This window comes from Nesoenas mayeri (assembly GCF_963082525.1).
Source record: "Nesoenas mayeri genome assembly, chromosome: 4".
Taxonomy (NCBI): domain Eukaryota; kingdom Metazoa; phylum Chordata; class Aves; order Columbiformes; family Columbidae; genus Nesoenas; species Nesoenas mayeri.
This window is the reverse complement of record NC_137540.1, coordinates 26,120,184-26,264,362: the sequence shown is the minus strand read 5'-3', so window position 1 is coordinate 26,264,362 and position 144,179 is coordinate 26,120,184. Positions and strand designations below refer to the sequence as shown.

Sequence of the window (144,179 nt, the reverse complement as noted above, 5' to 3'; positions counted from 1 at the left end):
ATCTGCACTGTGGTATGTCCTGGAGGGACCTGACATGTATTAATACATGCTGTCTCCTTTCCTGTGGCTTTAGGAACATAGAAAAAACGATCCTTTTCATGCTGCTTGGTGCAGCTCCCTCACAGAGGTCAGTACAAACATTTTTTCTAAGCACTTAAAATATATAAAGCCTGATATTTCTGTTGCTAGAGGATTAGATAAGCTTCAGCAAATTGTCATGACCACCTTTTCTCCCCAGGCCTGCAGTGTCTTGGAGATTCTCTTTTCAGAGGGCTGGTGTCTTCTGAAATGGGCAGCCTGAGCAGAGTAGCTGTGGCTGTGCTGCTTTCACTGTAAGAATTACGTTACTTTGAATGTGCTGAATTTCCTTTTGGTTTAAATTCTGGAAAGTTAAGAGAAAAAGGAGGGGCTTCCTCTTAAGATCTTCTTTTGCTTCATCAACAAAGTTTATGTTGAACTGCCTTTGGACAAATACTTCTGAAAGTCAGTAATTGAAGTCCATGGTGTTGCATAGGGATAAGTGAAGGCAGTTTCTGATTAGTCTGCATTACAGCGTGTGCAAAGGGGACAGACACAGTCTGAAGTCTCAAATCACAAGTTACATTTGCATTTCTTTGCTTGTAAATGAAGTATATTTGACATGGAATTGCTGGGACAACAAGCATGGTGCTTGCCTGCTGTTATGCAGCACAGTGGAACTAAACCCTCATACTCAGAAATCACAAATAGAACCCGAAAAAACTCTTAACGCTGGTATAAACTTGATGAGATGTGGCATTGTAGCCTACATATTGTGAATTGCATTTATTTGCTAATCATCTTTCTGAATTCAGGGGTCAAACATTTTAATATATTTCTGTAACCCTGTGGGCTAGAAAGGTACTTATTTTTCCTTTTTTCTTTAAAATCAAAGGTGGGAATCTGATATAATTGCTGGAGTTGCAGCTATAAAAGGGAAAGATTGCTCTGAGATTAAGAGTGCTGTCACTATAGCTGGTGATACTACAGATTATTGTCTGAGAAGTGCTAGTCCAGGCCCTTCCTCAGCCTTCTGGAAAACCCATGTCTTTGATTCCTCTTTCCAGTTTTGTTTCATGAGACTTCTCTCTTCTGGTTGGTCTATCAGCAACAATATACTTTATCCTGAGGACCCGGCATCCCTTTAAGCTGCAACACTTGACATACTTTAAACAAGTATCACTGCTGTGATTATGGTGTCATTATGATATGACCTTTTAGCCAAATACCCAGGGCAATGTCTAGGGCTCCTTTTGTGGAACAAATGAAACTGTGGCTCCATCTCCATCCCAGGACTTGTGTCTCTAGGAAGGATGGCTAAATCTTTTCTAGTCATTCATACAGCTTTCCTCTTACTCCTTACTCCTCCCCAGCCCCAAAATACAAAGAGCCTGTTTTCAGATGTCCCACTGTTTTTTACTCATGCCAGTGCTGCTCTGGATGCACATCACTGGTGCCTGGAGCGAAGGATGTTCTCTGTCAATCTGCGTGGCCAGATCCCATTACGTTCTGCAGGGACTGCAGCAGTCTCTGCTTTGGCCAAAGATACGGCAAAATCAGTTCCTCTCTCTAGCAGCTGGATTTACTAAAAGCTCAGGGTGAGATGAATTCTGTTTTTATGACACCTGCTCAACACACTCTATAAATGAGCTGAGAAACTCAGAACAAAAAAGAGCCTGTGAGCTAGTTTCTGTTCAGACAAACCTGTAGTCTTGCAGAACACCACCTTTTTCCCTGTCTTCTCAGTCAAACCCAAGCCTCCTGTCTTGGCTCAAACCTTTTCTTTTGTACAGTCAGAGTGACCTCCCACCTGAGGCTTGCCTGCCCCATTTGTAAGCCCTTAAATAATGATAATGCACACAAGTTCCTCCCAAACAAGAGAATTTGTCAGATGAACCATGAGTAAAAGCACAATCATTCATACAAATGATGCTGTTCAGGGGTATCGTTTCTCTTTCTCCTCAGTGGAAGGAAAAAGATTCTTGCCTCCCTCCCTGCCAAATCTTATAGAGGTAGTGTTTATAATTAGTCAGTGCAGTATTAGGTTTATTCAGACACAAGATCACTCTGCTGTAGGTGTATCATATACTAAGGATGCAGCTGACAAAACCTCACTGTGTCCCAGTGTCTCTTCAAGGTCACATCAGAGATGGCCTGGAGAGGGTCTAGATCAGACAGACCTTCCCTTGCTGCAACATTGCATGTGGTTCTCTTGCACTGTGTCGTAGCTAGTTTTTGCCTGACTCTAAAGTTTACTCATACTTTATGTGTGTGGTGTATCTAATACAAGAAGTCTCTAATTTGAGTTGAGAATTAGCTAACCATCTGTGGAAAATTCTTCATGGAGGAAACAAAATAATCACAATGCGTTCCAGCTTCTCTTAGAGACTGTGGCTTCTGGTATCATTTTGGAGTGGGCAGCAGGAAATTACAGTGAATCTGTTACACATTGTAATCCCTCATAAGCTACAAATAATGTATATTAGAGCCCCTTCGCATCCTGGGACTGAAAGAAGGGTGTCCGCCCTGATGCACACAGTACGTATAGTGGACATGCTCTACTCTGCCAAGGGTCAGAAAGGATTGTCACTGTAAATACTTGTGCTGTTCTGCACGGTCCTTCTTTGTTTCATTGTGCCACTTCAGTTGACACAGCGTGTCATGCTTGCCATAGTGATCCTGTTGGCATCTTTTAGATTTATGTAAATTCTGGTGTGGATGAATTCAGCTGCTTCCTCTTGAAAACCTTTGTCAGGTGACTTTCATGCTTCCCCCACACAGCCCTGTTCCTTGAAGTCAGTGGGAGATCTGGGCGTGGTGAAAAGTCAAGATCAGACCTGTAAATCAGATGATAAAGTGAATTAGTAGGAAATACTCTTGGGGAACAACATATTCCTCTCCCATCAGTTAAAAGCACAGGGAATGGCTCCGGAATAGCTTCCCTCCGACACATAAGAGACTATATTTCAGCAGCATAATGATCTAATAGAACTTTCTAATAGGTTGAGGACATAAAGGCATGCTTGTACTAAATAAATTTTTCAGGCCATCTAATAAAATCAGTTTCTGAAGAAGGACATGCAAATTTGTGTGTTTGCTCCAAGGATGTTTTCAGACCTCTTGTATAGCATTAGCATATCCTGTGGCAGAGCCCGGTCCCCAACAAATTGACATGCTGCATACTATGCCCAGAAATGTTTGATGTGGCTATTGGGCTATTCAAGCTTCAGGTGCTCAGCCCTAAGGGATCATATTCTGCTGTGTCCAAATATCTTAGGTATTCTGAAAGTCACCCTTATTCACTGGCTCCTCCAGAAATATCCGTGGCACATCACCGTGGAAATTATGTGCCACGTCTGTCCTTTTGTTTGCTGTGTTTATTTAATTAATATTATTCTAGCTTTATTCCTGACTTTCTTCTCTCTTCATTGTTTCATAAGCTAGTGGTACTTAGCCTGTTGTGGGTCATAAGTCATCAAAAGGTTTCCCATGACATCATTGCAAATAGAATAAAAATGCATAAAAACATGCCCACGCACGCAGAGGACCAAAGTGGAGAGACGGAAATAGTAAATGAATGTGCAGGTTTTCACTGACAGCAGTTGCAATGTTCCTGGTACTGTTTGCTCACGTGAGCTGCTCTGGCACAAGCCGATTCTTAGACTTTGTCCCCAGAAAATTAGATGGGCTTCCATTAGAAAACAGATTGAGAAATGGCCTTGCCAGTGCCGTACATCCCTGCTCATGTTGCCTGCACTTGCGGCATTTCCTGTGTTCCTCCCTTGCCCGTGTTGCCATGGGTCTGCTTGTGCCACCACCCCATCTTGGGACTTTCTGTATTGCTTACAGGGCAGTGTTTGTGCAGCTGAGTGCCTTTTCATGAGCTGTTTCATCATGTTGCTTGAATCATGAACAGCAGCAGGGCTAATAAAAGAACCTTTGAATGCTCTACAGATGGAAGATGTCATACTGGGAAAATCAATCCACAGATCTGCTCTTTGATGGAATCTAGCTGCAGGCAGATGCTTTCATGTACAACAGCATCTTCCCAGACAGATTATTTCCTTGCTTACATTGTGTATAGTCATGCAAGTCCTGGGATAAGCAGCTTTGTACTGCAGCCCTTTTATAAAAACAGCTAGAGTTCCTTTCTCATCCAGGCTGCTTCCCTTTGGAGGTGTTTGGAGATGAATGAAAGAGAAAACAGACTGGCAGTGACCATCTGACTCAGTAAATCTAGTCCCATGATTAACAAATAGTGATTCAACAGCAGATTGCAGGAGAGACCCTTTCAATGCATGTGAGCTGCAGCTACATCTCCACGCAGCCCCCAGTGCAATACACACTGAGATAAATGAGCAAATATCCAGCATGTCCAGTTGCTGAGAAAAGGCAGGAAGTTGTTTTGTCAGCATTTCCATCCAGTTTCCTCACAATTTTAAAGGTTAAAAAAAAAAATAAATAGTACAGCCATCTCTATTGCTAGGAGTGGAATGATAAAGATCAAATAGGAGCTCTGTTCAGGCAGCTGTGCAGAAATGGTCTGGGTTCTCATCAGAAGACAAGACACATTGAAACATGTTGTGATACTTTCTTCTATTACTCATTATTGCATTTGTACCTAGAAACAGCATGAAACTCCCAACAGGCCAAGTGTTACACCTACCAAGCTCCAGAGAGCCACCATAAACAGAGACATGCAGATCTCTCATCACACGCTGAAACAGTAATAAACCCAACTCATTACATTTTTATGAGCCTACGTTTTGGGCGGGAGTTTCTTTTTAGTGAGATTTTGTTTGGTATCCATTTCCAACAGCTAAAACTAAAAAGAGTAAATTACCATTTAATCCAACCTAAAGTGACCCTGTTACTTCTTCCAGGTTTATTTGTTTTTCATCTCAATGCCAGTTATTGAATATTAACAGCTTTCCACAAGAGAACATCTAGATCACAGAATCGACTGGGTTGGAAAAGACCTCAGAGATCATCAAGTCCAACCCTTGGTCCAACTCTAGTCTGTTTACTAGATCATAGCACTAAGTTCCATATCCAATCTCAGTTTAAAAACCTTCAGGGATGGTGAGTCCACCACCTCCCTGGGCAGGCCATTCCAATGCCTGACCACTCTCTCTGTAAAGAATTTCTTTCTAATATCCATCCTTAATTTCCCCTGGCAGAGTTTAAGCCCATGCCCCCTTGTCCTATTGCTGACTGCCTGGGAGAAGAGACCAATCCCCACCTGGCTATAACTTCCCTTCAGGTAGTTATAGAGAGTGATGAGGTCACCCCTAAGCCTCCTCTTCTCCAGACTAAACAACCCCAGCTCCCAGTGCCAGTTCAGAGGAAACACAGGAAAATACAGTGTAGTGTGAAGATTTGTGAACTTTTTTAAATGGGGATTGTGGCTTGCAATGAGCATTGCCTCCTAGCACACCTTCCCAATCTATTTGCCTTTGTAATGCCCTAAACACACCTTGTGGCAATGTGAAAAGGTATTTATTTACATGGAAAAGCAACCTTGGGATAGTGCCAGTATGCTTTGTCTTTGGTATGAAAAGCAAGTGGGTTTTGTCTTTAAAAGGTTTTTCCTTTTTTTAACTTTTATTTCTTATTTTACTTCTCATTGTATATTTTTCTTCCTGTTTTGCTGCCCACAGCCCTGGAAGCTTATTTCCACCAGGAGATGCACCTGTGCATTACCCATGGACAAGAGAAGTTGGCTCTGCTCCACATCACACATGAGAGGAGCTCTTAAAGAAGAACAGGCAGAGTGAAATTCTACCTGAGGCATTTGCATTCAGCCATCCCCAAATTCCCATGTAAGTATTGCTAAAATTTAAACCAGGTATTATTATTATTTGGCAGTTCTGGCTGTGGGGCACAGCACTATACATATATAATAGTCTGTCCATCTTTCTTACACAAAATTTCAGTGACTTCCTTATAACAATTTGGTCTCTTTATTGTTTTGCTGTTTGTTCTTCCAAAGTGCAGAAAGGTTATTTCACTTCAGATCTCAGAGTTAATGGCAGACAAAAGGAAGTGAGTGTGAAGTAGCTTATATGCACACTGTGAAAACCTGGTGCCCTTTCTATTTATAGGTCTACTTTAACTTTCCTTCACTTAGTTGCTATTTTGGTACAGCAAACATTCCATCTCTCAGGGGAAGTACGTTAGCAGTACAGGTGAGCAGGACGGAGAAAACATTGGTCATGCAGACAAATATTTAATGGCCCTAGAAACCATTGCCATTCCCAGAAACCATATATAACCAAAGTGATATTGAAGTGAAGCTTCCCTTGCACAGTCATTCAGCTAATAAGCAGAGCAATGTTTTGAGGTAAACCAAAACCTTTTTACTGACTTCATATCTTTTATTAAATTTTAAATCAAAGGAATTTTTAATATTTCTGATCTCAGTGGAATAGATTTTTCTGATAAAATCAATACCCGTGGTCACTTGTGCTATGCTCTGCTTTCTGGATAGAGAGCTGGCTAACAAGCATTAAAAAGCTTTAGGTGGGATTTTTAGTCCTGGACAAGGGGTTTCCTTAGCTGTTCAGAATCTCACATCTTTCTGTTACAGTGCAGCCAGGGTTGGCCAAGAGTCCATATCACCAGGCAGGCCCATAGTGCTCAGAGAGATCTGAGGTCAGGCCGGAAGGTGACCCACAGGTTGAAATCAGTGCCCAGATCAATGAAGATTATTACTTAACTTCTAACATGGCTAAAATGATATGCAACAAGTTTAATTCCCATGGTAGCACAAAGCAGAAAAGCGTGGGTTTCCAGTGGTTCATAGACTCTTCACAAGAGAGAGAGATGAACAACTTCATGGTTGGATGGCCTATCACACTGATCCAGGAGCTCACATTGGTTATCTCCAACTGCCTCTAACTGCTCAGCCCCAATGACCATCTGCATCTGTTTGAAATAAGAGTAGTGTTTGTCTTGAAACAAGTTTATGAATGATTTTTACACAGACCTATGCTCCGGTAGTCTCTGTGACACTTCTGAAAGCAAGGGGTCGTCCCAGTACTGCTTGTTGGCGATGGTGGGACTTCAAAAGAGGGGAATGCTTGGAAGTGGGTAGTTCAGAGATAAGCTGTCAGCTATAACTAGATATCAACTACCTTGCCATTGTCTGTGCTGCAGAAGGTGTGAGAGACTCTGTAAGCCCACTTTGCCAGCAGGTACGAAATTATCTGAGTTAGAACTGCTGATAAAAGGGGTTCAGTCTTTGTGAGATAGGTAAGTTAGGCAGGTGTCACTCTTGCACAAGCTGTAGCCATAGCCATACTGCATATGACAGGTGCGGCTGCAGTATAAAAGGGAAGATCGGAGTTTCACAGCAGATGGGCTGGTATGAGTCTGTTCTCAGCCCAGTATTCTGTGGACCACATTGTTAAATGGTGGACATCTGTCTCTACACACATATTATTTTCTCTGGCCAGAGCTCTCACATCTTTCAGAGGCTAAAATCTGTTTAAGTCCTGCTCATTTCTTCAAGAGAAAATGGATAATTTCAGGTGAAGGCCAAATCCTGGCTTTGTGCTATAGCTGCCTACAGTGATTAGTGATGATGCTGTCCCTGGAGTAGGTGGAGAGTTTGCTTGTTCTATCCGCTATGCTTAAGGGTCTCTCTGCTTGACTATATCAGATGCCCTTGACCATACTACAGCCATACTTACAGTTAACACCTTCCTCCACATTGTCATTATTTATCATTCATCATAGTCATAATATCTTAGATCATTCCTTTACTTGCTCACTGGCTTGGCTGATTGATAGATGATATTCTTAAAGAACCAGAGTTGTTGGTTCCTGCTTTCTTTTCCCATTTTTATCCAATAATAGTTTTATCCACCAATACAGACCTTTTTTGCATACTGAAGTGTCTTCTCACTGAACACTGATGTTTACCTGCTGAACAGGCAGGGCTTCCTTCAGAGAAAAAGTCTGAGGCATTGGCTTAAATTGAAGCAACTTCATGAAGGAAAATTCTGGACATGGTCTGATGTAGCTCGTAATTCAAGGCCTTATGTGAAGCACATGTATGAGCAGGCAGAATGAAGGTTCATTGTGAATTGTGACTGCTGGGCTTGAGAACCTCAATAATACTGCAGCGCAAGCTAGGAGAGGGAACTGTACATGTGTCATCTCACTGACACTTGAGACAGGCATTTCCAGAGAACTGTTTGCTAGACTATGGCCAGTCTGAATGCTACTGAATTTAATGGGAAATGAAGAGACTTGACATGTGTCACTTACCACATGAAAAATTACTGATATATTTGGCATGAGGACATTAGACATCCAGGTCCAGATACTCAAAGATCTTTTTATCCAACAAGAATTAAGGGTCTTACTGTCTTTGAGGATCTGGCCTTTCTGCCACGATTTGGGGGCATCCAGATGTGTTCTAACATAATGTCATGTCTCGGGAGTCACAGGAAGCTCCCGTATATTTCTTGTGTGTCAGTTATTGTGGAGCTAATAGAAAGGCTAAAAAAAAAAAAAAAAAAAAGAACAAAAGGAAAGAGGAGTAGAAAACTGCTTTCCTAATTCATCACCTTTACTGTCTCTTCCCTGGAGCATAGAGAAGTCAGCAGCAAAAATTGTGCTTTAGAAATTTCCTGGATCAGAAATGTGGAGTTTGATTCATTGCTAATAAAGAAAACCAGGAGTTATGGGTGAGCTTACCAGTTAGGGGACTCTGTAGTGCTTTGGGACAGGTACAAGATTCTGCCACAAGCATCTTTCCTTCCTATGGGAGAGGCACCTCTTGCTGCATTTTTCTCACATCTAATCCTGACTACTAATAGTCACAGGTCTTTGTTTACCAACGCTGCCTTTATAGGGTTACATGAATCATTTTAATCAGTGTTGTAGCCAGGTTAGGAACCTAGCTGTAACATAAGGCACACTGACTGCTGCTGAAGGTCTCCCTCTAGCTCAGGGTGAAAGATTTACTTCAAATGTGAACACCTGCCCTGCAACCATTTAAAAAGAGCTCTTTATTTCAACTCAGAGTTTCGCAGGACAGGTTCTCAGCCTGTCGTATTAGCACCAGACTGCTTGGTTTCATGCTCCTTTCAGAACTTCTCCAGGTTACACTGGCATGAGGATTTAGGTGCCTCCTTCACCCAACACCTATCCCCACCTTCTACCCACCATCTAGTTCCTTGGATCTTGTGCTTGCAAAATAGTCTTTGCACCTCAGCTGGGACAAGGAGGAATTAATATCAAGCAACTCCCCTCCATCTCTCACCCCTCTTAACCCAGTTTGGGCTACAATGGCCAAAATCTGCTAGTCAGTGACTTAGTTGACTGCTATCAATACACATGTTTTCTTCTGGTTATGGACACAAAATAAGAATTCTTGTCATTTTCCTGGTAGGTACTGAGGACACAAAGGCAAAATGGCATTTTCTTCAAGCTGTTGGTTGCTTTATGTAAAAAAAGTATACACTTAGTGATCTTATGACCAAAAGTAGCCCCTTTCTATTTCCATGGCAGGTCAGCCAGGCATTATGCAGGAGGTTTTTGTGGAGCCACAAGTCTCAGTTTGAAGAAAACTGAGAACCTGTTACTTCAACTTGCCTCTATCGCATGTGAGAGTATCTGAAGAGGTGGAAAGTCTTCCACTAGATGGAACAGTAGAAGAGAGAACTTCCTTTATCCTTTCTACAGTCAGTTTGTAGAAGCGAAGAACTTTACAAGCATATCATTCAACAGGCGTCACACTTTCTCTCCATCCTGGGGTTAAGATCTGAGGGCAGAAGGAAACATTGAGAGCTGTCCTGTGACTATAAATGAAGATGCGTACGTCGATACTGACATCTCCTATGGCTTGAGCAATCCTGGACATGGGGCGAGGTCATTCACACTTTCATGTGCTAGCCAGCGAGTTGAATTCTCACACCCTTATCTATTATACTGGCTAAGGCGTCGCTCTGTTTTCCCTTCTATCTGCATAACCAGGTGTTGAGCAACTGGAATGTCATTCCAGAAATTCTGACTGGCTTGGGCGTGTGCTCCTTAAAGGAATTACTTCTGGGAATCACTCAGGAGGGCCAAACAATATAGTTTTCAAAAATTATGTTACTGTACAGTATGCATTTAAATGAATTGCATAATATAGCATTATATAGTTGTAGAGCAGCAGACTCCTCTGCCTGCTATTTCATAAGGTTATCCATAGCTGTGTGCTATTTACATAGTTATTATGTTTATTTATAGTATGTATATGTGCCAGCAGGGAATCAGGTTTTTTTTAATATTTTCTGTTGTTTTAAAGTTACAGCAGCACTCCTCAGCCTCCCACAGCCACATGTCTTCATAATTCAGCCCCATCATTCGTTTAACTTGGCTACAGGCAGGACACATTCTCAACTGGAAGTGACAATGCCACAAGCACAGACGTTCAGAGGGAGCAACTTTCAACAAGGTTAAACACTACTTTCTGAGCAAAACCCTGGCATTTAGAGCAAAAGACTGCATCATTGTGAGAAAGGGGGCACAGCATGCAGGAAAGATTGGCCAGCCAGGGAGCTGCCTTCCTGCTTAGCCCAGATCTTTCTGGGTACACATAGCGGGGATTCCCCCACCAAGAGCAACTGCAGGGCAGTTCCCAGCCAGAGACAGAGGGCAGAATGAACCACGTATCCCTCCCAGGCACCACAGCAGCATCAGAAGCCCCCCATACTGGCCCAAACAGATTAGAAGCAGCCTTTAATGGCTAAGTCTGTTGTCTGTGTTGTTGCCACATCACATGGAGTTGCCCTGGCTTTGCTTACACCGATTCAGTGTCTGAAGGCTACCTCTCAGTCACTTGTCATCTGCACTGTTTACAGGCGGGCTGGCACTTTGGCTTTCACCTGAAGCAAATTAACTCACTCTCCAAGGAGGAAAACTCACTCCTGAGAGTGAGACCTGGTTGCACAAAAGCTCCACCCTTACAAGTAGTGTGGCAGTCTTTGGCTGTTGAAGCAGCAAACCCAGAGAAAGAACAGTTGCCAGAAGGCACGTAGACATAGCTCAGAAAAACATGAAGAAGAATTCTGCCCTTTTTCTTCACTTGATAGCTTCCATTTTTAAGCTTTTTTTCTGGTACTTTAGGGGAAGCCAAGGGATCTGACAAAGCAGCCAAGATCATTGGGAGTCAAAGGAAGGCAAGGCTGCAAACTCTTCAGGTGCCTGTCACCAAATTGCAATGGTAATTTTGAGCACGGGTTGCTCAACAGCCAGGACATAGAGAAGTATCTTCTGAGGGAATCACCCTGTACACTTTTGCTGGCAGGGAGCAGGCAGTAGAGAGCTGTTTGCTGTTCAGTGCAGCATAGAAACGAAGAGCTCAGTCTAGCTTGTATGTACGTAGCTCCACTGGATGTTATCTGATGGCCTAGGATACAGCTGCCTTATATTACAAATATGGTCCAAAGCTTATATAAAGACAATCAAGAGCTTTTAATAGAGGCTATGACAAAAGAAGATAAACAGGGCCTTGAAGGGGACATAGTTAATGTTCTCTTAGCAAGCCAATGGGATTTGACAGCTGCCCTGAGTCATCAGAACTGACCATACATGCAGAATACCAAATCAATTCATTCTGCACTTGTGTGCAATATGCCAGGCTTTAGCAACTTTTGTAAAGGTTGAGATTTCCATTTTGTTTGTATGATTCTGCTTACATCTGTGGCCAGGGCTAACATAGGTGAGTGACTATGCGGTTGTCTAACCACAATGTCTGGCTCACTGCTTGTGTGGCTTCTGAGACTCCCTCTGAATATCTAACAATTTCATTGCATCTAGATCTCCCTTCAGTCTCTCCCACTTTGAGTCTTGGCGCTCAGGGTTCCCTGAGAGTTAAAGGACAACATGCCATATTTGACGCTTGAGTTCCCTGTCAGTTAGGTGCAATGAGTGACCATGGCCTGCAAACCTTTCAGACTCTAGTTAAAATTAAAGCCACAACAATGTATTCTATGTGGTCCAGGAGCAAGGCAGATGCACAGCACTGGGTCTCATCCAGTTTTCATGGAAGTGGCTGGAAAGCCTGTCCTTTGGTAAAGCTCAGCTCCACAGCTCTTAAACTGCTGTGAATTTCCTCCCTCCACCTGCAGGGCAGTAACCCTTCCAGAGGTCTCCTGAGGTTTTGCACAGGGAAAGCAATGACAAAGTGAGCTCATATCTCCTTCCAGACTATGGCCAAGTGTGTGGCACTTAGGTGACAGATTATGCTAGCGTTAGTGCCATGACTTTGCGATATCTTGAAACATGCCCCCCTTTAGAGCATTTACAAAGATAAATTCAGCTGTAACGATAAGGACAGATACTAGTTTAAAAACTTTGACTGGCAATCATACCTCATATAGTTACTTAGCTTACTGTACAACCGCATTTCATCGGTGTGTTATGCAACTGCTATTAGCATTAATGAATTACAAGACTAATATACTGATACTGTTCCTAGAAACAGTCTGCCCGGGAATGCACTCTTTTGAACTAGTTAGGGGAGTTAGATGAAGCAGAGGGGACCTGCATACTTTGATGCTCTGTGGGATATCTGGATCCAAATCCAGATGTGGATCTGGTCTGCAGCCATGAATTTCAAAAGTAAAAAACAAAACCAAAACCAACCAAACAAACAAAACCACCTCTGTCTGGAAAAACTACCTCTGTCTGGAATCAGATTTGAATTCTGGTTAGGAACGTCTCTCAAATGCTGATGAGTTTGATATCCAGCCTGATGTGGATATAGGGAACCAATTTAAAAGCAACTACTTAAGACCTATATGCTGAAGAGCAAAATAAAATTCATCCCCAAGAAGATAACCTGCCATGAAAATCTCATTTAATCTTTATTTTCAGTAAGATGAAAATAACTTTCAAGTGTTGACATTTATAGTACTGGTGTACAGAATTACACTTAGAAGAAGCCTCCTGCCTTAAAAGGAAGATCTACAAGGGCCATGAGTGTGTAGCTTCACCCATCTCTAATAGATCACTCCTGTCAAGAAATTGGTATTGGTTTCTCATGACTGAACTTTGTACTTGTTTTGGGGCTAGCAAAGTAAACCTCAGCTTTCTGGGGTTGGCAGACGTGAAACTGAGGTCTCAGATTTGTGTGCTCTCTCTAAAGGCTGCACTTGCGCTCACCAAGAGCTATTTGAGTGTCCAGACCAGGCAGTGGTGCAGCTGTGTACTTAGCTTCACAAACCAGTACTGATTTTGCTTGTGCAAAATGCAAACGCCCTCAATTACCTGTGGAAAATCCTCACCAAGGCTTGAGATTTCTGATCTGCTTGGATGTGGCACTTCCTATCATGTGCCCTGGCAGCTGCACAGGTCTTCATTTGGAGAAGAGCCTGGAGGAAGACGAGGAGATGATGATAGTTTTAGTTGAAAGGCAAACAGATCAAAGGCAGGTGATTAGCATCAGAGCCTCTCATCAGGACGGGGTGTCTGAGTGCAGCCTTCCCCTGTATCTCACCCCGAGAGAGACGGGTCACTCCTTTGTTTGCATCAAAGCATCTCAGGTAAGGGGCAGCCTGTGCATGGGTCGCACATCAAACAAGCAGAGGCAGGAGCCCAGACAAAACAGGCGGCTGGGACCAGCAAGATGCAACTGGAGATTCCCAGGACGCTCTGAGCCAAACACGAGACCTGAAAGACTGTTGGGAGGTGGTCAGGTAACCAGAGAATAAAAGCTGGAGTTCTTGAGCACATAAACAATAGAAACCACAGAACAATTGCACTTGCTCTGGAAAATGGCACCTCACTTTTGGGACCAAACAGCTGGCCAGATGCTCGGGCTTCAAAGGCAGTGACTCAAAGCTAATACCAGCCCCTGATTCATTGCCTCATGCCTAAAAGCCACGACATCCTCAGGGCTGTCACAGAGTGGTGTTGAGGAGAAAATTGTCTCGTCACATCTCTGTTGTCTGCTTTTGTGTCAAGATACTGCATCACAGGCTGCGGTGCTGAGCCTAATGCTCATCTATGGATATAGATCAGGAAAAAATTGACTGAAGAATTATTCCAGAGTAAACTGGGAATGAGAAAGGAGTCTGCAGACTTCATTCACATGTTCTCATGCTGTTTGACAAGCCTGAGCAATCCTGTGTTCCCTAGCCAGACTGCAGAAGTGCATTTAGCTGTCTACACATAACTTGGTCTGCAGCACCCAAGGACCCTGTGCTACTTTTGGGCACTTATAGAGATTTAAGGGCTAAGAGATAACTGGGGGATTTTCTAAAGCACTAGAGCAGGTTAGGCGCCTAGTGCTGAAGTAGGTGGTGCCTAGAGAAAACTCCTTGAGTATATCCACTACTTCTTACCTATTGCCTTTGAGTTATAGGAATCATCCTCAAAAAGCCGTGCCTTAAGCACATCATCCCAGGCCTGCCTTTCTCTAATTACCTCCTTTAGGCCCCATAGGGATCATAGCCTTTTCCAGGTAGAGATTTAGCTGTTTATTGTAAATACATAGATAGGGTGCTCTGGTGTTAATCAAATTCTGCCTTCATTGCTGTCAGTGGCATCTCTGCTTTGGGGGAAGCAGAAGTAGACTACTGAGAGCATGAAGGGGAACCTTCATCAGCATCTTTCCACCTCGCCCCTGTGCTTTTCTAGGGTGCAGTGCCAGGGATCAGATCACCCTTTCTACCATTAACTCTGGCAGTCTGTATGCATTAGTGCTGTCCCTGTAGCTTTGTAGTGCATGCTTGGCACCCTAGCATTAGCCATCTGAAGAGGAGACATCAGTCTCCGCTGATTGTCTGCTGTGAGTGGAAAGGCTATAGGTTCACCAAGAGGGCAGTTTGTTGCCCTGTGTCAGGTAACTCCTCAAGGATGGTACTGTGAACTCCAAGGAGATGAATCTGGACAAAACAGATTGTTGTGTACGCAGAGGAGGCTGTGGACTTGCCACAAGTACTGTTTTCCTGAGATGTGCAGTGTACACAGTTTTGCAAGGTATTTGTTGTTTACAAGTATTTAGAAATCCTTTTGTATTCCACTGAAAGTGGAAAAAAGTCTTCTGTAGGGCTGGGCATGTACCTTCAGCTGCCATTTTTTATCTCTTTTCCATAGTCCTCCATACTGGGTTTACCTGTGGGAAATATTCCGAGATCTGTATATTTATGCATAATCAGTGTATACAGAATTGTACGTGTATGCTCAGCTCCCATTGTCAGCAAAAATAACATATGTTTAATGTTGTCTTGGGATATACGTGCTCTGAAGCACGTGTCTTTGGTCTGAAGTAAGCTCCCTCTCCACAAAAACCTGTCAAAGGAGAGTTTGACTTGTAGGTCCCACAGAAAAACCTCCATGTGCAGATGGTTTCATTCACTCATATAGTTACTGTTCAAAGGACTGGGAAAACCTTCACTGTTTCCCAATCAAAGCAGCAGCAAACAAATCCGCTACAATTATATCTGTCATAAAAGGAGAGGAAAGAAGAAATCACAAAGAGCAGAAAGGAGAAGAGAGTTCTCCTGAAGTCCAAATATTTGGTGTTAACGCAATTTTCTTCATGCCCAATTAGAGCCTGATACTCTTTTGTATGCCAGTTCTACAGTCTAGGATGCAGCCTAAAAATAACTTGGGAGGGATTTTATTTTTTTTTTCTCAGAGGCACAGATGAAGCTTAAAAAAATGCTTCCTATGACTAGTTGCCAAACAACCACAAAACAAAACCACCCCTAAACTTACAGAGGAAAGAGACAACTTTAGCAGAATGTAAACCTCTCTTGAGTTTTGCCCGTCTTTGGTGATAAGAGACTGCATCAGTGACAGTGAGGGACAAAAATTTCTCAAAATACTAACATTTCTTGACCTTGGCATACCAAACAAGAAACCCTCTTCAGAAAGTCTTCAGATGCACTTGTGGTGGGGCTTTTGGCCCAGGGATCCAACTGTGTAAAAAGGATGTGCTAGGGCCTCGTATATGAATGGCTTCAGTCCAGATCTGCTCCTATCATGCCATGCTTGATGATAGCCACTGACATAGCCACTCTGAATTGTACATAGCTTCACCCAGATGAATGCGTCCGGGCTGTAAGGTGTATGTTTCCTCAGGTAGTGGCTAATCAAGGAAATACATGGGTTGTGATATGAGAAAGTGCAGTAGCAGGTCTGTGGTTTCTCCAGAACCAGAAATTCACTGAAGAAGGAAACAAGCTAGAGGGATTAGGTCCAACGTTTCTGTTTTAACTGTACATTCTCTCCTCCCAGGGCAAACAGACATAGAGATGAAGACAGTGTTATTGTGCATTGAACAGGCTGTGGAAGATGAAAGATGACAGTGAAGGCAAGTCCTCACTTTTATCAAATCTACACCAGTAATCCTCACACCACAGTTGACTCCCTTTGGAATAACTGCACTAACAAGACCCTCCCTCCTCATACAGGACAATGACAGCAGGACTTAGAGCCATGGTTCCCAGACCTGGGGAACATCAGCTTGAAGCAGGCTGTCTTTGTGGTTGTTTCAGGTAGGAGTCTGATAATGAAGGAGCAGGAGAGTCTGCCAGAAAAAGTGCAAGGGTCATCAAACAGAGTTGTTAACCAGCTGATTGAGAAGGCTTGGGAACTGTTATTTCTGACATCAGTCCCGTCATTAGTCCTCTTCTGTGGAACTGGACAGGCCAGTTAAGCTCTTTGCAGACAAAGTGAGTTGAGTAGAAGTCTTTATTTCTGGTCTTTTCTGGGTAGTGCATTTTTTATCTTGGTCAACAGATTGCTTACAAAACTAGACAGCAACAGATTTAGTGAACACTCAATGATTTCCATACCTAACCCTCACCCTGCAGAGCCTATTTTGAGCTGCAACTTTGAATTTTGCCATCTGTGGTGGCAGCATGGTGGTCCCAGGAAAATCCTGCCAAGTCTATTACTTCAGGAAGCTTTTCACAGAAGTCTCTTCCCCAAACATTGTCTATGGCTAAATTTATAGTCTAGCAGTATCACAGCTTGGGGCCTCAGCAAAGGCCCTTGCATAAGTAGCAAATCTCCTGTGACTAAGCAATCAGCTGCAATTTTAAAGTGATGGTGTTTTAAAGATTAGGACGTGTTTGACTACATGGAACAAAACCAAATGTCTCCTCACTCATGGACCTATGCGGCAAATTCTTTTGCTTTGTGTCTCTTGTTTTCTTTCATGGTAATAGTTGGGCATGACTTTGTGGGTTTCCTTGTTTGTTTTTAAAGGCAATAGATGGAACTGGAAAAGGTTTTCTATGCAGGAAGCGTGAGCCTGTTGGTTTAGCTCTGAGTAAGGGGTATATAGAGTCAGAAGCATGGGAAAACCCTGTTCTGGTAGGTCCTGTACACATTCCTTCAAACTGTTTTGGTGTGTGTCCAAAAACAATGGTGGTTTATGTAAGGCGTTATGAGAGAATGACAGGAGCATGAGTATAAATCTGCCTCTCAGTAAGAAGAGAAAATATGCTTGCTATTTCGTTCTAGCTTGTTCAGGGGTAGAAAGGTTAGGCAGGCATAATACTGAGTAGTAAGGTAGGCGTTGCCAGTATCCACTGAGGAAACCAGGATGGTTTCTCACATTGGTAATCATTCCTCCTCTCATTTTAAGGTTAACAGTTCAAAACAATTCAGCTTGACAGTGCCTAAAACTTCAAGATCTTTGGGAAAGGGGTCCAGTATTATAATTCAAATTAAACTAAAATGCTTAGGAACACCTTGGGTTTGAAAGGATTTGGAGGCCAAGGGTGGGGTTAGCTAGGCCATTCTGGCTGCAGCTGAACCACTCAAAGAAGCTTCTGCCCCTATAGCTCAGCACTGTCTTACCCAGATGAAGGATGTTGCCCCTTAGCAGACTGATCCCTTGGGGGTGGTGCCTGATCTTGGCTCCAGGAGGAGGCAGGCTGAAAACATCCATTGCAGTCACCAGTAGGAGCCTGTCTTGACTCTAGACGCCACCCCCCAACTTTATTGTTCCATCTTCTTTGAGGAGTGAATATTGACTTTCATGGTGAAAGCATTCCCCTCTTCACAGGCATGAGTTACATCCCACATAAAGCTCTGCTTCATTCTGTGTTTACTCCTCAGACTGTCCTTTTCCCAAAACACAGCCCTCGTGGGCTCCATTTTTTGTCCTGTAGCAAATTTCCCCTCAAAAAACAGGGAGAAACTATACTACTCTCTCCTCCTACTTGCCATGTGAATGAGCAGTAATCCTGCTGATCCAAACCTCTTCCAAAGTACCAAACCCATTCCATTTGGCTTTTTGATTGAATTAGTTGTACATAAAGATCCTTTGGACTGTACTAGAGTCAGAGATGTTAGCAGTACCTCCTGGGGTGTAAATCTCAACCAACCCACACCGCTACATGTTGTCCAGGAGTTCAGTTATTCTAGCACTTTGTCATGGGGCTCTTTGCACCCTGGGCTGAAATGTCACTGTTGGTTTTGTCCAGGCTCTGCACTTTGTGCCATGAGAGGGGTGCTTTTGTCGCCAGTGCTCAGCAATCCCCCAACACCTTCCACAGGGTGACTACTCCGTGCAAAGTCAAGGTGAAGACTGCCACCTACTGAGTAACCAGAGCTGCCTCCAGGTACACCTAAGGGTGCCTTTGAGGTTTCTAAGCAGGCAGGCAGGCACACTGAGCCTCATTTCCAGCCCTTTGGCAACCAGTTGCTCTGTTGCAACCAAATGTGAGATATACACGTCTCTTAGCACTCTGTATGCCCTTTCTGCTCATGTCACTGACCAACCCCAGAGCTCTGCAAGAAGCTGTGTTTGCATTACCCTAATCCAACAGAAACAGGGCGACATGCCAGCAGTACCATAGGCACGGGTCTCAGCACAGGATTCAGCAGGACCCTTGGATCTGAATTTTTAATAAGCAGCGTCAACCGCTCGTCCTGTTTTTACATTTAGACACATTTCATTTGGATTGAAGGACTTTGGTATGAGTTTGCTCAATGCAGTCTTGCTTTTTTAAGAAAGAATCATCTTCAAAAGCACTGCAAGGATGTTACACCTTGTTACCAGTTCATAACAAGGGGCTCCCATGGGTGCTATTAAAAATTGCTTCTGAAAGTTATGCCCAAGACTAAATACTGGGGAAGCCAACTGCAGAGTAATTTGGATAATTACTCCTGATCTTTAAGTGCTCATGTTCTGACTAATGTGACACTTGACAGTTTGAAAGGACTGGAAAAGAAGGGCTTCTTTTCCTCCCTCTCAAAATATTGAAATTAAAAGCATTTAGTCTCCAGGAACTCTTGCTGATCCCTGTCAGCACACACATACAAAGACATAGAGTAATTCCTGTGTTTCCAGCTCTTCCAAATAAGTTTTTAACTCTGTGAGGAATTCATTCTACTCAGAAGGTGCCTCCTGAGAGCTGCATGCTGCCTGGTCTGATAATACAGATCATTTATTGCCTGGCTGCTGACATTTGCAGATTTCCCTTTCTGTTCCACACATATTCACGGAACTTCATACCAGTCAGGCAAATGATACTGATCTGCCAACTTGGAGATTTTTCCCTGGTATTAGGATGAGGCAACAGTCCCCTTGCTCTTCTCGCATCAAATCCCACATTGGAGCAACCTTCTCTTTATTCTTGTACTTGGGTCTCTGCACACAGAAAGGTGGGCTTTATTGTAGTTAACTTTGGTAGTCTATATATTAAGCATCCCATGCCTATCCTCCTTTATAGCTAGTAGAAAGAAACATCTCCAGTGGATGATTTGTCTGGATTATTTTAGATACCTCATTTTAAATTAATTTCCCTGTGGAGGTGCCTTCTCCTTCACTATATCAAAACAACTAACTGAAGTTTGGTACCTGTCCACTCAGTGGGTAAACATGGGGTGGGTGAACACAGCATTAGTTTCTATAGACAATTCAATATTTTAGACCTCACTGAAGTAAAAAAGGCCACAAGGGATAGACTGGCTCTGTATAGCAGTGGATATTTAGCAACTGAACTCTCTAACATGAGTGATACTAGATGCCAGATTTACTAGAATCATATTCTTAAGGCAATTAAGATCTGATTGTATAATGAATTAATTGGAGATCACCACAAAACTGAGTTTTCCACCCTTGTTTCAAGTTGCAAAGACCTGGGGTCATCTCATATAAGCATCTGTTGCAAGTACAGTTTATTGTGCCACTGCTGGGAGGATTATGATAAGGGAACAAAGCTGCAGAGTAAATTAATTAACGGGGGGGGGGGGAGTACAATCAAGCTACAGGGTTCTCCATACCTTTCTCAGGGCTCTTGTTATTCTGGAATGTGCTCATGGCTGCTGCCATGAGCCGGAATTGACTTTGATCTGCGGATGGTCACAGGCCTACTTGCAGCTGGTGAGTGTGTTAGCAGCCTTCTGTCAGGCTTCATGGAAGGCACAATTAAACCCTACTTATGTAGGAGATAGCCTTGAAACAAGAGAAGCCAGCACCCCAAGAATCACGTGAGAGGACCTGCTCAAAGTTAGACTTTATGGGCGACTGAAAGGGTCTTGCTATTCAGCTTGCAATTACTGGGGAAAACATACTGTTTCTGTTTGTATTGTGAACTTCTTCAGGAAAATATGGTTTTTGTTGTTTTTTTCCAATGCCTGTTTTTAATCAATAGTCGATTAAGCCCAGACAGGTTTTTGGTTTGGTTGAATGGGACTCTAGTCTGACTACCTGCTGACAGAGGTAAGGCTGAAGAGCTCTGAGTAACAGCACTGAAAAGGAAATGATAGCAAGGTACTGCCTTCGGAAACTTCAAACAAATCACTTTATCAAAGCGTGATTCAAGACATCACTCAGCAAGTTGCTACAGACAGCTGAACACCAAGCACATTCCAATAACTGCCTCTGAAATGAGAAGAGAACATTTCTTACTCAATATTGGTCAGTATTACATCCTTCCCCTTTTGAACAGATGTGAGAAGAACTTTTTGTCTTAGCTGAGATGACAGGCCTGGAATCCACTGAAAGTTCTGGGAACTAGCAAAAATTTCTAGCAAGAAGAGCTCAACATTTTTTAAATGTGCCTAGTTATTTAGAAAAAGAAACAAATAATATTTGCAAAAGCTATGGCAGTCCAGTAGGGAGTTTGAACTTTCAGAGACAGAAACTCTGTCTCTGAAAGAGACTGCTTTGTGCTCTCTTCTCCCTGCAAGACCAGTCTCCCCAAATTCAAACCTGAACTGACCAGAGAGGGAATCGTGGGCTGGAAATGCCCTTTGTTTCTGTGCATGCTTTCTTGTGCAGTGAGTCACAGTGCAAGGAGAAAGTCAAGGGCAGAAGGGATGGACAGCCTGCCCAAGGCACAGCTCTGTCCTGACTCTGACTGCTCCTGGCAGGGGACGTGAACATGAAGACCACCCTTACACACCTTTCTCTCCTCTTTGGAGAGAAATCTGCTTGAAGTTCATGTGCCAAAGTGGTTTGCAGTACAGAAACCTCACATTGCTCAGTGAAGCCACAGAAGGCCTGCAACAATGCTTGCATCACAGTACAGTATCTTCAGCTTATTTACCTAAGAAAATGAGCTTTAGCTATTGTGCAACATGTGTCTCTCTTAGTCCCCTTCTAACAACAAGCCAAATTCAGACACATACCAGGAATATCAAGGATATGGTCGTTCCTATCTGTGTCATGAATACAGTTCACTGCAAAAAGAACAAAATCCCCCTAGTGCCCCCACTAAGCAGAAACTGTCAGTGCAAGCTCACCTCCAAGAGCCTGCAGCATCCACCCCTAGATACTAATCCAGAAGAGACCTGGGATCATCAGTCCCTGGGGAGCAAGTGCTTTTGAACAGGCAGCACAGGGACAGTCAGAGGAGTAAAGATAAGAAAACTGTAGGAAAAAGCCTTTCTAAAGCTCAAGCCCATCCTTCCTTTAGTCTTGCTCTGATCACAGTGTTTGTGCAAATAATTTGATAAACCTTAAGAAGCTGAACCAGTTGGCTGTTGATGTAAGCACTCACTGGCTGAGGGCACCCACTGGTCTGGCAGGATGAAAGGCCAGTGTAAAGCTATGATCTGGTTTAGCACCCCTGACCTGTATCAGCAATACAAACCAGAGAGAAAGCAGCAGAACTTTTCCCATCACCTTTCCCTCTGATGCCAAGACAGTGTTTTATTTACAGCGCAGGCAGCTCATCTCAGCCACAAAGCACAACTCAAAGGGGTCAAAAGAGCACAGCAAGCATGTAAAATATAAATGACTGGGCCTCATAACATTGAGACTGCACAGCAACTGTTTTATTCTAAAAAACCAAAAAAATATTAGAGATACTTTCTTATTTATCAACTGATTTCTTGGCTTTTTGGATGCACTGAAATAATGTCTTCAATTTTTGTGTCCACAACCCCAAGGGAATAAAACCTGTTTTAAGGGAAAAACAGCTTCATACCTTGTTGAGAAATCCACATCTTATGGGGTCTTAAAATCTTGCCAAACTAGCAGGAACTGGTAATTCTTATTCTAATATGTCAGAGAAGGTTGCACAGATTGTCTATACACGTAATTGCACTATTCCAAGCATTTTGTGTCCTGGCCTGCTTGAAATTTACTCATGCCTGGAATAAAGTTGTCCACTTATCTCAGAGAAGCAACTGCAAACATGAACAATATGTCCTGGGCATCCAAGGCCTACAAAGCCTTGACCAAAATCCTCCATCTCTAGAAGCAGACTGATATGAGGCACTTCACTAAGCCAGATTAGTTCTTCAATGCATGTCACTGGGGCCTTGTTTGTTCCCTGCGATACACACAGAAAACCTAGTACCTTCAATTTGGAATTGGCTCACCACTAGAAATATGAGATAACCCACATGGAGCTCAGCTGTGAATTACTCATTCACGCAGATCAGGAAGTAATGCATTTTGGGCTCTGATCCTTGTGATGGTCACAGAAATCTGTAAGAGACAACATGTCTTAGGAGGCTGGTGCCCTAGGATCAGTAGAGTTGCATGAACACTACCTTTCTCTTTGTTGTTGAATCCTGATGGAGATTTACATGTTGCACTGCATTCAAGGTGGTGCAAGCAATGCACCAGCAGTGACCTAAAGTGAGCTGAAAGCTCTGCGTGAGCAGCCTGCGTAGCTGGGGTTCTCATTTACTAAATTCACAAGCAAAGCGCAGGGGCAATGTCTGAACTGTAAGGGTCCTGGACAGTTGTTTAATACGTGCATTTTAGTCCATTTTGTGAATCCTGGCAGCCTTACATATCACAGCAGCAGTTTTCTCCCTCCTCCACCAGGGTCCATTTGCCTTTAAACAGCAGGCAAGATTCAAAGTAGGATGTGTAGGGTGCATACCCCTACTTTCACTGAATGTGCTACATGTGCTATATGACCATGAGCCAGCACTGTGCCCTTGTGGCCAGGAAGGCCAATGGCATCCTGGGGTGTATTACAAGGGGGGTGGTTAGCAGATTGAGAGAGGTCCTCCTTCCCCTCTACTCTGCCCTGGTGAGACCCCATCTGGAATATTGTGTCCAGTTCTGGGCCCCTCAGTTCAAGAAGGACAAGGAACTGCTGGAGAGAGTCCAGCGTAGGGCAACAAAGATGATTAAGGAAGTGGAGCACCTCCCTTTTGAGGAAAGGCTGAGGGAGCTGGGTCTCTTTAGCTTGGAGGAGACTGAGGGGTGACCTTATTAATGTTTACAAATATATAAAGGGTGAGTGTCATGAGGATGGAGCCAGGCTCTGCTCAGTGGCAAACAATGATAGGACAAGGGGTAATGTGATCAAGCTGGAACACAAGAGATTCCACTTAAATTTGAGAAAAAACTTCTTCTCAGTAAGGGTGACAGAGCACGGGAACAGGCTGCCCAGGGAGGTTGTGGAGTCTCCTTCCCTGGAGACATTCAAAACCCGCCTGGACATGTTCCTGTGCGACCTCACCTAGGCGTTCCTGCTCCAGCAGGGGGATTGGACTAGATGATCTTTTGAGGTCCCTTCCAATCCCAAACATACTGTGATACTGTGATGGGAGTGGATGTAGAGGTCATAAATCCAACTGTACGTCCTTTGAAGAGTTTCTCTAGAGACGACACATTTTCTGGATCAAGTCTCTGTCCTCTTTCTCCCCCTAATTTATCAATAGCAGAAAGCAACAGCATCCTGGCTATGCATTTGGTGGGCGTAAAAGAATGACTCATTAGCTTGACGGAGAGTTATCTGGACAATAAAAACATGAATAAGAAAATGTGACCATGAGTCACCATTTGATTGTATGCCTAGGTAGAACAGATGCAGGTGCCATTTTGCTAGGAATTGGTGTAGGGCAGAGTTCAAGATGGGTTCAGGGAAGGCAGGATGCTTTTTTTATAGCTTAACTACAGACCTTTAGCTGTAAGATGCAGTTGCCAAGCTCACCTGGATTCGCTTCACTAGCAGCATCACCCAAATAGGGTCAGTCTTCCTGGATGGAGAGATCTTGGAGCTACAAAACTTCTTGGGCACCATCACACAACAAACAATTGCAGCTGGTTTGGGGAGTAGAGTCTCCACCTTGAAGTATGGTCTGTACCACTGCTTTGTTTGTGTTTTTCCAGGGTGTGAACTGGATTTGCAGGTGCTGCTGAAGTTGCTTTATGTGAGGCCATACAGTAGGTAGGGGCTGCAGCTGACTGAGGAAAGTTCTTGGGCTTTCTGATAAATATGAAAAGAGGACAACTAGATCTGGGGATGCAAACGTGGATGTAGGACTTCACTTCTGCATGGCTATGTTATGTTTCTTGCCTCAAGCTCAAACATGACTTCGATGAACTTGTGTGTGGCCAGTAGCGGTGGTGCTGGGGTGTCATCTACACTAGTGGTGTTAGTCCAGAATCAGTGTGCTCCCTGCATTAACACCGTATTGTTTATGGTGATGCTTCCTATTGTTCACATCAGGGCAATGACATCTTTTTAGAGGATCATCTACTCCTGTCAAGCTGAGCCTAAACCCCAGGCCTACCTGAATCCCAAGCAGGGAGTAAACAGGAAGAACAAAGAACAATCCCCATGCAACTCTGAGCACTGGTGTTTGATGTGTCTCACTTCCCCACAGACAGCCAAATTCCCACCCTTCACAGTGATCGGGGCAACAGGACCAACAAGCAGGACCAACATGACAGTGCTGCCAGGTGTTTTGACACTAAGGATTTAAGGGAGTTCAGAGCAGAATAACAAAAAGCACTGCTGGAAAAAATACTTTCCCCCTCTTCTAACAACTCTGGCAAAAGCCAACAACCAGTCTGAAGTTCCACACACAGGACTTGGTAATTGCATGAAATCATACAGTCACATGATGACAGGTCATAGAAGTCCTATAGGGCATATTGCTCAACCCTCTTAGCTTCTTTCTATATCTGGAGTGGCTCCTCATCCAGGGGAGATCTGCCAAGGGGATCTAGAAAGGAAAGGCCAAACTAATATGGCTCATTGGACGAAATACTTTCAGTCATATCTCACTACAAGAGTTCTTCTGTCTTGATAGAAAAACAAAGCACATGAAATTACAGGAAAAAATTATGTGACTGCCACTGCATCAAATTTTTCCTTTTCCTAACTGCTATCATCATATGTTGGGCACATGTTCCCAGCACTAGTCTGGAGCACACTACTCGCGCGTTCATGGGCAAAGGGGACTGCAAGCTGGCTGGGGAAAGCAGTGAACTGCCTGTCCAAGGGAACTTAAACCGATCACGGGCAGTCGCACATTTCAAAAGCAGGGAAATTCAGGAGCACCCAAGAACCAAACTGCAAACCATATAGTAAAATTCAGGTTAACATTTACATACATGAGTGCTATGTGTGTAAATTGTAGTGTTAGTGACAAACTGTTGCTTTTTTTTTTTTCCCTGTGCCACACCTGTGCAACATCCAATGAGGTCGGGAAGCACTTCTATTTAGCTGGTTTAATATGTATTTTAGGCTTTGTGCACAAATATAGAACTGGAAGGTAATTCCTAATGCATCAAGTCCAGCCTCAGAAGTAACAGTATAATTTAATTTAAAGTAAGCTTTTCATTGTTCCCTGGAATTGTATGCCTCAAAAATTAGTAAATGTGATACCGATTTAGAGTCTTATGTGTAAGGTAACAATTCATTTTTAATGGTGCAGTTCTCCTCTCTCAGCTTGATTTTCTAGCTATTTTCTGTCTGTCTTCCATGATGGGCCCTAGTCCCCTGTGTTTGGCAGCTCATGTGCAAATTGTCTGTAAGTTGCTTGGTCTATGAAAAACAAAAGGGACATGAAATACACTTTTAATTATTATTATTTGGGAAAGTTTGTTGTTGTTGTTGTTGTTTTTAATTTATGTACCACAAGAAGTGTTGTGGTTTGTCATTGTGGGATCTTGTTCTTTCTAACTACTCAAAGAAATGGTGATAACGTTGGCAGACTGCTAGGGAACAACATTATTTGATGTCTGCCACTGGGCTGGTTTGTATATAAGGGTACGGTCTAGCTCTACTGAGACCAATACAGAAATTCATACTCACCTCCATGAGGATCTACACCAGTATTGCTAAAGACAGATTTTTTTATGTTTCTTTTTAAAAAGATCAGGACCTAGGAACATTTATGTGAAACACGATCAACGCACAAGCAAGTAATTTGTTTGTGAACACAAATAGAACTTTAGCTGCCAAGAACTTGAGCCCGCATCACCTGTGCCCTGAGACAAGAGGGAAGAAGAAGAGGGAGAGGCCACTGCTTGTACCAGGAACATGTCCCAAAACCTGTAGCTGACCCCAGTAACTGTTGTGGCTTCTCTGGACTTCAGTCAGGCCCCTCTCTGGTCAGTGGGCACACATCAGCCCTGCAGTTGTGGACATAAAAGAAAAATCAGGCCCCAAGCATGAGGATCAGGGCCTTTTCCAAATGGAAAAAAAAAAAAAAAAAAAAAATAGTTCCCCTCCTAATGCTTCTTCCTTTCTTTCCATCCTCTCCCCTAAATCCAGGTTACTCAATTCCAACATGATTTATCTCACAGCTGCCACTTCAAAATGCTTTCCTTCTGTCACCTTTGTCTGCCCTTCACTATTTATTAACTATTCTGTCATATGCCTTGCATCTCATAACTTAATAATTTGAGACTTTGGACTAAATTTACATATATAAACAAATGAAATGATACACATCTGCAGTTGCTTTGGCCAACTGACAACTGCCTGAGCAACAGCTGCATTCCTGGATCGTGACATTTAGCAGAGCAACAGGTGTGGCTTACACAAACTCCTCCTCACTGATGAGCATTTGCAGCAACCAGTGCCTTTGCTCCCCTTGGCCCTTCTCCCACGAAGATGAGGCACAGTGAGAGGAAGGCCAAGAGCACCAGATCAAGTTATCTCTGCTTCTTTTTGTGCAAGCACCTTGCACCTGCTCCAGCACATGGCCCAGGAAATTCAACCAGAAGTGTGGGAGTGGTTGGGAGTCTCCAGGCTGAAATTGAGATGCAGAACGATCTACGGTCGTTCACACAAGTAGCAAAGACAGGGTGTGTTCCTGCATCTTCACTGTCTCAATCTAATAACTTGTAGTGGGAAAGGAGAATTGGAAGTGTGGGATGAGAAAACAGATATATTCATGTCAAGCCCTGGCTTCCTTCCTTTTGCCTTCTGCATATGGGCAAAAACCTCAGCTATGTTGTCTTTATCATCTGAGACAGCTGACAGTTGTGGCCCAGGGTATCCCCTTTGTCCCTACCACATAAGGTGTTCAAGTATTTTATCTCACCTGTAAGCTTACGTACAGCTTGACAAAAATACTTGTTACCATCAAGGGGCACCATCAAAGCATCCTGATATTTAAGTTTTCTGTGCGAATGTCAAAGCTTGACTCCTGTCTTGAAAATTTTGACAGAAATGGTTCCAGATATTACAGACTCCAACTGAATGCAGCTCAGAGGCAAACGAAAATCTACTGATAGCTATTGCACTGACAAAATCCAGACATTTCTTTAGCAAGAAAAGAAAGATGTAGCTAGAGCACTGCTTAGTTTAAAGGGCACATTAAGTGCTCAGTGCTTTCTGATGAAGGATTTTGAGTAGGACCTGTGAGGAGCTGAGGTTAATAAATGACTAAACATGTTTTTGATAGTTAACATTTCTTGGCATTGTGTGAAAAATATTGGTAGCTCCTGTGGCAGAAATGAGAGTGTCCCCATTTTAAGTCAGGCATGTGTTTAAACACTCGAGTCGATTAAAACTCCAGGGCAGCACAAGTTTCATTAATAATAATCCAGTGTTTCACCACAGGATACTCTAATTGTTCCTCATCAGGAAAATGTGATCCCAGGGACAGAAAGATTAAGCTTTTAAAAAGATCAAATGATAACATTGAAAGCACTAGCCTAAATGATAATGAATTGCCTGTTCATCTTGTAGACTTTGATAACAGCAACCAAAACACATGCATGTCGTGCAGCTGGTTTTGGGGACAGAGTTCTTCTGGATCACAGCAAATCACCAGATAAGAACCTGTCACAGTTTGAGGAGTCACAGTACATCATTATACCAGTTCAATTTTCATTAGACGCTTGGGAGCTTTGCAACACATTAATTAAGCTTTTCTATTGAGAAAAAAGCATTCAGGAGCAACACAGCATCTCAACATAAGCAATGAGAAGTCTAGATGGTGGTTGTGATTTGGGAAATCCTGTGCATAGATGGTGTTGCTCCCTGCTCCCAGGTGGCAACTCAAAACTTTACCCAATGTAATCCTTGCCATGGGGTAACTGTGCAGAAGGCACTGGCTGTGGAGAGACCTTTGGAATTCAAACAGCAAATGAAAGCAACAGAGATCACAGGGAAGGATCAAGACTGTCTCACAGATATCTGGGGAACTTTTTCTATGTCAGGATTCATTCTGCCTACCTGATCACTAGCCACCCTGGCCTTTTCTCTGCACTCTGCTGCTTTTGACCAGGAACTGTGCATGAAAGATGCCTGGAATACATGTGCAGCCACACAAGAGACTTGTGTGTGGAGGAACTTCTCTGTCTTTTTCCTCACATTTAGAAAACTGCTCCCTGCCTCATTTCCTCTATCCTCTGTTGGAAAACTGACCATCCACTAGGTGCTGCAGGATGAGGTGAAGTGGGTGGATATCCGTGACATAAGTGAAAAGGAAATCCAACTCCTGATCACCACAATCCCTTCTCACCATGGCCCTAGAAGGTATTTACTCCTGTTGCCTGCATGGCAGCTAAGACAAGTGATATTTGGGACCTCAGCTCCTGTTGGTCAGCCTCTAAGGGTATGCAGGCAAGAACAGTTAAGGTTCTCACAAGCACTCTTACCCAGCAAGTTACCAGTAGGATTTTATCCTGTATTGTATTTTGAGCTAACACCAAGAATTCTCCTGCTCCTCATGTGCAGAGAGTTGTAGGCAAAAGCCATGTTATAAAGACGAAGAAGAAAGGGGAAAAAAAAAGAAGGTATTTTATTGCAGTTGTGCAGATGAAAGGGAACTGAAAGCAGGGCTATGAAGCTGCTGGGAATTAGACTAATGAGCAGAGAGTTGCAGTGCATTCAGGAGCTTGGAAAGATCTCCCCAGACGTTTGTGGTGCTGTTCAGAGCAGGTTATGCAGAGAGGAGACATTCCAATGGACTGCTTACAGATCAATGGCATGAAGAAAACACCTGGTGTGGGTAGCTTCATGGGCAAAGTAATTAGCTAATATGAAAATACAGGATAAACACATGGGAGAAGCTCATAGGAGAATATGTGACAGAAAGAAGATGAAGCAGCTTCAGCCCAGATGAAGGATGATCATGGGGTCTATTCAGAGGGCTGGGCAAATAGTATCCTCTGTGTGGAGAGGATAGCCACCAGCTGTCACCTGTGTCGCCCTGAATAAAGGGGCATTCCTGTCAAACTCTCTTTGGAATTTAGCCTAATGGCAAGGCTGGGAGCAGTTGGATCAGAAAACAGCTCTGGAGCACTTAGGTTATGGCCAGTAGAGGAGCAGCTGCCTCCTGGGGTGCTGATAATGGGAGATCCTGGAAGCAGTAACCACCAGCAGCACCTTAGCATGTCAGCACAAAGCACTCAGGCACCTGGCTCTGTTGACTCACTGTGACAGCAAACATGCCCTTCTGCATTAAGAAAAACTTCGGGGATCAGGCCCCAAAGGCAAGCTGCTGCTGTCCCCACAGCTGTCAAGCAAGCCAGCCAGCAGCAGCCATACTGTGAATGAGGCAAGGAGATGAGCATGGAGGAAGCCAGGCAGCTCTCAGGGGTCTCTCCAGACCAGTGCTGCAACAATGGAATCTGAGATGTTTTCCCAGGGCAGGTTAAAGCCGGACAGAAGGCAACATTAAAGACAGATCCAGAAATAAAAAACCTCAGATTTACATATATTTACCTCACCACATCATTCACAATAACACTTTGATCTTAAGTCGTCTGTTGCTATAATTACTGAAAGATTCTTGATGCAAACATACTTCCCAGTGTGGCTTGGTCACTGCAACTGGGACTTGCTCATTCTAGCACTGACCCAAGCTTGTGTTCCCATTCTTTTATAGCAAGGGCTTCACACTGTCTGTTTTCTGACAAGTAACTATTCTTTGGATATCAAACCTTCTTGACAGCAGTCAGTTAGCCCTTTACCATGTGTATGAAGCACTCACTGTGGAAACAGACTCTGGTATAAGGGAGAGCTATAGGCTCTTGAGAGCTCATCATGGGCAGACAAACTACTAAGCCATGCCCGGGGGTAGCTCAGGATCAGACAGTTTGGGCGCTTATCTGCAGATGATCACAGCACCTTTTGATGTTCCCCTGCCGCTGTTTGGACAAGCCCATTCAGGAGCTGTTCCAGAACAGCCACTGCACTTTACATTTTTAGCAGAGTAAGACAGGATCTGATCCTATATGTAAACACACCTTCAATAAAACAGGTGCATTTTATCTTCTGCAGCTGCTTCCCTCACAGCCTGCCTCCACCAGTGAGGTCAGTCCCGCGCAGCTCCCACTGCTCCCTCGGCCTGTGGATGGCATTCCTATGGGACAGGCCACAACCTGCAGGCATTTGCTTTGATGCTGCCTGCAAGCTGCAGAGGATATGCCAATGCAGGGAAGAAATTGCTGCTTCATGAAAAAGAAAGTAGGGAAATTGCTGGAAGTAGGGATAACAACAGGAGAAGCCTACAACCTGTTGTGGACAAGAGAGAAAAGGTGGTACTTTAGAGATGCTGTCTCCCTTGAGCTGGCATGCAATCATTAATCCAGGGGCTGGAGTTTAGTCTTAATTAAAAACAGTCGTGAACTCCAAATCATCTTCATAGACAATCCAGCACTGTCAGGTTTTGTCATGAGATATGACTTATGCAAAATGGTTACTGACACAGCCTTTATAAACAGCCAACACAAGGAAGAATCATCTGCACAAGCACAGCAGCATGAACTGCTAAAGGACAGGTTCGCATCTGTGGAGAGTATGCAGGGCTGGAGCTCAGACACAGGCCCATGTGTCCCTAAAGGCCACCTGAAATAAAGATAGTGTTGTTCATTCCCGAGACAGGACCAGACCAAGATGCAAACATCTCTGGGTGCAGCATGGAAGAGAGGAAGAGGTCCACAGACACACCACTCAGACATAGGGCCTTCCTTTAGTAACCATGTTAACGTTAAAACACTTCCAGCAAAATATTTCTCTGTGTCTCGGGTTGGATATCTCCCTGTCTCAATGCAAAAGTCTTTCAGCTTCTACTAAGCATGATAAAGCGTTGCAGAGAGACTGTGCAGAGCATGGCAGCTGCTTGTACCCAGGGTGGAAAGGACGATTTGGCCTCCATTGTTTTCTGTGGTGGGGGAGGACGAGTTTTAATGAGGAGGTGGTCAGAGAGCCTGAACACTGCTGCCTTCCTAGAGTTTGGTGTGTGATATCCCACCCATTTTGAGTTAAAAATTTCCTTGGTCCTATCTGAACTTGATGCTGTTTCTCTCTTTTCATGCCAACAGCAGGAATGACATCAGAGGCACTGAGTCATGAGCGGATGTGCCTTAGACTCTGCCACGTTAGCTCAAATGCTATGCCCTCTGTTTTTTTATAGAAAACACAATCCTTCCTAAAGCAGGTCTATGTTACCGATGTTAAAGGCCACTTTACCAACGTAGCCCATTGCCTATTAGTAGAGGGCTTTTATTGGTTTTATCAGTTTGCATTTTGCCATATGAGTCGTTTACCGTTTCCACCCACTATCCCTCCAGTTTCACTTGCTCCTAGGGCAGTTACAGTCAGATTATGTATGTTAGCAGTTGTCACATGGTAATTTGACTTAAGCAAATAACAAGTAGCACACGGGAAATAAGAAGAGAAAATATTTATGGGAAGTGTAATTTTTTGAGAAAGAGGCCACTTGGTGAAGTTTGTTTCAGATCCTTTGTTTGGAGGTTCTTCTGCTTATATGTCACATAATTTCTTAGGCAGGAGAAGGGGGAATTCCCCTGTATATGTAACTGTAAGGTTTTTTATAATAACACTGCAGAAGAGACTCAAATGGGAATACAGACTTGGAAAGGCCAGGATTTCACAAGCAGAAGATCCATGCTGAAAATTCCAAGTCAATGCTCAATGTTGCAATGGCAATGCAGCTTCTAAGAAGAGCATTTTCCAGGTTTCCTGGTTTCTTTGCATGAATCAAAAGTAGGTCACGGGCCCAGAAAGCCTGCAGCTTGTCCCTGTCCTTAATGCATTCTTGACACCTCAGTCCTGAGCAAGTAAGCCTGGTGTATCTGTGATCTAGAGCTGGATGTGAGTTCCTCTCATTCCACCCATGGCTTGAGGGTAAATAGTTCTGGTGTTCCAGCCAATCAGCCCCAGTGAGGAGGCCACAGGACCTAAGGGTAGTTGTCATGTCAAGCAAATCCACAGTGATGGCAATCCAGCAAGGCCGTTCACTGTGTACCAGGTACTTGAAACTTGAGTTCTGCTTCTCTCCCACACAACCCAAGGCAGCTCTGCCCACTAGAAATCAAAACCTATTCCTGTAGAAGATCTCAGGAGTGAGGTCCTGAGGGAAGGACTCAACATAGCACTGGACCTTCACTGCTTCCTGTTCCTCTCCTACTTCTTTCTGTAGATCTTCAGCCTTCCTATGGCATCCTCAGTCCCCTTCTGCCTGTTTTCCTGCTCTGGTTGTAAGAAGACAAGAAGAATCTGTTACAGGCCCTATCTGCTCCCTCCTGATACAGCCCTTCCAACACAGCAGTTCTTCAGCCCCGCCACTCCCTTACCTCTCATCCAGTCTGTTGCCACACACAGGAGTCAAGGCCTTGCTCCTGAGAAGACAGCCCTAGCTTGTCTTCTGCACAGAAAAGAAAAAAATGAGAGTTTCTGTTCCAATCTTTACCCCTTGGGACACAGAAACACTTCCACAAGTCAAAATGTTTTCTTGGGGCAGGAAGTTGAGATTCAGACTATAGTTCAAGATCAAGTTTCAGTAGGAACATGTTCATCTTGCACATCATGGTGCATGTGTGCACCAGTGGTGGCCAGGACAGGTGCATCTGCTCATCAGCCAGACTCTTGTCTTCCCAGCCACGCCCGTGTGCCAGGTATTCTTCCTCTTCAGGTTTCCTTCTTATAAGGACTGCTCCTCATCCTGCCTCCAAATAATATAATTTTCATTGATTTCTTTTGTGTTACTGTTTCCATTTCATAGTTATGTTTAATACTGTCTCAGGTATTAAATGAATTATATCATTACTGCCTTTGACAGACTAGTATTTTCACTGTTGTCAAAATGAAAGACTCTAATGCTATGGCAACAAAGCAATTGCATTGTCAAAACATAAAGTTCAAGTTTTTGAGGATCCCCATTCTGTGGGAAATCAGCACCTCTGGAGTTTTGCTGGTGTCTGCCCATGGGAGACCCTAGAAAGTCACTGCTGAATGAAAAGAGGCTCCAGAGACTTTAACCCTCCTGTTTTTCAGTCATCTCCAGTGACTGTTAACACAAATTGTTAAATATGTATTATATGGGTCCATTCCAATTCAACTGCAGGAGTTTTCAAAGGAAGGAAGGAAGGAAGGAAGGAAGGAAGGAAGGAATATCTGAAATTTCTCATACCTGAAAATATTGTAAATACTGTTGTACTTTGCGTTAGTGTCATCAAACCGCTGAGATATTCTAAGCCAAATCTGACCTCAGTCTCTGCAAAGATCAGCCTCACTGAAGCGCATCCATGTCTAACAGTCTGGTTACCCTGGTTTCCCTGGTAGGAAAGCAAGTGGAAAAGTACTGCCAAGACAGACTTACCTCACCCCCTCATCAAGGGCTGATGATACAACATAGCATGGCTGGTATCCTCTATTTCTCAAGCATCCTCTGCAATAGATGGAGCTGATAAAGTGTGCCCACAGCAAATATGAGGAGGTCACAAGGAGGCATGGCTTAAGATGGCAGCATTGAAAATTATCTCACATGTGCCTGCTCCATGTATCATCACCTCCATTGCAAAAAAAAAAAAAAGAAAAAAAGAGATAGGATCAAAGTATCTATAAACAATTTAAGTAACCTGGGGCCTCGTGAAGGACTGTAAGGAATACTGGTTTTTAGGTCACAAAACAAGCAATTATGTGCCAAGAGGAAATTGTCTAAATATTTGCAATGCATGGTTGCTTTTCTTAATTTCACCTTCATAGTATGTCAGTTAAAAAGGGTCAATTATGCTTCCAAAAGATAAATGTTTCTGTAATTATACTGGGTCCACAGTTAAGCTAAAATGTGCTCTACAATCTGACACTTGACTATGTGAAATACTGTGGGTATGGGTAAGACAGCCCAGGCAACCCTTGAGCATCCTCACCTAATGACTGCCTTTCATTTCAGTTAATTGCTGGTCTGCTTTGAGAAGCACCATAGCTTTCTCAGGCTACCAAAGACCCAATGTTTCTGCCTCTGCTCCATGCCTTGATCATTTCCCAAAGTCCATCAGGGACCCCAGTCTTGGGGTGGGTGGGGTGTTACAGGAAACAACAGAGAAATACAGTGGTGTCCTGAGCCAGAAGTGAATTTCACTGGGTGAAGAAGGGAGCATTTTAAATATCCATAGTCCTAGGAAGAAGGCAAGTGAGGTCATATAATTGAAACAAGGCATCTCATGTAAAGGGATGTGATTCCTTTATGTTTGATTCTCACTGAACTTGAAATAGTTTGGGAAAATAGTTTGCAATGCAAAAGAAAGTTTGGCCCAAGATTCACACTGAAGGTTTTACCTGGCACACTCTGCCAGCATCCACAGAAAACAGCTGCCATGTAGGAAGCTGGAAGTCACATCTTCCATCTTGTGTGTGAAAAGGGATGCAGGAAGTGTGGCATCTCCCTCCAATGTCAGCATCTAAGCAGTAAGGAGGAACTGAACCACTGATCTCCTGTCTGGATGGCGGTTGGGGGGCTAGCAGTACAGTCCTCTCCTGGGGGGCAGCAAGCCAGTGGGGTGGCAGAGCAAGAGTCTTTTCCCTCTTGTTTCTGTTCTGCCTGTTTAGTTCGTGGGTTGGGGTGGCCCATGTCCGGCCAGACGTGCACCTCACATGCTGTCCTCATTGAACGTGGGTAGTCCTGCTTCTGAAATGAGTAAGACTAACTGGGAGAGAGGTGATAAACAGCAGCCCACTCTGTTTAATTGTGACACTGGTCTTGGGAGTTGTGTAACTCTTTCCCAGCCTCTGCTTTGAGCCCTGCTGCACCAGCCTCTTTCTTCAATATTTGGTTTGTTTCTAGAGCTTTCTCATTATTCATGAGGCTATTCTGCTAGGAAACGAAGGCAGGAGAAGCCCATCTGTGGCAAAAACCCTGATGGCAGGAAGGAAGTATTCAGCAGGTGGCATTCAGATCTCCCACTCGTAGCCAGCCCTTCCCTGCCAACAAAAAATGCTCCAGCTTTGAAGTTTATTTGGAAAGCTTTAAAAATACTTACTAATTGCCTTGACTAGATGAATGGGGATACAAAGAACACTTGCAATGTAAATATGCTCCCTTGATACACTGAGAATTAAATAACAGTACCAAGCTCATGCCTCCTGTAGAAAATATAGCTCGTCACCACTACAGCCTCTGTCTCCAGAGACCTTGAGTTATTCTTTTGCCTTTTCATAGTGAGTGGTTTCTGTGCCGAAAAAATTACACATGAAAATGTGTATGCTTAGTGTCTCTCTGATCGGTTTTATCTTCCATCTGTAGCACTATCCAAAAGCTTTTCTCCCAGAGAACTCTGAAATTCACCCAGCACAGTCCATCTTTGTCAGCAGATGATTAAAATAAGTTCCCATTTCCCAAAAGTAGCATATCTGGAAAGCAAAAGGAGAAAGAAGCTGGCCCTTGCAGAGATAAAGTCTTTCCCCATTCTGTTGCAGGGCCTGACCTGTGGCTGTTTGCACAGATGCATGGAGCTGGGAGCACAGCAGAGTCTCCAGGAAGACAGGAAGGTCCTATAATGCAAAAAAAAACAGTAATGGAGCCCGATGCCAGATGGGAGAACACCTGTAAAGCAGAAGATGTAAGTGATTGATTGTTTCTACAAGATAAATACACGTAATGTTAGCTGGAGCCAGTCTGGACTAACAAGAGCATGCTGGGGCAAGGGAGGTGTGTGTATAGGGAAATGAAAAATTGACTGCTAGAAAGAGTGGGTGGGTTTCAGAAAAGATGTGTTACCCTAACAAAGATTCCAGCCAGGTGAAATGGGATGCCAGAGGGAAAAGTATGGGGCTGTTGTTCCAGGCAGCTTCTTCCTGGTGAGTATTGGCCATGTTTACAGCTGCCTTACCTTATCCATAAAATATGCACCTCTATCTACTGCCCTGTAATCTTTGTCAGCTTTTGAATATCTGTGAAGGAATAGGAAAGATAGGAGCAAAGACATTTTACTCCATTTTACATCCACAACCTGGTTCTACCAAGAATTTTAGCCTTCCTTCTAACTCATGGACAGAATTCCCTTTCTTCATTCCTCAGCCACCCCTAAATGTTCTAAGACTGTGACCCAGCTGTCTATAGAGGTACTGACTGGTAGAAGTGCTCCTTTGACACCTACGTCATAACAAAGTGCCATTGACTCAAGGAGGACAAGATCAGGTCTTCAGAAAGTAGAGAACCTAGCAGTTAGTGGAAACTGGTCAGGGGAGGTAGCAAGGTCTGATGTTTTACTCATCTGATAACATTACTCTAGAATTAAGGGAACTTTTCCTTCAGGTGTGGGCAACTTCCAGGTACTTGCTGGGTGGGGGATTTCCTGGCTACATTTAGTTTGTGCCTCTTCCAAAGCTTGCGGTTTGCAGAGTGGTTTGTGCCTTCCATTAACATCTGCTGGATGTTTAATTCATTTTTAATTTTACGACTGTGGAACTGAGTCCTGACTTCTGCAACTGGCAGAATGCATCCTGGCAGCTGAGTCTGTGCTGCCTGCTTGTGCCTGCTATAAGCCAGACCATTTGCTCAGTTTTGTTTCACTGACAATTAACTTGGTAATTGGAAATGGAAACCAAACAGATATAAAGAAAAGGAGCAATGCAGGAGCATAGTTTCCGAGTTATGTTTGTTGATTTGCCAGCAGGTTGTGCAAAGCCTTGCATTCTTTATGCAGACTCTAAAAAGCACCCTTCACCCTCCCAACTATAAAATAAAACTCATGAAATCTTCCCAGTCTACACATGAAACTTCCTCAAATGTGGCCAGATTACAATGAAGGATCAAAATCCTCCAATTTCCTAAACACATGTGAGCTGCCAGTATTTGTGAGTACTCATAGACAGTGTGTATTCTGAATTCATAGGGAGTCAGCTTAACCCCCCTTTACCCCAACTCCAAATCATACAAGATCAACCAGATCAGCTACAGCAGCCTTTCCTTTGGAGCAAGCATGCCACAGAAACCCACTGCCTTTCAGATGCAACCATCTGCTTCAATGAGCAGGACAGGGACTTCATCTCAGCCTATTTTTGATCAAGCAGTGTTTGCACCTTGGAGTCTGGTGGAGCTGGAGAAACAGCATCAACTTGGAAGTGCTGCATTAATTTTTCAGTTTCAACTTCACAACCCCACAGACTGTTAACAGCTATATATAAAATACATCTGTGAGTAGATACATTCAAAAAGTGGGGTTGAGAAGGGCATTTTTATTAAGGATAAACCAAAAAAAAGTCAAAGAAAATACTTACCTTTTGCATCAGCCTGAAAGTATTTTTTCAACAGAGTGAAAGGAAGACTCATCAAAACTTCCTTTGGTGTTGACCAAAACATTTCCTTTTTTTCAGCCTCTAATCCTCGCTATTTTCACCATGAACGCAGAAAGTAAAAAATCCAAAGCATTTCCTTAAAAAGAAATGAAATTATATGAAAACAAAATGAAACAAAAATGAAAAGTGCCACACCCTCCTAATCCTTGACTCAGCAAATGTATTTGCCAAATCCAAGTTATAATCCTCATTTCCTGAAAGTGTATTTCTTTGACTATATAAACAATCCACCAGATTAAAATAATATTAGTTCATCCAGTGGTAGTATTTAAATACATTCTTGGCATAGTTTTTTTTCCAGTTTCATGCCACAGTAAAGATCTTTATGCTTTTTGACAGATTTTAAGCCACAAGCTTCTCAGGTCAATGGGACCTTTTCATCAGAAGCTGTGGGTTTTGCTGTGACGCACACGTACTGGTCACCTGAGGATGTCCTGGCTGCAGTTAACCCCAGCACAGCAATATCTCTCTTTCAAGACAGATACTGAAGAGCAGCCCCCTGTCAGTACAAAGTCTTTGAAATAACAGGGAGGTGCGCCCCACCCTACTGATGCTAGCGAAGATCTTAGCATGGAAGGATCTTTGAGGCATATGAAGGTATTTCATTTGACCTGCAGCCATGGCAATAAATTTTAATTAGAGTCTTAAGCAGATTAAAGGTAGAGTCATGGATGTGTACATCCATACTCAAGCAAAATCTATCTCTGAGGTACAATGTTTCCATCACATGCCATAAATCAGTCTCCAGGACACATTTCAGTCCTGTTTCATAAATATGCATTTAGCATGAATTCATATGAGGTGCTTTTTCAGTACCATCTTTTCTTGAGCTCCATTCAAAACTTTGTGCGATAATAATGATAAAAAAATGCTTCTATGAGGCCACTCTCATAAAGAATTTTTAATAGCACAGAGAGGAGCTAGAAAACATTAGCTAACAGTATCAACATCCTAGATACATAAGTCAAAGCTGCTACATCTGATTTCCTTTTGCTAAATACAGAGCAGGCTCACTTTGGCTAACCTGTGACTTTTCAGAAGGATAAATAAGTGCGTATATATACATATATAATGTATAATGCAATATATGTAGTTGATTTTGTTGTGTTTTTGAAAACTAGGAAGTCAGGTTTGGGAAAATACATAGTCATTCATGTTTCCTCACTGATACCAGGTATGACTCCAAAGTTCTGGCACTTCCTTTTAGTGTTAACAGCCCTCCTCAAAGCAGAGCACAGCCCAGACAGAACAAAACTACTCAGCATGAAGCCAGAAATCCCCATAGGCCAGAAGCACACCAGAGCTGCAGTTGCGCTGTGTGCCATTGCAGTCTTTAGAACTGTCAGGTCTGCAACTCTTGGGAGTCTCAGTGCTTTGAGGAGAACAAAAGCTGTGATATAGAAAGGCAAAAATGCTTCTTGTACTCTTACTCAACACTCTTCTGTCAGCACAGTGTGTGCAGGATGTTAGTAAGAAGCCATATTAGCTGTAAGTCTTTGTTCTGCTGGAAGTTTCTAAAGAAATCCTCCACCCTTCAGGGCTGAGGCAATGGGAGCACAATTGAGTCAAAGACCAGCTCTTGGCATAGATGTCCCCATGACGTTTGATGGATGTCTGGGTGGCTGTACATGCTCAGCTTATGACAAGGCAATGGGAGGGTTGGGATGTGTCTGAGCAGCCCAGGGCTCCTGAGTGCCTTCGTTTGCACACACTGAGCAGCTTCCCCACCGCCAATGGTGATGGGACAAAACCCAGCTCCACACAAAACAAACACCACAGCGGAAGCTGTAATTTTACAGAATACCTCCTGCTGCCAGGATCTCACAGGAGATTGTTTGCCGTTTAGTCAGTAGACAGAGTTTGTCTTTGCCCATTTGGTATTCTGCCAGGCACACTGGCTGCTGTTGCTCAGACACACTGTCTTCTGAGGTGTTACAAGAATGCAGCTTGCATTAGGCCAGCTCCTTCATCACTACTTTGCCTTCTGCTTTGAGCCAGAAAACTCTAAGCAGGTAGGACCTCTTCTATTCTCCTCTTGTCCAGCTGAGCTGTTGGAGGGACTGGTCAGCAAGGAGCCATGCACAGGCCATGTGAATGTTATTGTCCTTAGGCCACAACTGCAAGGTGGTCCCCATTTCTGTCCTCATTAGAGTGGCTTTGCCATCACACCAGCAACCTTCCCTTTTTCTTTAGACAAAAACCAGAGAGACAAAGGGTTGAAACTGTTTTGCCCTGTACTCACCTATGTCTGACAAAACTGGAAGGCTGCTGCAGAAACCACATACATGGCACATGCATGGCTTGAGACCTTGCAAGAGTGAGGCCATTTGAAGTGGGGATTTCCCTCCCTCTAGTTCTCTCCTGAGGGTTCTAGGACTCAGGTGTTTATTTGGGATTTAGACAGATGCAAGAAATATGCACACACCTGGAAATCTGACTGGGAAACCACATTCAGAGATGTGGGGAGAAACCAAGTGTTAGCTTTACTCTGCAAGAATGCTCTTCCTTCCTAGCTTGCTCCTTCCTTCCAGGCAGCACCACAGCCTGTAGCAGTTGTCAGACGTGGACACTGTATGTGAGCAGACAGAGCAGGCCCTGAGATCTTCAGGCAGCTCATGCACATTGCTGAATAACAGGTGCAACAAACACTCAGTAGCACATCTCTGCCAGCATCCTCCAAGGAAAGGGGTACTGCTTTCCCCTGGTGGCAGAGAGGACTGGATATAAGGAGCAGAAAGCAGGGATCCTCCATGCAGTTCCCCACCTCACGTTGACTTATAGCTGCTGTCCGTCCTGTCATCTTCTCAGAGATGGAAAGATGTGCTACATCATCAATCCTGTTGCCCTGACACTTCACTTGGGAGATGCTTCAGGGAAATATAGCAGCAAATCTGCAAGTAGCAGATATTTGTAGATAGGTCATTCCTGAAACAGCAGGTTCCTGGAAGCAGCTGTTTTGGCTAATGTCCTGTTGCAAACTATGAAGCAACAGAGAAGTAAGGGTAACTGTCACATTATCTGCTCAATCAGAAGTCGGCACAAACTTCTGATGACGAGCTGGGAGCGTCAACAGGAACATTGAAACAGGAGTTGAAGGTTGAAGAAAAACACTGTCTAGCCAGACCCATTGTAAAAGCTATGTTTCAAAGGTAAAAGCAGAAATGGGGGGGGATTTCTCACTTCATCTTTTCTGCTGTCTGCTGAGGTCAAAGCAGGAGATTACTAGAGCAAAGGGCGGATGTAACTCAAGAGTATACAACATTTCACCAGGAAATTGTCTCAAGTACCGCAGCAATCACATCAGAGCACTTCACCCACAGCACTGGGCCTTGCACGCTCTCTGTGTACAGAGCAGGACCAAGTCAGTGATTTGTATGGATGATGCAACCAGCCTGAGAGTGCACATCTAGAGCACAGCTTTAGATAAAGGGTATCTTTTTGAAGTTGTCCGATGTCTGACATAGCTGTCGTAAGTCCAGCTGCTTCTGCGAACTTGCAAAGTACACAATAAGTGCAAGTTGTGACTAATTGTCATTGGGGTAGCCCTTCAATGCCACCAAGTCAGTCACAGCCAGAAAACATAGCACTGCTGGCAGGACTGCTTGATAGCATCTGTCATTCAGGGAATAGTAGTGCAGAGTCTCCATGTATGTACAGAGATATGCAGGCCATGTGCACAGTGGCACAGGCAGCTATTTGAACCTGACCTTATTTTAAAACCAAGCCAAAAAAAAAAAAGTTGCATATACTGTATCCAGCTGCAATGGGTGTGTGGGAAATGCCACAAACACAACATACAGGTGACCAGGGCAAAGCATGATCTGCCAAGAGCAGGGAATGAAACTCCAGAGGATCCTCGTTTACTCCATTCCCCTTTGGACATGCACTTACATGTGTGGGAAATAGGCAGACACACCGGTTGAAGAAAAGATGCCTCTAAGTCTGGTCTTGGATTAAGAATATTGTGTTGAAAATGTTGTTGGAAATGAAGGTGTAATCTCCTTGCTGAAAGCTTCTAGCCTCTAGACAAAAGGTACCCGATATCCCTCTTGTACAACAGTGCAGAAAACTGAGGAGAGCAGTTGCTCTCAGTTTGTAGCAGCTGCAAGAGGAAGACAGACCTGCAAGGGCTGCCCAGAGGGTGGCAGAACTCCCAGCAATTCATGCCCCTTCAGACCTCAGTCCAAGTCCCATTAGTTTTGGCATGGCAGTAGGTCCTGTAGCCTGCAGCTACATGTGTTCAGAAATACTTTGAAAAGTAGGTAGACTGGGCCCTGCCAGGAAGAGGAGTGAGTAATTGACTAGCTGAAGCCAAGGTTTCTCAGAGTGGAAGCCTTGTATCAGTTGCCTAACCATCACCTCCTTCCTTCCCATTAAAGTGCACAGATAAAAATCAGCTCCAGACAGCTTGTGACCAAAAGTTGACTGTAGGTGTCTGAGAGATTTTAAAAAAATCATAGAGAAAGTTTGTTCTTATCTGAGCGGATTTCCTGGAGTGATGAGTGAGCCTGGCATGTTTCTACTCTACCTTTGGCATGTATTTGTACAGCTGGGCTTGCTGATGCAACCCTGTCCATTTCTTCTGAGAAGGGATCAGTTAACCTTAAAAATGCCCTGTTAAAGCCTGCTCTGTCCTTGTCTCTGCTGCACCAGCCAAAGCACCAGCCCCATGCACATTCACAGTGCACCCTCTGGGGCAGCTGCAATGGAAAGAACAGGGGAGAACTCACTTCCATGGAGAGCATCTTGCTGCTGTCACCTTGGGGTACCCTATCTGCTGTGTTTGCATGTTGCTTTGGCTCACAACCAACTGCCTCCTACCGCAAGCAGCTTCATTAAATTGAACCTTTGGCAGCCTCATGTATTCTTGTACTTGGTTATGGCTGTGACAGGCCAGAGAAGCCCTTTGCTCATTCACCAAGCATCCTAACATATATTGTCCTCTCTAGCCATGTGGGAAAATGTTTTTCCCACATGTTTGACAGAACCACTCCATCTCAAAAGAAACCAAAAAACAATCCTCCCAACAAATAAACAACATTTAAAGTTTTCAGGCAGTCCTTCCCTGATGCTTGTGTGAGCTGAGACATTGACACATTTTGTACTGAAAAGTATGGAAGTTTAATTTTGTGAAGCACTGTTTTTATTTCCAGATTTTTTTCCCCCTTTTGTGTTTTAAAACAGCTTAGAAACATTTAACAAGGTATCTGAAACATTTTCACCTGCTGCTCATACCCTGTGTGATCTCAAGCATGCTGATATTTCCGGTCAGATAAAGCTTTTCATTCAACCTGGGAGATTTTTTACTAACTCTGTGATTTACTGAGATGTAAGTAAACAAGCAGCACTGCAGTCACCTTGCAATAAACTCAGGAACAGCAATTTAACGAAAAAGGAGCTAGTGAGAGGGGAGGAGAGAGGATGGGAGGGCAGCACAATGCCCGAGCTTGTCCTCAGACCGGGAGTTAGTCGTGCCTGAGTACACACCTGCATTTCCCAGGAGCCCCACAGTCTCTTGGGAAAGGAGTAACAGAGATGCTGGCTCCATATCCCCATACAGCATGACCTGCATCGCTGGAGTTTTCAGAAGCCCAGGAGAGGAAGTTGCGTGGAGGTTGAGGCAAATCACACTGCTCATCTGCAGAGGTCACATGGTGGATCAGTGGTAAAATAGGACTTTTTAACTTGGTGCAGCACTCTTCCTCTTACAATCTGTTACTTCTCCATTGAATAGTGGCAAGATGGGCATTCAGGTTTCCACATGCATCACCACAATGCTGAACTGGAGTTTGTAAGGTTTGAACCCAACCCAACACAGTGGTGACTTCAGCCTGATAGCAGATGCATAAACAGGTTTCTTTCTGTCTCACCTGGGACTGACCAGCTTGTGACTGCCAGGCACAACCCTGTGGAATTCAGCAGAAGAGACACGTTTGTTGCTTAACAAGTACACAATAGACATCCCAGGAATTCAGAGGCTGCTAGGCAGGAGCATAGTAACAAGTAGCCACTGCAGACATGCTGGAGCATGGAGCCCACGCTGGCTGTGCCCTCCTGCAGCTGCAGGTTCACTGTGTGCATCCCTGGAGCAGGCACAGCCCTTCCTGCAGAGCCCAACCCTGGCTGTGAACAGCCAATCCCACGCCACTGTGAGTGCATTGCAGGACAGCCTCGCTGGCTGCTCTGCCTCAAGAAGGCAACATGCTCCCTGCAGCTGAAGTCCAAACCTAAGTTCCACTATGAGCTCATGTTTCAAATAAACCTGTCCTCAGACTGTGCCAGCTGCTAATCCTATTTTGGGTTCAGAATTGCTAGACGGGTAGCAGGAGCGTAAGCTATACTGTAGCTCTTACAGTTCTGTTTAAAATCAAATGCATCTGGTTAGCTTGGAAACCCTTCCACTTGCTTGGGTTTCCAGCCTGCAACTCAGGGCTGCTTTAGCTGGGTCTCTGTGCCATATGTGGAAAGACCGTGACCTCTGGTGGCCACGCTGGAGCTTGACGAGGAAAGTGTTCCCCAGGATCACTGCGGTAGGCCCAGTTGGCTACAGTGGCCGCCTAAGGACAAACAAGGTCTAACTAATTAATTATCTCAGCATCTTTCTCCCTCCTAGCCACATGAATGCCTGCCCGAGCCACTGGGAGAAGAATGCAGCCTGCAGTAAATCGCTGTCCCTTGCATCATCATTTTGGGGGCTGAAAGCACACAGATTAGAGTCTGGCATCCTCCAGGAGGGCACATTGAGCCACACCTTGTGACTTTGTGCTGTCATACATCATGGGTGATGACATGAAACAATATTTGGATGTGCTTTGGTCTCAGTTTAGACTGCATGTCACTGTGAGTGTTCAGCAGGATCATACTGATAGTTTAAATTAATACATATCTCAGGACTCCCTTAATTACTGGGAAAACCTCATTTCTTGTTTGCCTTGGGACTATATGTTTATCCAGGAGCTATCCAGTGAAATGTCCAAATCCGTGATGGATTTACACACCACAGAGGGAGCCTTTAGAGATGTGAGCATGCAGCAACCTGGCCCCTCCTCCACTGAGGCAGCAGAGATCCTACCATTTTGCAACTACTTTGTGTCTTAATATGTGAATATGCAGACGCTTTGTTCCACTCTGCCCTTTATTCTAAAGGGAAGGGTATGACAGGCTAAAACCTGGGATAAGCCAGATACAGAATGAATCAGAAAGGTCTTTCAGATAACATCCCTGGAAGTATGTTAAGATACCGGTAACAAATCTGTCTGCAGGGGGAAGAGCAGGTGATCAGGAGTTCAAGACGCAAATACAGAGTCATGCAAGTACCAGCAAAGTTTCTTCATAGACTTCTGTGCTTCCACAAGTTGGCTCCCACCCGTTGGAAATCTGGGGCAAGTATGATCGAGAAGCACAGTATCATAAAGTTATTGGTTTCTTAAATAAGCAGCAGAAAGTGATCCCAGGCTTGTCCAGACCCATTTCTTATTTCTGAATTGTCATTTTAAAGTAATGTCATGTTCTGTGGCTGCTTCATGGAGCAAAGGAATTAGATAGGCACAGAAAACCCTACAGCCTTCTCAATGGGGCTACAAATTTAAGAGAGCAGTTTCTAAGAGCTGCAACTACCTATTTAGTGACAGAGATTCACCACTTGTTTCCATCAAGAGCTCCTGTGGTTTTTCAAAAATCAGTTTAGTTGGATCAGCATGCCAGATGATCTATGTCGTCTCATCTGGTAAAGATGAGCTGTAGATGTCACTACCCAACACCCATTTCTGCAAAGGGTCTGTGATTAGGCTGTTTCACACAAAGCACGCATGCATAACAGTGCCATGCAGGTGCAAGATGTGATTTAGAAACTTGTCAAATGGTGTAACAGAGAGAAATAAGTAGTATGATGCTAGTCTCACCTTAAATAGCATTTGAGAGGAATAGCATACAAATCGAATATGTGTTTCACTTTACAACGGAGTTGAGCTACAGAAGAAAAGTGCACAGCTCAGCCAACCACAGGGAACTCTTTCTTGTTTTACAGTAATTGTCCTTTTGCAACTGGTATCCTTTTGCTCACAACTGCATAAGGCAGAGGGAACCCAGTCAGCTATTTATTTAAAATGGAGATGCCGTTTGGTCAACACTTGGGCACTCAGGAAGAATAGCTGAAAAGGTCCTCATTTTCCCTCCAGCATAACTTGGGAGCTGAGGGATTGCTTGGCAACTAGCTCCCCACTCAGTCTCCCATCTCTTCCCCATTCAGGCTTTCCCTTATACTTGTAATTTTAAGAAAGTGAAACTTTTTTTTTCCTAGTGAAGTATTTACAAAAAATAATCTCTTAAGCTGAACACTTTGTTTTGATTTTACTGTCTAGTAAGAAATTCACACAAATGAAGAAGGTTTGGCGATTTTTGAGCTTGCAGATCAGCATTAGGCAGAGGCTGTGTATCACACGTAAGGCTGCTTTTGCTTCCCTGAAGTCTGTACTTTGCAAACAACTGATCCGGAAGATTGTATAGCAGCTGTCTTAAAGAAATTGCAGAGACCTGCCCTGTTCAGACAATACAGAACTGGACCTTTTCTGAAAACCCTTGCACTGAAAGGATGTATATGACAGCACCCACACTGCCTGGTGGGTTATTGTGTTCTACTGTTAGCATACAATAACCAGAATTAGTTGGTTCTGCTTTTCATTCCTGGTACTCTCTGCAGCTCAGCACTCCTGGGCCTGTTTTTCTGTATCAAGGTCAGTATGTGCAACAACTAAGCTAGAAACCAGGGATATATTTACCTTCTCATGATCACTTGCTTGCTTTGACAAAGAGACTATGTGGATAGGGTCCAAGCCCTGCGCAGAGTGAGGAAAAAATCCTCTGCATTCATGATGTCCCAGTCATGATGGGACAAGATTCCAAAGAAACAAAAATAAATCTAATTCTCACGACACAGCCAAGAATGCACAGTGAATATCTTCCAGTCAAAGGCCACCTGTTTGCCAATCATACAGGTATAATGCAGACACACCTACTAACAGCAGGAAGGTGCACCACTAGAATGGTGCAATAAAATCATCAACAAAACAGGATTTCTAAAAAGCACTTTGAACAGGCTTTTTAAAAACCTGTTTGCAATCAGTTTGTCTCCTGCACTTCCTATCCCACCTAGTTGTTTCTTCCTTCATTTTTTTGCCATTTCAAACATTTTGAAGTTGCTTCCAAAAGAAAGAATTTCTCTAGCATAACACTGCAGAGAATGACAACAAAAAAATACGTTGAAGCAAACCATCTTTTTGGGAGTGGCACTGATGTCCAGGTAAGGTTGCCAGATTAACAGCTCCCAGTCAACATTAGGCCAGACCATCAATCACGTCTTGTGTTTTTTCATCCTGAGTCTGTGTTTATGCTTATGAGCAAGCTGACAACTAGTATGATCCAGGTCATTATATAAAACTCATACCATAAAGACCAGATTTAAACTTATTTTTTTCTTTAACAGATTACAGACACCATGCTTAAAGACTCCCTTTGCTTTGTGCATGAAGGAGAAACCTAGTTGTAAAGAGAATTTTCAGGGGATGATGAATATCAGCTTATATCCATGCACATAACGGGAACTAAGTACTTAAATTCTTCAGCTATTTGTAATAATGCCACCTTGTAACTGTAGTATCTGTAAGGATAACAGCATACCATTTCACCTATTTTGTGATCAGTCCTACCACAGAAAGCTTGGGCAGAAGTTACACTTTTTATTGTTATTCCCCCTCCTAACTTCTAGCACCATACATCACCCAGTGTAGTTTGACAAGAGCTCCAAAATACCCCTGACAAAGCAAATAGCATGAAAAACAAAATACATCAAGACACTTCATACCTTCCTTGCTGATTTTTGGGTTTGGTGGTGTGATTATTTGCTTTCTGATGTTTGTTTGTGGGGTTTTTTGGATTTGTTTTTTGTTTGTTTAGTTGTGTTTTTTTGGTTGGTTGGTTTTGTTTATTTTTGTAATCCATGCATCTCTTGCCTTATTTCAGCTCCTCTTCTGCCATTGCTTCTCATCCTTGCCCTTTTCTCCCCAATTCCACAAAAATATGGCTAAGGACCAAGGTCAAGAGCAGAGCTTATTTGAACTACTCTTTCCAATGATTTCATATTAGACACACACTGAGAGTGTAAGGTGACTTCTATAAAGTCTTTCCTTCTTGGTCTTTCTCAAATTATCATTTAAAGAATGATTGTGTAAAAAACTCAAACAAACTCTTAGGAAGTTAAGCAGCTACTGAAGTCTACATTGTTGAAAAATGCAAAAACTAAACCAGCATCCCTATATACCCCTGTGATGAGCACCTTCACCTGCCACTCTAGACTGGATTTTAGACAATTTTACATGTGTATTAAAATACATTTTATTAAAACAGGACAAGATAATTAAATGCGTACTAAATGGACATACCTATTTTTTTTGCCAAAAAATGAAATTGATGCATTTACTGTATTAAGTTTCTTTTAAAATTTCATCTTTTATTCACTTGTCAAGAGCCAATAAGTTATATAAATCATAGTAGCTTTCATTTCCTTACTGAAGTAGTCAACAAGAATTTTACTTATTTTTATGCTGACTGGGTAACACATTAGATCTTTAGAAAGAGTGTATTGGACTTTGTTTTTCCAAAGAGATTGTTCTTAAAAACACCATCTTGCACAGGTTTCCTTGAAACCTCTTCCACATTATTAGCACAACATTGTGGTTCCCTCTGGGAGGTTCCAAATGCAGCCGTATCGGGTGCTGAGGCACTCCAGGCTGTGCAGGTCCCTTCATGCCTAGAGAACCAGCCCAGAGGCCGACACAGTGGCCAGCACACACCACAGCCACCACCAACCATTCCACCTTGCCACTGCTCTTTCAAAGAAGCCACAAATTACACTGAAGCTCCATGCTGAAGGCAGAGGCAATTATTCCATTTGACAGATGTTAAACCAAATACTGTTGTATTATGTTAAGAGTCCTAGAAAGTTAGAACCATAGACGAATAGACAGGACTTTTGTCAATGACTGAGGCAGCAACATTGCCATCCCCATGCTTTAAACAGTGCCTGAAGCAACTTCTAAACAGGTAGAATTTGGGAGACTCATGTATAACTTAAACAGTGATTTTTGTTGGCTTTACCTAACATGAATTGTTTTCAAACACTTCAGTAACTTATAACCAGTCCCACAGTTGTCATTTTCCCATCTGCTTTTCATAAGCAGATGTTTTGCTTTGTATACCAATAATAGATTTTTTCCCCAATAGCAATGCAATCTAGTTTTCACGGTAACACACAAGAGCATTCTAGTCTTGTTCCTCTTCATCCCCATCCTCATCTTCATCCCCTTGATCTCCAGATTCAATATCATCTTCATCTTCAACCTGAAATTAAGAAAGATCTGTTGTAAACAGTAATGTCCCTTACTCTGATCCAACCTTTTGAAGGCAAGACAAATGCTGAGGGATTGAAAAATAAGCTTAAAACTAACCTAAGATTATCATGCTGTATCAGTTAGCACTTAATAAAGGCAACTGTCATCTTGTATTGACACACAGTTTAACTTCTCTACTAAGGATGGCTGACTACTGCAAACAGCAGTCTCTGTTGAGCACCATCAGTTTTGCCCTGTAAATCTGAACAAGTTTCTTCATACACATTTCAGTTTCCCACAGAGTTGCGTGAACTAAAACCAACATTCTTGACCAAATAGGTTGAGAAGGAAAACATCTGTCACAGTAACTTCAGCACAACAGTTGGTTATGTCCATCTTGCGGTCACACTTTCAGATGTGAGTCACAAGGATTCTTAAAGGAAACTGCCGAGAAGACAAGGCTCACAGAAACTGCCCTGACAGTTTGCAGCACTGCTTAAGACTAAGCTTTCTGGTTATGACTCGGTATTATCTGTGGAACTATCCCTTAGGATTAGAATATGGCCATCATCTACTTTCTAGTTGGCAGCAGCAAGCCCAGGCACACGGTCAGTTATCATTCCAGACATACATTACAAGTAGCTTTCATCACAGGAGTCTGGCAAGTACCTCTCAACATCCCTAACTCAACACTGCTTTCAAGAAGCAGTAATCATCTTTTACTGATGGATGCCAACATAAGTTCAGAAAGCAACTCTGATAGATTCAACAGCTCCCTACTTATAGAAAGATGCCTCGCCAGATTTACTGGATCAACTATTACCATTCCCAGCCCACTCAGACCTGCCACAAACCTGAGAACTCACTTGATCCATTGTTCTGCTTACCGGTACACCAAGATCTTTCAATTTGATCTTCAGTGCAGATAGTTTCTGATCCTGGTCAGCCAAAAGCACCAGAAGATCATCCTGTTCTTTCTTTGATTCTGCCACTTCTTGCTGAAGTTTACTTTTTTCATCTTGCAATATAGCAACGGTACTACTGGACGAATCCAGGTACTCTTTTAGTGATGCTTTTTCTTCAGAAAGGGCTTTTACTTCACTCTGGCAACAGGAAAAAAAAAATCCCACACCAAATTACACCATAAGCATGGGAACAGCTGAAACCTTGTTTCCTACCAACACATTCCATATGCTACTTGCAACTGCTCCAGCTCCACCAAGCACCCTGTGGCCTTGCTCCTACACACTTCCTTACCCAAACACCCCTTATTACCAACCAGGAGTAAGATCGGTAGAAGTCTTGAACAGTGGCTACCATCCTCCCAGCCAAACTGGATTGCTCATGTCAGAATAAAGCTATTTGCTAGGCTCTCCTTACCAACTATTTAAAGGCAGACATTTCCCAAGTGAAAATAAATGGAAGAGACACATCCAGTTTCCCTTCCATACCTTGAAACATCTAAGATGCTGAAGAAACAAATTACTTATACCCCGAGCCTTTCCTATTGTAGAAGTCTTCACTGAAGGCTGAGTATCAAGTGACTTAATTTGGTGATCCACTACCAACCTTCAATTCTTTTATTTCTTGCTCAAGTCGTCCCTTCCATTCAGAGTTCTGTGCTGCTGTTGCACTGCTGTGTCCTAACACAGGATCTGCAGTTGCATTCTGTGGAGAAGTTTGGTATCAGAGCACTGAATGCCACACATACGATGACAGCAAGCTAAGACACTACAGTCAGTTGTAGAATTTAAAACCATATCTTCTTACAGCATAGCCAAGATGTGACAGGTATGTATCTCCTGCACTGCAAGGCATCAGGGAACAGATCTGTGCTTCCTGGGGTCTTAAACACATATGCACATGCACACAAAAAGGCAAACACAATATGCATCCTCTATTTCACAGAAGCTGTACTGTACAGACACTCTCCCTGACACTCTCCAGCAGATCCTGTCTTGTACAGGCCACCAGCTTTCACTTCTTACATGCCAAAGATTTTTTAATTAGGCTAAACATCCAAATTTTCTATGTGACTACTAAAAAAACACAAGTCTCAGCCAGCCCTACCCAAACTTGGTATTTCCAAACTGTGGCAGCTGTCTTTCAGCTAAAACTGCATTATGGCATTAATTGCTTCTCCAGTTATATGTGTTTAAGTCAAAGTTCTAGGAGAGGTAGACAGTCTGCAGGATGGCAGTTAAGTGGCCTGACAACTGACAGCAGCATAGAGCCCCTGAATGAGCCTTTGCCTCATGAGCATAAATGGCCAACATATGTGCAATGGCATCTTAGAGCAGCTGAGACTTTAGATGGTGGAGGTTTTAAAAACCTTCCTCTCTCAGATGATCTGTACATTAAACATTTCATGTTTTATCTGGCACAAGTCCTCTTTCTTACAATGCCAAAATTAGAACTCTGTGCACAAGTCAAAACAAGCCAGCCATAAGCAAGAGCCTAAGTGAGTCCAGCCACCACAGACCAGCTACCCTGTCTTTAATATAGCAGAGCTGTCAAGCAGGGCACACAGGAGCTACTCTCATTCTGCTTGAACACCAAACATCACTTATTGTTTGCATGACCTGTACTCCTGCAGCTCTGTAGTGGAAACATCTGTAATGTTTTCATGCAACTCGCTGTCTAAGTGTTCTAGATGAACATTCACTGTCTAATGCCATCCACTAGTTTTGAGGACAGAATCACATTTAGTTATTCTCTAAGGCTTTATTAACAAATCTCTTCAACACAGCTAAAAGTTCTGAAGCATTTGGAGGTCTGCACAGACAGATATACCTACTATTTGCCATTCAGCTGTACATAGACTTTCAAATTAGTATCCTCAGCTGTTTAGAAGAATAATGATCCCTCTAAAATACATGATATCATGCATTTGTCTCTCATGGGAGACTATTACCTTTGATTAAGGTGTAAGCTTGAACCACTGAATAGCTGGTATTCCTTGGTTTAAAAATACCATAGACCAATGGCCTCACAGAGCACTAATTTCACTGCAAGTTCCCCTCTTTCCTCATGAAGGATTTGTCTAGGTAACATGTTCCTTGATTTGAAACACTGTTGGAATCACTTGCTGATGCGCATTTTTAAAACAATAGCTTCAGATAGTCTAAGCAGGAAAGCAAAGTCATCAAGATTTAGTCCCCAAAGAGAAAACAAGCAAGTTTTTACTGGTACCAATACTTGTAGCTTTTGATTCTCAGTCTGAAGTTTAGAGATTTCTGCAGACTGTAGTTGTATCTGACTCCTGAGCCTTTCCAGTTCCTTTGGGAAACAAAGAAGAAACATACTTTTAAGTTAATTTGATAAAACAAGGTAATTATTCACTATTTTTTCTTAAGTTAATTGCTACCAGACCAACTGCTTCCTACTAGCATACATAAGAAGGAAGCTGTATCTTTCTCTCTCAATAAGAGCACAGCAACCATTTCTCTAGAAGCCAAAACTAGTCAGCAACAAGCACTATTTTCCACCCTGGTCTTACAAACTCTTTTCTGTAGAATGTTCAACTAAGCCACCTGTCCAAGCCTTGGTCATGTGTATAAAGGTGTTTCACACCACTAGCACTTCCATTAGCATCCTCCACCATGTTTACTCTTGGTGCAGAAACTCACTACGACTTATCAGCCCAGGCATTATTAGTTTCATAATCACAGTATTATTTGAGCAACAGCTGCCTTAAGTTATTGAACCTTCAGATATTTAAACATTTACTCACTCTATGGGATACATCTAATACCTGGAAGCTTTCATATCAATATTTAAAAGTATGTCTTCCAATAGGTAAACAGATTTTTCAAGACCAAAGCATCAGTTCATGTGTCTTTGGCTGGCTCAAACTGGCTTAGCAAAAGCAACAGATTCATTTTTGCATGCATAATCTTCATGCTCCAAGATTATTACCGTCACCACATAAACATACACCATTAAAAACATCAACATGCTCAGGAATCCATGCTCCTTCCTATCCCCAGCTACCACTGTTCACTGCAGCTTTGCTAAAATACCACAAGTTCACCTTCTGTAGTTCATTGTTGTGCTCCAAGCCACCAGATTTGCTGATCTGTGAAGACTGCTCTGTTCCCATTTCCAACTGTGAAGACTTCTGAAACAGCAACAGGAAAATCAGCCATAGAACCAGACAGACTGTGTTCTGACAACACATTTAAAGTTCCCAGAAGACAAGGTGCAAAAAGGATAAGAAATCCACATCATAAAGCTTTCCGATTACAACAGAGCAGCTGGATAGCCTCCTGTAAGGTGGATGTGAAAACATCTTTCACCAATTCAAATGCATAAGACACACACACAAAATCAAAGCAGCATTATCCTGCATTTTGACAAGGAGGTCAAATGCAGGCCACCCTAAGTACATCTTAGGCATTACCCCCACTATGCTCCTAGGAGACACCTACCAGTGTACCTACGGTACAACAGGTAACTGCACAAAGTACTCTTGGGAACAACGTGAAGCAGAAAAGGCTCTGGTCAAGCCCTCTCTCACCATAGCTCCTGTTATCAGCATGCAATAATGAGGACTTACACAGCTTGCAGCAAACTATAATTGAAAACAGGAACTGGAAGCCACACCAAGTTCTTCTGAGACAGTTAGTACTTACTAATTTTTCAATCACAGAATCCTTTTCCCTTAACTGTCCTTGCAGTAGTTCATGCTTGGTTTTCCATTCCTCCAAGTCCTCCTTCAATTTGTTCACTTCTTCTGTCTGAATGCCATTCATCTGGAATGTATCACCGTTGGAATTATGATGCTGAGTGTCCTTTCCTAAAAGACACAGTTTATAACAAAGGTCACAAACAGGAACATCATTTTGAAGTTGGCTTCAAACACAAAGTATGTATTGACTGGCCTCCTCCGACCCCACAAGGCAATACAAGCCATTCTAACTCAAGAACTGAAGCAGCATGTTTAAAAATTATTTATCAAAAGTTCAAAGACCTCTAATTTACCATTCCTTCAAGGCTGTGTCTGTGTGCTGGTTTAGTCATTCAGTTCATCCAAAGTAAGTTCATAGACAGATCATTCAATACAGGAAGGACAATTGTTTCCTTACCTCTTTTAATCATAAATAATTCCAAAGATAGAATTACTTTTTGAAATCATGTCATATACAGCTTACCACGCAACTTGACCTCAAAATTACATGAATATACTGTCCTGATTTAAACATTCCATTAGCAGTCTCTCTAATGACAGTAACAGGCCTCATATTACACACCCTGTCATACGATAATTCTTCCCTAATTCATGCTTTCATTCATAGATCCAAACTTCAGTAAAGAACATGGCTAATCTGTTCCCCCTCCAAGTCTGAACATGCAATGAATATTTTGGACTAGCTTAAGACACAAAGATGTGGAAAGCCTCTACCAGCAGTTCCCTGGGAGCAAATGGTTCCTACAGCAAACTTGAGCTCTCACTCTTCACCAGGCACCTGATGTGACATCGGGATCAGGTCAGAAGCTGTTACTAATCCCAGTATTTCCATGTGTCTAGTTAAGTGACCTGTGGGGTCTATAGTGGTCTTCTTCAGGTGCCTGTTTTGCCAATGCACAGGCTTACGCGGCAGAGAGACCCTAGCTCATGTGCTTAAACGGATCTTGCAGAAAACCGACCTGTTATTTCAAGAAACACAAAACTTGAGCACAAAGCAAGAACAAGTTACAACTCACATTTTTCAAGCTGTTCTTTTAGTTATTCCCATGCTTTACTCTGTAGTGTCACAGCACTTAAAGCAAAACCTAGTACTTGTAGGAAATGAAGCAAGTCTGATGCTTAAAACGAAATTGTTTGCAATACTCACATCACCGTGTATAAAGTGTGTTTTATCTCTCTCACAAGTTTGTATATGCTACAGAAGATACAACAGCAAGCCTGAAGTGACAGAAGGTTGTCTGCTGGAGCTGTTCTGTAGCTTGCCATAAATTACACAAGATCTTTCGCACTAGAATTTTTTTTTAAATTATTCTTTCCAGAACCTACCTAGCTGTACTTTAAGGAGATTATACTGGTCCTTATGCTGCTGGATCTGTGACACTTGCTGTGTAACTGTTGCTTGGAGCTGTTCATTTTGAGATTTTAAAGTGTTAATTTGTTGTTTTAATTCTTCGAGCTCCAGGTCCTGAAAAAAGAAAAAATAATAATTAAAAAAAACCAAAACAAAACAAAACAACACCACTTCAAGTAATAATACTTTTGAATACAACAACATCAGGAAGGAAAGAACAGAAAAACCTTTACTCCACCAGTACACACTACTGGTTCATGATATTGCCAGTGTTACCTGTGAGAGATGAACAGAAAAGCCTCATGCAAACCAAGATCGCTATTTCTAGGAAAAAAGGCAGGGAAAAGCAGAAGCAGCCTGTCACACCAGACCAATGCCTTCCAGATCTTTTGGAAGAAAGCTCCAGCATCCCCTTAGCAGGGACAGCGGGAGAAAAAAAAAGGAAGCACATTAAATCTGACAATAGTAATTTTTCTTCATCACACTGAAGCTGCAACACATTTGCTCCACTTCAAGAGTATTTAAAGCCTCACTGGAGGTTGAAAAGTGTCCCTTAATTCCTCATCTACTGCTGTATTTTGTGTCTATTCCATGTCTCTGGACTACAAACACCTGCTTCAGCTCCCCATTAGCCAAGTTAATTAGCTTTGCTCTCTAAGCTGTGGCAACAAAACAAGTTAAATACTGTTGGGGAAGAAAAATATTTGAGAGTCTAACCACAGCAAGTATACCCAGACTTCATTGACAAACTTCATTTCTTCATTCAGCCACATTTTACCTGTTATCTTTTCAAAGGTGAGAGCATAGAATTACATCTTTTTTTGAAAGGCTGCAAATACTGCAGTTCCTCATTTGAAAAGAAAAACTTAAATACAGGAAAGAGTCGATGTACCCCAGGAAAAGAATTAAACTTAACCATTCTTCTAAACACTGACATTTCAGTTGAGCCAGAAATTCTTGGCTTAAGTGTCTTTATAATTGTTTCTGCATTGCTAGATTTCTTCTTACTTGTTTTGGAACGTCGGGTATCAAACAGCCCTGCAATGCCTCCAAAAGCCACAACAAAAAACTTCTACATGCACATGTACAGTGTAACTTCCTCTTACCTGCTCTCTAATGACTTTTTTGTAGTGAGTCACAATGTTGTCATGCTGTTCCAATGTCTTCTTGACCTCCTCCTCCTTTTTATCTTCCTCACTGGACTTGTAAATAGCTTTACTTATGACACCTGTCAAAAACAGTTTGCCAGCTAAAGCCCAGTTCACATATCTCTTTTGTCCTCAAAACAGTCTCACAATTTGAGTTCAGAGCATTAAAAATTCAACCTGCACTTTTAAAAAAGCAGTTGTCACAAACAGGTTTAAGAAAATTGGAAATAACAATTTCTTAATAGCAAGTTCTGCACACTTTCTGCTTTACACAGTTTCATAAAAGCAAAAGGGTCTTTTTAGTCCTTTCCCTCTAAAAAGCTATGTTTCACTTGCATGAGGGCTCCACTATAGCTGTTACTCAAGTAAAAGACTTAAGACTACAAGGGCAATATGTAGATGAAACATGATTGGGCAAAAACATCTTTACTGTTGCTGCTTCAAGTTTTTTTTTCCTTCTTTGGACTGACAGAAGTTGGGCAACGTTATAATAATAAACAGTATGAGTTAGATGTTAAGTATGATGGCAACCTCTCTCTTTTGTGAAGAACAAAAACAAGTAAATAAAGTTCCTATCATTTTCTAACAGGCCAGAAAATTCAACATTCATAATTTTTCTTAATGAATCAGTTAGAAACAGCAAATACCTATATTGCATACTTACATGAATCAAGCTCCTATGACCATCATATGTGCTCAATACTTTAGTCTCTATGTGAGCAGAGGTAAATACACCTCTTGGACACAGTGTGATAACTCACAGCACGTATTGGGAATCATTTCACTTATGAATATGAAGTTCTCCATTTAGTATTTTTACTAAATACTTCAACTGTGAGCCTGGGTTTATGATCATTTAAAGCTATTACTGTAACCCGTATTTGAGAATATTCCATTTTAGTATCATCACACTACTTTTAATAGGGTTACAATTAAGCGCATTTGGTAATTCAGTCATCAGTTCATCACAAACTACAGAAATGAGCGTAACATCTCACCTTCCAGTTCCTTTACAAGTTTGGTAAATTCATGATCAAACATCATGTGGTCTGGGCTAGAAAAACTAGGCTGTGGTTTTTGAGCAGCTCTGGAGTAAAGTTCATGTTTGCTAATAAAGCCAAGCTTCTCAATGAAGTTCTCTCTTCCAATTCTCTTCTCAATCAGCTGTTTCAGCTTCTCCCTAAAAGGAAGAGATCACAGTGTAACAGCTGAAAAGAAGCAAACCCAGTCTTTCTTGAAGGTGGTTTGTCCAGTTATGACTAATTATCCGTCTCAAGTCTTAACCACACTAGATACTTTACATTCAAGATGCAATTTTCTTTGGTGTGCCACTGACGTCTGTTCTGAGCCCAAGAATATGCAGGTTAGGAGGACCTGTGCAAAACAACTACCTAGCCATGGGTCAGCTATTCTGTATCCCATAAGGAACATGCATAGAAAATATTCAAAAAATAGAAATATTTTTTTTACTATGCAGGTGGTAAAATACTGGCCCAGGTTGCCCAGAGAGGTGGGTAGATGCCCCATCTCAGGCCAGGCTGGGCTCTGAGCAACCTGATCTGGTTGAAGAAATCCCTGCTCATGGCAGGGAGTTGTTGGACTGGATGAGCTTTGAAGGCCCCTTCCAACCCAAACTATTCTGTGCTTCAACTAAATATTGTTGACTGCATCGCCTCAGTTAAAAGCCTCTTAAAACACCATCTGCCATTCACAGAACCTTCCCCTACTGTCCCCTTATTTCTACACCATACTTACTTCCTGTAATTTTCAAGGGAATTGTCATTATAGTAGATGGAAATGCCAAGCAAAAGTGCACACAGGCCTTGGACAAGCTGCTCCTCTTCTCCAAGGTTTTCAGCTATCTGTCCTGTGAGCTAGAGCTCTTGTTAAGGGTATTTGAGGTATTTCATAAGCACAATACATATAACACAATTCTCCCTATATAAATTCCCAATTAAAATTATTTTCACATGAGAAAACAAGCTTAATTAGCAAGTAGGCAAAAGAGTTGATGGAATCCTCAGAAAACTCGCTCCTGTTTTAAAGGACTTGAGTGGTTTCCCTGAAGCTTTTCTCATAAACTGTCTGCTTAACCCAAGGTAGGTAGTTGTTCCAAAACAAACTTTCAGTTTAGACAAGGTGTCAGTTTATCCTTGTGTACTTTAGTCAGATCTTTTCCTGAAAAGCAAGCATTAGAAATAAGCTTCAACAGAAATAGGAAGCATTCTTCCTATTTCTTGGATGTCAGCATAAGTCACACTAAAAATATAAATGGGGGTGTCACAATAAAAACCACACCAACAGAATGACATCGCTTTCCACTATTCTTTGTTACATGCACATCTTAAAGATAGCTCAGCATACACAGAGTATTGTCAAATAGCTGATTGTATCTCTTGCCTCAACACATTTTCTTTTCGTGTCATGCAGCATACCTGCAAACTGACCTAAATAAACATGTGACTTGAACATGAATAATCCAAGTAATTTCTAGGCAAGCAGTTCTACTCTGCAAGCAGGTCAAGGATACAAAAGGTATATTGGCTGGATTGTGAAGGAAGTGTGTGACAGCAATTGAGCAGTTGCTTAGCCAAGTGCAAAGCAACATCAGTAGTCCAACCCTGGTCTGTACTTTGCTGCCCTGAAAAGAATAAACCCCTCCATCATTATATTTCCACAGTACAGAACTAAAAACAAAACAAACAAAAAACACACCCCAACAAACAAACAAACCAAAATCCCCAAACCAACCAACCAACCAGCTGTATAGGTTCAAAACTCACACACTTTCACTCATTTTAAAAACCACAAGTCATGTCTTTCAAAACACCCATTTGTTAGTTATACTGAACACAGATTAAGTGCTTTGAGGAAACAAGTATTAAACCATTCATATTTAACTTTTCAGAGCAAAACAAGCAACACAGATGTGAAAAGTGACTCAGTGCAAATCAGCACTGATACAGAAATCATAACAAATTAGTTTTGCATTTATAATTAATACTAGGGTAACATGAAAGAACGTACATACAAACCCAGTAAAGAAGTAACAAGGCATAAATTAAACCAGGTAAGGATTCCCTATAAAAAGAGATGCATCACTAAGACCTCCCCTGCTGACTAAAAATTGCCATGTGCTCCTATTATTGTTTTCTAAGTAATGTAAGATAATACTCAAGTGGCTTTTGATTCAGACAGTCAGCACATTAAGCCAGCAAGAATATTAACTGCAGTATTTGTTTTTGTTAACTAGGGAAAATGAGCTTTTATCTAAAAATTGACTGCCTTCTCAATTCTGTCCCCCTTGTCTTTGCTGCAGGTACTGTGGGCACAGCAGCATTCAAGACAGGCATACATCTCTTCCAACAGTCAACATTCAAAAGGCAACCAAGGAAAATGTTCCCTGTATGGAAAACTAAATTTTAAACACACATCTAATAAACCAGGTAAAGTAACTGGAAGATAAAGTGAAGTCCTGAAGGCAGGAAAAGGCTTATAGAACTGCTGGGATACCTTCAAAGGGGGGCAAGAAAATGTACTGGAATGAGCAGTCACAGATCAAGACAATGGCAAAAGAGAGGTATTAATCAACAGCAAAGAGTATCTGCTGGAGAGCTATCTGCGCTTGTGACACTGAATTTCCATCCATGTCTCTGGTAACCCTTGTGCTTTAGAGCTGAAGGCTGTGTTGTTTTTAACTTTAGTTAAGCATTCAAAAAACCCAACACCCCCCACACTAAGAAAGCCCCCGAAAGTCTTTGAATAAGCCGGTTTCCCATTGAAATAGCCAGTAAGCAGCTGTCCAGCAAGCAGCAGTCTGGCAGGCTCCCAGCTACCCCTGCAGACCACAGAACAGGTAGGAACTGAGCCCAGCAACTCTGGAAGACAATACCTAGCTCAGAAGAGACTGCCTTCAAGGACTTCCTTTTGAGTTGCTGTGATTTGCTGCAGTATACCACTATCACCAAGATGAACCATCTCCTTAAAGGAGGTGAACACAGATGACAGATACTGTGGTAGTCACCTCTAATGCTGCACACATAGGAAACGGAGCTTCTGTCCCTTTTTCCTCATGACCATCCTCATTACTGCCAGGGACACAAGTAAACTGTGTCAGAACCACAGAGAATACAGCCATCACCACAAACCGCACAGCACCTGCCTGATGTGTTTCACTGTAAGTACTACATGCCATACTAGCAATTGTTGTTCAGTCCTTACTGTATGTTTGTCTGCAGCTTTGTTGTGACCCTCCCATGATGTTGTATAAACACAGATTATCTTCCTTGCTGCTACCCTGGCAGCTGAATAACACAACTGGTTTCCACTGATCTAGACCTCAGTGCAAGTTGCACAGTCCCCAAACCCTATTCTCTTTCCCCCCAACTGGCTCATTTAGCTTTCCCCGTCACCATTGTGTATTTCCCCTACCCACCTCATACTTGGTAAACAGTTCATGACTTGTATGCAACACAGCACTTTCAAAGTCTTTCCTCATGAGGTGACATTTATTTCCAAGACAGTCTAATGATATGTTTAAGAGATATTCACTATCATGTAACAGGTTTATCTACAAAAGCAAGACAGGATACCAAAAGAGCTGTCTCACCACTTTTTATTATCTACAAATTAAGGCTAAGGACTGTGTTCGCACTCCAGTCTTCAGGTTAAGCATAAATTAGGACACAAGGTCACAAATCAGAGGTCTTTCAAGCTCATACAGGAAATCATCTGCCACATCACACTGCTGTAGTGAACATCAATGATATTGTCATGTCAAACAACTTAGCTAAAGAACCTGCTGACCACACAGGCCCTTCTTGCTATACTGAAGCTTCTAGACAGGCAATTTGCTTTGTCATTGCCATTTCACATAACTACAGGGTCACCTAGGTTGAAAGGGACCCTGGAAGTCACAGAGAGTCCACATTCCTTTAGCACAAGAGCAATGTAAAAGCACCACACCAATTCTGCCTAAATTACTTCCAGATCAGATGCAGTAACAGCCTCCTGATACTGCCAACTATGTAACTTACCCCACCACAGAAACCCCTTTGGGGAAACACGACCCTGACACAGCACTGGGGGATGGAGTGTGCTTGTGTCCACTGGATGGATGGAGCATCCATCCTCCACACTTGCAGCTTGACCCCACCTGCAAGTACCATTATGCAGTGGTCAGAGAAACTGCCCTTTTTCCCCCCATTCATTGCTCCTCACACCTCAGACTTGTTCAAAACCGCTGGGAATTGCTTCCCCCAGTCCTTCTGCTCTGAAGGGATGGCTATGTTCCTCAACCTATGCTCAGCCTTAATGTCTCTAGTAAACCTGAGAAAAGGCCACTGGGCTTCACCAATTTTACCATGTTTCTCTTTCTACAAATGATAGACTTATGCGACACTTAATCAGTTTAATTGCTGACAGTCTGCATTTAATCCCACAGTAACCACCCATGCAACATTGCTTCCACTCTTCTGAGAGAGATGGAAGTTACTTGGAGGGACCAGAAACAGCCCAAGTGTAAGAGTACAGACTGACTAATTACTGACAACATGGCTATGACATCCATCATCTGTGCAGAGACCTCAGTCACAGCAACTTACTGCTGTTCATCAAAAGATAGAGTCAATTCTTTTCTAACTGAACAAAAATAAATGCTGGCTTCAAACAAAACAAACGAGCAGCACTAGAAATCCCTTTCCCCTCATTTACATTTACAAATAGTGGCTCTTACCATCCTGACATTATGAGCCGGTTCATACACACTGGGAATACCTGCTGTAACTGGCAGTCTTGCCTTACATCACATTACCACACCTCGTACTTCTTAGGAGACACTGGCAGAAGTGTCACTCATTAAGATCTTGTCAGAAACAGTTACTTTTGCATGTGCTACCTGGCATTTAAAGCACACGTTGTCTGCCGGAAGAAATTGTACACCACATTTGTTCTCAAGCACTGCATGCTATTCTGAGGTCAAACTAACACTTTCTGCTTAAGGTTTTCCACATAGACCAAAACACCCTCTGGAAAAAAACCAAAAAAACAGAAAACCAAAACCAAACAACAACAACAAAAAACAACAAACCCCAACACAAAGCTATTTCCTAGACATTGCACGATAACCTCTACTGAGATAGATGACAGCTCCCCATGGCTGCTGTTCTAACAATTTAGGGCTGAGAACAATAACACCATCCCTCAGGACAATTGTGATAAATGTGGTAAATAAAGCAGACAATTCCACAGCAGCAGTATTTCAAAATTGCTTTTTCTGCTGCTGATAACCACCTTAACAGCACTTCAAGTAACACAGCCTGAAACCCTAACAACTCACTTCAGGGGTCACTTGCTAGTAATGAGATCCCTTGCTATTCACAGCTAGTAGCTCCCAAGGTTAAAACTTTTTGCTAGTAAGTAGAACATATAAAGTGGTTGGAACACAGGTTTAACAACGGCTTTTCTTTTAGTAGTCAGGAAATAATCATCATGTTCCTACTTTAAATTGTGCCAGCTGTTTCTTGCAGGCCAGTCTGGGAAAATAGCATTTCTAAAAGTTTTAATTTTTCTTACAAGAAAGTGCATCTGTTAGGTGAACAGATGGTGAATGAGTCTGCCCCACTGGAAAGAAAGCACCCATCCTACCCAAGATATTTATCCCATAGTTTTGTGGAGTATCCCCAGAGAATCCCCTGGAGAAACAGAAAGAGCTTGTTACGCTAGGAAAAAACCCAAACCCAAGTGCAACACAAAGCCGTAAGTGGAAACACATCAAAAAGCTGTTAAAGAACACCTCCCCGCAAAACCCAAGACAAGAGGAAAAGGGCTGCTTTTGGCAAGAAAATGCCAAAGCTGTGCCAAAAACATACATACCCGTCTGTCGATCTTATCACCCTGTAAGTTATACATGCATTATTTGAGAACTTCTAAGTGGAACACATTTCAGAAATGTCCCCCCAAAGTCTAAGTCCCTTGTAGTTTTTAAGACTAAAGAGCTGCAGGGAGTTTTACTAACTCAAATTTACTGTCAGCAAAAATGCCAGGAAAAGGATACAAAAGAGTACTGTCTGTTTTCAGGTAAAGCAGGTGAAAAGTCACATGAATTAATTCAAAATACAAGAATTCTGCCGTTATTCTTACTTGCAGTAAAGTCTAATCACTGCCAGAATTACAGTAGCTCCTTATCATTACAACCATTCGGGGTACAAGTATGCATAACAGAAGTGCACATCACAAGAAAGTGTGGTCTAGGATACAAAGTTTAATTACTTGGCATTTGCAAAGCCAAGCATTAATACACCAAAAAAGTTTTAAAAAGCTCTTAGCTTTAAATAGCAAAACCAAAAACAATCAATACATGAGCACCTGGTATTTTCAAAATGTTACAAGTTAGCAGTTACAGGCTAAATACTAACCAGGCACTTCTTCAGCAACAAAATGTGACTGGGATCCTGCCAGTTTGCCTTTTAAATCAAGTTTAATTATAGATGCTTTAGGACCCTCTGCCTGCTGAGAATAGGCAGCATCAAGCAGCAATCACTGATGAAAAAACAACATTTGCCGTTTTTCTCCTCCCCCTCAAGCATATGGTGCTTTAAGCAAAGCTTAAGAACTCTCATCGGGGGAGAGAATCCTCCTTCTCATTAAGCTAGCGCTCGCATCTTCCTGTGATGCACCTGCAACAAGAGTAGCATTCTTCCCGGATATCCAGAGTTTTATCCCAAAGCTGGGAGCAGTCAGTGCCGTACCTGCGAGAGTATGTTGGTGCACTGCTGCAGCAGTGACACTGGTGGGTTGCCGATACTCGTTGCAAGCTGAACTCTCAGGAGCTGTTCTTTCAGAGTTGCATTTTCCTGTAAAGCATGGGCCAGGGCCACAGCAGCACACCAGTTTGAGAGAGAGTCCGTGGAAAAGAGGCCCCCACAGAGCAGCTGACCAGCTGAGACAGAGTTACCTGTAGCTACCAGAATGGCCAAGAGGTCCCAGTGAGATTAAAACAAGACACAAAATCAGCAAAATATTTAAGACGTAAGCATACAGTTAAAACTCAGAAAAATGGAACACATGAAGACTTAGGGAAATCATAAGCCAAATCATCTTGCTTGGATCTGACATTCAATTGCAGGTAAATAATTCTGCAGAAGATATCACTTGATGCATTAAACATTTGTGCTAGTTCACAACTCACTGCAGAGATGTTAGTTCTGCGTACCATCAATAGTAGATGGCAGAAGCGTTGAAACAATCTCTCCTTGTCCTTTTTGGTTTTTGTATAAAAAGCACTGGAAACAGTAGAGAACAGCACAACGTAGCACAAAAGGCTGCCTTTCATTTACCATGGACATCAAAAGCACTACAATTGCAGGCCTGTTTGGAAAGGAAAGTAAGATCATTAGGACAAAGTTGTGAATGAAGACAACTGCACATCGACAATTTAGAGTGTATTCTCCAGGTAAATAAAAAGGCTTTTGCCTACTCCATCTATTGCCATTTCACACACTTCAATAAAGCCTTTTATTTTAATACCAAAGCTTTTCAGTTAGTTGAAACACAAAACAGTAGATTATATATGACTGCAGTGAGCCCGTGTTCCCCAGCTATATTCCTATTTCACACTGAGTTCCCTGCTAGCTTCAGTAATAGCGTAGAGCAACTTGTAATACAGAATGCTCTTCTTCTACCCTCACCTTCATATTCAAATATTGAGTTTAAGTTCTCATTAAGGTAACCCTTGCTGTTCCCAAGTCGGAATAAGCATCAATTACCTGCCTGATTTCCTTGCCTCTAAATCTTTTTGTCAACTGTCCTCTGGCTGACAGTGGCAGCTCATCCTCATCCGGGAATTTCTTAGCTATTGCTCATTCACTTTTCAGGCACCACATAATATAAAAAACCCAACAGTTCTAGGCCTCATCTCTGTGGAAACGCACCTCACAACCTTCTTGCTGTAACTAACATATCCAATGTGAAGTTGACCCTGTTGGCTCCATATCATAATTACAGGCTCTAAACTTAAACAATCCTTTGCATTAGACTGCCATTGTCCACACCAATACATCATTACCTAACACAGTTAAATACTTTTCTTCCTCTACCTTGGTGGATTAGAAGGTGCATTTACAGAGGCAAAGTAGTCTTGATTCATCTGGCATCCTCGAATGACCTCTGATACAGTATTAATGGTCTACAGAAAGGGCAGAAAAAAATAAATGTAGTTAGTTAGATGTGAGCCACAATCTACTGCCTAGATCACTCAAAATTGTTCAAGATCACCCTGACAGTTTGATATCAAAAAATACATACCACATCTCAGAGATTTATTCCATAAAACCATTTGAAATTAAATCCAAGCAGCTAACAACTGTGAAGCATGCTGAGCAAAGGTTAAAGGACAGAAAGCTCAGACAGCTCTATCGTATCCAGTTACCTCCAACTTCTTTTTATGTCAGATCAGTTCTGCTATGACAGCCAGTTAAACTGGGCATTTTAGAGAAGTCAAAAAACAGAGAAAAGTCTGCAACTCATCTTTTAAGAGATAAAAACATTGGAATGGAGGCCACGCTAAAGGAACTGGTCCACACTCAAAGTAGATCATTTTATCAAGGGGAAAAACACCTTATCCTAGATTGCTGGTGAGGCTTTCTATTATAGAAGCAAGAAGTCTCTCCTCATTGGAAACCTGCCAAGTCAGAATACTTCTAGACTCCCTCAGAAAAAAAAAGTAACAAAAACCAAATAAATAATAATAAACCACCTACACAAAACCAGTGAAAAACATTAATTCAGCCCCTCTGCAATATGCTAAAATCCAACAGGAAAAAAAGTAAACAAATCTGAATACTTTCTGGTTGCAAAATATCACATAAAAGACTATCTTACATTGATGTTGCCCACACAGGAAACTGATATATCTGCCATCTGAAATGAATTCTTAGCAAATACCATCATTTCAGTATGTCTCTGCCATACCCATGTTGCCTCTGTTCCTACATCTATTTCCTCCCTCTTACTTCTGTCAGGATATCAGCAGGAACTCCAGTTGCCATCAGGATTGTGCACAGCTGCTGTAACAGCCCACAGTGAAACATTGCCTTCTGACAACTGCTGGTGGCACCAGGAGGATTCGTGGGAGACACGAGTACCCGCACAAGCTAGAAAAAAAGAAATTTTTCTGTTTCAAGAGAGCCCAAGACCTTCTGAAATGCAGAATGAAACAAGTTAGTCCATTTGCAGTTTAGCCATGAAATGGAATTGCTCCAAAAAACGGACATAAAACCCAACAATTAAGTAGCATGTTCATCTCATTACTACATGTAGCCATTGGATTTTGTGTTTAGTAAAACCCTCTAAAATCTTCAAATATCTGAATCCATGGCAAATGTTGCAAGGAAGTGATGAGAAATTAAGCTGTAACTATTTTATTATTTGGTTTACCATTTGTCAGAACTACATTTCAGAAGTGAGAAACTACCTTCATCATTGATCTTCAGTTTCCACAAAGTACTATAGAACAGGAAAACATTTCATTTTTTGGAGAGGTGAGCAGAATGGAAGATGCCCAACAATCAAAAATTACGAACCCACAGCAAAGGCAGCTACTGGAACTATGTTCACGCACCACAGCCATACATGAATTCATACAGGCAGATTCTTTACATAGAACTCCTCTAATTATAAACTTAAATCACTGTTACTTCTTAAGCTACATGAAATGAAGTTATGTGATATGCCAGCTATTACAAAATCACAATTTGGAAACAGTATTTGTGCTGAAAGTAGTATATCTCACAGAATCACAGAATGTTAGGCATTTGAAGGTATCTTGAAAGATCATCTGGTCCAATCCCCCTGCCAGAGCAGGAACACCTAGATGAAGCTACACAGGAATGTGTCCAGGAGGGTTTTGAATGTCTCCAGAGTAGGAAAATCCACAACCCCCCTGGGCAGCCTGTTCCAGTGCTCTGTCACCCTCACTGTGAAGAAGTTTGTTCTCAAATTTAAGTGGAACCTCTTGTGTTCCAGTTTGAACACATTCCCCGTTGTCTTACCATTGGTTCTCACTGAGATGAGCCTGGGTCTATCCTCCTGACACGCACTCTTTATATATTTGTAAACATTAATGATGTCACCCCTCAGTCTCCTCTTCTCCAAGCTAAAGAGACCCAGCTCCCTCAGCCTTTCCTCATAAAGGAGATGCTCCACTCCCTTAATCATCTTTGTTGCCCATTCATTCTCATGCATTTCAGTAGCTAATACTGAGCTCAAGACAACATACAGATTTCACAATTAAGTGTTACATTGCACTATTCTTCATTCCAAGAGAGGTGGAGAAGTCCTGACATCGGTACTTATGAGTTAGTTTAAATGTTTTACCTGCAGCATTAGGTGAAGATTAGTTACTTTCTGTGCAGACCACCCACAGTTGTCATCTCCAACTTCAAACCAAGGCTTCATACGCTGAATGTATGAACCTTCTTTGAAGAAATTCTGATTGGAATTATTATTCTTCAACAAGTTTTGTAATAGGAGGAGACAGTCTTCCACTACTATTCCTGGTGCGAGAAAAATAAAAGATTAGTCAAAACATGACACCTGTAAAACTAACTGGTTTCTCCATGCACAAAGGATGTTCTAGATGGAACACAGCACACATTTCTGAATTCTTCGTTTTTACAAACATTAGATTTGGCCCTAGAACTGTGAAGCTCATACATGAGAAAATAATCAAAGGCCACTCTAAATTAAATGTATCAATGTTGAACCAGCATATTTCCAAGGAAACCACAAATATAGTTCTTCCACAAGTCTGAAGCACAAAATCTTATTTCCAAAGAATATACAGTTTGTATGAATTAACTGGGTAGGAACAGGAAGAACTTCAAAAAAAGGCTCACAATCACTTTGTGTCTTGAAGTATAACTACTTCAGAATCAGGCTACACTACTGTCTCTTTGTATTGTAAGCATTAAAATGAAGTTTTGCTTATGTTGCATCGTGATTCAAATGTAGCAATTCTTACTGGATTACACATTTGTTATCTTTAGTCACCGGCTAAACATTAAACTCATTTCAAAACTACTTTTTAACTTTTCTGGTAGAGAAATAATTCCTAAAAATAGCCCATACAACAAGCCAATTCAATCTCAACTCCCTGGACTTCTGACAGCTTTTTTTTTTTCCCACCTCAGGTTATATTCCTGAAAAAGAACTACACATAGGAATCAACTATGTACTCCATGAAGAAAAAAATGCTCAGACAATGCAGTCCAGAAGACAACATGAATAAAGGCAGCCTGCTTCTGATACTGCTGGGATGCCTCTAAATCTAGACTCTACAAAAAGGATAAAGATTTACTCCTTGTTCTTCTGAAAACACATAGGCTGTGCCAGACTTGGGAGCAGGAGAAAAAATGGAGACCAGCTGTCACATTCCCCCCTTCCCACACCTGCTGCAAAGCCACAGCTGGTAATCCAGCCTTTGGCAAGGCTGCAGAGACAAGGAAGGGACATGTAGGATGGGAGAAGCAGACACCTCTTAGTACTTAGTACTGGAATTTACATACCAAGTGTCCCAAAACTATTAGCTGCGTAAAAATATCACCTTTTATTCAAAGATTCACATAATCCTTCCATGTCAACATACCTGGTATAATTCAGCTAGGAGAGAAGCATTACATTAACTGCTCCCACAGCCCACAGAAAGTTCTTTTTATTGAAATAGATCCTGTAGCCAACTATGATTAGTGCTAAAGGGATAATGTGTCACTAAAAAATAAGAGGCACCTAGGTGCTGCATCACTAGCTTTTTTTTAACTCCAACAAGTAAATGATTTGGCAAGGAGCTGATTATAAAACTGAAGTTATTAATGAGGCTGAAGAAACTCTGCAAGCTGTTACGTCCCGCCACTCCAAGCATCCAAGGATCTTGCAGGAGGAATGCAGATGATTAACTCTGTAAGTGGCAAGTGCAGCATACACATATCTGACACTACTGTTCAAAGTATATACATTCACAGACATAACCCAAGGAGAAACACACCAACTCACACACACATGCCCTGAGAAATTAAGTGATGTTTTAATTAAGTATCTCAACGGTAGTTTTCAAAAGATGTTGAAACCTTCCCTAGTTACTCAATCTGGTTTTGCTTGTTTCAGTACAACCAGGCCGTGTTTTAATCTTTCTACTCATTTACGCATTGACTTAGCTCCAATTGCATACTAACATCAGCCTGTAAACATTGTCACCTAATAGTTCATGCAGAAGCACAAGACTATGAAAAAAGTCTTGAACTTCTGTGTACCTCCATCACTGTTTCCTTCTTCTGTTATGATATCCAGAAGTCTTTCAAAGGCGTTTTCAAAGGCAACAATCTTCTGTATGGCAGCATTACTTTTTGTCAGTTGCTGTAACAACAAGACTCCCTTGACAAGTTGGGGAGAGAAAAATTTAAACTTAGTTTTACTAGAACTAAATTGCTTTTCACAAGTCACAGCTCTTAGAAGGATGCTAAATCAGCAGCATAACCTTCAGCTGGAATCACAGGACAGAAGTGCACACCTTGCAATTCAGCACATGTAATGAAATCAACTGTGGACACCATGCAATTGTTCCCTCACACCTCACTGCACTTCATAATAGAAGCACAGTAGTGCCAAAAAGGACACTAAGTGGCTGTACAGAAGAAAGAGGGAAGTTGTAAAGCACCTCATCTCTTCTGTAGTATTTAGAGCATTTTGCCCTCTGATGAGTAAAAAGAAAGAACTGACGTGAGCCTGACAGAACGCCAAGACAAAGATCAGCTAACACGCTAGGAAAACCCTACACAAGGGTCAGTCTTGGCATTGCATATATAGTAACAGTTTGCTTTCATTAAATGAATTGAGATGAGACATCCAAAAGCCACCCAACTCCACTGGAGAATTAAATGTTCCCAATGAGTAACCACAACGACTTCTTCACATGCATTCACTTAACTTAATCCAAATTCTGCACAAGTACTAAACAATTCAATTGACAGTTACTATTAAGAGGATAAACTGCCTTTCTTCTGTACTTACATCATTTCTTATAACTTCCCTAGAGTCTGCCAGTAAATCCATGAGTCTGGAAACACCTGTAAGAAATGCATTTAAGAAAAAAAGAGCATAAAGACAGTGCAGCTTTTTCATGCTGGATGTCTTTAAAATACCTTGTTCAGTCCTCCTCCAGCTGTCTGCCATGATGTTTGCTGAGTTTCTAGCTTCCAAGTTTATCAGCAATAAAATCAATCACTCACCCATAGGGCTGACAAGAATTATCTGCTGCACTTGAGGCCCTTGCTGCTTTAAAAGAGATGTAAGTAGTTTCACTCCAGGCCAACGAACATGGAAATCAAATTCCTGCAGAGGTACAGAGGAGTACATTAAGTAGTAAATTCCTCATTATTCAACTTTCTCTTCTAGACACCAGTTATGAATAGACACCAAACGAATAAGGAACTTCATCTTGTCTGTTTCTTTATCAATCCTATTCCAGCACATGGCCAGCAACTCAAAAAGCTATCATATTCCGTGGTTCCTTTTATTTCATGATCATCAATGAGAACTCCAGCAGTTTCCTTTCCTCTGGGATTGCTTTCCTAGCTTCTTTTTTTTTTTTTTTAATAAAAAACAGCTAGTTCAATCCTCTAGGGATAAGCCCATATTATCTAGGTAAAAAAGTAAGCCTTTTTGTATCTTCTTCCTATTCCCAAACTGTAACAGCATCTTCTCCATTAAAATTTGGTCTTATCAGCAAGAGAAAACTCAAGCACTAATGAGTCCAGGGACCGACTGACGACCGCCACCAAACCTTTGGGCTCCTTAGGTCAGCTCAAGCTCATTCAACAGCTGGTGACTGGACCCACATCTCAACTGAGCTCACAGAGCTTTCTGTACTTCTAATCCTGCTGGGTTTAAAGCATCACCTTGAAGCAAACCAGCAGAAAGAACACTAACAAGCAGTCTTATTTTAACCCTGTTCCAAGTGAAAACTGAGTGTCATCCCATTCCTCAGCACCCAACCTACCTCAGCTCTGGCCAAGATATACAGCTGAACTCTCACTGCTGCAGACAGGTGGTAGCTAATCAATTTTCTATCTCCAAAGAAGCTAGATGTTTTATAAAGCTTTTTCGAAAGCTGACTCTTGTACAGTACAAACCCTCAATGGCAAAATATTGCTAGCAAAGAGGATGCTGGACTAATGCATGACGTGCAGAGAAAAAAAACATAACACAAAACAGAGTAACAGAATCACAGAATGTGAAAGCTTCCAGCTCTGCAAAATACTATATACATTTTCATCAAAAGACACTTCTGTGTGCAATTGCACACCAAGCTAGCTTCGACAGTCACACAGCTCCACCTATAGGTGTCACCTATCTTGAGGACTGATGTTTGATGTTTGAAATTTGCAGATCTCAGATTTGGATCAATAGTCAACAGAATCCTGCTGCAGAGTAAGGCTAACTTGTAACAGATACATCCATTAAGAATATCCTGGATTTTCTGTAACAGATATATCAGTCAAGTATATCCTGGATTTTCCAAAAAGATGTATTGCATTTTCGCATTTCAGGAGTATATTTATAAGGCAACCTTTCATACAAAGTGGTTTTATAGAATGTTCAGCCACAAATAGAAGTTTCAGAAAGATGATTTCACTAACTCACTTATCCCAGTCTACATATTTCTACCGAGGCTGAAATTCAGCATTCAGGTATTAAGCCTCAGAAATAATGACAAATGTTTGATACTGCTGAGAGCATGACATAGGTTCCATATGGGAAGAGCAGAACATCATCTTTTTACTGAAGATAGACTTCCAGGAAAAAAAAAAAATCATGTTGCTCTTTTTTCTCAAACAATAATATTCTTACTTTGAAAGAAAACTTGTAACAGCTGACAATCAAGAGGCATTCCTTGAATATAAAACCATTGGTAGAGGAGTTGAACTTAGGCTGATGGAAAGCAGTTACCCTTTCTACTAGAACTGCATCTTAAGACATTACTTTCTCATTACCATTTAATTATCATCTGGAAAATTATCATTGCACAAGTGACAAGAGATGTTATTTGTGGAGCAATATTTTTTACTGTTTGTAAGCTAAAACACTTTCAATGTTACTCTACACTAAAAGCTGCACCAATGGCCTTCATGCACACCATAGTCTTTACTTAACTCCAACCCCACATTCAGTGTGTCAAAGAAAAAATGCAGATTTTACATAGTCTTCACTAGAAATACAAAAACAAAGCTTTATCCATTAAGATAACCTCCATGTACAATACTACATGTCCGTCAGTATTTCAAGTATGATACTGCCACTCACCTCCACAAGAGTCAACAAGAGTGTGACATTTTCTTGCTGTTTAATGAAAATCTCTGTGAACTGACTTCCCAAATCATCAACTTGTTTTGGTAAGTTTTCTTCTGCAATAGTAAGAAACAATGTATTACAACACATGGCTGGAAGAACTTCAGATAGTTGGGATTTTTATTCTTACTAAAATAGGGCCACGGGTGACAAAAGGGTTTAGAGGAACTGCTGTAACAGTAAGTAAATTCTTTTCAAAACAAACACTGACACAAGCTTTGTACAAAACAAAATTACATTATTCTAAACATAACTTTTATTGAGAGGTATTTAAAAAAAAAAAAGAGGAGGGAACCAACAATCTATTAAACAAACTCAATTCAGCATTAAAAGAAAAAAAAAACCAAAACCAAAAAACCTATTTCCATTGATCCTATCTGACCAGATTCACAGTTCTCCATCAGTTGCCTGTTACAGATATAAGCAAGTACACTCTTAAGTCAGCAGAGAATTCAGAGAGAAAAGAGAACCCTCACAGCAGAGGAGGAACAGAAAGCCTCCAAATGGCTACATTCACCTGCAGCTGAACTGATCCAGTAGAGAAGTTCCTCATAAGGACCATTCACTAATGTGCGAAAGCGAAGGAGGCTTAATGAGAGCACTAGGGAATATAAACTATCTAAAGCTAAATGGCTTAAACGCTTCATTTGTTTATTTTGGTTTAGCAACAGGAAAGACCCAAACATTAGGAAGGGAGCATAAGTTTGGAACAGATGAGCATCAAAACATCTCAATCTTAGCCTCTGAATTAATTTCACAAGGGGAAATGAAGTATCATTCTGCTTTTTACTCCTCAGTTGTATAGAATTAGGGTAGCACAGCAGTTTCATCCTACACAATTGTCTCGTGCATCGTTGTTGCACACAAAAAACAAAGTATCACACAAAACAACAGAAAACATGCAAATCACACCTCTGCACCACTGCTGTTTTTCTAGGCTGAGTGATAATTTACAAAGCTATTTCACAAAGCTGTTTCACAAACCAATCGTTTTTAGGTACTACTGGTTGACATTGCTAAGAAATTTCAATTAAAAAATGGAGGGACAGCAATTCTAATTCAAAGGGAGTTTTAAAAATATACTTCCCTTCTGGACAGGGGGAGAACACACTTCATTCAAGTCCAACACAGCTTCCGAGACCTCAGCTTTTCAGTTGCTTAGCAATAGGTTCAAATCCAATCCCACTCAGCAAAGGCAGGAATTTAGTTGTAAATTAGACCAGTGGGCACCCATATGAAACAAGTCTCTCATCAACTATAAAAAATAGGTGGATTCTTTGCTTCGTTGTGTTCACACAAGGTTTGACACAGCAGCACAGAAAGACAAGGAGCTAAATGAACAGAAATTAGCTACTGGGGAGCACCATACCAGACACATCCACTCGTATCTAACACCAGTCAAGCACCCTTCTCCCTATAAAGCTTCCTCTCCCCAAAGAGCCCCCTAAATAACTTCCTTCTTTACCCCCTTCACACTGTCCCATGCGAGCTGATGAAATCACAGGCACAGGAACTGCTTGAAGCATAGAAAATATATGGTAATAGCACTGAATTTCTGACCAAATCTGAAGGTCCCATTTGGGTAACTGAAGGCATAACAAGAATTTTTCTCCCAGCTTTAACTGCAGTATTCACAGCCTTATCAAAAGAGTCACTGACAAACCCCTAACAACTAAGCACCTATAAAAAGGGTCAAAGACCACACATAATCTTAAAACTCTGTAGCTTGGTACAGGGTATGGCAAAACAGAGAAATCAAGGGACTCTACCATAAAAATTTGGTGCCAAGAAAACCATTCAACTAACCCGATTTCCTTTGAATTCAAACTGTTGGCTATAGTGAATCATTGCAAGCTATCAGTTTATAAGGTCTAATTTGTAAAGATGCCCAATACAGGAAAGAGGTTTTTACTTGGCCTTTCCCATATCTGAGAATATCTGATAATTTCTCTAATGTAGCACAGCTATATTTCTCCCTTGAAGCAGGCTTACAAGAGGGAGAGAGAAGCATCACCCATCGCCTGTAAATTTTTAGCAGCTGAAACTATAGAAAAAGAGGCAACTCAGCTGAGACTTGTACATGGATTGTGCTATAGCTTGCTGCAAACCAAGGGAAACACATAGGGCTATTTTGGGTTTTTTTGGTTTTGTTTTTTTCCTTTTAAACAGATTCTTAAATCAAAATATTTCACTTTGAATTTTCTACAAGCTGTGACTGAATATCTTGTCCTTTACCCAATCTCAGTTATAAATAGCAGTTGTTTGAACTATGGATTCCTCCTAATCGCAGCCCTTGTCCTTGCACAAGTTCTGGGTCTTAAGGCAAAACCGCAACAGTAGACACAACTTACACAGCCTCTTAGAAGCTTGATGTAGTTTTTATTTATTGCAAAAGCTTGCCTCTAATTCAGGATGTTTTGGAGTCTTCTATAAAATGGCCAAATTAAAGTTGTCTTTTTTTTTCCTCCAACTCTTGCTTTTCCTGTATTTTTACTACTAAACTTAAAAAGAGAAGCCAGACAGAAAGAAATTGGCAAAGTGAAACTGCATCTTCTACTTATGCAGATACACCACATATCTTGCAACCACACTTCTATCTGTAATTGCTCTTTAAATCTACAGTCACAAGGCTAAAATGAAGAGAACAGCTTCCATCTATTAACTCTTAGTGATTCACTAACATCCAGCAATGAATTTGACCTTAAAATCAACGGACTAAGTGCATTTTGACAAAAGCAGTTTAAAAAGAGAGAGCACATGAAGTGTTAGTGGTAAGCTTACAGTAAAAGTGAACAGTCTATTTAACATGCATTGCTTAAAAGAGACACTGTGAAGGATGCTTACATGCAGCACAAACATTTGTGTTGAACTTTAGGGCTTCTTGAAAACAGAAACTCTGACAACCTTTCACCCATTAAAACTCTACCAGTGCTGAGGCTGCAGACTTTCAAGACACCCTAAACAAGAAGTAAAACTGGGAAGACACTTCAGCTCCTAAGAAAATGCACATGGCAGAATGCAAAAAGCTTTCACTGAACTCCAACACAGTCTTTACAGTGTCCTTTTTAAATAGCAAGGAGTGTTATGGGTGTTAGTAGCAACTAGACTGATAACAAAGTGCCACATTTATATAAGTAAAGGTTCTTTTACCTTCAGAATCATCTGTCAATGCAGATAGGAAAAAAAAAAAAAAACAAACAAGACAAAGGTTCACAACTTGAATAGCTTTCCAAATAGCACAACCAATAGTCGCCTAAGTTCAGATTTTCAAAGCAGCCATCCCCGCTTTCTACAGCAGCAGTTACTCCTGCAGGTACTTCTTAGAGAAGCAGCCATAGAAAACAACCCCACACTCTTTTAACACTGGTGATCTCACATAAATAACAAGTTAGTCAGTTCTTTGCTCTTCTTAAGAAACTGCTAATAAGATTCTTGTCAAGTTCATAATCAAGGCCACTACCATAAATATGGATTCACCAGCACTGTAAAACTCTGATCTTGTTCAAAACCTCCTTCACCAAAATCAGTCAGCTAGATAAATAAGGAAAAGAAGGACGAGCAGGTAAAGCAACAATTTGAGAGATTGTTAAGAATAAGATACTGCAGAAGGACTTCAGCTTGCAAATCTCGCAGCTATGTAAGACAATTCATTGTAGAAGGCACCATGAAAGGACATACTGCACAACATACTGGCAGAAATTTATTCGGACTGGAGAACCAACACCTACTTTCCATAAGGTTCTTTATCACTTAAGGAACCTTTGAAGAAATACCTCAGAGTAAATACTGCAGGTAAAAGACTGCAATTCCAATGTCACTATCGCCTCACATTTTGCCCATTCACAGGAGAATTTGCACTCCACTACATGTAATGGAAACTGAAAAATAAGATACAAAGGTTGTCATAACTATAAAGACTCTTGAGGAGCATGGCAAATGGAAGGCATTATGAACCTACAGGTGTTCAGTCATCTTCAACGTAGGCCTCTGCTCACACTGTATTCATGCTTGCTCAGGGCATCTGATTTTTTTTTTGGACAAGCCTGTATGATGGATCATCATGTTCATTCATCCAAAAGCAGAATGAATGTCCTACAACCCTTTTTATTTGTTGTTGTTTTCCCCTTAAAACCTTGGAAAGCAAGTCTATGGCCATTTTACTTTGTTTACCAGCTTAAACAGTGATCAAGTCGAGACCTGATTGGCAAATACAAACATAAGTGATTTTCCAAAGAACATCCACAAAAAGGCACAAGTGAAGTGTCAGAAAGGTCAACTGAATCTCATAGTTGGCTCTACTACACCAAGTACTGCAGTTTAACAGCTGGTAACCTTTCTGGCAGTCACCTACTCAGCAGTTGCTCACTGCAATTGCATTTTCCCCAGTGAGGGAGCAGGCTCACCAGCTGACATACACAGCTTCTCCCAGGCCAGCACTCACACAGCCCGGCCCCACTCTCTAGACACATCCTTGATGCTAAAAGGAAGGCAACTTGGACTGCCCTACCCTCCGCACAAATCACCCTTCAAAAACCTGAAATGGTCAAACTCAGCAGCTGTTTTACTTGTCAGAAGCATCTGGCTCTTCCTCAGTCTGGGGACTCATGGCTCTGATTCATGTTTTTAATTTTAAGAACAGTCTTTTTGCCCAAGCCTAATTTGGGTTACCGATGTCATTTTCTTCAGCATACTGATGTTTCTGTGAAATATGGTGTTATTTTTAATAGCGGCAATCATTTCATTGTCCACTGAAACCACTATCAAGAAAGGCCTTCAAAAATAAAATGCAGGCAAGAGGGGCAGGGAGTTTCACAACCTAGCTGTATAGTGTCTACTTCTCCATCTATCTTGGGAAGAACAGAGTCTCTTTCTAAAATGCCACAGTAAGGCCGGAAAGGAAGATTTTCACACTTAGATATAGCCACCTTATAATAAGTATTTGAGGTTTTATCTCTCAATATCCCTGCAAAATCATCAGTTAGTAGTATCCCATTTGACCCTAACAGCCAGAACTGTCCTTTTCCAATAGCAAAGACAGACCTGATTATTTACTTACAAACTACAAAAACACGAAAAATGAATTATCCTATTCCAGTCTGGCTGCTGTTCACAGAACATAGATTTTAAAATGAATAAGTAAGAGATCCAGTATTACTTTAATCCAAGCTGCGCAAAAGATTTTTAGCATTGTAATAACAGCTATACAATAACAAAGCAAATTTCAACATTAGTCAATCACATGGTATTACAATTTATAATTTGAGCAAAGCCACCAAGGAAAGCAGCTCCACAATCAATACAGCTATTACTTGGTACCAAGTGCTTACCTTGCTCCTCCTCTTCTAGGTCATTCGATATTACATTGTAGAGAGTGTCCAAGGCATAGCCAATTATTTCAGAATCTGAACTGCAAATGAAAGAACCACTTTTCTTTAATGACTTATTTCCAACTCCTCTTACAACAGTGTTTTTCTGCACAGGCAGTTCCTTTTGCAGCATTACAGCAAGTGAGAAGGGCTGATGTTGACAGGTATTGTATAATACCATATAATCAAGAGCTGTCCAGTCCCTAAATGGAGTCACATTCATTTTTTCAGTTATGTTCCCTCAGGCAATCACATCATGACCATAGGAAGTTTCACTGTGTGTCTTCCACTTCCCGAGTCACTCCTTCCAACCTGCTTCTCATGTATGCCAGCACCAACCTCTAGGAGGGATTCAGACCCCTTCCCAAAAAGTCACCCAAGGAAGCTGCACGTGAGTTTCAGCATCACCACAGGAAAGACCCTCCCCACTACCCATCAGCAAGAACGAGAGGCCAAAAGCTTGTGTTCCACTTGAATGCTGTGATGACAGCTGGGGATTCTCCCATACAGGCCAGCCTCTGTGTTACCAACGCAGACTACACCCAGTTATTAAGAGATTTGTAACTCCAAGCATCCCCAGGAAGCTGCTGGGCAGTCAATCTCACCCCAAACCATTAGTTCACCTGCTTACACAAAGACTCTTAGTAAGCCCTGCTTTAAGAGACCTGTTTATTCTGCATTACAAAGCCTGGACAATCTGTCAATACTACACTAAAATTAAGACATGGTACAAGAGTTTTGGAATAACCATTTTGCTGCTTGCTTTGTTGCTCATAAACCAGAAAAGTATGAATGCACAGCTGGTCAAAAAAAACAAAGGAAAAGAAAACATAACATGACAAAGGCACGTACATCAGAAGGCAGAAGGACAAACCTCACAGCTGTTTTCATGTCTTACCCACGCATCAGAAGAGCATGCCGTCAAAGCAAGATCTCATTCAAACTTAAGTATTTGCTTTCCCTGACCTCTAAGGCATACAAAGTAAAGCCTCCACACCAAAGACAAATTTGCATCTTAAGAAGCTACTAAGGTCAGTTCAGAGCAGAGGCCTAAAAAGCAACCTGTCTAACCAGAAATCTTGAAAGCTAAGCCCTAATTGAGGCCAGCTATCTCTGTTAAACCAGTCATTAAAGATGACAGACATACAGCAGTTGTCACAACTGAGAAAAATAGACATGCCTCAAGGTGATCCACCAGCTTTGAAAAGACAGAAGCACTCTGTACCTACATGTCTTGTATCACAGCAAGGGCTTTAGTAGAGCTGTCAAGTGACAGCTAATCTTCCTTTCTATCAATCTCACACTAAAACAAAAGCTAGAAATAATCAGGTATCAGTGTAGTTTGCTCTTTTATGTTGGGTTTTGAATTGAATCCTTGTGCTGCTGATGTCCTCCCAGTACACATGCGTATTTCCTCAGGGTGTGTCACTCCATTCATACCACCTACTTTTAAACTAGTCTGTAACGAAAACAAAAGGAAAAAAAAATATCTTCTCTGCTGAACTGCTAGTCAAAGCAAGTCAAGGAAGCTTTTAGTCCACGTGAAGAGTCTCATGCAGAAAGTATGCTCATATTTCCACCCTGTCTATATTTTCCCTTCCGTGCAATTTTAGGTCTTCAACACAATACTACAAAGACTATGATTTCCTTTTCATGTAACTGAAACAATTCCATATCTGAAATACACACAGAAATTATTTCCTGGAGGCTTTAACAAAAACAAACAAACAAAAAAACCCCAATACAACAACAAAAACAAAAAACAAGTCTCAGCCTTACTCTTCCTTGTAAAGGAAATCACAACAGCTACAAAAGAATAAGCAATTTTAATGTAGAAGTTGGAAAAGCAGGTCTTGTTTCTCTTGTCCAAAGAAGAACGCATCACAAAATGAGAACAGCAGCATCCTTCCAATCTCTGCTGTTCTATTTTGCTACCATCTGCTGTTCACCACATACAACATGTTATTGATAATTCTGTTCAGATTGAAGCTGTGCAGCTTCTGCTCTATAGTCAGAAAAAAAAAAAAAAAAAAAAAATCAAATAGACTTCCAGTCTCTCCTGCATCCATAAAAGATGCAACATTTATGCACTGCAACAATCCAGCATAAGCCACCTAAGGCCTCTTCCCTCTGGTAAGAGTGCTTTTAGGTGGCACTCCATCAAAATGTCAGAGCAGCATTCCATGAGTTCACAAAAAATAGCAAAGAATCATGTGGAAGTGAAGGCACCTGTGTATTATCCTGCCCAAGAGCGTGCCTCAAAAATGTTTTCACCTGTTCTTCTAAAATTATAACACTTCACTGTCAGAATAGAGACAAGCACCATCTATACTGTCAAGAAAAGCATCAAAAAGCAGAGTGTTTCTATCAGGTCATCAGCGACAGCATGACTGGAAAGGAGGGCATATTGTTACCCCTAAAAATTCAGCTAATGGAAAAGCTATAAAAGGGGTACAAACACATTACCTCTTATGGAAGTTTTAATAAGAAGCCTGACAAAATTTGAAAATTTTGAACTAATATGAATAGCTGAGGTTTGTACTTTAAGAAAAAAAAATAATTCTCTCTCTCTCAGGTTCATGTTAGATTTCAAACTATTAGAATGGTCATACTGAAATTTAAAAACCTTGCTACCCAAGTAGAACCAAAGGAGCTAAAGATCCAGTTAACATCTCCCTCTATTGCCATTTCCCACACCAACAGTTAAGTGGTACTGCTCTATTCTACGGTCAATGCCAATATTTTCTTTAAAAAAATCCCTGGTGGTATGTGGCAACATCTATACAGCAAATCAGGAAATGGAAAGCTCTTCTAGTAGATCACAGTTCCTACTTTATCATTACAAAATAAACATATGGCATTAGAACACCAGTGTGTATGAGAGTCTGGAACATTTAAAGGCTGACTCAGCAGTGTTACCAAGCTCCAGGCTCACTGACATGCATAGCTGAAAAGCTAGTGAAAGAAGCTTGTTCTACAGAAAACTGACTAAGTCATCTCAGCCCAGGCAGGAGACAGAGCTTAAGGCGATCTGCAACTAAACCATATAACAAGTGGAACTCTGTGCTCGTTTAAGAAACAAAAAGTTGCTTATTTTTGTTCAAGGATAAAGGCTATATAAACTCTGAGGACAAAAATGAGAACAGGACACAAGAAGCACCTGCCATTTCAGCACAATCATAGAAACCAGGCCCTTTCCCTCCTAAAGATAGGAAATGAAGCTATAAATGCCTCTCATCTTGTACTATCAACTTCAGAATTAAGGAAATATCAGCATGCCTTAGAACACAAAGAGCTCAAAAAAAACCAACAGAATTTACTACAAGAAAATTAAATTATTAGCACAGAAATGAGGTTGCAAATGGAAGAATAGAAAGAATTACTACAGAACTGATACAGTACTTGTGCCTATCACTTCACATTTCAATGGAATGAACAATTGATTCACCCAAATCAGGAGATACACCAGAGATGAAAGCTACTTTTTAACTCTAGGACTACATGAATAACAGTTAATGTAATTCTTGAGAAAATATAACAGTTGTGCTGTCATACTTCGTTGAAAAGGTTGTAAAACCAAATGACTTTTCTATTGGATACCAATTTTACAATGAACTTATTTGTATTAGGAAATAATCTCTTACCCGCAGAGTTGCTTCAGTTTTTCATACTATTACATATTCCAGTAAAAGCAATGCTGCTAAAGATCGAACAGTTGTGCATCTTGAACTATTCCATTTATTTTGGTAAATACATAATAGGAAAGTGTGGTAGCACTTGTCATTCTTCTCATGTTACAGCACTCTCTACACCAGCTATCCATTCCACACACACTAAGGCTCTGTGGATTCAGAGACACACCCCTGCTGCTGGCTCACCACCCAGTAATTCTTTCCACCTAAACACCCCATCCCTGCAAAATAGGCTGGAGAGCAAATTAAGCATTACCTGATATAGCAGAACCAAGTCCTGCCTCTACTTAACTGGGAACTAAGAGGTGAATCCCACAGATCATATTCACATTCTGATGCACAAAAACTACAGCAACTACATGTGTGCATCCAAGACAATGGGCAGACAGATGCATGGTATCTCCAGTCTGTAACATGATAACCATCAGCAGGTTCATAGCTAAAAAGCTTCAACTCAAGAGCTCAGTCACCCATATTCAGGCCAATCTAATAATCACTGAAAAAGCATACTTGCCTAAGACTAAACTACAGAAGAAAACAAAAGTCACAGTTATGACTTCAGCATTCTCTTGGTCCTTGCCTATTTCTAAACAAGTTAGACGTTCTGTAATCTGAAATAAAATGAAATATAACAAAGGAAAGTGTAGAGTATTGCATCTGGGTAGGAACAACCCCAGGTTCCAGTATAAATTGGGGAATGACCTATTAGAGTGCAGCGTAGGGGAAAGGGACCTAGGGGTCCTGGTGGACAGCAGGATGACCATGAGCCAGCACTGTGCCCTTTGTGGCCAGGAAGGCCAATAGCATCCTGGGGTGTATTAGAAAGGGGGTGGTTGGTAGGTCCAGAGAGGTTCTCCTTCCTCTCTACTCTGCCCTGGTGAGACCACATCTGGAATATTGTGTCCAGTTCTGGGCCCCTCAGTTCAAGAAGGACAGGGAACTGCTGGAGAGAGTCCAGCGCAGAGCAACAAAGATGATTAAGGGAGTGGAGCATCTCCTTTATGGGGAAAGGCTGAGGGAGCTGGGTCTCTTTGGTTTGGAGGAGACTGAGGGGTGACCTTATTAATGTTTACAAATATATAAAGGGTGAGTGTCAGGAGAATGGAGCCAGGCTCTTCTCGGTGACAACCAACGGTAGGACAAGGGGTAATGGGTTAAAACTGGAACACAAGAGGTTCCACTTAAATTTGAGAACAAACTTATTCACAGTGAGGGTATCAGAACACTGGAACAGGCTGCCCAGGGGGCTTATGGAGTCTCCTTCTCTGGAGACATTCAAAACCCACCTGGACATGTTCCTGTGCGACCTCACCTAGGCGTTCTTGCTCCAGCAGGGGGATTGGACTAGATGATCATTCAAGGTCCCTTCCAATCCCCAGCATTCTGTGATTCTGTGAAACTTCACAGCAACACAGTCAACATACAGGACCAACACATGTAAGTCACACATATGAATACAGTGACAGCTGGGAAGACAACTTGAGTCAATAACTCTTCTCTAAAGTTGCACTGCTGCCTCTTAAAAATAATCTTAAGCAGCTGCAATGGAAAAAAAATAAAGGACAACAGGAGGAAGAAACAAGCATTTTTCATTTCAGAAAGCTTCAGACACCTCGAGTGGACACTAGAAAGGTCCAAAGATCACACCTATAGGCACAGACTACAACAGTACTTTTCTCTGTCAGACCATTGACCTCCCAGTTCAATACACCAGTCCCACTGGGCATCAGGACAGCTGAGCCTGCGAGTCATTTATCAAGCAGTTATTCAGGTGAGATGGCACTGATTTGTATTCTGACAACTGAAAGAGTCCCCATAGCCTCCACTCTACCATCACTGACACCAAATGGTGCATTCATACCACCTGTAATATGTACCTGAATGTATCAGACAGAGAAGCTACAAATAAACTGCCCTCACATGAGCATACAACATGTAGGCCAGCCTCTGTCCACCATAAAACATGCATAAGGAAATGAGTCTATCAACATTTTGTGGAAGACACCATCTTTGTAGCTGAAAACCCAAAAAAACAATAAGAGCTATTTACTGGTTTTTTTGAACTGCAACCTGAGTTGCCCCAGACATCTGAACAGAGCTTCAGCACACATAACTTCTAAAGGGACAACAGGAGCCCAAAAAGCACAGAAAAGCTCTTAAGTCCCTACTCTCAAGGCTTAGATTTAGCATCTCAAAGGAAAGGAGATCAATAGACCCTGCCTCCCTTCTCAAAGTTCAAATTAGCCTCAAGAGCAGATAAGTGGATGAAAGGAAGGTCCTTGACCTAATTTTTTGAAGGGCTTCCCCTTCACATCCGTAACAGTTACTCCTATAACCTTCCCTTTTACTGTTTTCATCATACAAGTTCCATGCAGGCCAAACATCCATTTTTAACTACTCAGCCAAAAGAATGGAAATAACATGTACTTATCTAGACACCAGCCCCACACCTTCTTCCCAGCTGGCATAACTGGCCAAGCAAGGAAGGCCACCAATAGCCTTTAGCTGAGCACTGAAAGGTTTCTTGTCCTTTACACATAAGCAGAGCAAGATGCCTCCTTCTAGACACTGAACTGCTACTTTCCTAATTCCTGTTTCCCATGTATGCACATGCAAGTATTCCACACCCGCCCTTATGACAACTTTTTTTTTTTTTTTTTTACCAGTTTAATGTTCAAATCCAGACTGAAAAGCAGCTACAGAACACTTGCCTACCTAAGCACCAACAATGTGCAGTATTTGAAGCTTAAATCAGAGCACGGCAAACAGGTTCCAAGTTACATCATGTGAGTGCTATCAAGTACAGAACCACAATCACTTGCAGAAAGAGACAGACAGCAAAGATACTTTAAATTCTGAATTGCATAAATGTTACATTCTAATTCACATAAAGTATTCAGAATGCTCTCACACCTTAACAGCAGCCCTTTCTACGTGGAGTCCAGCTCTCACATTAACTTGAACCCTTCAATATAAGCATCTGCACTATTCCCCAAAACAGATTCATTCTACCAATTCAGCTGATGACAACACATCTGAGAAAAACATTTGCTGACTTCATTCATTTCCTCTTAATTCTGTCTAGTTCACTTTTTGTGCAGTAATAGGTTAACCTGGGTTATTTCAAATACATTATTTAGCTAACCTTCTAACTTTGGATTTACCCTGCCCTGTTTCCACAGTAGTAGAAACTGAGACTTGGGAGCATTAAGATACACTTTGGTACCACCTTTACTCTAGAACTGGTCTTTCTGTCCTGCTCATACACATTTCTAGAAATCTGTTCTTTTCAGCACTAACTATGCTCCAATTCAGTTTGTCATCATAAAAAGGCACCAGGACAGAAAAGCTGTTAAAAATCCTAGCATTATGTATGAAGTCTGTCAGTTTTAGCAGCAGAGCAGGGTCAGGTTATCAGCTGAAGGTCATCACCAGAGGCTAGCAACATCCTTACCGGTCTGTCTGAAGAACATGGATGAGATGTTCCATAGCTTGTATGCCCACCTCCAGTCGGTATTTCTATTTGGAGAAAAATGGAATACTGGTCTAGCTCAAAGTCCAAACAAAGCTTTTTAAGCAACACATCTCAAAACTACAAAAAACCCATACAACTCTTCAGGAAAATCGGTACTTACCTTTGATAACGATTTAAGAGCACGTACAGCATCCCTCCGGTCATCCAATAAAGTCGAAGAAGCTACACGGTCACACAGCTTCTGAATCTGGATATGTACACGATATGTGGTAAAAGACAACATGCCACAAAGACGTAACCGATTCCAAATCAGTCCACAAAATAGAGCCCCGTTTTGGCCATTGCAAGGCAAAGCTGTTAATTCCTCACATTCAACGATAACTTATCTGAGCAGAATAAGGCACCGCACATTCAGACTACCTGAACAAAACCAAAACTGTCCCAGCAAGGCAGACAAATCCAGGCTACTTGCAGAAACCTAGGAGAGCTTCCAGGACCTGCCTGCTGGCAACAGCAGCAAAGCGTTTTCCCGGCCGCCTGCACTTCCCAGCCCGGGAATGTAGAGGCGAGGCCGTTCCCCGCCCCTATGCTGGCACTGCAGGGCACCAGGCCGGCCCTGCCTGTCTCCCGAACACTCGGCTGACGCGGGACACACTGTCACCACCCGGCGCCGGGGGCAGCTGGAGGGACTCCCACCGCCGCGACTCGGGGACACTCCAGCAGCGCCTCCCCCACGCTGCCCTGCGAGAACGACCCCGGCAGCGCTCCCCTCTGGTCCGGCCGACCGCGGCCTGCCGAAAACAAGCCGCCGCCAGGGTCCGACCGGCGCCCCGCGGCCGCCGGCTCCCGCCGCAGCCCCAGTGCAGCGGGCGAGGGACGCGGTGCACCGGTGCACCCCTGCGCCCCGACTCCACTGGGCCACCCGGGAGCCCCTAGGCCCCGCCGAGCAGCCGCCTGTCCCGCTCACCGTCTCAGTGCCGGAGGGCTGCGGCCCGGCGCTGGGGCCGCCCATGACTCCCCGCAAGAAGTTCATGGCGGCTTGTCTGGCGGAGCTCAACCCGCGTCCCTCGGACCTCACTCCCAGACCCACCGCCTCCCCCCGCGACGGAAGCGGCCGCCGCGCCTGCGCCGCGACGTGGCGCGTACGTGGCCGGTGGTGAGGGGGCGGACTCGGAGGGACGCCCGGCCCCGCGCGGCCGTGCCTAGGGCCGGTAGCGGCAGTTCCTTCATCCGGTCCTGCTCTGCCTTATGACATGGCGCACACGTCCTTGGGTCCTGCAGCTGCACCCTGCGAGCCCACACAGGCTCCACAGCGCACACGGGGGACGAGGCGCTCCCGCTTCTGGTTGTGTTGAGCAGGACCCCTCCGAAGCCCACACCTGTGACCCGCAGCCCTGTCACCCCATCCAGGATGCACCCACTGCCTGTGCTGTTGCATTTCATCCCACCCAGAATTAATGGAGCCAAAACAACCTTCCTTCCCATAATTATCAGCCTCATTAAGCTTTTTTTTTTAAATTTGGTAGAACACAAGATCAACGTTCACTCCCACGTCAACCCCAGCTTACAATGCGTTTTGCCATGATCAATTGTTACCCACATTGCTGCCTGCGTTTGTCACTATCAAAAAAAAAAAAAAAAAAGGTAGGAAACCTGAATACTACATGAGACAGTAGAACATTTTGCAGATCCACAGGGGCTGGGGGCATTAACCTGCCCTAAAAACTGAAACCAGCACACTCCTGTAAGCAGTTCCCCTCCTGGTGTCTCAGGAGTTGGTGTGTCCAGAATAACCCCAGCACACCCTAAGGCTTGGAATTCAGGAATTGTTTGCTTTTAAAGGAAAAAGAAAATGTGATAAAAACTAACTAGAAGAAGAAAGCTGCTGTATTACATTTTTAGAAGAGAATCAACTCAGTGAGAAACAGCTTAGCCAGATACCACTTATGGTTAAGTCTAAGAGAACATCAATAAGTAGATGAGTTTCTTGCAGGTGCTGAATTTCCCTTCATTTGATGCTACTGCAACAGTCTCCATATTCCCACCAAGAAACAACACCCAACACCCAGCCCTCCAAATGCTGCAGACACCACATCTGCTCATCAGCTTTGAGCCTGATGCAGCCCTCCTGATGGTTACCAAGAGAATTTGTGGTTTTGTAGTATTTTTTTTTCTGCATATCAAATTACAGCAAATTTCATAGCAACGGTAGCAAATTAACACAGAAAGGAACTGATAATTCTACTTGGGACTAAAATTATTTCATTTCCTTCCAAGGAAAAAACCCATTTCACATCAAAATTTAATGTAAGAGTTTTGGAGATTTTATTTTCATAATCAACTAAAGAATTTTTTTTTTCTAACATATGTAACTGAAACTAAACATTGTCAGTATTCTGAAACTAACAGCTTCCTCCTCCATCTAAAGACAGACATCAAAACCAAATGCATCTACCTAAAAAGACATCACAAAAGTCAGTAAAAAACCAAACTTTTGTCAAGCAGTTTTTGATTTATAACTGCTTTTCTTCTGGAGTCCTGAGCACTTCCAGTCCTTAAGAAGCTACATAAGCTTTTAAATGCTGTAAACCCCTCAACCTAATAAAACAATGCAGAACAACTATTCATTTCTGTAGTGCTTCACAAACAAACACCTGCAATTCATCTTTAACCTGCTGTGCATTCCGCCTCTTTTTCTAAGCAATTGCCTTTTCCAACAAACTTAATCCAAAACTCTCAGAGGGCTCTACTGTACCTCTAATGACTTCTCAAATGCCTCCTGCTGGCCTTGTTTTTCCTTTTCCACTGACCCTGCTTTCCACTGCATGGCAACAACCTGGCACACAGCCCCAGAGCTTTTCTACCTTCCTGAACAGCAAGCAAACCTTCAAAGATGTTTACTTGCCAAATTACATGTTTACAGCAAACATGGCCATGTCAGCAGTGCTCGTGATCCAAACCTGGACAAGCACAGGCTCTCTAAGTTTTTTTTATGCTTTCTTATACTTCATTGCCCAGTATCAGACAAACAGGTGCTATTATTTTAAAAACCACTTTTCCTAAGTAAAAGGGCTTTGGATACCATAGGGGTTAAGAAAGGATCCTTCCACCTTTTCCAATGGGAATGGTTCAAGTTACTTAGCTTTCTGGACCAGTGATAGGCACAAACACCAGAACTCATCAGAAACGTTTAATCTGGGTATAAGGAAATACTGGGTCATCTCTACCAAAAACAAAAACAAGGAAAAAACACAAACAAAACAGGTTCTCCCACAAAACACTGAATTCTTTATTTGAAAGTTTTCCATCCATACATATATAACATCAGTGAAAAGCCATTTACCTTTCAGAAAGATGTGTGATGCGTCCCTACTGCTGAAGGCATCCACACCTCAAAGTCAAATTCTTTAAAAGTCAATGGGACAAGCCAGAGCCCTCTCAAACAAGGAGTTTGGACACAGAATACACTCCAAAGTCCAGGTGTTGTCACATTGGGAAGTAATTATCTGATAGCTATTTGATATTTGAACCAACACCATTGATTATCTTAGAACTTACAAATGAGGGTGCCATGCAATTACACCCATTTTAAACCAACTGTGATTACACCCTTCACTTTTCAGGTTGCTGGAACTAAGTCAAAGATATGTAAGGAGCAAAACTCCATGTGTGACCCCAGCGACCTTCCTTCTGGTGATCCCGTGTACTGCTGCAGCTCCCAGCCACGCTCCCACCACGGACACCCGTGTCCTTTCTCCACCACAGCCAAGAGCATGATAAGACCTCACTACGAAATCGTACCTTTTACAAGCCTGTAAAGCAGAATAGGATTAGTTAAACAAAGAGCACAGAGCTTCTGCGTTCCAAAGGCAACCGGTGGAGCTGCAGGAATCGAGGGAAGCCACTGTGGGCACCCGGAGCCTCCCAGCTGCCATCCCTGAAGCCCAGGAAAGCAGCGAAACAGACAGATGAAGCCAAGATCACCTCAGTCTCGCCTTGCGGCTTTTTAAGGGTTGCTCCTTCGCCAGTTAACGGCCGCTTGCCCCGCCCCGCCAGCGGGCACGCGCCGCCCGCCCCACCACCGCTCGGCGGGAAGAGGGCGCCTTAGCAGACGTCACGGCGGGCGCGCGGCGGAGATTGGCAGAGAGCACTCAGAAGGCGGGGGAGCCCGCGCACGCAGAGCCCAGACAATACGGGGGGCGCGGGCGCGTCCGCCCCCTCCCCCTCCGGCCCCGCCCAGCTCCCTCCTTTCTCCGCTCCGCGCACGCGCGCACAGGCACGCGCGCACCGGAGCCCTGGCTGCCCCTCCCCCGCCCGGCCGTGACATCGCTGCCGCCGTGCTCCGGTCGCTCCGTCCTGCCCCCCGCTGCGGGACGCGCCGAGGGACAGGCTCGCCGCGCCCGACAGCGAGCAGGTCCTGGGGAGGACGCGCGCAGGCGCCGCGCACTGAGACTTCTTCCCTAGGTGAGCGATGGGAGATCGGGGGGTTGGCCCCGCGGCGGTTCGGGGGGGGCAGCCGTTTAACGGTCGCGGAGCTGAGGGAAACGGCGCGGGAGGCGCGCACCGGGCGGCAGCGCCCTGGGGCCTGGCTTTGCCGTTCGCTGCTTGCCCCGCCTCGGCGCGGCCGGGCCTGGCCTCTGACTCTCGGCCCGGTTTCTCGCCCGGTGTGGCGAGGGGGCGGCGGAGCCGGGGCGCGGAGCGGGCGGGGGGGGGGCTTTTGTTCGTCGTCACCTTGACGGCGTGTTGCCCGCCGACGATCGCTCTTCCACCTCGTCCCGGGCGGTGGGGGGAGGCCCGGGGGAAAACCGCCCGCTTACCCGCCGCTTCCAGGCGTAACGCCTCGAGCCCTGCGTTACTTGGTGCTTGCTGCAGTGTTCGGCCCTGTTCTCTACCCCTCATGCGTCGCCTCCCTGAGGCCTCTAGAGGTATCGGGACTTGGGCACGTGCGGGATGCTGCTTTTTCAGTCTCATTTGCACTGCAGATGCAACCTTAGCTTTCCATCCTCAGGTCCCTGAGCCGTTCTTTTCTCTTTGGAATTGGTGTTGCAATAGCATCACTGGCAGTAAAATCTCTCCCAGCTCTGCGGACTTTGCCCTTCTGTGCTTCCTCTTTTCCCTATCACAACCTGAGCATCTCTGTTTTCACATATAATATGGCTGAAGTTGTTACGAGCACCTTTTATTTTGCAAGTCTGTGCTTTCAGTGGGTCTTCTGTGAGCTTCTCTAGTTTGGCTTCTGAGCTGAGCTTGGTGTGTTTTCAGGCTTTTGCTCCCCTTAACCTCGGAGAATTAAAGTAAAGGTCGTTGCAGTTCCAGTGTGGGTGCACAGGAGCATCCCCAGAGCAAAGATTTAAGATTCCTTGGTAGCTGGGTGACCCTAGATCTTGAGCTTTGTTCCAACTAGTACCACCACATGAAAGAAGTAATATGGTAGAGAATGAGAGAATATGAGATTATTGTTTGATTTCAACCAGAAAGACTTAGTCAGTCGTGTTGAGTTTTTTAAATTGTGGCCTTCTGTGTGGGTTTGGCAATTCCTGAGCCCTCTAGGCATTTCAAGTTCAGTGTGCAAGTGTTCTGCTTTGTTTCAGAAAGAAGTGTAAAGATACCCAAGATACTTTTGATCTGTTGAGAAACAGAATAAGTTATTTTGTTCCTTACTCAGTTTTTGTGCAGGTAGAATACTTATATTGCAACCTGTATTTTTAGAGCTAATATTCTTTGATCTATAATGGGATGGAGGAGTGTGAGGGGAAAGATAACCTCTCTTAGTAAGAATTTATTTTTTGTGTAAAGTGCTCTCTACTGCCTCAGATAGATAAGGGTTTTTTCATTTCTCTTATGGACGCTTTTAATTAGGGAGGAGTAGCAGAATAAGATCAGCGACCAACTTAGAAGAAATGGTTGCTTAATGGTATAGGCCATGGTGTCATGCTCGGTGCTGTGTGGCAAACTTGAATTAATATGGAGCAAGCACTTCTATGTGTACCTAAGTACCTCAAAATAGTATAGCTGTATTATCATAGCACTGTGAGTGAGTATAGGGTTTGTCAACTTGCATTCTGAGCCGAGAAGGTGGTGTTAGCGAGGGACCTTTCCAAAGTTAGAGATAATTTATCCTTAAGGAGGCATTCTGTCTTCATTGTGATTGTAAGTATGCCTATAGGGCCATACCTGCCCTAGGAAGGCCTTTTCATTCTTAAGGAAACAACATCCTGCTGAACTTGTGGGCTCTGGTTGCTTGGATGTAAGAGACATAATCCTTGTTTACCATTTGAAATGTTCTTGTAATATACTAATTGGCAGATGTGGGCTTGCTGTATGGAATCATGATCTATATCATAAGAATTTTTCAGAATTTTTTTTTTGCTGTGACAGCTTGCTTAAACTAAAGAGAAAACAGAATGAGCTGACCGTCCAGTCTACCGGACTCCCGAACAAAATGTTTTCCTTTATGAAACTGAGGTTTTCAATTATACATCTACTATGTCATTTAAAGAATATTTTACAGTGCTGAAAATATGCTGAGGAAACACAGTATCTTAACACACAGTGTTGGAGTCTTCCTTCTTATTGTAGTAGTTGTGACACTGGATGTCATTTCTTTTGAGACTGCTTGACAAATGAAGAACAGCATTGCAACTCAAGGAACATGTGAAAAGATTAATATGTCAGACTGATAGGTATATCTGATGAGATATGAGAAGAAAGGCACTGAACCTGACATTGGATGATGGCACAGAGATGTAGAGGCTTCCCCAGGTGTGATACCATTGACTACAATTGCTGCTGTTATTGTTATTTGTGTGGGTATTAGCCTTTTAGCCTTTTCGGATACTGCAGTTTAACTGCCCAGAAGATGCTCCCCTCTAATAGTCATTTGCCTAAAATACAGGGTGCCATTAAATTCCTCTCTCTCTTTTTTAAAAACAAAACAAAACAAAACAAACCCAAACCAAAGAAGCAACACACGAACACCCCAAGGCACCGGACTGCTTAATTTGAAAGAGCTGCATACTATGCCTTGCGGCTCAGCCGGTTCAGATTGTAGCGGATTAGGTGAGGCAGATCATAAAGTAAAGGGATTATGTTAGTTTATACAGGTTTGCTGGCCCTTACTGCAGATGGAGGATGATCTGAGTGCTTACCTTGAAGAGCATCAAAGAGAGAGAAGGTAGTTTCAGTACTGAACAGAGTTGTTTGGAACTTCCAATTGCTCTTTTAGTATTTTTTCATTTTAGTCGATGCTTATTTTTACTTTACCATGGAATACTTGCCAGCCTTTGCAGAGCTGTATGACAGATGCCCTAGCTCATGCTAGCTGGACTGTCAGTTGCAGTTTGGTATTTTAGCTTTATTCAAGGTGTGGCTACTCGCACAGTGTGCTGCGGTAGTGACATCTCAGTCATGGTTATGGATTGCGATAGCAAGCACACTATTTAAGGCATTATTTGCTTGTCTGTAGTAGGAAAAACAGCTTAAAAGTGGTAATTTGGACTTAGGAAAAATGTGTCCAAGATAGCGAAAGCTGTTCTCCTCTTCCTCTTCCTTTCGTTTTTTTTTTTTTTTTTTCTCTTGGCTTCTGTGGTGTGGGAAACACCAGAGTGTCCCTCATGGCTTTGCTTCATGTGCTCAGTGTGTGGGGAGCATCTTTCTGGTTTGCAAGAGCATTTTACCAAATTTTATTTTCAGTTTAGGTGGTATATTCAAATCTGATCAGCGACTTGGACGTGAGTTGCAGACTTGTGGATTTCAGAACAAGCCATGCTGTTGCAGATGTATGTGAAACTGTAGTTTGGTGTCTGTGTGCTTACAGTCACAGACTAATTGGTCTGTGGAAGAATTGTTCAGAGGATGAAATTTGCTTGTCAGTAAAGCAAAATATTTTAATTCCTCATGGTTTTTTAGTGAAGCCAATGGAGAGGCCTGCATCTTCCTCCCAAAGCTTACAAGTTTGTCTTGATGAAGGTTACCTTCAGGTACAGATGATGCTTTCTTGAGCTCCTTTCAGAACTCGGTTCAGCTTTTTCTTTTGACATAGAATTGGTGGGACATCCTGGCAATGTCACTGTTGTTGGTCTGTCTTGAAACATGATGGAGGTAGGTTTGAATTACCTCTTTTTGTACAGTCAAAGACTTTGTGCCAAAGTTTATTCTTTGGGTACCTAAATTTGAGGGTGTATGCCACCATACGGTAATTCAGTTGTCACCTCAGGTAACTTAATGCCTTGCCACAGATGACTATTTACACTACTTTTTCTATGGGTAAGGGAAATAATAATGAGAAGGCATACATATGTTTTAGAAAAAAAGCTTCTCTGATGTGAGAGCTGCTTATTGAGCAAGATGTACGCCAGTGAACGTTTTGACTACTCAGCACTTAGTGGCCTTCAGTACTTCAGAAACAAATTGCTGCTGCCTTCCTGTGCAAACTGATGGGTGATAGTTTGGGTGAGTTTTGTATTTATTTCAAGAACTGACAAACACAGCTTAATAAATAAAGTTATAAATAAAGTATAAAAATGATTATGGGCTGAATGAATTTGCACACTTAATTTGGTGTGGACTTGAGAAATTATTGTGCCAGTTGATTCCCACATACTTCAGCACTAATGTCCCAAAGTGAGCTATATCTCATCCTTTTATCCCTTAGCAGTTTCATCTAGTTGCAAAGTCTATCATCTTCCTATATTTGTCATGGCTTGCATTTTTTTATTCCTGGCCATCAAAAGATGATTTTTGCAGAGCTGAGGAACGTCTGTAATAATCTTGTATCTGAATCTAAGAGAATGTAGCTTTGATGTTGTGACAAGGTTAAATTAATGTTACTATTTATTTCAGAACTAGCAGTTGCACTCAGTGTTGTTCTTTGGAGGAAAATAACCTTTGTGCTTTTGTTCATTTGCTTATCTTTGCATGCAAATAACAAATTTCTTTTTGTGATAACTCTCCCTTTGTTTTTGTTTTCTTGAAAGAAGTGAACGTGGCAATAACTCAAGATAGGAACTTGGTTGTTTGAGGTAACAGTGACAAGCTTATCCAGTCCTGGCCGTGGGCTTAAGTTGTTGTTAAATTGTTATGAACTTGAGTTGTGCAAATTGAAGTTGCAAGAAGTGTTGCACTGGTGCATGTTACTTCAGGTTTAGAGTCTGCACCCCCAGGTGGGTGTCTCTGTGTCCCTTACCTTTGAGCCTTGTCTGAAGAAGAAGAGAATTCCATGTTCCATTGGGTCCTCCAGTTTGAGAGTTTATCATGTGGCTGCCAGTTCTCCTTGGTTCAAGAATGCACTGCAAATCCAGGATACCTTTCTGGCAGCACAGGAATTGGAAGTACTGAATATGGTAGAAATTAAATTTTCAGAATTACTTGTGGACAAGCAACAATTGCACGGGTGTTAGCCTGTCTGCGTAGCTTATGGTTTTTATCAGTGTGTGTGATGGAGGGGCATTCTATAACACAATGGTTGCACCATAAGGAAACTAGAAGATAAATTTTCTTGATTTTTGGTGTTTGCCATCTCAGTTTCAGTATTTTGTTTCTGGGTAGTATGTACTCAAGTGTCTCAAGCATTAAGTTCTCATTAGGACACTTTCCCAGTGGCTATTCAAGCTGACCTAAGAATGTGGCTCATTTCATTCAAGTGAGACGAGTGCTCAGATTCATCTTTCTTAGCTGTTTACTCTTTACTCTTTAGTACTCTTTACTCTTGAGTATGTACCAATGAAAACTGGAAAAATAAGTATATGTATATGTATTATCTATGGGGCTTCCATTAGTGCCTAGCAAAACATGGAGATACCATTCTTTGTGAGTTTACACTATTTAAATTGTTGATGCCAATGCCTTGGGTTTTTGCTTAAATTTCATTGGTGCCTTTACCTCCAAAAACCTCCGTGACCTGAAGAAGATGCTATACTAATTGGGACATGTGGAGATGTTAATCTTTTTAAAACCTGCTTTCACAGCACCCATGTTGATAGCAAGGAGTATTGACACTTGCATTTTACTGCCTTTTAATGTCTTGGGGACCTGAACAATTCATTAAGCATCCACTACCCCATATTGATCTTTGAAGAGATAATGAAAGGAAGTAATACTGAGACAGGCAAAGAGTTTTACTGAAACATCCTGTAAAATACTACAATTTTGTGACGTAAATCAATAGTGCTATCACTTGAAATATGGACAGAGGTGGACTATACTAATCTCTTTGAGCATGTAAACCAACTTATGTTTCAAGTCGTTAGGGAAGAATTTACTTTGTGTGATTATTGCTTACTTGCCTTTCTCAGATTTTCTGAAAGGTTTCAGCAGCCTTTCCTGAAATAGCACAGCTTCCAGTGAAGATCTAGTATGATACAGATCTGATGTAGTGTAATGACTTGTCACAGATTATTATGTTTTGTACCCAGAGGCATATTCAGTGTTCCTTGTGGCATGCCAGGAATTTGTTAACATATATACTTTTCTTATTGCTATATTCATAAGAATGTGTGTTGGCTATGATCTGCTTTTTAATAGTTTCTTTAATAAAAAAACAAAGGGATGAAGCTCTGTCCTTGTGTATTCTCACAAGTGCTTGTGGTAATGACTGTATCACCAATTTTGTGTTCATCACCTGCTGATGGGCAGGGGAGCAAAAAAATAGCATGCTCTTACCTGTAGAAACTGAGATTCTTTTAAGGTTGGTTTCTAAGTAAAATTACCATGTGTGTGCCTTTACTGTAGCATGAGTCATGTTAGGAAGATCCCCAAATAGCTCAGTTTTTGTTTCTTTGGAGGTTCCCACTTGGAACATGAACAGAGCTCAAGCCCTTGATGTCCTTTAGTGTTCTTGGTAGTTGGTTTTGGGTCTGATTATCAAAATTACTTCCTCCAGGGGCTTGCCATGAATCCCTGCTAATACTGTGTTTCAGAGTCTTGGAAGGTTATAACAAAAAATTTTGGATAATCTTAAAGTAAGTTTTCTGGGTTTTTTTGTCTCCAAGTTCAAACCTGTATTCCAGGCTTTGCCTGCTGCCTTGCCTACAAGGTTTTCAGGCCATTGTTTCAAGTGTGATTCCTGGCTAGCCGTATTTGGGAACAGTTTTTGGTATTGTTTTGTGGCTTGGATTGCTGGGTTGAGATTATTTTGACAATCCATTGAGTGTAAACTATTTCAGCTAAGTACTTGGTTTTTTTTATTCTGAGTTCCCTTTTGATGCAAGATCTGACACATTTGTGGCACTGTTCCTGTGTACATTTTACCTTTATTACAGGCCCTTCTTGAGCTGAGGTTAATCTCTCAATTTCTCTTCATGTGCTTTATGCCCTGGCCAGCTGTAATTGAAAACAGTCTTTTTTATTTGCTGTTGAGTTGAATTGTCTGGCTGAGGTTATTTTGGTAAAAAAACTAAACTCTTATTCTAGGATTATCTCCAAGTTTGAAACTTGGATTTTTGACCTGGTATTCTTTGCCTGCTGTTTTACCTACACATTTGTTTTTTGAGAGAGAGAGTAGATAAAGCTTTCTTTATGAGTGAGTTCAGCCTTCCTGACATGAACTGAAAAAAACATCATTTCAAGTTCTGTCAAGCCATCAAACAGACTTCTTCAGTGCTGAAGATCATTTTATGACATGAGTCATCTGTGAGACAGGATAGATAGGTGGGAGCATAGCAAGTGAAGAAGAACTGTTTGAGGCAGGAGAAATTGACAAGTTATAGTTGGTCCCTGGAGAGGCTTATAAAGCAAATCTTGCGTGTTCAGGTCTGTGAAGGACAAGGTGTTTGGAACAGCCAGAGTGAATATACCAATGGCAAATCGTAAGTGACCAACTAGCTTGCCCTCTGATGACATGAATGGCTCAGTGGAAGAGGAAAGTACAATGAATGTTTCTATGATTGTAAATGTGGTTTACCTTAATTTCAGTAAGGCCTTGGTTTTCTGTAGTACCCTTGAATCCAAATTGGACAGCTATCCTATGAGGTGGATGGGAAGCTGAACAGCCAGAATCAAAAGGTTGTGGTGATTGATACAAAGTCTAACTGATAGCTGGCTGCTAGCAAAGTTTATCTGGGGGCAATACGGAGGCTGATGCTGTTTAATGCTGTTTGACACTTTTCTTATTACCTGGATGATAGGCTAGAGTGATCCACAGCAAGTTTCTGGAGGGATAGCCTGGAGAAATAGGCTGACAGGAACAGCACAAAGCTCAGTAAAGGCAACTTACCAACTCCTGTGTGTGTGTGTGGAAAAACTGCATGCAAAAGTGAAGGCTGGGACATGACTGGATAAGAAGCAGCTTTGCACAAATGGACCATGTTATCCTGGCAGAAAAGCTGAATTTGAGTCATCAGCGTACCTTTGCAGTGATGAAGGGCAGTTGTGTTCAGGGCTGAACAAGCAGGAGCTTACTGAACAAAAGTCATTCTTCCCTTCCACAGAGGATTTGAGTACCTGGAGAATGGAGACTTCGAGAGGGCTGGGCTTGTTCAGCCTGAAGAACAGAGGAGCAGCATGGGGAGGTGATACATTACAGCTGCCTTCAACTACCTGATGATAAAATGGCAGCCGACAGGCACAAACTGCCAATGGGAGTTCTTTTTACGTGTTAGCAGATAATCTTATCCAGAACTTATTTTAATGAGCAACATGTTAGAAACTGGCCATGCTTTGCACTTGGAGTTGAATCAGGTGACCCGCAGAAGGCCTTTCTGAACTAAATTATTCTATGACAAATGTGAAATGCAGTGAGCTTGGACAAGGAGTACCCAAGATTTTGGTCATCTCTGAGGTATAAAGGTTTCCCTTCTCAGTCTACAAGGAATGTGAATCCAGCTCAAATAATAACTTCAGAATATTGGTGCTATCACCTGTGTGTTACAGATGTGAGAGTAGCCTTTTGAAGCAGATACACTTTGAGATAAAGAAATATTACTGTCCAACTTAGGAAAGTATACTCCTGTTTGTTTTGCAGTGCTGTTGAACTTGAATTTTTAATTGCTCATCTGTTTATTGCCAAAGTATTACATAAATGGTGGTAGATGTTTTTAACAGTTTGCTTGTTTGTTTGTTCCTTGGTTGGTTTGTGTTAGTTTTATTTTGTTTTGGTTTTTTTAAAGTACCTGTTCTTTAAGGGACTTATTTTCCCCTATTCCCTCCTTGTTAAAGTAACACATGAATTGACTAAAGTGTTTCTATTTACTCAAAGGAGGTGGGAGAGTTGTTCTGAATTAGTGGAGAAGTTCCGTGTGAATTAACTTCCTACTTGCATAATTTTTTCAATTCTAATATCATTGTGGTCACCCTTTTATGAGGGTTGTCTTCAAACTAATATGAATGTTTTTAATTACAGCATTTGACACTGCATACCAAAGAAATGGTGATGGAGAAGCCAAGTCCCCTGCTCGTAGGGCGGGAGTTTGTGAGACAGTACTACACTCTGCTAAATAAAGCTCCTGACTTCTTGCACAGGTAACACTTGCACATGCAAAGTGACTAATGTTTTTGTACAAAAATGTGTACTGTTCATTATAAATCAGATAAATATTCATTTCTGAATATGGCATGAGACAGACCTCACTAACTTCTGGGCTCTTAGAAAACTATTTCATCTTACTGAAAACTCTTTAGGCTCAAGAACCAAGTCTGACTATATGGTTGTATGGCACATTAGCAAGGTATTTCCTGTGTGGAAAAGTGAGCTATTTCTCAGCTCATAAAATGGTAATGTGGACATATTCCAGAAATACTTGCCTAAAAAGATAGAAAAAAAGGAAAGAAAATGGAAGCACTTGCATTTAGTACCTACAACAAGCATGCTAATTATTTCAGGACACCATATTTTGCATTGCCTTTTAGAAGTTTTTCCCCAGATTATGATTGGAGTTTTAATTGGAGATCTAAGTATAAATGTCATGGCCTGGACAAAGTAGGTAGAAAAATACAGTAATTTTCTTTACCCGTGTTCATTGTTTAAGTGGTACTCTGAATGTGTTTCTTCCTTTTTTGTTGTTGGTGGTTTGTTTGGTTGTTGGTTTGTTTTGGGTTTTTTTCCCTTCTTTTTCTGGTTTTGATTTGCTACATGCAGTTTGGCACTTAAGATTTTGCATTTCCACATTCGGACTTAGAACAGCGCAGACTTGTAATAAATAAGGGTGAAAGTAGCTTTGCCAGTGTATAAAAAGGAAAAAAGCAATCATTGCTTTGGTTGGTCTTATCCGAAATCTTGACATAAGGTTCATGGTGAAGAATTGGACTGTCTGATGGAGAACAAGTTAGAGGTCTCAGATGGCTTACTTAAGAATTCAGTGTTTTGAATAATGCCTCTTTTCATCTATAGCTTTGAGTTAAGGAAAATGAATGGTGTCATTTTTACTTAAATCACTGAACAACTGTGGAACCATGTTGTTTTCTGTATTTAAATCTAGTTTTTAAGGCATCTAAGAATCTATGTTTTGTAATCTAACAAATTGAAAGCAGGATTTTTAGCAATTGCAGAATTTTTTTTCTCACCCCCAAAACTTCAACAACTGAGACAGATCAAATTAACAACTGGGCAGATATGTTCGTGTAACACATTGATACCTGACATACAAACTGTCAGCTCTCTCTGACCCAAGAACTACATTCCTTAGGTACATATCACAGCTGGGTGTTCTCCCCAAATGGCCTGGGAAAGGACCTCTGGCCTTGGAGGCACCTCTTCGACAGGTCCATCAGAAGTTAGCATCTTGTCAATATGCCTAACTATCCATTGCCTATAAAGGTCAAGCAGTTGAAATTCTTTTAACAGACTGTACCAGTATTTCAAGGGAACAGTTATGTTGTGAGTCATTTTGGTCTGTAACCCAAAAATTTTTTGTGTAAACAAAGATGCAGGGAAGAGTTTATGAGGGCTCATTAGACCATGTTTCCCAGCCTGATGTCAAAAGTAGAGCAAGAATGCTATCAATTCTGCACTGAGATTCTCTTTTCTAGAATTTATTTTCAATTGCAATTAAATTGTATATTGGGGTAAATCGCCCATGCCTCAAACCTGGTGTTGAAAAGAGTCTCTGATTTTGCTCATAAGAATGGTTACCTGTAATGATTGTGACTCTAACCTTGGTAGGATCTGAAGGATATGTGTGCATTTTGATTTAAGAAGCAAAATACTGTATGTTTTTCCTCCCTGACTGCTTCAGTCCAAGGCCAGACAGCTATTCCAGGTTTACCTTCCCTCCGCCTTCCCTGAATATGGAAGCATTAGGGAGCTGATGTTACCGGTACATTTGGGATGTAGACTGATGTTTCTAGACTGCGGTGATATGGCATTAGCAGAAGTCTACACGTGAGGAAAAATAGTGTTTCTGGAGACATTTGGCCTGTTGAAGACAACTTTGGTGCTTTGTAGGAGGTACTAGATGTTGTTCCCACCTCTCTAAATCTCAGGCTTGACTCAACTCTTGAAAGTCAGCTTTCCAAATTATGCTGTATGCCTGATAGGTTGAGTGGGAACGGGGAATTGTCCATAGAGTCTACCTTCTTCAGGAAATTATGTTTTCATCAAGGGCTCTAGTCCAAAAACACTACAGGATTGTTCTTCGTTTTTAAGGTGGAGGTGCTGTTGATGACTGGTTGGTTAACTGTCTCCTGGAATGGCCCTGCTAAGGTTGGGGGAGCTGGATAGACACTCATGAGGCAAACTCCCCTGGTGCAGGTGATTCTCTGGGCTCAGGAATATTCTCTGTCAATTTGAAAGGTGACACAGGTGTCACTGAAAATAGCATCTGTGAAATTTCTCTTAAATACCTCTGGACAGAACTGTCCTAGAGGTTTTGATGTGATTTGGTTGAAGAAGTTTTTAAAATCATAGCTGATTGTTGAGCTGCTTGTAGAAAATGTCTTCCAGCCATCTTTAGTCTCTGCCACTGCTTTCCCTTTTTTTTGGACCACGTAGGTGGCTACCTTTTACTAGTAAGGCTCAGTTACAGAGGACATTTGCCTTTCTGTTCTTGGGCCCCACCTCGTTTATGAGTGATGTTCGTCTGAGAGGGCATCTCATCTTCCACCTTTCTCTTCCTGTTAGTCTGAACAGCTTGCTCACTGCAGTGGAAGGATTTTTGTTTTCATGGTTTCCTGGTGCTTGACATACTCCTTGCAGGCAGTGAGTCTGAACAGCAGGTGTTTAAGTTATTTGTTGACAGCACAAAGTATCCTGTCACAATTCATTATCTAAAGCTTATCTGTGAGTTACAGGTAGGCAGAGATGAGTGTGCCCTCCAGTGGGTGTTACTCGGTGTAGTTTGCATGCACATTGCACCTCAGGTTAATTTGTATGGCTTTCCTGGCCCCTTAACTTCAAATCTATAATTCCCTATAGCTGTGGATTCAACGTTTACTCCTTTCCTTTCTTGATCTGCATTTCCCAGGTGTTAAGTTTTCTGCCTACCAAAGAGTTTGAAGGGTTCCTTAAAAGTGAGTTTAAACTCTTGGTCTCCCTGTGAAAGCACTTAATAAGATATGCTGACTGTCAGAGAGTCTACTTTGGAATTTAAAGAGCAAAAATATGTTTTCCTATCTCCTTGTGCACTGCCTTAACTGAACTTTTGTTTTTCTGTGCTGTGAGGAAGTGCAGGACCATGCTCAAAAACGTGGTTATGCAGTTGATACCAAAGAAAACAATCTTAATTTCCCAAACTTTTTTTTGACATAGTCATGGGAGTTAAGACCTTGGGTTTGTATTTTCAGGAGAGTAGAACTGGGAAGAGTTTCTAGGTTTAGAAATGCAAATGTGGAAGTTGTAGTGTTTAATTCCTTATGTTAAAACTGACCTTTTGCATTGGCTTGTTTAGCTAGAGATAAATGTTCTGTGTCCTTGCCAATCTGTGTGACAGTGAGTTTATGAGAAGAACTTAATGAAAATTTTATTTCATATATACAGTACAAGGGTGGATAATAATGGTTATCCTGTAGAAGTAAGGCAAGTGTTAGGACTGAGACAATCACTTCCAAGGCAAAAGGTGCTTCTAAATAAAGAAGGGTGTGATATTATGTTTTTGCCTGATCTTCTGTTAATTTAAATGTGCAGAATATATATTAAGCATGTGTCACATACTTTATAACCTGCCAGTAAAAATCCAAAACAAAACTTAAACTGTTCTGGGCTCGAAATTTGGAAGTGGAAAGAAAAATATTGGAAAATATTGGAAGCAAGCGTACGTATATTACATATAAAAATATAACCTTTTGAAATCCAATCCAGAAGCTTGATCGAGAAAGGATTTTTGTTTTGGTTGGTTGGTGAATTTGTTTGTTTGTTTTCTGTTGTTATGGTGTTTTTTTGGTTTGGTTAGGTTTTTTCGAGTGGTCAAGCGGTTTGTGCTATTTACAAGACCAAAAAGACACTGCTACTTGTTGGGTAGCATAAACATGGAATGTTAGTCTTGTGTCAAAAGTTACACAGTGGAGGCTGCTGTAAGTAGTAATTCAATTACTGTAAAAAATGTTGCAATTAATACAAAGGAAATATTGTTCACTGCCTAACTGTAAGAAAGACAGAGAAAATGCTGCTTTTGAGCTACATATACTACTGAACTTATCCCTTGGCGTGGCAGCAGTAAGATGTAGTTTTGTTTGGCCTTCTTTCATTTGCTGTTTTATAACACTTGATTTCAGATAGCATTTCTTGTGGAGGCTTTTTATTCATCTATGGTGCTGAAAAGAAGAATCTGGTGTTTTCTAATACTTTGGAGGTTTGTAATGAGCTCTTTGGCCATTGTTTCTGACAAAGCTGAAGTGTGAAATGACAGGCACATACAGCAGAATAGATGAGGAGGCTGCATGCCTGGATAGACAAGTTGTATAGACTGAATCCAAGAGAGAATCCCTCGCTGCTGCCACAAGCTTTGAAGAGAAGGGCATTCGGAGAGGCATACAGGTTGTTCCTCCGTAGGCTAACGCATTGCCTGGGTGGTGTAGCTTTAACACAATCAGGTGATTTTGATATTGGGAACCTTCAAGCCACCTTCCTGAATGGAAAGAAATCAAAGGCTGAGGTTGATGTAGGAGCTTGCTATAGATACATATGTATATATATAAATATATATATATATATATATATGGCAAACTGAAATGCTGACTATTGAGCTTGTTTGTTCCTATATTCTGGGAGCCTTGGAAGTGGAAAATATATCTTGAATTGCTGTTTGTACTGAAATTCCTGATGCATTCATGGAGCTGTACAACTTTTGGCTAAAATTTTTGATAAAATATTTTCACTGCTATGACCTTTACATCTCTTCACTTGCAGGTTTTACGGCAGGAATTCTTCTTATGTCCATGGAGGACTGGATGCTAGTGGGAAACCACAAGAAGCAGTGTATGGTCAAGCTGTGCGTATCAAAATGAGTCCTGTGGTCCTCAAATGTTCAGAACTTCCTGTATAAATCAGTCTTTTTCTTTAACCAACTACTTTGACTTTCTTATCTGGTAAATAATGTCTTGTAATACTGCCTTCTGTTCAGAGGCAGATAGGAATTTGTTGGCTTGACTTTTTTTGCTTGATTGTTGCTGTTTTTACTGTGGGTTGTGTTTGATACATTGGCTTTGCATCTAGATGGCAGAAAATACATTGAGGGTGGGAAACAAAATCAAGAGGACCTGTTAGACTAGCGTTATTTCAGTTAGAAGTGGTTCCTCGGGAAGGAAACTTTGATCTTTGTGGCTTACATTGAATTTTGTATGTTATAATACCAAATTCTTCTGTGGGTGGAATTTTCTTCAAAAGGAATAAAAGTGAAATAAGTCCAGGAAACACAAGTTTTTGCTTTGGTTGTAGCTTTTTCTCACAATAATGTCTGCTACCTAGGGGCATCTGTTCACATGGTACCCACATCTTTGAGCAACATTGCTTTAAGCCCAGGGCAGGTTTGGTTTCTTCTCCTTTTGCCAGCTGAACCTGGGTTGGCAGTAGGAAAATCTTGGCAGTGGAGATGTTACCCACTCCTGTGATGTTGGGGTACTTCATGGATACCCAGACAGTTGGGGTTTATGTTTGCAGGAGTGGTGGTTGTTTTTTTTTAAAGACAAGGTAAATCCTCTCCCTCTTGAAGGCCCTTTAAAAAATGAAATCCTTAAAATAGGTCCTATGTAGTAATACAGCAAGAAAAAGTGGATAGCATGTTGCAAGCTATTTGACTACTCTCAGAAGTACTTCAACCCTGGTGTGAAAATCCAGAATAAAAATTACATGAGCTCAAGTAGACTGTCGTCAGGGAAAGACAATTCCTTGTTCCTGTATTTACCTTTTGAGCTTCAGTGGGGTGCTTTTTTGTGTTACTCAAAAGTACTTAAAAGGTACTTAAAAGGTGTAAAGCTCTGTACAAAACTCAATGTAGCTGAAATGTAACTCTGTTTCTAGGAGATACACAAGAAAGTGATGTCATTACAGTTCAGTGAATGCCACACCAAGATTCGTCATGTGGATGCTCATGCTACTCTGAGCGATGGAGTGGTTGTGCAAGTCATGGGAGAGCTGTCAAACAACGGGCAGCCAATGAGGAAGTTCATGCAGACCTTTGTACTTGCTCCAGAAGTAAGTATATGTAAAATTGTTTTAAACTCCAACTAATGATGATGGAATCCTGACCTGTAGCTCCAACTTGTCATACTGGGGCAAAAGATATGATCTGGATTTTAGAGCTTGGCCCAGAGGCTGTCATTAAATGTGTCACAGTATGTGAACGCAGAGAAATGGGTATATTGGACCCATCCCAAGCTGGTTTATTTTTTTATACTTGAGATATTGGAGCAGTAGAGCAAAGCAAATTGGAGCTTGCATTTGGGAGCTGCCATTGGCACAAATAAATTAAAAACAAACAAAAAAAAATCAGCTCTGCAGATCCAGTCTCTAATGCAGTTTTGTACTTTCTTAAAGTCTGCTGGCACATGTGAGTATGGGTTGATGCTACACAAGTTACTGCTCAAATTTAGCTCCTAGCAAAAGAAGAGCAGTGCTATGGTAAAGGGTGTTTTGTGTTCTTTATAGTTCTTTTCCTCCATCACAAACTATTGTATGGCTGATAAATAATGTTTCAGAGTCTTCTTGAATGTCTTTGTTGTTTTCCTATGCAATGCTGTAAGCATACAGCCTCCCTGTGAAAGCTCATTCTATTTTTTTATTGTAAGTTTTCATAATAGGGAAAATTCAGATTCCTTGATGAAACTGAGGGACTTTATGTTTAGTTAGAACCTAGGATGGTCATGACTTAGCAAAAGTGTTTTTCTTTTGCTTGAAACTTTTTCAGTTGAGCAGAAGTTACTGTTCGATTGCTTGCTTAGAGAAGAGGTACCACTTGCAAAATGGCATTAGTGAAATAGTCTTCTTCCAAAATGTTGGTGTGTACCCCAAAGTTTATATCTCTAATCCATCCATGTTGTTGACTGCTAATTTATAGGATTAAAAAAAACCCCAAAAACAGCGTGTTGCTTTTTTACAGGGTTCTGTTCCAAACAAGTTTTATGTCCATAATGATATCTTCAGATATGAAGATGAAGTATTTGGGGATTCAGAAGGAGAACTTGATGAAGGTGAGAAGAACTGTACTTGTGATGTAGAGTTTGTCTTGTTCTTGTTCCTCTAGCACATATGCAGAGCTTTCAGAAGTGTACAGAGAAGCTGGAAAGACACAACCTATATTGCATTCTCAGGGAGCATTGTAATTTGGGAGGGGACTGAGGCAGGCAGTATAGCTTATGTGGCTGGGACTATCTGCTGGTCCAAAACATTACGTCAAATTAAGGTGGTGTAGTTGTACTTTATTCCTTGAAGGACCATACTGGCTCAGGGTGGGTGAGGCTTGGTACAGAATGGAAATAACAAGCAGTAGTACTTTTGCTGCAGCTAGTTTCATCAGGTAGCCTTGATTTCTCTGCTCAGTCAAATTTGTAGGTCAAGTGATTTGAAGAAAAGAATCTAATTGGCTTTTAGAATATGAGATGTAATTCACATTCATAGCATCATCACATTCATCACCTAATTTCTACTCACAAGCTGAACTTGACCTTACTGTTTGGGTGGATCTGATCACTGAGACAAAGCAAATCAAAGGAGAGTACAGCCAGGATGTATGAACATGTGTTCACCTGATAGTTTCTGGACATTTTTCATGTTGGTTCTATGGAACAAAGCATCTTTGGCAAATCATCCTTGTATTTGAGGTTAATCATAGTTTTAGGTACTGAGATTTATGAGTTAACAATGCTATCTTTCTCTCTTACTGCCACCATATGAAAAACATGTGCTGCTTTCAAAGACCCTTGAACCTTCCTCCCAGAATTTTCTAGCAGCAGTGTGTTTCTAGTTTCTCCTTTTTGTGAAAATAGTAAGGACCAAAGCCTCTTGAACGAGTGGAAGGGTCTTCTGCCTTTCCTTGCAGCTGATTTTGCCTTATTTTGTTGATTAAGCTTTACTTTGATGACCACTAGTTTGATCTCCTTTTATTTTAAGTGCAGCTTATGTATGCTTGCAGAGGTGCTTAAGGAAGGTTTTCTTTTTGTGTCAGAATCGGAGGAAGAGGTGGAAGAGGAGCAGGAGGAAAGACAACCATCGCCTGAACCTGTGCAAGAGAATGCAAGCAGTACTTACTATGAAAACCATCCTGTAACGTAAGAAGTCAATTTTATTCTATGAAGTTGCTTTTTTAACAAAACCAACAGAATTGCTTTGGCTTTGGATTCTGGATGTGATTTAGCAGGAAGTGTAGGAAACTACATTTAACTTGATGTGGATCTATGTTATGTTAACATCGTATTATTTTGAAGCCCTGATTCTTGAAGGGAGAGAGGAAGTGGGGCCTGTTGCTGTGTTAGTAAGTTATTTTCATTTCTGGTTTCAAATGTGAGGTGAAAGGTAGCAACCATATTTGCATACTGAGTTAATTTAGTCTTTGTTATATAAACTTAGTGAGTTGCATGATGTAATTTATAGGAACAGGAGGTTTAACAAAGGGGTGGCTAATGATACATTACCTCTCAAATTTGGGTAGCATTTGAAGTTGAGAGGAAGGTCTACTTTCTGAGGAGCTGCTGTACAGCTACATTGGAGGAATGGGTGTATGCCCCAAGTGTCTTCAAAACTAAAGAAGATTAAAGGAAAAGTTTATGTTTTTACAAGAAAAATACATTTTGTTTAAAAACAAAAACCAACAACAAACAAAAACAAACAACACCAAAAGCCTGTGTTTTTTTTTGAAACATAGGAATGCCTTTTAAATTACTAGAACTGATCACCTGCTTTCCTTGTTCAAAAAAAAAATTCCGACATCACTAGATGAGGTCTTACCAGCATCATTGGTAAGACTAAATGCAGGTCACATAATGCTTTTCCTGAGAAATTTTACAGAAGAGGAGAGTCTGCTGGAATTCTGGCAGTGACTTGGGAAGTTTTTGGTGCCTAAAAGAGTTAAGTCATGTTTTGGGGTTACTGTGCCAATTGGAAAGAAGTTGCAAAGGCAAGATTCATTAGATAATCACTTAGACATAGGGTAACCCATGGCAGGAATTGCATAGGCGTAGGTGGAATTTGGTAAACTTTTGGGGTGACTGAAGAGAGAAGTGAAGATCTTCAGATCCCTTACATTTTGCACACACAGAGTGGAGAAGTTATGTGAGATTTTCAATAAACAAGATTTGCAACTCCTTGGGCAGTGAACTTACGTGGTGTTTCTGTAAATCAGCTACAGGTTTCATTCCAAAATTGGCTTCATTTTTGTGTATAGCCGAATCTTCCATTGGTCTCTCTCCATGTTTCTGTTATTTTAGGAGCAGCAATTCTTAAGTACCCAAGGGTTTATATGTCTGTGTAATTTTCAGATTCTCTGCAGAGAATTGTAAAACATGTCTTAGCTTCAGCAGGAATAAAGTTGGCTTTGTACACAGCTACAAGGCTACAGCTTTACTTGCCACAGTATTGTCAATGTGGCTGCCATGCAGTAGCAACTGGAAGCAGAACAATCTTTTCAATACCAACCATTACCATAGCATAGCTTATATAAAAAGTCATAAAATACAAAGCAATTGATGAGCTGCATAAAGTGCATTTGATTATTGTAGCAATGGGATAGAGGAGGCGCTAGAGGAACCATCTCATGAACCTGAGCCAGAACTGGAATCAGAAACAAAAACTGAGGAGCTGAAAGCTGAAGGAGAAGAGAAGACCCTTGAGGAGCTAGAAGAGAAGTCTCCATCTCCACCTCCTGTAGAACCTGTTTCACTACCACAAGAACCACCAAAGGTTAGTTAAGATTCATGTCTTTGCTTCTAGGTGCAGATGATAAACTGGAAGATTTGGGTTTGAACTTAGCCTTTTGAGTGGCCAAACTCTTTTCAGTGTTATGTTTTATGAACAGTGAGACCTTGAACTTGTGAAAATGTGAAGTTTCACTCAAAAAGGAAAGAAGGTTAAAGTGCTGCTCAAGTCACTATTATAAATAGAATGCTTTTCTTGTAAAGTGTGCATGTGTTTTTCTGTGTGTATAAAACTTTTTAAATGTTGAGTTAATTTATTTTAAGAAAATACCTCAGGCTACCACCACCAAAAATCTCATACAATGGGAACCACTGCTCTTCCTTGAGAAAACCTATAATGTATTGACACTTGCAAAATTGCTGGCAGTATACATTCAGAATCAATATGGGGTCATTGAAAGGGGTCTTATAAGAAAAATGGGGACAGACTTTTTAGTAGGGCCTGTTGCAATAGGAGAAAGGGTAATGGTTCTAACCTAAAAGAGGGTAAATTCAGACTAGGTATAAGGAAGGAATTTTTTACACAGAGGGTGGTGAAACACTGGCCCAGGTTGTCCTGAGGGGTGGTGGATGCCCCATCCCTGGAGGTATTCCAGGCCAGGCTGGATGTGACTCTGAGCAACCTGATCTGGTTGAAGATGTCCCAACTCATTGCAGGGGGGTTGGAGTAGATGAGCTTTAAATGTCCCTTCCAGCCCAAAGTATTTTATGATTCTATGAATTACCGTCTCCCTTAGAGGCAGGATGCCTAATCTGAAAAACCGTCATGCAACCCATGTATCGTCTGATGTAGTTACACTTAGGTAGTTTGAAAGAGATGGGAGAAACCGGTGAAAGCTGGGGAGGGGTCATTTTCTAGCTCCAGCATGTGTCCTCTATCTTTTTTTTCAATCCTTTTCCTCTTCATTTTTACTTCTGACTTCTGGCATCCACTTTCTTTCTTTGTGTAGAAGACATGTAACGCTACAGGGTTTTCAGTCCGTGGTTTGGTTACATCATGGAAAGCAGTAATCTGGGGATGCTGAGGGAACCAGGCTCACTCAAGTAGTGACAGTGGGTATGGTACATACTTGCTCAATATCATTGGAGTCCACAGACAGCTAGAACTGCAAATCTTTGTGTATCTTTGTTGTAGTGCTTGCACAACAATCATTTAATAGTTCAATATGAACCAAAAGTGTATTTTCAGCAGACGAGTTTCCCTGTAGGAAAATCAGTGGTTTGCGATGATTAGTAGTGTAGGTGTGTTGCCTTTCCTGCAGGCTTTCTCTTGGGCTTCAGTGACCAGTAAAAACCTGCCTCCTAGTGGTACTGTTTCTTCCTCTGGAATTCCACCCCATGTTAAAGCACCAGTCTCACAGGTAACCCATCTGTGAACTTTGGATTGTCTCATTACTTCTGCAAACTGCTTCAGTTCTTAAATTAACAGAGCAATTTGTTTGACTTAGAATTGCACAGATTAATTGTGTCTTAAATGTTAATGCACTCACCTTGTTGCAAGAGAAGGCACATACATTTAACAGGTGTAACTGGATGATTGTGATGTTAAAATCTGTTCATGTGGAAACAAGTAATCACTGCTGAACTTTTTTGATTTATCTTAATGGGATATGGTTTTGTTTACAAGGAAAAAAAAAAAAAGAGGAGAAAAAACCCTCCCCACAAAATGGTGGTTTTCTAAAGTGTGTTTGATGGGGGATATTTCATTGGCAGAAGTGTGCCAGCAGTGAAAAATGATAGCACCATTTCCAAGAAGGTGCAAGTGCTCTTGTAATGCTAATGTCTACTGAAATACACTGGATTTCATTATTGGTTTATAATTAACTTGTCATAGAACCCTGTACCAACTTATGACTGTGTGAGGAATGGAAGGATTCATATTTCCTTGCCAAGACAATGCTGTCCTCCCATTTCTAGGTTGGTTGGGGGAGAAGGAGAAAGAGAAAAGAAGGTCTGACTGGGTGATTGCTAATGTCATGCACATGCCAAGCTGGTGTGAGATGGTCTGAGACTCTCAGTTCAGCTGCCTCCATGTTATAAAAATCCTTAAAATAAAAATTTGTGCTTTAATCTCTTCTACTGATGCTGCACACTAAAGCACTGTGTGTTGGAGTAACTCACGTCCAACCTGCTTTAAAAGATTTCAGTAGAGCAGCAGGGTTACTGCATCTGTTGGTTTTGCACTGATGTTTTTCTCAATTTTTTACTGACTGAGAAGAGCCTATCTAGGATTGCCCTTCAACCAAATTCAGGTTAAAAAAAGAAAACACAGAAAAATATAAAGGGGGGGAAAAAACCCACCACCCTTGTGTGGTGCTACTTCTGGTTTGTCAGGGCTGTCATGGAAATCAGATAATGGCTGTGTAATGGGCTGGGAAGCCTGTCTGTCTTCATCAGCTTCAAGAGGGCTTTGAGCATTGAGATAGTATTAGAGCAGTAAAAGCTGTGGTTTTTCCAGGACAGAATAGATTTTCCTTATGCAAAACCAAAATTGTTTTTCTAGTTACAATTGATTTGAAGGAGAGAGGGTTGATTTTTGTAATATGACAGCAAAAATAATTTAAAATCACCTGTACAGGAGAGTAGAATGTAGCTTAGAGCTGTCCACTTAAAACTCTTTTGCATTGCCTATACAGCTTGTCATGTTTTCTGCCTTTTCAATTACTTTTGCTATGACTGTATTTAAGTAATTCTGCATTGAAGTTTCTGAATGATGCCTAAGTGGAAAGAATTTAAAGTCTTGGCTTTTCTGGAGACAGAATTAGTCAGTTCTCAGCTCTTCTTCTTGCACACTTCTCAGACATGGCATACAGAAAACTAGTAGAAAAGGCACCTGAACAATTTCTACAAGGGGTCACAAATCAGTAGTAGCTTTTTCATGTTCTGGATCCATTAATGTCAGATACTGTGCATGTAAATGAGGACAGTAAGTGGCCCCAATGGATGGGTGGCTCCTTTGGGATGCTGTTCTAACCAACATCTGTGATGTTAAAAGGCTGCTGTTAACTGTCCTCCTCATTCCTTTCTCCACATCACTCCCAATTTTTCCACCTTTTATCAGGTTAAAAATATAGCCTCTGTAAGTACTAACTCAGCACCCCTCTAAGGATGTGCACATACCGCTTTGGTTAGAAACCAGTTCCATTCCTGTTTTGGTACAGCTATGAAGTTAAACGAGTCAGTGTTTCTTGCTCTTTTTCTTCTTAGAAATCAACAGGACAGAAGAACTGACTACTTAAACCTGATAGCAATAAGTATCTAAGAAATAGGGGTCTGAATGTACTGAGTTTCTCTTGAGAGGTATAATTTATAATGCAGTAAAGATATGTGAGTAAAAGATGGCAGGGGAGCTCCAGTGACCCATGAAGTGGTATGATGAAAAGAGATTCAACAGGAAGGCTGATTTTTCTAGTTTATTCTTGGAATTGAAAAACTGATCCTAGCAATGCTTGAAGGACAAGCTAATAGCTAGCTGTGTAGAGCATGAGTGATAAGAGGGCTGAAACCTTTATTTGATACATTAATACCTGCATATTTCCTGTAAAGTAGTCTTTTTACCCCAGTGAGCTAGTCTCTGGCTGGAACCATCAGTTGTCTCGAGTCTTTAAAGGAAAATAATGGAGATGTTTCACATAAAACACTTCTCCACAGCAGTCTGGGCCTATAGCCATTCTCCTTGTGTTTCGTATTCCTCAGGAGTTAGTGTTCTTTTTTCTGCTCCTAAGGATAATTTTGTTTTTCCAAGTTAAGAACCCAGCACAGCAGCAGCTGCTGGACTGTTGTACAGAAAATGGAATTTAAAACATGTTGGAAATTGCTTAAGTAACCAACAGGCTGTGTAGAAATATTTTTTATTGTTCTGTCTCTTTTTCCTCAAATTATCTTTAAAAGCATTTTTTGCTTGCAAAAATTGGAATAGGTGTTTTAGTTCCTGCAAATTTGAAGGATGTCCTTTGAGCATCATAGACTTGACATCAGGAAAGCTGAAGACTCCACTTAGCAGGTAGTCTGTAGAAATTGTCATTTCAGGTGGCTTTATTGTATTGGAAATACTTATTACACTTCAGAAGGCTTTTGCTTTGTTCTCCTCTTTCTTCCTGGTAGTTTCCCTCTAGCTGTTCTGCAGTGGAGGAAAAGAATCCTTCAGAGACTTGGAGAGATCTCTTTGTGTTCATCTCACACAACCTCTTAATATGTGAAGTCTGATCTTGCCATGAGGAAGCTTCAGTTGATCAATGTGGGCTTTTTAGTCAGGTTGAGGAATTCTTGAGTTCCAGGGCGTTGGGGTCTCAACACCCGGTCCAACATGGAAAATTCACCTTAGCTGTGTCTTGTGGAGATGTTCTGATTGAGAGATGTTTGCTTTAAACACTGCAGTCCTGGATTGGTACAGAGGAATTTATAGAGGTTAAAAAAAAAAAGTATTCCCAACCACATTGACATGGATATATCTCTTCTGGAGTTAGTTTTGTGCATGCCACTTATCTGTGTTTTGTGTTGTGGGTTTTGTTTGGGTTTTTTTTTTGTTTTTTGTTTTTGATTTGGTGAGTTTTAGGGTTTTTTGTTTTGTTTTTTACTGGCCAGTGTTTAATAATGCATATTCTCCTCCTGTTTTAGCCAAGAGTTGAAACTAAACCTGAAGCTCAGTCTCAGCCTCCTCGGGTACGTGAACAGCGACCCAGGGAAAGACCGGGTTTTCCACCTCGAGGACCTCGACCAGGTAATGTGGATCAGCATTTGTGTGTCCATTTGGGATTAGTTAAAGAGAAGTGTCTCCTTGAGGGATCTTACCCATACCTGTATTGTATTTGGCTGTTCCTGCTGTCTTCAACTAGAAATGAGAGAATGTGATCAGGAGTCCAAGCTGGTGATGAGTTCTTGCAAAGCTCAAGACATTATTTCCAAGCTTCTGGTTTGTTGAAATGTTTTTTTTTCATAGTCAGACTACTAGCTTATGTGCTTGAGTACCTTTCACGTGGCTTGATGCAGTTCTGAAAAGCTGGTCTGTAAATGTGATGTTTTTTTCCGTGTCCTCTGATTTTGGTGAACCTTTGAAGGGTTAAATGCCTGTTGTTGCTCTTTGTTTTAGAAGAAAACCTTCACAACGTGACAGGCTCAGTCAGCTGATAATTTTATACATATTTTTCCATCTTGTGTAATTGTCTAAAATGCTGTTCTCCATTTGACTGCCTCATATTTGTCTTGGTTTATTAGCAGGCAGTTCTTTTTATTTTCTTACTCATACCAAGTATTCAAGTCTGCAGGATGGTCTGGCTAGAAAACGTGCACGTTTCCTGACAGCCATCACAAGTGGTGTTATGATGTCAAAGTCTTCTGCATGGCATTCCTCAGTCCAGCCTGATCACTTGGCAAGCCTCTGTGCACAGTTGGACAAAACCTGTCTAGTCAAAGGCCCAGAATTACAGGTTGTTGATGACTTCATCATCTTCCCTATGCATGAAATGAAATCACAAATTTTAAGGGGAAAGTGGTGTTTGTGACTATCCTGAAGGGCTAGTGTAAAGCTGACAGGGTTTTGGCAAAGCACTGCCTGCAGAAGTGGTGAAGCCTCAGTCGCTGTAAGCCTCTGCACCAGCTTCAGCTAAAATTGGCTGTAATTAAGGTTTTCAGTAAGTGTATGGCAAACTACAGTACAGAATGGGCTTAAAAGTGCTTTTTTTCTTTTTGCTCGGATAATGCAAACATATCTTCACTTGGGGCAACACTGAAACTGAAAGGATTTAAGTCACCAGCAAAGAACCATGGCTTGTTAGCAGTTAACATGTCTTGGGTTTTTTTAATGTCATTTGTACCAAGGAGCAAAAGCTACAACTTGTGGTTAAATGAAGTTGCAAAACTGCATGTCTGCTACTCTTGGATGCGGGTGCAGCAAAGCTGTAGTGCAAGTCCTACAGAGAGCATGTAACAGCGCCTGAGTGTTTGCATTCTGATCTTATACTGGAAGGTACGAGGGGCAGGGGAGAAAAAGCTGAAATCTCAGTTGAGCTTCAGCCCTATAATCTTATTTTCAAAGGAAGTCAGTGAGCCGTTTTATTTGTTTAAGGAAAGATTTCAAACACACTAGCAAGCTTGTTGTAAATGGGCTTGTGGGGGAAGCCGAGGAGAGAAAGAAGCACATACCTATGCTGTACTACTTTGGGTACAGAAGGGGTAACAGTGTGCTGCTGTCACACTGCAAGGCAAGTAATGATTTAGTAGGGAAATACAGGGAAAGATTTTATTTTGTGTGCTGCTAACCATACGTTGGTTGAGCTAGAGAGAACATGAGGAGCTCTCTTGTATTTGGAACAGAATGGTGGAAGATTAAAGCCAGAAGGGGTGACTGGCAAACACTGTTTTTAATGTGAGTGCCCAAGTGAGGATAGTGGTGTTGTGCTAAAGAATTGATGAGGAGATGACTTAAATCCATATCTTTGAAAAAGTATGTTGTAATAGGTGGCGAGTTCCTCTTCAGCATCATGATTTAAGATATAACAGGAACCTCTTACAAACTTACCTGATATGCCAGATGTTTTAGTTGACATGGATTTATTTAACTTAACCAGGGAAAATGGATGAATAGAAAACAAATACTTTGTGGTATTAGAGAAAAAATGTGATAGAGATGTGCTCATAGGTGACAAAATTGTCAGGACTATATGAAGAGGAAAATAGTATCCTCTACCCTGTGTCACCCACAGTGAATATAAGCTCAAGGGCTGAAGGTACAGAATTGTTTGAGTGACTCTTCTCAGTGCTGTTTTGTAGATGCATTCGTAAGAGTCTACACGCATGTCGTAACCTCAGCGGCTCTACCTTCTTCTTTCTGTTGATCGCAGGGAGAGGGGACACGGAACAGAATGAGTCAGATAATCGCCGAATAATTCGCTATCCAGACAGCCACCAGCTCTTTGTTGGGAACTTGCCACATGACATTGATGAGAGTGAACTGAAAGAGTTCTTTATGAGTAAGTAACAATTCCAGCTGCAGAGACTAAAAAGAAAAACTCTAGAACTAAAGTCACATAGCGTTCACTTAGGGCCACATGCGGGAACTTCTACACAATGTGACTCTACAGGTGTTGTCTGGAACAAGCAGAGGAGTGGTAGCGCTGGCACGGTGGTTTTAAATGACATGACTTTTCCCTTGTGTTTTCCCAGGCTTTGGAAATGTGGTAGAACTCCGCATAAATACTAAAGGAGTGGGAGGAAAACTGCCTAATTTTGGTTTTGTGGTATTTGATGATTCTGAGCCAGTCCAGCGAATTTTAGTTGCAAAAGTAAGTATTGGCATTGAGTAGATATCACAAAATGGACCGAATGCCCTAAATCCCAAGGAGTGTGGGCCGTCCCCATTTGTGTTGCTGTTGTTCCTGGCATTCATTCAGGAACGACAGTTGTAAGAAAAAGATCATTTCGGCTTAGATAAGCTGTGGCAGCATTCCTCAAACGGCATCATAGGGAATTCAGGTTTTTTAGCTCTGCACATAGACACTGCATGGATCTCAATGCTTACTTTTAGAAATCGTTTTAAGCTGAAAGCCAGGTATGTGACATTTTGAAGGCCATTACGTGAATCTCTGAATTGAACATCCTGGGGCAAGAGAAAGGAGTGAGGTTATTTGTCATTGTGACATGAGGAATTGGAGAGGAGGAAACAGCAGTTTTCATTTCTAGTATGTGGGAGCAAGACCTGGTAGAGCAGTTCTTCAGGAACATTAGCCCTGAAGTGAAGAGTCCAAAGACAACCCCTGCCCTTACTTGAGAAAGAGATTTTAATTCCTTGCATGTCAAATGAATTTTAAAATGCTGTTCCATTTACTGTAGACTTCTAGGGCTAAGCTTGTGTGTTGCAGGGAGCCCTTAACACTTAATTTTTGTCTTTGGCATGTAAGTGAAGGTAGGCTGTAGCATGCAGCAAATGCAGTGTTTTCATATGCCTTGTGTAAACGGACTTTGTGAAATGGTGACTAACATGTACCTTGAAAATTTTTCCCTATAAGCCTATTATGTTCCGGGGTGAAGTGCGCTTGAACGTGGAAGAGAAAAAAACAAGAGCTGCTCGTGAAAGAGAGACCCGAGGCGGAGGCGATGATCGTAGGGATATTCGACGCAATGATAGAGGCCCTGGGGGTCCCCGTGGAATAGTGGGTGGTGGCATGATGCGAGACCGTGATGGAAGAGGACCCCCTCCAAGAGGTGGCATGGCACAGAAACTTGGCTCTGGACGAGGAACCGGGCAAATGGAAGGCCGTTTCAGTGGACAGCGTCGCTGAAATCTCCACTGTGGGCAGACAGTCGTGGCAGTGGTACATTACCCATCGTGTTTGCATTCTTGTTAATTTCTTTTGGCTTTGGAATGTGACACAGCCCTTCTGATAATTTCTTTGACGTGAAAGCATCCTTTGGTTTCCAGTTTAAATTGAGGTGGACATTCTTTCCCCAGTTTCACAACAGGAGTCATACTGTTAATTTATAAATGTAGACTTGGAGAATTGAGGACTGGGGAAAAAAAAAAAAAAAAAGACCGGTTAACTATCTGCAACAAAAGTGAACTTAAGGACATGCCCAATATAATTCAGTTCCTTTCAGTCAAAAATCCTCTGCTGCACGTTTTGTTTAAGTGTTACTGTTTCTGCCTGTTACTGTTGGAAACACAGATAGTGCAACTGGTGCAATTGGAGAAGCTTGCCTCTTTCTTTTTTTCCTTCTTAAAACACTCTGCTCCAAACTAACTTATGTTTACGCACTCATCAAAATGCACTAAAGGGTACTCTGAACTCATTTATATTGACATCTGCAGGAGGCATCGGAGGAAAAAAAAACCTTCATCCTCTTACTCAGACAGAATAGCTTGTGAAACGGTGCGGGCATCTGATCTGCTTGCTGTGACCAACATATGTACACACACAAACCTTAATAAGACTTCAAGTTTCTTCCAGAAGGAATCCATTTAGCTGTAAACTAAACAGAATCCAGAGTTTCAAAGTCATAGTCCTGAGTACGCACCAAGTTTGGTAGCTGATGTTAGATTTTTCTATCTGCCCCTCTTCAGTACACTGATGGCTGCTCAACATGCTCCTCCTTCCCCTTCCCTTTTCCCCTTCGATAAGCACTGTACAGTGAAATTTGTCTTGACTGTATTTGAGTTCTCTGGTAATGTAATAAGCATGATGGTGCCTTCTATGAATACATCATTCCAGTCTCGCTGGTGATTTTGTACAGTATAGTGTATGAATTACTGTGCTGCAAAGCCAATCAGCTGCAAAGCATTTAAAGGAAATAATTGAAAAATTGTATTAAAAAAATTGCAGTATCTTTCAATCAGTAAACGTTGCTAAAATTATCATCCCCCTTGCTCTTCAATTAACAAGTTTGCCTGTTATTTTGCAGAGAGGGGGAAGGGAGGAAGAAGGCATCCAAGTAGACTCCAGGTTGTCTCTAATTGAAGAAAATGGAGTTGAAATCTCTCTTGGGTGTGAATTTCAGAAGTCAGCCAAGAAGGTTGAACGCTTTTGGCCAGCTCGTAATCGGTAGAACTCAGCATCCTTTGTGAGGGTGAGCTTGCCAAAGGAGGATACTGCAATTTTCAGAGAAGAAAATAGCAGCTCTGAAGTATTTGCATTTTTCAGTTGCGCTTTTTTAAAAACTCTTCCTCATTTTGCACATAACTCTCAGCTGAAGTTGTTGACACTTCTGTGGCTCTGGACTAAAGGATAGTGTGATGTGTGGGTTTTTCCAGCAGAGAGGTCCATTTCTGGATGACGTTCTGGAGCACAGTCCTGTAACTGTGGCTGCACCAGACGGGATGTTTTGGCTTGATGCTGGGGCATGCAGCAAGTGCCTGGCCCTGAGGTGTCGGGAGTAAAGGAAGGGGGTGTGTTTGTGTGTACGTCTGTGTGAAAGCGTGACCATTTGAAGCTGCTTCTAAGCATGGAAGACCTCAAACAAAATAATTGCAATTTCAAGTAAAATCAGATAGGGCATCATAGCAATCTCTCTCTGGGTTATGCAATCATTTGCTGTTTGTGAGTACATTGGGAGATTTTGCACGTGTTTTTCTGATAAATTAGGCAAAGTCAAGTGGCATCTGTCTGTTTTCTCCCAGGCTTGAGGTCTTCTGTGTTTGATGGTAAGTTCTGGACTATTTTCATACACGTTTTTTTCCAGGGCACATTTTTTCCAGTCTCTGTTTTAATATTTCAGGTTTTTGTTCAAAGTCTTGCATTTTCAGCTGTTACCTGGAAATCTGTAGTACTTGAACTGCTCACCACACCACAACCCCATTTAGGTTTGAAGCCTTTGGACAAATTGCTGTCATCAGTTAGCAGTTTGCCACCAGTATGTTTTGTGTAGCTTTTTCCCCCCCCCCACCTTTTGTAGTGCTGTGGTGTTTTGCTGCCACCTGATCCATTTGTATGGCAAATGGCACTGGGAATAATGTCAACAACAAAAAACGGAGTATTAAAAAGAGCTACTGAGCCATTCTGCTTTTTGGCTTGCTTCTTAAGTGACATGAACAACCATTGGAACGCCATCTGGAGAAGTTTACATGGTGATAGCTCACTTGCTGTACTGTGGACTCCTTCCATGTTCTCGACTCTCTGGATAGTAAATGTACCTCTTGGGGCAAAGGAAGGGATTCACTGACCATTACTGTTAGTTGCTGATTTGTGGCTGGTGGGAGTGTTTTGTTGTTACGGTTCTATTTCAATACACTTGGCTGACCATCTTGGCTTTAGTAGGTATACAAGACAGTGGATTACCATCTTCATTGCTGTAACATGTCAAGCATTATATGCTAGTAGATTCTAGTTTAATTGTTGCAGGTGGAAAGTATTTTTCCTTTTAAGTTTCCATTCTGAATGTGTTTTGACTAAACATACCAATAAACTACTGATGTCTGCAGCATTTATCCATGTCCTTCATTCTCTTGAATGCAGGTTGCTGTAGAGCACTGGTTCAGACCTTGCTATATACAAATTTTTTTTTAAGAAAATTGCTGCTGGCTTGTCAGATGACGGTGGGAAGCCATAGTAGCACAGTGTCACATACTTTAGTGTCATATATTTCAAGTGTTTGACACAAGTCAACAAGCAGCGGTTTGTTGTGGCTGTATAAATTGATTTCCTGGGGCACTGGCTTAAAAAAACACAGGGTCAGCAAGCCTGCCAGCGGCTGGAATGGAGCAAGGTAAAAAATCCATATGCATGTCATACATGAGAGCTGGTGGGCATCGAACAGAGAAAAAAGTGAGAAAAGGTAAGGGGGCAGCTGGAGGATGTCAGCAGTGACGCGTTCAGTGCTGTGGTGGCCTCAATTATTCCCTTGGCAGTAACACATGCAGACACAGCCTGCACTGAGGTGCTGTTAGACAGGTGGCTGGGATTTTAGAAAGGCCTTTGCAGTCACAGTGATTGCTGGGGTGTTTGCATTTCCTGTGGAGAAAATACTACAACTTGGAGAAGGGGATTTCTTGGACATGATGGAAGACGGCAGCCGGCTGCCCGATAAACCTTGGGAAAACTCTGCTTGGGGTTCGTGGGTAAAGTCTGGGTTCTTTTAAGGGGGAGAAAAACAGGTTGGGACCTCAGTGTACTTGTTGTGCAAGTTCTCACTGGTGTCACTTCTGTCATGGTGCTTCTGATGCTGTCTGTGGAGCACCTCCTGTTCCCTCCAACAACTGGGAACAGGGTGAAGTACAGCAGCTGTGTGTGTGTGCGTTGCTTTGCATGCCTGTGCATTAAAGTTGAGAACAGCTTTTGCAGATGCTGCCATAATGCCCTTCTACGCTGCTTTGCTTCCATGCAGTTTTAATTGCAGCCCCACTGGGGTCACCTGAAATGCAACTCTGCCCTGCCTCTCCAGATGGGTCCCCTTCCACACAGGATCATCTCTCACGCAACTTGATTAAGTGCGGCTGTGGGGGAGGAAGGAGGGGTACACATAGGTGTGGCAGCGGCCAGGGCCCTGTTGACACTCAGGACCGTGGGGTGGTCCCGGGGAGTTGTTCCCCTGCCAACGGGGCTCGCCCATGTCTCGAGGAGGCGGCCCACGCGGCGTGGAACGGGTGGCTGTCGGCGGACACGGGCTCGCGGGCAGAGCGAACACTGATCATTGTAGCGCCGTCCGGAGCCAAGAGGGGGCGCCAGAGCGGCGGGGCAGCCAGCGGGGGCGGCAGCTGCAGCGGGCGGGGGAGACGCCAGGGGATCGGCTGCCCCCGTTCTTCCTCCGGACTCACTGAAACTGGTTCCCGCGGCCCAGTGCAGGATTCGAGGAGCAACGGGCTGTGCTGCAACGTCGGCCTGGGAGCAGCGGGGAAGTGGGTCGCGGCCTGCGGTGATAGGTGGCAGCCGCCAGGAGGCGTTACCGCACAAGTAACCGCGGGGTCTAGTTGGAGGCCAGTATCCAGTGGATTGCCTCAGGGGTCAGTACTGGGGCCAGTATTATTCAATATATTCATTAACGATTTAGACGAGGGAATAGAGTGCAGTATCAGCAAGTTTGTTGATGACACTAAGCTGGGAGGAGTGGCTGACACGCCAGAAAGCTGTGCTGCCATCCAGCGAGACCTGGACAGGCTGGAGAGTTGGGCAGGGAATAACCTAATGAAATTTAACAAGGAAAAGTGTAGAGTCCTGCATCTGGGCAGGAACAGCCCCAGGTTCCAGTATAGGTTGGGAAATTACATATTAGAGAGCAGTGTAGGGGAAAGGGACCTGGGGGTCCTGGTGGACAACAGGATGACCATGAGCCAGCACTGTGCCCTTGTGGCCAGGAAGGCCAATGGCATCCTGGGGTGTATTAGAAGCGGGGTGGTTAGCAGATTGAGAGAGGTTCTCCTTCCCCTCTACTCCGCCCTGGTGAGACCACAACTGGAATATTGTGTCCAGTTCTGGGCCCCTCAGTTCAAGAAGGACAGGGAACTGCTGGAGAGGGTCCAGCATAGGGCAACAAAGATGATTAAGGGAATGGAGCATCTCCCTTATGAAGAAAGGCTGAGGGAGCTGGGTCTCTTTAGTTTGGAGAAGAGGAGACTGAGGGGTGACCTTATTAATGTTTGTAAATATATAAAGGGTGAGTGTCATGAGGATGGAGCCAGGCTCTTCTCGGTGGCAAACAATGATAGGACAAGGGGTAATGGGATCAAGCTGGAACACAAGAGGTTCCACTTAAATTTGAGAAGAAACTTATTCTCAGTGAGGGTGACAGAGCACTGGAACAGGCTGCCCAGGGAGTTTGTGGAGTCTCCTTCTCTGGAGACATTCAAAACCCACCTGGACATGTTCCTGTGCGACCTCACCTAGGCGTTCCTGCTCCAGCAGGGGGATTAGACTAGATGATCTTTTGAGGTCCCTTCCAATCCCAAACGTACTGTGATACTGTGTGATACTGCGATACAAGTGTCACAGGGAGCGCGGGGCGGGGGGAGGCAGCAGGAAGCGGTGCGGCTGGGACCGAGGTCTCTGCCCGCCCTGCCGGGCTGCAACCTCGGAGCGGCCGGGACCAGGGATGTGGACGGTAACTGCCTGGGGACGGATTCTCCAGCACCGGTCAGAACCTGGAGGTGCCCATAGGGGCAGTGCCGACGGGGTCTGCCCCCAGGACTGCCTGGCTTAGACACGGGAACCGCCACCGCCAGGCGCGGGCCGGGCAGCTGGGTGCTTGCAGGAGTACAGCTAGGTCTGTTTTTTGGTTTTTTTCTGCCTAGCAAGACCGTGCATACAGGGAGGCTGTTGGGTGCTGGCGGGGGAGAGCTGGGAGCACTTTCTGGAGCTGGGAGCCAGCGGTGAGGACCAGAGCTGCCCGCAGGCCGGCGTAGCTCTGTCTGTGACTCCTGGGCTAGGCTCTGAGCCGGGCGAGGCCACCGGCTGCCCGCCCTGGGATATGCAGCCCGGCTGGTCCCTCAGGGCTGGTGCCTCTCCAGGGGCCAAGCACCTGTCACCCGACAGAGGGATGGAGCAGAGGGTGACCACGAGCTGTGGCTGTGCGTACACGAGTGCTTTTTAAAAAGCTGTTTCTGTTTGCTCAGACCCATCTTGAGAGAACCTGTGCTTAGAGGGCTGCTAGCTAGAGCTGTGGTGTGGATGGGAGTCCCCCAGTCGCAGCCAACCAGCTGCCCCTACAAAACTGGAAACACCTGGGGAAAGGTTTCCTGAGTTGCTGTGTCTCCCGAGGAGCATTAGGGACAGCTGAGCCTCATTATTGGGAAGCCTTATGTGGGTGGTCACTCTTCACACAGCTCAGTTTTTTCCTCTGGGCTGTGCAAATGGAGGCAGAGCTGCTGTGGGAGGACCAGGAGTGCAACCAAACTGCAGGTCAGGCTGGGAAGGGGGTGGCTGAGCGGGGCAGATGAGGGCCTGCAGCCAGGACAGGGGGGAGGGGAGGAAGGAAAGGAGGTAAAGTCTTTACTCCGCATCTTCTTCCTCACAAGGGGCTTTTTAAGCTCAGGCAGCAGAGCACAGGAGTAGCTAAGCCAAAAAATGGCTCAACCTGGGCAAGGAACATGGGGAAAGCTGGGCGATGCCAACACAGAAGGATGAGCCTGGGTGAGGAGCATGGGCAGCACTGGGGAACACCAATGTGTGAACAAATGTCTGGCAAGTGCTCTGAAGCTGGGGTCTGGGCCTAGCTGTGTTCTAGAGGTGTCCTGCAGGCTCAGACATGTGAGAACAGTTCAGATGCATGTGAGCTGAGGAAGCTACATCTGGCTGTGGAGGAAAACATGCCTTATTTATGGCTTCTGTTGCTGGGCAGTTTGGGGCTGTGCAGTAGCACCGCATAGGGGCCTTCCCTCTAGTGGGCCCAGCCTGGGGCTGTGTCCCATGGTGCCAGGACACATTGTTGCGGGGGAAGCTGAGGGAAGCCCTGGTGCCAAAGCTGCCGGGGGGCAGCTTCTCCCTGTGTAGTCCATGAGCACCCAGCCGGTCTCTAGTAAGGGCTGGTGTGGCTCTTGGCCATGGCTGGGGTGAGGACAGTCCTGTTCTGTGCCCCTGGTGCTTCTGAGCCCCATCTGCAACCTGTTTGGCTTGGTTCAGCTTTATTTAGTGTCTAGCACTTGGCTCGGTTCAGTTCTATTTGGTGTTTAGCACTTGGCAATGACATACAGCAGGATGAGGAGGGCAGCCTGTGGCTCCCCCAGTCTTCCTCCTGGGTAGGGTCAGGGGGAGGTTGGCAGTTGAGGGGATGAGTGCTGTGCCAGGCCAAACCTGGCTGAGGACAGCCCATCCTCAGCCCCAGTACTGCTTGGTGTTGTTTTGTGCTCTGCCTGAAAGGCAGTGTAGTTTCAGCAAGGTGTTCATTCTCGCCTGCTCTCTGTGGGAGAAATGTGTTTTTTCTGGGCTGAGCCCCTACCTCTCCTGTTGTCATTTCTCCCTTCCCTGCCTGTACGTGGCACTAGGCAGCCTCTGCCAAAAGCAAGGGGCAGGCAGGAGGGAAGAGCTGCCCTGGTCTGGGACAGGGACAGGCAACTCCCACAGGTTACATGGGGCTGGGCTGTACACCCTGGGAGCTCTGATCAACTGGTTTCTTTCCCCTTTTGCAGGTACAGAGGATATGCCGCTGCCTTGTGCCATGGCCTGTCTTCTCATAGTGGGGCTGCTGGCTCACAGAGGGATGACTCGCCTCTCTGCTGCTCCTTGTTATAGACAGCCCTGCCTGTGCCTGCCTCCAGGTGTGGGTTTGGCTGATGAACACCCCAGCTCCAGGTAATTACAGTTCCAGCTAATGGGCACTCCAGCTCTACAGCAGCTTGAGTGATTGGATGCTCTGCATAAGAGACACTTCTGCTTTGTACACCTCCTGCTGATAGACAGTGCAGCATGTTACTGCTCATGAAACCCCAGGAGCCTTGAGTTCCTGCTTCTTCCAGCTCTGGTTCTTGTATGGTTGTGATGAGAGATGATCCTGCTGCATGTTTCAGGCTCAGGTACTCTCCATTCTAGCTCCAGGACACTCCAACTTCTCATGACTCCAACTTGTTCCAGTTTTATGTAATTTCGGGTCCAGCTTTTTGAAGCTCTGGCTCTTGCATGGCAGTTCTCACCACAGCTCCAGCTGGTGGATGTTGAGCTTTGTTTCAGCTCCATCTTGTTCCAGCTCTGTACAGCAGCTCTAGTGACAAGATGTGCCTGCTTCTCACAGCTCCAGGTTGTTTCAGCTCTGTGTTCTTGAAGATCTACATTGCAGCTCAGCTGTTCCACAGTTGAGATGAGAGATGCTTGTCACAGTTCTGGGCAATGGACACTCAGGCTTATTTCAGGTAATTTCAGCTCCAGCTCTAAGCAACAGCTCCAGCTTGTTCCAACTCTGAATGATGGACACTCCAGCTCCAATAATGTGAAGCTCCACAATATCTGAGCTCCTGCTTCTTACAGCTCTAGCTCTGTCTCCCACCCACTGGACGGTCCATACACCTGCCCTCCACACTCCCTACCCATCCAGTCCCACCTCCATCCCATCACCCTCCTCTGTCTCCCATCTACCCAAAGTCCCTCCCAAGCTCCTGTTTTGGGGGCTGAAAATGGATGACTCAGACTCTGTTTCCAAGTCCCCAAAATGCAGTATTTAGCTTTGTTCTAAGGCCCAGAAGAATCACAGGACTCAGCCTGCATTTTCAAGCACTGAAAATGAAGGACTTAGTCTTTCTCTGAGCTTCAGAAATGCACTGCTCACCCTCTGGCTTTGAATCCCAAAACCACAGTTCTTAGTCTCCATTTTCCAGCCTGGAAAATGAAGGACTTAAGTTATTTTCTGAGCTGTGAAAACACAGGACTTGGTCTCAGTTTTCAAATGCTAAAAACACGGGACCTAGTCTTTTTCTGAGCTTCAGAAATGGAGGACTCTGCTTTCAGGACCCAAAACCCGTCTATCTAAAAATGCAGCACTTAATCTCTGTTTTTCAAAGGTAAAAACACAAGACTCAGACTCCATTTTTAGGCTGTGAAACACAGCACCTGGTCTCCATTTGGGGGGTTGAAACCTGGCACTGAAACTTCTTTTTCAGACCCCATGTGTGGTGTGATGGGGGGGTGGTCAGGGAGTGTAGCCCACTCACAGCCCAGGGGCACTGCATGCAGTTTTGGGGAGTGCTTGGGAACTGGGGTGGGGGCAGCCTCCCTGCAGGCAGGGTCCAGCCCCGTGGCTCGGGGTGGAAGGGTACCAGCACACACGGGGAAACAGGTTATTCTGCTTTAGTTCACCAGCACCGCCGGCCCCGTACCCGAAACTGTCCCCCGGGGCACAGCAGCCGCAATGCCCTGTGTGGGGAGCCTTGCCCAGGCACCCGGGGGCACAGCCCGGACGGGCAAGGCAAACTGCAATGCCCTCCCTGACAGGGGAACGCATGGTCACCCCAAACTCTTCCAGGGGAGCCCCCTCTCCACCCCCATAAATTCCTCCACGGGAACACACGCCCCCTAACTTCGCCAAGGGAGCCCCCGCTCCACCGCCCCCCAAAATTCCTCCAAGTGAAACCCTACGGAGGCAGCAGCCGAGACCCGTCCGGCACCGCAGGAGCCCCGGGACCGGCGCGGCTCGGGGCTGCCCTGCTCCCTCTGGCCGAACAGGGGCCCGGCCCCGAAAATGCCCGGCGGGCCCGGGGCTGCTCCTGTCCCCAGGAGCAGAGCATGGAAGAGCGGAACCCGCACCTGCCCGCAGGACAAGGGTTCCTGAGGGTCGTACAGCCCCCCCCCCCCCAGCCCCGCGGCTGAACTGAACCCTGACCCACCTGCTGCCGCCGCTTTTCTGGCCCCGCGCAGGCGCTCCGGCTCCGGGACCGGCACGGCCGTGGCCCCGCCTCACCTGACCCCGCCCCCATCTCCCCTCAGGAGATGAGGGGGCTGAAGTGCTGCCTCAGTGCCATGGACAAACATGACCTGTTCCTGGGCAGTAAAGCCTAGCACAACTGCCTGTCGTGTTTGCTCCATCTGCAGGGATCTCCCTCACTTAGGTGTCCCTTGATGAACCAGCCTTCCCTGGAGCTCAGTGGGAAAAAAAGCATCTCCCTTCCCGAGGTGGCGCTGATGGACTGCTGGAGGATGGGGAGCCACTCTGGGAGCAACAGATCCCAGGCTCTGCTGCATGGACACCACCTCCTGGGTGGCATGGTGATCTGCATAGACATTCCATGAAAACTGCCAGAGAAAACACAGTTTTTTCCCAGTTGCCTTTCCTCCTTTAGGTTTTCCATTACAACCTTTAGAACAAAGTGTTTCCAGCCCAGGATCCTCCACGGCTCCATCATGTCACTGCAGGGAGCACAAGTTCATCCACTAGTCTGTGGGCTCTGGTACCTGCCATGCTCTTAGTATGTCTTGAGTTGGACGGGACCCACAAGGATCATCAAGTCCAACTCCTGTCCCTGCCTATGACAGCCCCACAGTTCACACCATGTGTCTGAGGGTGTTGTCCGGTCTCTTGAATACTGACAGGCTTGGGGCTGTGACACCTCCCTGTGGAGCCTGTTCCAGTGCTCTGGCACCCTCTGGGTGAAGAACCTTCCCTGCCCCAAACAGGCTGGCAGGGGATGAGCTCTGGACTTGAGTGCTAGGTCTGGCCAAGCTCAAACTTTCCCTCCCCAGAGGAAAAGGGACAGAGTCTTTGCCAACTCGTCCTTGCCCATCAGGCGGTGGTTCCCTGCCTGCTTGCAGGGGCTGGAGCAGGACACATACCTGTCCATGGGCAGCTGTGTCTGTGGGAGGCTCTTGGTTATGGCCATGGAGAGAGAACAAGCAAAGACACTTCCTCCATGGAGGAGCCTCAGAGGGTGGCATACTGCATGATCGGCATCTGGACGTGAATAAAGTTGAGGATTTCTGGCACCTGACTGGAAGGGACAAAAAGAGCTGTTCTGTTTGTGTTTTCCCCATCCTCCTACAGAGCCCAGACACAGCTGTGCAGACAATGAGCAATGCCAGTTCCCCCAAGCGTTTCTCAAGATGCATCCCAAAAGGTCACCCTGGCGGTTTGCAGTGAATCCCTTCTGCATGCAGAGAGTGCATCTACCCTTTCCACCCAATCGGCTCCATCAGTCTGATCACCTGCATGAGGTACTCACCCTCCCTTCCAGATGAACCCAGCTCTCTGAGGATGCTTGCCTTTCCTCCAGCCTCTTCGTTTCTCCCACATGCAGGGAGGGCTAAGCAGACTAAAAATGGAGAGCAACTGGGAAGTCTGGGTGTCTCAGCTGTAACTACCTCGGTCATGGGAACCAGCTGGGTTTGGCCTGGGAGGTTAGTGTCACTAGACCCAGAAGAAGTCCAGGATGTGGCTACTTGCACTCAGATTACACAAAGTCCTTGGCTGTCCACACCACATGTGCTTCTTCAGCCCACACCAACTGTCCGCAGTGCACTGCAGCAGCTGAGATATAAAGTCTAGAGATAAAGGGAAAAAATGTCTCTTTTACCTCTATGAATGATCGTGCCTCCCCCCACCCCAATTCTCCAGCAAGTTTACCAGCCACTCACCAACTGCCTCAGCACATGTGGGTCTGATGGACAGCATCCCACTCAGGAGAGCAGAAATGAAGTCAGTGTGGCCTGTGCTGGGCAGGGGGATGTATTTGCATCTCAGCAGTCTGTAGAGAAATTGTAAACAGGAGATACCACATCACAATGCTGGCTCTTCAAATAGCAGAGGAAACTCAGGCACTTAATTAATGGGGTGGCCAGTCAGTCCTGGAGGGTGCAATTGTTTTACCATCCAGCAGTGCATATAGAGCTTTTGGTATTCCGTGTAGATGAGAGATCTGGATGCATCTCCCGGGCTCAGCAGGGCCCCAGTAGCAAGGACATGCCACAGCCCTGCCACAGGCCCACTTAGGGTAGTGAGGGCTGTTCTTTGGCATGTGCTGATGCATTAGCCTCTTCATCACTCACCACTGCCCTTTTGCTGCCAGCTGCAGTGGTAGAAAAGCTTGGGCTGATGGATATTAGGGATATTAGGAGCTTGTTGACAAGAAGTTGCTGTTGATGTGAAAAAACTTGGATATGAAATTTGACACAGTGACCTGAAAACAGGGTGATTTTATTGTCTTGCCAAGATGGTGTGTTTCACCCCATCGTAAGAAATCTCTGTTTCTCTGGTTATCCTCTGAGGCAGGAGGCCCCTAAAATATCTGGCCCTGCTACTGCCAAGTTTGAAGCTTTCCTTGTCACTCAGCTACCACAGGCCACCATCTAACTCATCTGCAATGTTTTGTGTTGGTCCAAAGCAGAGGAAGAGCTCTAAATTGTTCATTCAATTTCCCATCTCTCTCGTGGAGAGCTTCCTGGAGAGCTTCCCTGGAGAGCTTGCACTGTGGAAAGCTCATAAAACATGGGCTTGTAGCATGGAAATTTTAAAAAGCTGTCAGAAAGCTAGCACAGTCTCAGAGGCTCAGGAAAGCTCATCAAGTGTCAGAAACCATGGGCTGGGATGGAGCTGCTGGGGCCCAGCAGCTGTGCGAGACACTCATCTCTTTCAGTCCCGTGGAGCTCCATAGCAGTGATAGGCTGCAGCAGCTTTTCAGTGCCAAGGCAAACACCAGGGATGATGGACATCTGGGGCACGTAACAGTTTGGGGGATCTCTGAAGCTGACGTGGTGGTTCAGGGACAGTCTGCTGTCCAAATGAGCTTTTCTGCAGACCGTATAACAAGCAAGTCTCAAGTATCATAAGAAGTCAGAACTGCCACAGGATTGTAGGATAATTCTGGTCAGAAGTGACAGTGGGAGGTTTCTACTCCAATCTCCTGCTCAGATAAGGATCAGCTCTCAGATCAGACTGGGTGGCTCAGGAATCTATCCTAGTCCAGGTTTGAGGACCTCCAAGGATAGGAACTCCACAAGCTCACCAGGTAACCCATTCCAGTGACTGACTGTCCTCATGATAAAACTGTTTCCCCTTATTCCCAGGTGGATGGGAGAGCTTGTCTTGCAGAAACGGAAACACAATGCTGTGGCTGTACAGTGCTCCAGCAGGGCAGTGGCAGTGGGAAAAATTCCTGGGAATGGGCTTGCCAGGAGTCTCTTTCATTGCTCCCTTCAGTTTGCCTGGATCAGACTCAAGTAGAGAAGCAGAGCTGACAGGTACACAGAAATGGAAGAACGCATTTGCTGGTTAAATCAAGCAACTAAGTCAACATTCCTGATGGCCTGACCCCATATTCCACCATGGGAATCTCTTTGGTTTTGTTTCAATTGTTTGAAGGCTAGCAGAACAGGAAAAAGAGATAAGAGGATACCTATGGATTTGTCTCACTTTTCTTCCTCAAGTTTAGTTGTCAGGAAGGAACTGCAGTCCCTTCCCAGTGTATGGGGACAAAGAGATAGGTGAGAGGAGGAGGAAGAAAATCCCTTCTTTCCTGAAGGGCAATGATTGTGAGTGAACGAAAAGAACTAACTCTTGTGCCAACTCCACCTCCTACTTCTTGACACAGATCCATCAGCAAGACTTGTAAGGTAAAAATCTGTTATTTTTCTGAGCATTAAAATTGTATTCAGTACCCTGTTTCTAGCCCATTAATCCCTGCATGTGTACTCCCCATTCCCAGTGTGCTGGAGTTGAAAAGCAACAGTCTGGCAGGGCATGGCGCACCTTATCAGTCAGATCTGTGTTAACTCCTCCAGGCTTTGAAAATACAGTGCTGGTAACTGAGAGCTACTTGACTGACATGTTCCAGGTCTTTATTTTAGTAGTTGTAGTACAGCAGGATTTAGCTGCTGTCTGGCAGTGTGAATTAGCCGTGCAGAGCACTGTGCACACCACAGCTAGGAAGTACCTCTTCCCAGCACCCCCATCTCCCAAGCCAAACTGGTGAGCATGTGGAGAAGCCAGTGGTGCTGTTTCCACAGACCTTGCTTTGCTGCTGAAGGCTGGGTTACCTCTCCGATCCGTTATGCCAATACCTGAGCTGTGCAGGGAAGGGGTTGTTGCAGGAACAGAAATGGGCATCCCAGGGCAGAAGGGACAGAGGGATTGCTTATTTGCTCAGGCTGCAGCCCACAGACAGACAGACTCAGTACCCCCTTGAACACCTACCTGCCTAAAATGCCTTCCATTTCCTAACTACACAGGAGGCTGCGCTTTCCTGAAAACCTAAGGAAATCTCACAAGCAAGCACCACATCTGAAATACTTCCTTGCTGCTTCTGCTACAGGTTTGGCCTTGGGTGAAATGATAGACCAGGAAAACTGGCCCTTTGTGCCACAAGCAATGTAATAGCTTGTGGGCGTTCTTATCTCCTTTTCTCCCTGACCTCTGCAAATTCTCCCTTTCTCAGTTGGATTCTCCTGTTCTGAAAACAAGTTTTGTTGCCACTTCATCTTAACAATGTTAGTTTTGTTGACTAAAGTCAGATATTGTCACTTGTTAGCTAGCAACATCCTCCTGCCCTCCAAATTATTTGCAACCTTTGCAATGTCTGCAGAGAGACCTGGGGTAAAAAAAAACGTGAAGATGAAATGTCTGTGCCTTTACACAAGTAAATGCTCTCTGCACCAGGATCACAGTTTAGACATAAGAGGAAAAAGTGGTGCTGCTGTCTGCACCTCCTCTGTGACTAGGCAGAGCATTCACATATCCAAAGCTGTCAAATAGGAATAAAAGTCTCACTGCATGTCTTTCAGTGCGAAATGCATATAAAATCACTCGTTATGTTTCTTCTAGTGAAAAATTAGCATTAGTGTCAAATCTTGTTAATGAAATATAAAATTATTCTGTGACTAGGTATATTACAAGCTCAATTTTTGTATGTTGCTATATTGAATAATATAGGAGAGAACAGGAGCTTTCTATTAAACACTGTTATTGCAGTGTCTTGATTGGCCTACAAACATGGGAGAACACTGGAGGGAAAGCATCGCAGTTATTATTTCTAAGTATGGATTTCTTACTGAAACCTTTCATTGAGGTACTTACTCTGGATATTATTTTTTACCTCAGGCAGTAACTTACAAGTATCAGCTTCCTTGTGAGCACAGATCAGTGTGTTCTTTAAAGAGTCTGTTTGCTTTTGTTAAACACGCCATGGAGAGTGAGCAAAAGTGGTGCTTATGAAGTCATATTGTGGCATGACCCTCTGCCAAGCCATGCTCATGACGTGCCAAAGGCACAGACATGGAAACCTGCAGCTTTAGCTTTCAAGCCCCTTTGGGATGCGACTCCAAGTTAACGCTGACTTTTCTTGCCTTTAAATCTGTGCCTATACACAGCAGTAACAGCAAGCACTTGATCATCTGGAAAATCAGCCAGAAGGAGAGACCTTTTGGAAAGAGGTCATAGCTCAGTGCCCCACACTGCAACAGACCCATGGCACCACCGTCCCCACGGCCCTGCTGCAGACCAAGGTGCTGCTGGGGGCACTCGCAGCGTGGGCAGGGCGTGCAGATGCACCTTTCCGCTCATGCCACCCCTCTGCCAGCCCTTCTCCCAGGGGTCCTATTCAGGCACAAACTTTGGCAGGGCCCATGTGGATACGGCAGGACTGGGTTCTCAGTGAGCAAAGAGCAGCTGCGGTTCCCACTGAGGCTGTCAGGATCTATAGCTGCTCACTACTCCTTTAAAACATCCAGACTGTGCCCACTTCTGCAGGCTGCCCAAACTCAGATACAGCAAAAAGCAGATGTCCCTTTTGTTTCGGTAGTTAAGCCTGGTGCTACCCATATTGGCTCACATCCTTTTCACTGCAAATCTTTCTATTGATAATCACCCATATGATTTCTGTCTAGGAAGGTGACTCACCTTACTTCCATCTCTATGTGAGAAGTATTTGGACTTGACTCAGCAGTACAGAAACCTTTTTCTTATAACCTTGATATTCAGTGTTAGATCCATGGGACCCCAAACTCTGTTCAGTAAACACTCCTATATCAAATTGCTTTTCCTTTTTACCTCCTATACCCAATATAGCAGTAAATCCTTTGTCTATTTTAAAAATGAAATATTTATCAGCAGATAATGCCCTATTTAATTATTTCATCTTCTTGATTTAGGTCTTAAAATAGTGTAGAATATCCAAGGCCTTAGTTAATCCTACCAGATAGTTGTCAGGCATGGCATTAAATGTGTAACATGGGATTTGCCTAGCTGGCTCAGGCCACAGCAGGGTTGTGCTCCTCCAACAGCAGTGTCAGAGGAAGGAGTGAAACCTCCAGAAAGTACCTCTTTTTGTATTAATTCCATCCTATCCACAGGCTAACCAGTGTAAAACAGGCTCAGAAATAATAAACTAAAAAAAAATTGCTCTCATAGTGAATGACATGACACTTAAAAATGAATTCCACCCTGCCTGCCACCACCCCAGTGCAGCTTGCCCAGTAAAAGCAGTAAAGCTCTCTAAAGTGATTACAGACTCCTGTTGTATAAGTCAGATGACAAAATGGGATGACCATTTACAGAGCATTCTAATCCTCACAGCTGCACTTCAGCTCAAAGTATGTTTCCAAGTACAGTGGTACCTTACAGTTCATGGCAAGCAGGGCTCCAGTTCTCAGGCCTTTTACTGAACCCACCCACTGCTGAGGATGGGTGACAGTTTGCATCTTAGCGTGCCTATACAGAGGAGCAGCCAGAGCAGGTCACGCAAAGGCAGGCAAGCCAAGATGTCTGGCTGACTGTCAGCAGCCAGGGCTGCACTCTCAGCAACATGGGACACAGTTCCTTGGTACTTAAATAAAGCAGCCACAACAAGTCTAAAGAGGACAACCCCAGTAAGCCACAACCTAACCTTTAAGAGGCCACCTACTGCAATAAGACAATCCTGAAAGACACCGAAGGCAGCAGGACAGCAAGACACTGGTCTAAAAAATAGGTAAAAGCACAACATAACACCAAAAAGAAAAGGCAGCCCCATAATGCTGTAGATATATACTGCCCTAGCTGTATAACTTACCTTTATTCAGGAAAGAAACAACAGGGTTACTAAATAGATTACAGTCCAGAAGAATGGGATAAGATTTGCCACTGTGGGAATTAGTGATATTCTTTAATGCTTATCGGGTCCCCACTGTGTGGAAGGTTTGCCTAATATCCCAAAGAAAGAATGGCACAATAATATGAACAATAAAAATAAATAAAACAGACACATGATGTTCTGCTCCAAGATTTACAGGTTATTTGAAAGGAACATGTGTCCTTTCCTCTGCTGTCTTAAAAGCAGAGCAAAAGTGATAGGAAGTGGCATTCCTTTCTACATGAGACAAAGGGCCAGAAAGTTTGTCTAGCTGGAATGCAAATTAATGAAGATTTGAACCATTTGACTTTTCATGCTATGACATCTCTCCTGTTGGAAGCACCTGGCATAGCATGGATGGGTTCCTTTTACCTCCTAGGTTTATCTGCCTGTAACACACATCAGGACCTCAAGCTTAATGCATTCTGACTTATGGGTAGGGCATGTGTCTGTCTCCTTGAGCATGGGAAAACCTTCCAGGGAGCTAAATAAACCACCTGCAGGGCCCCTCCGATATGGAGCAGGGTATTGTGCAGTGGGGCACAGGGTTGGCTGGGGCACCTCTCTTTTTGGATCAGAAGTTTGTAGCAGGTTGACAACAGCAGAAGCCGTGACCAAGGTCGCTCTTGCTGTGGAAAGTTGTCTCTTTTAAACACAAGTTGGACACACTTAGGTAATTCTGTTCCTTGGTATAAATTAGTACATACAGATTTCCTCAAGGCCTTGTTGAGATGCAGTCCACCTACAGAAGGTAATAGGTGCCTGAAGTTTAAGTGCCCCATACCAGCACCAATGCCAATTCTGTACTTTCTGGTCTCACTGGATCCCAGAAATCCCCCTCCAGATCTGTTTTTACATGGGGGAAGTTTCCTGTGACTCATATAACGGTCTTTTATTTACTTTTTTTTTTAAAGGAAAATTCTTACTGTCTGTATTTAAGCAGTTTGACAGGGCCCTGCTTAGCTTGGAGGGACTGACAACCTTGCAACAAAGCATTTTATTCATCAGGAAACACAGCTAAATGGAAAGAAATGTTTCTGCAGGAGGGTTTCTGTGATGGAAGGGAGAGTTTGCTCTTTACTGAAAGAAAATGTTTCGATCTCGTATTTGGGAACACTTCTGTGCTTTGTTTCATCACAATTGAGAGGGCATCAACAAAGAGGAACCTGGACGGGATATTTCAGTGTTAGCAAAACACAGTGTTTTAGTGGTACTCAAAGTGCTTTTTCCTCCTGCTGTAAACCTGTTTTGTACTAACTGGTCTGCTAACTTGACAGCCTATCCTTGCATGTTGTGAATACCCTTTCCTCATTATCTCTGTGCTCTCTTCCAAGCGATAGACAAAAGTAAAGCCATACATGCAGTTACCTGGCTGCACACTTAATGGCTCTAAACAAGGAGACAAGTTCCTGGATCTGTATGTATTACTTTCTCATCTCCAAAACCGAGTTTGATGGGGAAATAAGCAAACAAAAAACTACAGGGAGCACAAAGGCAACACAGTCTCATCCACCAATTTGCTGCATCTTGCATGGCTCTGCAGAGTCTGCCTAAGTCTCTTCAGGTTGCCTTTTGTGGCTAATTTCTCCTGGATGGTGTTTCTTTCCTCCAATGCCAAATCACTGTCTCCAAGCTTTGTAAAATAGATAGGTTTTCTAGGGGATGTGAATTTGCCGGTGTTCGCAGATACTTTAGCCTTCCTAAAGGCTCATAAGATGCTAGCAATATAGCACATGTGAAGAATTTTTTTGCAGTGAATCCTGTTCTGCCAGTGCAGAGTCACTTGTCAAGCACAATAGCTGTTGGCAGAGCATTAATATAACAGAATTGGGCATATGGTCAAGGAAAGCAAACTCTTTTGTTGTTTATGCAATGTTTTGCTGATTCAGTTTGAGATCACCATTGATGACAAACTGAAAACTGCCTTTCACCATTAGTAGAAAAAAAAAAAAAGACTATTCAGCAAAATGGATGATGGATTTCACTGAATACGCACAGTAAGAAAAGCAGGTTGGGTAGATGATGCATGCCTGCATGTGTGTGTGTGCTTGTCTTACAACAACTGCCATCTGTGTTGGAGGAGCCCTGCACATTAGGTGGCAAAGGTTACTGTCTGCAAAATGGAAGTTGGAGTGTGGTCCTCTTTATATTGGCTTCTAAGAAAACTCAGAGATTATGCTGATTGCATGAAACAAAGAGTCTTTCAACTTCAGAGATTTTGGCTACAGGGCCATCTTTGTACTTGGAAATTCTGCCTGCTTGCTGCTCCAGGGATCACTGAATCATCTAAATTAGCTTTAAGAAGCTGACTTGCTTTCACATAAGAGATCTCCTGACACTGAACAAACTAAATGAACAGTTGCAACTGAGGTTCATGAAGTTTCTATTATTTCTTGAGATGTCTGGGTTAGGAAGAAGAGCGCTTATTGATTTTCATCATGTCATTCATTCATGGGAAGTATCCCTGAATGCTTGGAAAAAGGCTATGTCTAAAAAGCTAAATGTCTGTAACCGTTTTAATTCACAGAAGGAAGGAGTTATGTGGCTGTGACCATACCAAGCTATTAGTGATATCTGTGACTTATCTGAAATCACAGCCTGATATACACTGATTGCTTTTGTTTCTAGACACATGTCACTTCTAACCTTTCCTTATTGCTCACACTTTTTAGTCTCCTAATCCTTAAAAAGGAGCCTACTTCTACTGTACTTACACATGTACTAAAATGAGGTAAGCCAAAATAATGGTACTTTATTTTTAACAAGGACTGCCCTCCACATTTCATTGTCATCCAATTAATTTTCTCTTAGTGTCCTTATGTCAGAAGACTTTTTGAGCATCCTGGGGAAACGAATCTGCTTGTGTAATAAAGTGGCAGCTGTGGCTTTCAAGGCTGCCACTGTGCAGCATCCCCTTGCACAGTATCCTGACAGAAAACAGAGAATGGTAATGATGTTGCGTGATATGGCTGATCTCATCATTGCACAAGCTGGTTTGAAATACATAGAAGAACACATGCCACTGAAGGATTATAACCATGCCCCATGTACTTCTAGAAACCATCTGAAACAACACATGCAGACTGTGCACATGAAATGACAGGGTGTGGGCTTGGGGCCTGTTGTCTGGTTCCTTGTTCCAGCTGTTTGAACAGTGGTAGTACAAGCTGCTGTAAGCTATGTCCCTCTCTTTGGAGAAAGGCGCTATAGTCCGTAAACCGCAGAGCATGAGCTTTAGGTCGCTGAATCAGCAGAAGGCTGGTTTTCTTTCACCTCTCTATAACTGCCTGGAGTTTCATAGAGGCATGTTTTTAAGACCGCACTGGAGCATTTTCTCTTTGGCTGCAGCTTCCTGTTTTGTCTATGTGCTCCATCTCCATGCGTTTCACTTCCCCCTCCTTTCCCTTCCCTGTCTAGAGTGGCTCTTGCTTTTTTTTATCTCTGGTGTCAATGTGCTCAGTGCACGAACACTCTCCCTTCATCACCCAAAAAACAAGCCTCTCAAACACTAAATTCTCTGCATGGTTGAATATCAAGGTGGTTTCAAAGGATGCAAACAAACATTTTCTGTAGCTTCCAGTAGATTGTATAGTAATTTCATTGCCAAGCTGTTTTTTCTAGATATTTGATTTGATAAGGGAAATGTGGTGTTATAAAGAGGATTTGCTGGGACTAGCAGGTGTTTGTGCCTCTTGGGTGCAGGTGTACAGAGAGACTTTGAGTTCAGAAAGCATGAAACACTCTTCACCCCTGCCTAAGGCATTGTGCTTAATTGTGTGACTTTGCTTTTAGAATAATAAAGTTTACACACCACTGGATGACACATAACATGCTATCCAGTGTGACCAGCAGACTGCCACCAGTTCTGCCATTTGAGGTTGTACAGATTTCTTTGTTTTGCCATGTCCTGTCCAGAAAGTATATCAAGACCTTAGAAGTTACAAAGTGATGTCGTTGCTGTGATTGATTCTGTGGTTCAAGAGCAGTGGCTACCTCTGGCATGGAGCCCTTCCTCTGGAGATGAAATGTTTACCTTTGGCTACAGCTGCCTGTGCTTTAGCCCAAGCACCCTGACAAAGACTTTGTAGCCTATATAAAATAGCACGAGACACTCAACGAGCTGGTGCAAAGGGATAAAAGAAAGTGACTTTGTGCTAAGAGCCAAGAGCTTCAGGAATGAGAGAAGTTGGCACTACCTGCTATAGGTGTGCTGCACTAGGGGGTCTCAGTGACATGATCCAGGTCAGATCTGATTTCCATTATTTTAAAAATGCATTTCAGCAGAGATGGAGTCTGTGAGGAACAGACTATGGAAATGGCACATTTTTTTTAGTTTCCAAATGGGACATGTAAAGGTTTTTTCTCCTTTTCACCTGGTATGCCAAACCAGCAGCCAATATTCCTGTAACTCCCAGTATAATTGTGTGAGTGCCTCTTTAAATGCCTGTCTTCCTCCAGAGCAATGATCAGTCAGGACTTTGTGGTTCTACCGGCAGCTGTGTGCCATTTGACCTGTGAACAATATATAGGAGCAAAGGAAAGTGAGCAGCTTTCCTGCCCTTTCTGCTTATGGGAGTGTCTATGTATGATTTCAGTTTTTCTGCTCTACTGTAAGGTATTTGTGTAACCTCTTGTTGTAGATAGATGGAAGCTGGTGTAATGCACTCAGAATGTGCATTGTAGCAGTGATATTTGCTGCAGTTGCTTCTGAACCTGTATGTTTGCTGGCCTGTATTTTGAATGTATTTGTAACTGAAAACTGTTGTGTTGAAACATTAAATAAGTAAGAGTAGCTCAGTGCCATACTCCCAAGGATCCTTTGTTCATTTCATGGGCAAATTCAGTTACAGTTACTGCTTTCACTACTGCTGGTAGCTGATGCTTGCAGTCCCCTTAGCAGAGCCTGCAGGAGGCATCTGTGTTAATTCTTGATCTGTTTAACTGGACAGTCTGGAGATTCTGCCTAGCTGGCCTGTATTAAATGTTTGGGAACCTCTGGACTTAGCACTGAAGCAGCTAAAGGTTTTTTGTTCATAGTATTCTGTTTCTCATAAAGGGACGAAAAAGGTGGCCTTCAGTAGAGGTAATAAAATCAGCTAATTAACAGAAACCCCTGAGGAATGTGTGTACTAACACAGATGTTGGCTTGAACTTTACTATGGCCCTGAATTAGGCAGTCATTACACCAAGAGATAAGTGAGGCAATGCCCAACCTATGGGGTGACTGGTGCCTCAGAGCAGCAGGGTGAGTGCTCATGCTGATAAGTGATTAGGGCGGCTAGTGCTTGTACTGTCACTTATCTGTGGCAGAGGGACAGCTAGACTACACTTAACACAAGGCAGAGATTTCCCTGAAAGACTTGGATAAGTAGGGAGCAAATTACTTGTACTTCAAAGCAACAACACTGCAGGAACAAAGCTAAGGGAACCCAGACAGGTTGTCAGAGAGTTAGTCACACCTTTGATGTATCCTTATCTTCTCAGGTTATGCAGCTATAACACCTCTGTAGAGGCTACCTGAGTGGCAATATGTTGGTTGTGTAAAGGCTGAGTCAATGAGCCTTAGTTCCTTAAGGTGAGCAAGTCCTGGAGGGTTTGAATCCTAGAGCATTAAAAACATACAATGACAAATTTAAGTCGAACCTCTTGTGTTCCAGCTTGATCCCATTACCCCTTGTCCTATCATTGTTTGACACAGAGAAGAGCCTGGCTCCATCCTCATGACACTCACCCTTTATATATTTACAAACATTAATAAGGTCATCCCTCAGTCTCCTCTTCTCCAAACTAAAGAGACCCAGCTCCCTCAGCCTTTCTTCATAAGGGAGGTGCTCCACTCCCTTAATCATCTTTGTTGCCCTATGCTGGACCCTCTCCAGCAGTTCCCTGTCCTTCTTGAACTGAGGGGCCCAGAACTGGACACAATATTCCAGATGTGGTCTCACCAGGGCAGAGTAGAGGGGAAGGAGGACCTCTCTCAATCTGCTAACCACCTCCCTTGTAATACACTCCAGGATGCCATTGGCCTTCCTGGCCACAAGGGCACAGTGCTGGCTTATGGTCATCCTGTTGTTCACCAGGACCCCCAGGTCCCTTTCCCCTACACTGCTCTCTAATATGTAATTTCCCAACCTATACTGGAACCTGGGGTTGTTCCTGCCCAGATGCAGGACTCTACACTTTTCCTTGTTAAATTTCATCAGGCTATTCCCCACCCAACTCTCCAGCCTGTCCAGGTCCTGCTGGATGGCAGCACAGCCTTCTGGCGTGTCAGCCACTCCTCCCAGCTTAGTGTCATCAGCAAACTTGCTGATAGTACACTCTATTCCCTCGTCTAAATTGTTAATGAATATATTGAATAATACTGGCCCCAGTACTGACCCCTGAGGCACTCCAGTATCTAGTGGATACTAGCTTGAAGGAAAAGTTACGTACTATTGACATTAATTTTTACTCAACTTACATGCTCAAACTAAATTCTCAAATAGAGAAATACATGAAGTTGTGCTGTTTTTTTCTTTCCAAAAGGGAGACCACCTCCCCCACCCCCCAATGTCTCGTTTAGGTAACAACTTTTCCAAGGAAGAGATATTGCATACATCCGAAGCTGCCTTCTGAGAAGGTGACTCTGAGCAAAGGGATGGGTAATGTGTGCTTTCTTGCAACAGAAACATAACCATCTGTCAGAAGTATAATTTTGACAAATGTCATACAGGGTTTGGCAGCTTGATAGGGGAGGTGTTATCACTTGCTCTCAGACCCCCCACCTTGAGCAAAAAAGGATGATTCAGCAGAGCACTTGTGAAAGGTGAATGTTTAGTTATATGTGTTCTTTCAGATCAGCTTAATTTTTCAAGTACCCTCTAAAGAGAGCCCAACTGACTCTTGAAACAATTGTGTGATGAACTCTTGACCTTATAGTGGTCTCTTGCTGACTTGGACTTTCACAGTTGAACTGGATCAGCAGCTTTCAGCTCCCCTGAGCATTGTGCTCTTGGCTAATCGCTAAGGCCAAGCTCCCAAGGTTACATGTGGAGTTGAAGGCAAAGGTTTGGTACCTGCTACAGTGCAAGATGCAGGATCCCTGTCTCAGTGTCTCTTATTTTAGGGCTTCTAATTTCTGTCAGCTCAGGCTATCAAACAGCTTCAGTACTTTACTTGGGTCACTTTAATTTGGAAGGGAAAAAGCCTTCCCTTCCAGTTTGTTGAAGCAGTGAGCCCAGTACAGGCCAAATTAGCGGTATGGCACTCAAGTGGTTAACAGTCTTGTTTTTCTGTCCTTGTTTTTCCGTCCACATGAGAAAAAGGCAGTTCCTCTAAGGCTATTGCTCTATGCAACAGGCTGCTGTTCTTCCTGGCTTTCTGCATCTGGTGGTGACTTCCTCCTTTCAGATACAGGGGAGTTTATCTGTAGCATTCTTAGTAACGGGAAGAACAAGCAAGAGGGGCAGTCAGGAGATCTGCTGGTACAAGCTAGCCTCAGAAAACTGAAGGTGAGCATGCCTTCCCTCACCAGTTCCCACCAGAACAAACAGAGGTTCCTTCTAAAGGGGAAATAGATGTCTGGGTCACCCAGCTCTGAGTTCTCACACACAAGGTTGTCCTGAAAAGAAGTTTAAAGTATGTAAAATTCAATGCAGAAACACTGCTTTGTTGGACTTGGTTTGTATCCTGATGATACGGTTAATAATTGAAGAACTCTGGGGCTTGTGTTCTGCTCATTGCATTTGGCTTTTGTAACATGCTTTAAAATCCTTAAAATACAGTACTTTAACCACATATACAAGGACAAATCATATGTATGTGAACTGTGCACTTATTTTCTAGTCCTACTGTTTGGTCAGGGGTGAAAGGTCAGAGTTCCAGACAGTGGTACAAGTTTGGCCTTAAATGATGCTTTGAAAGGCTTCCCCGTGTGTCTGTGGCTATTTGAAAGCATTTCAGCATGAAGTAAAGAGCACTGGCTTTTAATTACAGAAGGGACAAAACTGAAAAGGAAAAGAGTTTCCAAAAGCTATATAATACAAGAAAGGTTATTTGGAAAATGAATTTTAGAGTTGCTTTACTTAGGTGGTGGCAGGGGCTATCTGAGCCTTCAGGACTCTGGATCTGCTCATGGTGACCCAGAGAGCTGGAACCAATTTCCAATCCTGTGCACATAGGTCTCCACCTGCCATATAGTAAGAAATTATTATCCCTGGTTCTGTTCCATGTTCTCACATTTGTTTCCCAAACCTTTCGGCTTTGCTGCAGTGACAGGGCCCAAGCCCCATGGTGGGCAGTGTGAAGAAGTCTGTTGCTTAGTGCACTTCAGATCACAGTTGTGGTTTAGCTGGATTAACTCTGTCCTGGCTGCAGTCCCATTCTCTACATACACCGATGGGAACTGATGGTTGAATTCAGAATCCTTAAAGGAGAGTATACTGTGGTTTATAGGAAAGATGGGGAAGAGATTCTGAAGCTACCCTCTTGGCAGAACAGTGGAGCTAATAAGCATCTGTTTGGATGGACTTCATATGATACTAATGTCTTTAGGAGCAAGACTTCAGGCTTAGTGAGCCAGGAATTTCATTTTGGTTCTGTGGACCATTGGGTTCTTTTTGCAAATACCAATCAGATCTTACATCCCTTGATACCAGTCTGTGGTTCTACCACCTCTTCCCTGGGAACACTGTCAACCCTTTGAGACAGGTTTTTCTTCTGTTGTTCCTTCTAAAGTACTAAGCAGCCTTAGAAAACAATGTAAATTACTTGACGGAAAGAGGGTGTGAATCCAACACTTAGTGGCATTGTGGTATTACTTTTCTATGTCTGCCTGAGAGAAAATGAGTGACTTTGTTTGGAGGTTGAGCACTCTCATACTAATTTTCTGAGACTGGCAATAAGAGTTGTACAGGACATTTGGTGTTGCATGGTGGATGATCAGTACCTGCTGCACCAGGTGCTATAGAAAGCAAAACAGTAATTGGGCAGAAAATAGCTCTGAGATTGCTGCAGCTGTGCTCAAACACTATCAAATGTCCATTGTTCTCCAGCATCTGACAAGCATCTGAGAGCACTTTAGTGATACTACAAAATGGTCTTTCTCTTCACTTCTGCTAATAATAACAGAAGTGCAGGACCTTAATGACTTAGAGACGTGTAAAGTGTGAGCACACCTTTCAAGCCATGCTTCATCAGGATCTTGCCTCTGCTTGCAGTCAAGGTAGGAACTGCGGTTAGGTCAGTGTCAATTCAAAGTGGGAAGGAAGGCAATAGGCAGCTTGTACTTGTTCTTTTGGTCCCTGGGTAAGCTAGATTTGTAAATTATTGAAGAGAGAAGGGAAGGAGGTAAGAAATGAAAACAGCTCTAACTAGCTGGAACTAGATCTCTCCTAGCTGGACAGTTACAATTTGTCAAGCAGAAACAATGCTTAACTGTTTGCCTTGCAAGTAAACATGACCAGAACAAAGCCTCAGTTGTATGTGTGTGTGTGTGTGCTTGTGAACCTCCTTGCACTTATTTTACTGGCTGTCCACGTGCTGGTCAGTGTGTGGCTTATATCTTTAATCAAAGACAAAAGGAGAGGGATGGGTAGGCAGCGATAGGCAAACATAACCCTTCCATGCACTGGCAGAACTGCAGTTTGTCTGTGCCAGCCCTATTCTATGCCTCTGGTGAGTCCGAAAGGTTTCTGTGTGTAGTTCCACCTGTTAGCAAAACTGGAGCTGGTAAGCAAGTTCAGATGAACCAAGATCAGCTATAATTACCCCATGGAGCTCTACAAACAAAATAGCTGCCCTAGTGAGGCTTATAAGCAGAGTTCTGTTGATTGCTAGTCCAGTCATTAGAACTGCATGGTGAGAGAGAGTGCGATTCGCAGCTTGATGCTACATGTGCACCTTTATTCTACATGCACTGCAGCACTGTTCAGCTGCCGCTGTATCACCTAGCACGATGGGGAGCTACTGTGTTGCCTGAGTAGTCTGAAATTGCTCTTCTATTTTGTAGAAGGGAGGTTTTCAACCATTTGTATTAACTGGTAAGGCACAGAGCTGGGGCTGCTTATAGAGAATCTACTCCTCTGCTTCGTTGCTCTTGGCTCACACCACAGCTGCTCTGTTCTGATTGTGAAAGCTGGAAACAGTGAGGTGATGCTTTATTTTCCAATGTTGTTTTCAATTGTGGAGTCTCAAAACAGTAATAAGACATAACTCATCTGTTACTGCTCGTAGTGATGG

At 42.9% G+C, this 144,179-nt stretch overlaps 2 protein-coding genes across 7 annotated transcripts; one reads left to right on the top strand and one right to left on the bottom strand.

The window, feature by feature from the left end:
• Positions 1 to 48,627: 48,627 nt before the first annotated feature.
• On the bottom strand, positions 48,628 to 89,887 carry USO1 (USO1 vesicle transport factor). Of its 3 annotated transcripts, none has more exons than XM_080344030.1 (25): positions 89,555 to 89,887; positions 85,914 to 86,000; positions 85,733 to 85,797; positions 78,548 to 78,627; positions 73,176 to 73,276; positions 71,102 to 71,204; positions 70,884 to 70,939; positions 70,127 to 70,247; positions 68,196 to 68,374; positions 66,833 to 66,973; positions 65,918 to 66,006; positions 65,035 to 65,189; positions 64,571 to 64,782; positions 63,696 to 63,716; positions 59,353 to 59,463; positions 58,578 to 58,696; positions 57,821 to 58,002; positions 56,781 to 56,902; positions 55,650 to 55,788; positions 54,268 to 54,431; positions 53,667 to 53,753; positions 52,826 to 52,912; positions 51,203 to 51,301; positions 50,521 to 50,736; positions 48,628 to 49,643 (listed from the first exon to the last, which is right to left on the bottom strand). In XM_080344030.1, exons 3-25 carry the CDS (start codon positions 85,765 to 85,767, stop codon positions 49,566 to 49,568), a joined length of 2,697 nt encoding a protein of 898 aa, XP_080200156.1. In that variant the 5' UTR covers positions 85,768 to 85,797; positions 85,914 to 86,000; positions 89,555 to 89,887; the 3' UTR covers positions 48,628 to 49,565. The 3 variants fall into 3 exon arrangements, with proteins under 3 accessions (XP_080200156.1, XP_080200154.1, XP_080200155.1); XM_080344028.1 differs by lacking the exon at positions 89,555 to 89,887 and adding an exon at positions 86,721 to 86,848; XM_080344029.1 differs by lacking the exon at positions 89,555 to 89,887 and adding an exon at positions 86,721 to 86,848 and having other exon boundaries at positions 53,667 to 53,750.
• A 191-nt stretch (positions 89,888 to 90,078) lies between these two features.
• Positions 90,079 to 124,673, top strand: G3BP2 (G3BP stress granule assembly factor 2). 4 transcript variants are annotated; one of them, XM_080344435.1, is made up of 13 exons: positions 90,079 to 90,217; positions 99,090 to 99,208; positions 104,028 to 104,109; positions 105,138 to 105,311; positions 106,216 to 106,306; positions 107,281 to 107,383; positions 108,830 to 109,010; positions 110,287 to 110,385; positions 113,642 to 113,744; positions 115,864 to 115,992; positions 116,186 to 116,304; positions 117,028 to 117,333; positions 124,569 to 124,673. In XM_080344435.1, exons 2-12 carry the CDS (start codon positions 99,114 to 99,116, stop codon positions 117,298 to 117,300), a joined length of 1,449 nt encoding a protein of 482 aa, XP_080200561.1. In that variant the 5' UTR covers positions 90,079 to 90,217; positions 99,090 to 99,113; the 3' UTR covers positions 117,301 to 117,333; positions 124,569 to 124,673. The 4 variants fall into 4 exon arrangements, with proteins under 4 accessions (XP_080200561.1, XP_080200560.1, XP_080200562.1 ...); XM_080344434.1 differs by lacking the exon at positions 124,569 to 124,673 and having other exon boundaries at positions 117,028 to 119,939; XM_080344436.1 differs by lacking the exons at positions 110,287 to 110,385; positions 124,569 to 124,673 and having other exon boundaries at positions 117,028 to 119,939.
• Positions 124,674 to 144,179: the final 19,506 nt, after the last annotated feature.

What these genes read in the sequence shown, in the direction of transcription:
- USO1 (XM_080344028.1), bottom strand. Translation starts at nt 86,786, where the DNA reads ATGAACTTCTTGCGGGGAGTCATGGGCGGCCCCAGCGCCGGGCCGCAG. An exon ending in ATCAAAAGCTACAAGTATTG is followed by an intron (nt 51,302 to 52,825) that starts GTACCAGTAAAA and finishes ACTTCTCCACAG; the next exon opens with AATGCAACTGCAGATCCTGT. An exon ending in TGAAAGATCTTGGTGTACCG is followed by an intron (nt 49,644 to 50,520) that starts GTAAGCAGAACA and finishes TCTTAATTTCAG; the next exon opens with GTTGAAGATGAAGATGATAT.
- G3BP2 (XM_080344435.1), top strand. Translation starts at nt 99,114, where the DNA reads ATGGTGATGGAGAAGCCAAGTCCCCTGCTCGTAGGGCGGGAGTTTGTG. An exon ending in CCTTTGTACTTGCTCCAGAA is followed by an intron (nt 105,312 to 106,215) that starts GTAAGTATATGT and finishes GCTTTTTTACAG; the next exon opens with GGTTCTGTTCCAAACAAGTT. An exon ending in TATGAAAACCATCCTGTAAC is followed by an intron (nt 107,384 to 108,829) that starts GTAAGAAGTCAA and finishes TGATTATTGTAG; the next exon opens with CAATGGGATAGAGGAGGCGC.